This window comes from Lagenorhynchus albirostris, chromosome 18 (genome assembly GCF_949774975.1).
Source record: "Lagenorhynchus albirostris chromosome 18, mLagAlb1.1, whole genome shotgun sequence".
NCBI lineage: Eukaryota > Metazoa > Chordata > Mammalia > Artiodactyla > Delphinidae > Lagenorhynchus > Lagenorhynchus albirostris.
Genome location: NC_083112.1, coordinates 34707067 through 34851245, shown reverse-complemented (window position 1 = coordinate 34851245; position 144179 = coordinate 34707067). Strand labels below are relative to the sequence as shown.

Below are 144179 nucleotides of genomic sequence, written 5' to 3'. Positions count from 1 at the left end.
TAAAGGCACCAACATTCGAATTATAGGCATCCCAGAAGAAAAGAAAAAGAAAGGGGCTGAAAAAATATTTGAAGAGATTATAGTTGAAAACTTCTTTAACATGGGAAAGGAAAGAGTGAATCAAGTCCAGGAAGGGCAGAGAGGACTATACAGGATAAACACAAAGAGAAACATGCCAAGACACATACTAATCAAACTATCAAAATTAAATGCAAAGAAAAAATATTAAAAACAGCGAGGGAAAAGCAACAAATAACAAAGAAAGGAATCCCCATAAGGATAACAGCTGATATTTCAGCAGAAACTCTGCAAGCCAGAAGGGAGTGAAAAGACATATTTAAAGTGATGAAAGGGACAAACCTACAATCAAGATTACTCTACCCAGCAAGGATCTCATTCAAATTCGATGGAGAAATTAAAATCTTTAGAGATAAGCAAAAGTTAAGAGAATTCAGCACCACCAAACCAGCTTTACAGCAAATGCTAAAGGAACTTCTCTAAGCAGGAAACACAAGAGAAGGAAAAGATCTACAAAAACAAACCAAAAACAATTAAGAAAATTGTAATGGGAACATACATATCAATAATTACCATAACTGTAAATGGATTAAATGCTCCAAACAAAAGACAGACTGGCTGAATGGATACAAAAACATGACCTATATATATATGCTGTCTACAAGAGACCCACTTCAGAACTAGGGACACATTAAGACTGAAAATGAGGGGATGGAAAGAGATATTCCATGTAAATGGAAATGAAAACTGGAGTAGCAATTCTCATATCAGAAAAAATAGACTTTAAAATAAAGATTATTATAAGAGACAAAGAAGGGGACTTCCCTGATAGTGCAGTGGTTAAGAATCTGCCTGCCAGGCTTCTCTGGTGGCACAGTGGTTGAGAGTCTGCCTGCCGATGCAGGGGACATGGGTTCGTGCCCCGCTCCGGGAAGATCCCACATGCCGCGGAGTGGCTAGGCCCGTGAGCCACGGCCACTGAGACTGCATGTCCGGAGCCTGTGCTCTGAAACAGGAGAGGCCACAACAGTGAGAGGCCCATGTACTCCAAAAAAAAAAAAAAAAGAGAGAGAGATCACTGAAGAAATCAAAGAGGAAATTAAAAAATACCTAGAAACAAATGACAATGGAAATATGATGACCCAAAACCTATGTGATGCAGCAAAAACAGTTCTAAGAGGGAAGTTGATAGCAATACAATCCTACCTTAAGAAACAAGAAACATCTCAAATAAACAACCTAAACTTACACCTAAAGCAATTAGAGAAAGAAGAAAAAAAATCCAAGTTAGCAGAAGGAAAGAAATCATAATGATCAGATCAGAAATAAATGAAAAAGAAATGAAGGAAACAATAGCAAAGATCAATAAAATTAAAAGCTGGTTCTTTGAGAAGATAAACAAAATTGATAAAACATTAGCCAGACTCATCAAAAAAAGAAAAAAAAGAAGACTCAAATCAGAAGAATTAGAAATGAAAAAGCGAAGTAACAACTGGAACTGCAGAAATAAAAAGATCATGAGAGATTACTACAAGCAGCTATATGCCAATTAAATGGACAACCAGGAAGAAATGGGCAAATTATTAGAAAAGCACAACCATCTGAGACTTAATCAGGAAGAAATAGAAGATATAAACAGATGAATAACAAGCATTGAAATTGAAACTGTGATTAAAAATCTTCCAACAAAAGCCCAGGGACAGATGGCTTCACAGGCAAATTCTATCAAACATTTAGAGAAGAGCTAACACCTATCCTTCTCAAACTCCTCAAAACACAGCAGAGGGAGGAACACTCCCAAACTCATTCTCTGAGGCCACCATCACCCAGATACCAAAACCAGACAAAGATGTCACAAAAAAAGAAAACTAGAGGCCAATATCACTTATGAATATAGATGCAAAAATGCTCAACAAAATACTGGCAGACAGAATCCAACAGCACATTAAAAAGATTAGACACCATGACCAAGCTGGGTTTATCCCAGGAATGCAAGGTTTCCACAATATATGCAAATCAATCAATGTGATACACCATATTAACAAATTGAAGGATTAAAAACCACATGATAATCTCAATAGATGAAGAAAAAGGTTTTTACAAAATTCAACACCCATTTATGATAAAAACTCTCCAGAAAGCAGGCATAGAAGAACCTACCTCAACATAATAAAGGCCATATAAGACATACCCACAGCCAACTTTGTTCTCAATGGTGAAAAACAGAAACCATTACCTCTAAGATCAGGAACAAGACAAGGTTGCCCTCTCTCACCACTATTATTCAACATAGTTCTGGAAGTTTTAGCCACAGCAATCAGAGAAGAAAAAGAAATAAAAGGAATACAAATCAGAAAAGAAGAAGTAAAGCCATCACTGTTTGCAGATGACATTATACTATACATAGAGAGTCCTAAAGATGCTACCAGAAAACTACTAGAGCTAATAAATGAATGGGGTAAAGTAGCAGGATACAAAATTAATGCACAGAAATCTCTTGCATTCCTATAAACTAATGATGAAAAATCTGAAAGTGAAATCAAGAAAACACCCCCATTTACCATTGCAACCAAAAGAATAAAATATCTAGGAATAAACCTACCTAAGGAGACAAAAGACCTGTATGCAGAAAACTATAAGACCCTGATGACAGAAATTAAAGATGATACAAAGAGATGGAGAGATATATTATGTTCTTGGATTGGAAGAATCAACATTGTGAAAATGAATATACTACCGAAAGCAATCTACAGATTCAATGCAATCCCTATCAAACTACCAATAACATTTTCCACAGAATGAGAGTAAAAAGTTTCACAATTTATATGGAAACACCAAAGACCACGCATAGCCAAAGCAATGTTGAGAAAGAAAAACAGAACTGGAGGAATCAGGCTCCCTGACTTCAGACTATACTACAAAGCTACAGTAATCAAGACAAAGCTACAGTAATCAAGTAATCAAGACAATCAAGACAAAGCTACAGTACTGTCACAAAAACAGAAATATAGATCAGTGGAACAGGGTAGAGCACACAGAGATAAACCCATGCACATATACTCACCTTGTCTTTGATAAAGGAAGCAAGAGTATACAATGGAGAAAAGACAGCCTCTTCAATAAGTGGTGCTGGGAAAAATGGACAGCTACATTTAAATGAATGAAATTAGAACACTTCCTAAAACCATAAACAAAGATAAATCAAAATGGATTAAAGACATAAATGTAAGGCCAGACACTATAAAATTCTTAGAGGAAAACATAGGCAGAACACTCTATGACATAAATCACAGCAAGCTCCTTTTTGATCCACCTCCTAGAGAAATGGATATAAAAACAAAAATAAACAAATGGGACCTAATGAAACTTAAAAGCTTTTGCACAGCAAAGGAAACCAGAAACAAGACAAAAAGGCAACCCTCAGAATGGGAGAAAATATTTGCAAATGAAGCAACGGACAAAGGATTAATCTCCAAAATTTAAAAGCAGCCCATGCAGCTCAATATCAAAAAAACAAACAACTCAATCCATAAATGGGCAGAAGACCTAAATAGACATTTCTCTAAAGAAGATATACAGTTTGTCAACAAACACATGAAAGGATGTTCAACATCAGTAATCATTAGAGAAATGCAAATCAAAACTACAATGAGGTGTCACCTCACAATGGTCGGAATGGCCATCATCAAAAAATCTACAAACAATAAATTCTGGAGTGGGTGTGGAGAAAAGAGAACCCTCTTGCACTGTTGGTGGGAATGTAAATTGATACAGCTACTATGGAGAACAGTATGGAGATTCCTTAAAAGCTAAAAAGAGAACTACCATATGAGCCAGCAATCCCACTACTGGACATATACCCTGAGAAAACCATAATTCAAAAATAGTCTTGTTCCACAGTGTTCATTGTAGCTCTATTTACAATAGCCAGGACATGGAAGCAACCTAAGTGTCCATCGACAGATGAATGGATAAAGAAGATGTGACATATATATACAATGGACTATTTCTCAGCCATAAAAAGAAACGAAATTGAGTTATTTGTAATGAGGTGGATGGACCTAGAGTCTGTCATACAGAGTGAAGTAAGTCAGAAAGAGAAAAACAAATACCATATGCTAATATTTATTTATTTATTTATTTATATTTATATATATATATGGAATCTAAAAAAAAAATGGTTCTGATGAACCTAGGGGCAGGACAAGAATAAAGATGCAGATGTAGAGATTCAACATGAGGAAACAGGAAGGGTGAAGTATAAGCTTGGATGAAGTAAGAGAGTAGCATTGACATATACACACTACCATATGTAAAATAGATAGTCTAGTGGAAAGCAGTTGCATAGCACAGGGAGATCATCTCAGCGCTTTGTGACCACCTAGAGGCATTAGGGAGGGTGGGAGGGAGATGCAGAGGGAGGGGATATGGGGATATATGTATACATATAGCTGATTCACTTTGTTATACAGCAGAAACTAACACAACATTGTAAAAATTTATACTACAATAAAGATGTTAAGTTAAAAACATACTATTGAAGGAAAAGACAGAAGATAGTATTTCATTACAATAATAGTCTATTTACATACTGTCATACATACATACCACTATATTTTAATCTAAGCACAGAATTAGCCCACATATTATCAGTGGTTATTTCTTTGTAGTAGAATTTTGTCTTATTTTTGCTGTCTACTCTTGGCATCATGACTCTGTGTCCCAGGACTACTGATAAACCATTTTTTGCTTCAGTTTTCTCATCTTTCAAGTTAGCATAATAATAAAACCTACCTCATAGGATTGTTTTGAAAATTCAATAACAGAATCAATTTCAAAACATGGTGCTTTAGCAAAGATTAAGACATGCAAACTAGCGCTTAATTTACCCTCAATCAATATCAACTCTCACTGTTATTATTATTTTGCATGAACACTAGACTTTTACACTGGGCATATATCATTTTCTAATAATTGAAAATGCTATTTTATAAAAATAAAGTGAAATTGATTGAAAAATCTGAATAAAAACAGAGACTCATCTTAAATATAATTTATTTCATGGAGCCTTTTCCGATGTCTTGGGTTATTCACCTACCGCTGAACAATGAATCTCTTCTGTCTGAGATGGTATATGTCAAATTGATCCTAATAATAATAAAGCATCCCTTACAAACCAGGCACCCTGCTAAGCATTAAATGCATTATCTTATTAAATCTTCAAAGTAACTCTAGAAGGTGGGAGATATTATTGTTATTTTATAGCTGAGGGATCAGTTATATGCATATACATAACTTCTATGATTTTGACCCAGATCCTTTTCACTTCTGGGACAAATATTCCAAGTTTAGCACCACCTGAAAACATACCGGTCACACAATGGGTTTTAAATACATGTTTAATGAATAAATAAACTAACTGTATATATTTCACCGTATATTTTGATTTTATTCCCCTAAATTCCCCATTGCCTATCTTTTTGGCTTCCTCTTTCTGATGAACTTAACTACCATTAATTTATTAAAATTGTCCAGAATGACATTTATATGGCATATTCTCCAGAGATTTAAAGGAAGAAGATTCCACAAAGAACAATCAGAATAAAAGGAATGAACTTTTCAAATTTCACCCTCCACATAACAAGACACATAGAACACATTTACTACTTAGAGAGGTCAGTCTACTTGGAGAATATACTTGGGGAGGTAAAGACAGGGATTTATAGGTTAGGCTTACTTTTAGGTCTGGGGCCTGGAAAAGCTATGACTGATGTGCTGCAAGTTTAACACATTCCTCAGCCACATAACACCCATATTCTTTTGAACAATCTTTCAAATCCTCTCTTACTCAGTCTTCTTTACCTGCCCATATATTTCTATTTTTTTCCTCCTTTTGTTTTTCACATTTTTTATTTCCAAACACAACATTTCTAGGTCCATGGAAAATCTTTTCTTAGCATAAAGAACAAAAGTGAAGTTATTAGCTTTGTCTCTGAGTAAATTTCATTATTTTTACTCATATTTCAGCATGATAGAATGATATTCCAACCTGTTGTGAATAAGGTGCTATTCAATATCAGATACAGAACTGTAAAATTTGCCTCCAGAGGAGATGACTGTTAGTGAGAACTCAGAATGGAATGTTGCAATGAAGTTGGTCTTAAATAATGAGTTGGTTTTCACTAGGTAAGGAAATGGAAAGGTCATTCCCTTAAAGAACAGGAATAAAGGCAAGCATGTGTGTTGAAGGAACAATTCATGAAACTGGCGCACAGGATACAAATCAAGGATTTTGTACATGAGGCTGGAAAATTACTCACATTTTTAAAGGACCTGAATTTGGGCCATTATACATTTTCCTCCATGCCCCTACTGAAATTTTTTGTTAAACAGGCTTTTTTTTTTTGGATAAATTACATGTTTAAAATTTATTTATTTTGTATCTAAACTGGAATTTATTTTTTTACTTCTAGTTATCAGACACCTTATGTTAAAATCATAAAAAGGCATCATTTTATATTCACCAAATTGCCAAATATTAGAGTCCACAATACCTAATATTGGTGAGTTTGTGGAGGACAGAAATATGTAAGTACTAGTCTTGCTTAGGTAAATATCCATTTTGGAATTTTTTTGAAGTCACCTAGTGAAATTTAAGGTACATATGCTTTTTTTGTGTGTGGGAAGAACACTTTTTAAATTGTTCATGTTTAACCAAACTCTGAGGGTGAATAAGAGGCGAGCCAGGGCAGAGTCAGGAAGTCAAGTTAGAAATTTGTTGCAGCAGTTCAAGTGAGAGAACCTCAGGCCAGATATCAGAAACCTGCAGTAACTTTGGGGAAGGCAGTATGTCAGGTACTAAAATCAACAGAAATTTACAAGATTGGAAGAAAAGAGTGGCAGATTATTTACACAAGATGAAAATAAGTCTCCCATCATAACTTTTAAAAGACATAATTATATATCTACAAATTTTTACATCTATATTAATATGTAAAAACAGATTCAGGCAACAGAAGGTGATGAATAGATAATTCCTGGTAAAAAAAATCCATTTATTTCATAGTTCTTTAAGGAATTCAAGAATTTTTTTTCTAATATGAATCACCTGGATGATTGTCACTAATCTGTACTTCATTTTCTGTGTCTATAGCACATGTTGTTGTGCTTTCAATTTACTTTATAAAATAAATTTACAGCAATAAATGTAATTATATTGTGCCATTGTGTTGTGGAAAGATTATGCAAGAAAATAGTTAAATCAAATTTTAATTATAAATGTATATAAACAAATATAAAAAACTTCTGATCAACATAGGTAGCAGCTGAATTTTTATGGAATTTTTTATTTTTCAGGAACTCACGTCAATGTATTTTCAGGTAAGACAGTTGTTACAGGCTCCGGACGCGCAGGCTCAGTGGCCATGGCTCACGGGCACAGCCGCTCCACGGCATGTGGGATCTTCCCAGACCGGGGCACGAACCCGTGTCCCCTACATCGGCAGGCGGACTCTCAACCACTGCGCCACCAGGGAAGCCCCTACTAGACTACTTTTTAATGGATAAGGAAGATAATTCCCCTAGAGGCTAAATCAATAAGCAATGGCCTCAGAGAGCCAGTGAGTGATAGATCCTGGAAATAGAATTCAGTTTTAAAAGCCACTATATATTTTCCACGAACTCACATACACAGTAATATTAACACTACTTACTTTCCCTTTGGGCCAGAATCAACTTTCATAAGGCTCTGAAAACATATATGAAAGGATAACTTTACTTATTTGGGTCACTATTTTATGCTACTCAGGAATGCATATATTTTATTTTCTATAAGAGTTAAAAAAAGGTCACAAATTAGTCCTTGGTCAGTAAGCTGTGTCATGTTGATATATATTTACATATAACATTTATTATTCTATTTCATGTTTAGAACATAATTTTATTTTAATATGTTTTAATGAAACTATTATTGCAAGATACCTTTCTATGAACAAAGGCTAATTAAAGGTGTATGTAATGTGATATTCAGTTACTAGTGTATTGATTTCTGAGTCCCTTAGGGATTCTAATTTCATTTCCTGAGATATAATTTTTTCATCATATATGGATATTTTATTTGATGCAGGAAAGTGCATATTTATTACAGCTACTGTTTTCCCATTGGTGATCTTGGTCTGGTATTATGGAGCATTTGATTATTTTTGCCCCTCTGAGTAAATAAGGGAAGCACTCCATCTCTCAAGAAAACTCATAAATCTGACTCCTTTTAAAGTGAGCTCATCCTATAAATCTCTTCTAGTCTATTGCAATCTTCTACATTGTTCTTTTTAGGTTGAAAACTGTACATCCTCAGCATAAGAGAAAAAAATTGCAATGTGTACTTACAAAGAAAGTGTGCTTTTGAGAGATTTCGTTCCAATTTATAAAATTTATATTCTTCTCATATAGTTCAATAAAAGAAATGCCAAGGTAAGTGCTGTTTCTACCATTACAAGCACACTTGGAGATTTCTTAATAAAGTCAAAGTGACTAAAGAAAGTTCTTTGTCCTCTGTGGTTTTGCTAGAGGGAAAATGCTTTAAACTCTTTTCTACCATCCTCATATTTAGGTTATGTAACAGTTAAATAGATTGTAAAGGATACAAGTTATAGCAATCCCTATCAAGTAAAGCTTGCCATGCACTAAATCTACACTTGAGGCTAGCTGTGACTCAGATGGACCAGTGAAACCAGGAAAGTGACCACAGCTCAACTCCTACAGACACTTTCAACATTACTGTGCTGAAGAGATCACCTATTTTTTTCCTATGGGCTTACGAATCTGGATTTTCAATTATAATAGCAATATGTAAGAAATTATTGGGTCAGGAGGACCCTGACAGATACAGTCATTGCCTAAGGCCCAATTGACTATAAGAAAGCATGAGGGCTTCCCTGGTGGCGCAGTGGTTGAGAGTCCGCCTGCTGATGCAGGGGACACGGGTTCTTGCCCCGGTCCGGGAAGGACCCACGTGCCACGGAGAGGCTGGGCCCGTGAGCCATGGCCGCTGGGCCTGCGCGTCCGGAGCCTGTGCTCCGCAACGGGAGAGGCCACAACAGTGAGAGGCCCGCGTACCACAAAAAAAAAAAAAGAAAAAAAAGAAAGCATGAATAGTCACTTCTGGGGATTCAAAGGCTTATGCAGTCACATGAAAAACATACCTCCTTTTTACAATTAGTGTTTTAAAAGACATTTGCAACCTACCCAAGGGATAGGAGAAATTGCACAGATGTCTAACAGAAGTTTATGCCAACATCTATCTGAAAACGGTAAAGGAAGAATTCCAAGAAAAAATAACTTACTCTCAGGTAAGGCACTGCAGCTTTATTTCATGCCTTTAAATCTGAAATGGAAATCTTCACAGAGACTTGTTTATTCTTTCACTACAACTTAAGACATAGAAATTATAATGTTATTTATAAGGTTAACCTGAAAATACAAAATATTGCTCAAACCTTTCATTAGTATGCAATATTACTGTATTATTGAATGAATGAGTGGGAGTGTATATATAAAGTAATTTATCAGAATATTTGGATCTACACTGTTTGGTGTCCTCTATATCACTTCCTACATATTCTACTGAAATTATGTTTATAAATCTATTCCAAGTAAATGATGTCTTTTAAATATAGGAATGTGTATTTCTTTTGTAGCCCTAGCACTTGACGCTGTTCATTGTGAATGTCAGACACTTCAAAAATGTTAATCAGAACTAATAAATTATATCTAATTATATTCTGTTTTGAAATATTAGACATTCAATAAAATGTCTATCTTGTATTCTTTTTGCATGTAAAGTTTTGGGAAAGTAAACAGTTGTGTGATTATCAAATATTAAACTGTTTGTAATAAGAATATGTTTTAGAGGGATATTGGAAAATTAGTTTGATATCTTCAAGGCAGAATCCACTTCAATGGCACTTTTAATTTCTTATAAAAAGGATTGAGATGAATTCCAAACAGATGTGAGGGCAATGCTTCCAGGTGGCCTCTGACTTTTTGTAAGACACCTCCAGGAGTAATAAATTTTATCAAATATATGTACTCTAGATATAAAATTTCTGTACTAAAATTTTTGCCAGGTAATCTGGCAAATAATCTTTTAACAGATTTGTAGGTTTTTTTTTAAAGCATATAAAGAATTGTTTGTTCTTCCTTTTATTGAAAAGCACAAAGATTTAAGTGATATCAGTTAGGTATACCAAGGATATTTAAAGAATATGGTTACTGTGCAATGGTACAATTACCCAGCAACAAGCAACTGCCAAATGTACTTTGACTTCTTATCCTTAGGGTACTCAAGAGATCTAATTTTCACTGTACATTTTAGCAAGTATAAAAAATATATTGCAGTTATCATATAATCTCACCATCAGGATCCATTGGGAGAAAACATTTCATTCCTCAGGAAAATCCAATTCTGTATTTCTTAAATTGATTATTCCCCTTTAAAAAATTATTATTACTTAAATAATAACTATTATTCTTGATGAAATATAATATATTTTACAATTATTTTTACTTTTTTGTATCAAAACTAAAAGGTCCTAACCTATGATTTGAAAAGATGGTGAGATATGTTCCTATGGCCAAACTGCCATGCAGCAAAGTTGCATCTCCATGCCAACTGACACATATTTTTGACAAAATATGGAGGAGTGGGTAAGATTTGGCAATATAAAACTTGATAATTAGAGAAACACTAAGGACTCAGCTTTATATTTATTAATTTTAAAAGTAAAGATGTAACAAATAGATCTTATCTCAATGGTTATTGGGTGTGACTTCCTTGGGAAGTTTTAAAGTTATATTCTTAAAGTATTTTAGGAAGGGAAAGCCAGTAAAATAATGGTTCATTGCCTTTAGAAGTATGTATATACTTTATAATGTATTGCTTTTCCTTTCCTCATCACCACTAGTAACCTATGGAAGCAAAACTGTAACAAACTATTAGTTTGTCTGTAAATACTTTTAAGTATTTCCACCAGAAATAGACCAGTCTATTTTGATTCCCAGGCAGGTACCTCAAATTTCATAAGGCAAATGGACAAACACCTGGTCCTTTGTTTTCCTGTGAATCAAAGAAGCATGCTATGTTCTATTTTTACTTGGGTATGAGGTCTGGGAACTTAACCCAGAGTAACCTCAATTGCATATTAATAAGCTGAACTGAGAGTGGGGCATAAGCCAAGAAAATTCCACATGCAAAACTTTCCAGATATTGTTAACAGGTCTTTCCATATCCTAGAGGTGGCATGGGAAACTCTTGAATTCTTCCCTCTGATTTGACTCCTCCACTAAATAACCAGGTTATTAAGCTTGCAGATCTAGCTCAGTGAGTTTATTTCCTCTCCTGGTTATGTGAATGTTCTCATAACTAATTCCATAACTCAAGGGAGAAAATATAGTTGCAAATTAATTCCTTAGCCCTATATAAATCATTAGGACATTTGCAGGTGACAAAAAAGGTGGATAGAGCAGGTGGCATAGAGAGAGATGATGACCAGGTATAATCAGTGTGTTTGTACATCAATTGCAATGCAGTAACTATCACAGCAAGCTCAACTGCAAAGTACAATTCATTCTGGGATTGATTTTCCATTGTCTATAATGAGTTTGGGAAAAGAATTTTTCTTCTATGAATATTAAACTTAATGTTATGTACCCTTAGCTTCAAAGAGTGTACTTGAGAGGCATACATTTAATAGACACAAAGTAACAGTAAATTTCTATACACAGGTAGGATGAATGGTAAGGGTAACAAGCTCAGTTTTTCCATTTCTTTTACTTCTGTCTGGTTGGATTATGCATCTTTAAAATGTCAAATAACAGGGCTTCATATTTGCATTTTCAATAGAATCTATGTTTCATTTAAACTTTATGCCCATCAACTAAAAACATGCTCATATTCCCTCCTGGTTTGCATTTTAAAGGACTCTTCTTCAAACATCAGCCTATGACCAAAAACTGTGTTTGTTTTGTAATACTATTTCTATTTAAATTACTTACCTAAAAGAAATAAAGGTATATATTTTTAATTCAGGCTTGAAAAAAATTTGTTTTCATATACCATTCATTTAAGACTGTATATTAGAACTTAACTCTAATTTTCTTTGATGGATTCATATTTCATACAGAAAATTAGAACATTATTGCTGAATAATTTGTTTACTTCTTTCTGGTCTCAGAGCTGCTTTCTGAAATGTCTTATTACTTACATATTTTTTCTGACAATGTGGTTTTTAACCACCCTTGGAGAACTGTGCATAGTTGAGTATTTAACACTATTTGGCTACCTAATGATGGATTCAAGGCATCCATCATTAATAAGAATAAGGGCATGTTTCTCAAACTGGGACATGAATCTTCCCTAGGATAGGAAGAGTAAATTGGTGAGTACATCACTATAGAAGAATAATTTCACAGAATCTTCCTGGAATGGCAATTTTACTAAATGGTGAGCAATTTTAAGGCAATATCGTCATAACAAACATCGTTATGCAAAGAATAGAGTTCAATGTAAAGTACACATTAATTTTTAAATGAATCATTAGAAATCTCATAGTGATTATGGAAAACTTTGGATTTTGTCCCCACTCCCAATCTACTTCCCACTCATCTCCCTCTTTGCCATTACAATTGTTCTACAAGTACAAATCATTGAGATTAGTAAAGTCCTAAACTGAAAACTCTGAAATGGGTTTAAGATTGTAATAAAATTAAAATAATTTTTCTTAGTCACAAATGTCATTTCCCTTCATTCTGTTTCTGAAAATAATGTGGATTTTCACAGTATTCATAAGACCTTGTATTATTTCATTTTTACTTCTTATCAACACAACTATTTATGAGCATTCATGAACACTCATATCCTTTATAAAACAAAGGACTGGTCCAAGACAGTAGCAATGTTCTGGACATAGTTTGACCTTGAGATTTTTGATACACATGGACTAAAAATCAAGGCAGGAGACAGAATCATTTATGCTGAAGCAAGGAAAGGATAAGAATGAAGGGGGAGATAGAAGGAAAATGTGTGAGTAGAAGTTTGTGAACCCCAAGATGAAAAAAAAGAACAATTTGCTTGAGCAGGCCAAACTCCACTTCCAGAGCTGTGTCTGAAATATACCTCTGACAACTGAGAAGATTTCTTTGCTCCCAAGTGAGCCCAATATAGAAAAACAAATCTCTCACACACAAACTTACAAGCTCACATGCACACACACATGAAGTTTTATACTGTCAAGAAACTTTTATTGACTCTTAACAAAATAATTTATTTAACCTGCTGTAGAAAAGAGGAAGGAAAACACTAGGTCATTGAAATAAGGTAGGGAAGGAAATTACCAGTGAGAAAAAAATGATCAGTCAATGACAAATTAACAAAAGATGACTGATGGTACCAAGAAAAATTTTCTTAATTGAATTCAATATTTGTTGAATACCAACTATGCATCTGGCTCCATTACAAATCACTCAGTCCCTAGAAATTTCATGTCACTTGTGTTTAGGATTGGTTACTTGCCTTCAGCTAAACAAAAGATAATTGTGTGATCCATCAGAGGGCAGAGGGCAGAAGCAAGAAGAACTAAAACCCTGCAGCCTATGGAACAAAAACCACATTCACATAAAGGTAGACAGGATGAAAAGGCAGAGGACTATGTACCAGATGAAGGAACATGATAAAATCCCAGAAAAGCAATTAAATGAAGTGGAGATACACAACCTTCCAGAAAAAGAATTCAGAATACAGATAGTAAAGATGATCCAGGACCTCAGAAAAAGAATGGAGGCAAAGATCGAGAAGATGCAAGAAATGTTTAACAAAGTCCTAGAAGAATTAAAGAAAAAACACCTAGAAGAATTAAAGAACAGACAAACAGAGATGAACAATACAATAACTGAAATGAAAAATACACTAGAAGGAATCAATAGCAGAATAACAGAAGCAGAAGAACAGGTAAGTGACCTGGAAGAAAGAATGGTGGAATTCACTGTCACAGAACAGAATAAAGGAAAAAGAATGAAAAGAAATGAAGACAGCCTAAGAGACCTCTGGGACAACATTAAAGGCAACAGTATTCTCATTATAGGGGTCCCAGAAAGAGAAGAGAGAAAGGACCCAAGAAAATATTTGAAGAGATTATACTCAAAAAGTTCCCTAACATGGGAAAGGAAATAGCCAACCAAGTCCAGGAAGCACAGAGTGTCCCAGACTGGATAAACCCAAAGAGAAACACACCAAGACACATAGTAATCAAATTGACAAAAATTAAAGACAAAGATTAATTATCAAAAGCAACAAGGGAAAAATGGCAAATGACATACAAAGGAACTCCCATAAGGTTAACAGCTGATTTCTCAGCAGAAACTCTAAAAGCCAGAAAAAGAGTGCCATTATATATTTAAAGTGACAAAAGGGAAGAACCTACAACCAAGATTATTCTACCCGGCAAGGATCTCATTCAGATTCAATGGAGAAATCAATAGCTTTACAAACAAGCAAAACCTAAGAGAATTCAGCACCACCAAACCAACTCTAAAACAAACACTAAAGGATCTTCTCTACGTGGGAAACACAAGAGAAGAAAAGGACCTACAAAAACAAACCTATAACAATTAAGAAAATGGTCATAGGAACATACATATCGATAATTACCTTAAACATGAATGCATTAAATGCTCCAAGCAAAAGACACAGGTTTGCTGAATGGATACAAAAACAAGAGGCATATATATGCTGTCTACAAGAGACCCACTTCAGACCTAGAGACACATACAGACTGAAAGTGAGGGGATGAAAAAAGATATTCAGTGTAAATGGAAATCAAAAGAAAGCTGGAGTAGCAATATTCATATCAGATAAAATAGACTTTAAAATACAGAATGTTACAAGAGACAAGGAAGGACACTACATAATGATCAAGGGATCAATCCAACAAGAAGATATAACAATTATAAATATATATGCACCCAACATAGGAGCACCTCAATACATAAGGCAACTGCTAACAGCTATAAAAGAGGAAATTGACAGAAACACAATAATACTGGGAGATGTTAATACCTAACTTACACCAATGGACAGATCATCCAAATAGAATATTAATAAGGAAACACAAGCTTTAAAAGACTCAATAGACCAGAGAGATCTAATCGATATTTATAGGACATTCCATCCAGAAACAGCAGATTACACTTTCTTCTCAAGTGTGCATGGAACATTCTCTAGGATAGATCACATCTTGAGTCACAAATCAAGCCTCAGTAAATTTAAGAAAATGGAAATCATATCAAGCATCTTTTCTTACCACAACACTATGAAATTAGAAATCAGTTACAGGGAAAAATACGTAAAAAACGCAAACACATGGAGGCTAAACAATATGTTAACAAATAACCAAGAGATCACTGAAGAAATCAAAGAGTAAATCAAAAAATACCTAGAGACAAATGACAATGAAAACACGATGATCCAAAACCTGTGGGGTGCAACAAAGCAGTTCTATGAGGGAAGTTTATAACAATAAAAGCCTACCTCAAGAAACAAGAAAAATCTCAAATAAACAATCTAACCTTACACCTAAAGGAACTAGAGAAAGAACAAGCAAAACCCACATTTAGTAGAAAGAAAGAAATCATAAAAATCAGAGGAAAAATAAATGAAATAGAAACAAAGAAAACAATAGCAAAGATCAGTAAAACTAAAAACTGGTTCTTTGAGAAGATAAACAAAATTGATAAACCGTTAGCCAGACTCATCAGGAAAAACAGGGAGAGGACTCAATAAAATTAGAAATGAAAAAGGAAAACTTACAACAGATACTGCAGAAATACAAAGCATCCTAAGAGACTACAACAAGCAAACTCTATGCCAATAAAATGGACAACCTAGAAGAAATGGACAAATTCTTAGACAGGTATAACCGTCCAAGACTGAATGAAGAAGAAATAGAAAACATGAACAGGCAAATCTCAAGTAATGAAGTTAAAACTGTGATTAAAAATCTTCCAACAAACAGAAGTCCAGGAGCATATTGCTTCACAGGTGAATTCTGTCAAACATTTAGAGAAGAGCTAACACCCATTCTTCTCAAGCTCTTCCAAAAAATTGCAGAGGAAGGAACACTCCCAAACTCATTCTATGATGCCACCATCACCCTGATACCCAAACCAGACAAAGATACTACAAAAAAAGAAAATTACAGACCAATAACACTGATGAATATAGATGCAAAAATCCTCAACTAATTACTAGCAAACAGAATCCAACAACACATTAAAAGGATCATACACCATGATCATGTGGGATTTATCCCAGGGATGCAAGGATTCTTCAATATACACAATTCAATCAATGTGACACACCATATTAACAAATTGATGAATAAAAACCATATGGTCATCTCAATAGATGCAGAAAAAGCTTTTGACAAAATTCAACACCGATTTATGATCAAAACTCTCTAGAAAGTGGGCATAGAGGGAAGCTACTCAATATAATAAAGGCCATATATGACAAACCCACAGCAAATATCATTCTCAATGGTGAAAAATTAAAAGCACTTCCTCTAAGATCAGGAACACGACAAGGATGTCCACTCTCACCACTATTATTTGACATAATTTTGGAAGTCCTAGCCATGTCAATCGAGAAGGAAAAGAAGTAAAAGGAATAGAAATTGGAAAAGAAGAAGTAAAACTGTCACTGTTTGCAGATGACATGATACTATACATAGAGAATCCTAAAGATGTCACCAGAAAACTACTAGAGCTAATCAATGAATTTGGTAAAGTAGCAAGATATAAAGTTAATGCACAGAAATCTCTTGCATTCCTATACACTAATGATGAAAAATCTGAAAGAGCAATTAAGGAAACACTCCCATTTACCACTGCAACAAAAGGCATAAAATACCTAGGTATAAACTACATAAGGAGACAAAAGACCTTTATGAAGAAAACTATAAGATATTGATGAAAGAAATTAAAGATGATACAAACAGATGGAGAGATATACCATGCTCTTGGATTGGAAGAATCAATATTGTGAAAGTAAATATACTACCCAAAGGAATCTACCAATTCAACGCAATCCCTATCAAACTACCATGGGATTTTTTACAGAACTAGAACAAAAAAATCGTAAAATTTGTATGGAAACACAAAAGACCCTGAATAGCCAAAGCAGTCTTGAGGGAAAATAACAGAGCTGGAGGAATCAGACTCCCTGACTTCAGACTATACGACAAAGCTACAGTAAGCAGACAATATGGTACTGGCACAAAAACAGAAATAGAGATCAATGGAACAGGATAGAAAGCTCAGAGATAAATCCAAGAATCTATGGTCAACTAATCTATGACAAAGGAGGCAAGGATATAAAATGGTGAAAAGACAGCCTCTTCAATAAGTGGTGCTGGGAAAACTGGACAGCTATATGTAAAAGAAAGAAATTAGAACACTCCCTAAACCATACACAAAAATAAACTCAAAATGGATTAGAGACCTAAATGTAAGGCCAGACACTATAAAACTCTTAGAGGAAAACATACGAAGAACACTCTTTGATATAAATCACAGCAAGATCTTTTTTGATCCACCTCCTAGAGTAATGGAAATAAAAGCATAAATAAACAAATGGAACCTAATGAAACTTAAAAGCTTTTGCAAAGCAAACTACAAACAAGGTGAAAAGACAACCCTCAGAATGGGAGAAAATATTTGCAAATGAATCAACCAACAAAGGATTAATCTCCAAAATATATAAACAGCTCATGCAGCTCAATTAAAAAAAAACAAACAACCCAATCAAAAAATGGTCTAGGACCTAAATAGACATTTCTCCAAAGAAGACATACAGATGGCTAAGAAGCACATGAAAAGCTGCTCAACATCACTAATTGTTAGAGAAATCAAAACTACACTGAGGTATTACCTCACACCAGTTAGAATGGGCATCATCAGAAAATCTACAAACAACAAATGCTGGAGAAGGTGTGGAGAAAAGGGAACCCTCTTGCACTGTTGGTTTGGAATGTAAATTGATATAGTCACTATGGAGAACAGTATGGAGGTTCCTTACAAAACTAAAAATAGAATTACCATATGACCCAGCAATCCCACAACTGGGTATATACCCAGAGAAAACCATAATTCAAAAAGACACATGCACCCCAATATTCATTGCAGCACTATTTACAACAGCCAGGTCATGGAAGCAACCTAAATGCCCATTGACAGAAGAAAGGATAAAGAAGATGTGGTACATATATACAATGGAATATTACTCAGCCATAAAAAGGAATGAAATTGGGTCATTTGTAGAGATGTGGTTGGATTTAGAGACTGTCATACAGAGTGAAGTAAGTCAGAAAGAGAAAAACAAATATTGTATATTAATGCATATATGTGGAACCTAGAAAAATGGTACAGTTGAACCAGTTTGCAGGGCAAAAATAGAGACACAGATGTAGAGAACAAACATATGGATACCAAGGGGGGAAAGTGTCGGTGGGGTGGTGCTGTGATAAATTGGGAGATTGGGATTGACATGTATACACTAATATGTATAAAATGGATAACTAATAAGAACCTGCTGTAGAAAAAAATTAATAAAATTCTAAAATTCAAAAATAAAAAAAAAGGGCGTCCCTGGTGGTGCAGTGGTTGAGAGTCTGCCTGCCGATGCAGGGGATGCGGGTTCATGCCCTGGTCTGGGAAGATCCCACATGCCGTGGAGCGGCTAGGCCCGTGAGCCATGGTCACTGAGCCTGCGCGTCTGGAACCTGTGCTCCGCAACAGGAGAGGCCACAACAGTGAGAGGCCCACGTACCACAAAAAAAAATAATAATAAAAATAAAGATAATTGTGCACATATGGCTATATATATTAAAAGAAAGGTACGTTTAAACACCAAGTCAGAGACATCCAAGATCTAAAACTAGTACAATCATCATTGTCATCATCATCATCAATAACTTTTACTTGTTTTTAAATTATGTCAATTGACAAACTACATATTAGGGAAATCTACCTTTGGACATTACTGAAAGATAAAGCCTAAAAATATCAGGAAATATTCAGTTAACGTCTGTTCTTTCCATCAAATCTCTTCTTAGACATTGTCAAAATGACCTTCTCACCCAACTTTGTCACAAATTCACAAGGCTATATCAACAATAATTATTATCATTTAAATGCTTCTATGTATTGACAATGATCAAATAATCTTTTATTTGTTCTTAGAAATAAAATTGTACAGATGATTCAAATAAGTAGTTAAAAATGACATTTATCCTCTTCACATTTATTTATGGGGGAATCTTAAATATGTCTTCCTTTCTTATAATTATTGTAATTTTTATTTCTTTTTCATAGTCACTGCAATTCTTCTGAAGTCATCTAGTTTGTGTGTAGTATTTTTTCTATGCTGGTTTCTTTGGCAATTATTATGTTTTTTAAATTATTATGCTATTTTTGTAGCTATAACTATTCAAGAATGAAAATAATTATTACTACTTGTTCTATAATTAATGTACAATTGATTAGATGCATAATCCAACAAATCAAATGTTTTTAAACACCAAAGTAACATTTTCAAACTTTTAATTAATCAAATTCTCTTCAGTATTTCAAATTAAAAACATGAGCCTAAAATGCCATTCCCCTAAATGTTCAAAAAATTTAAGTAACACAAATGAGCACCATAATGATTAAAATAATCTCTCTAAAGCTAGCACAATTTAAATTCAGATTTAATTAAATTCTTTATTTCAAATTTTGACATGTACATATTTAACAAAGGTGAGAAAATTTATGACAGCTTTTTTGAGATTTCAATATTGTCAATATTTGTAACAAGGATATGGTTCTAAGTGTGACTTGTAAGACGATTTGACCATAATCAGTAATTACTGGCATAGCTCTATAAGGGATACACTTTGCCATCTATATCATTGGGACAAATGTACCCCATGTTTCACATCTAGCGTCCTCTATTCCACGGCTGAATTTTTTGAAATCTAGTGTATTATGTGCTCTTTGGGCATACTTAAGTTTTGTTCTCAATTTTACTTTTATGTTGATTACAACATTTTAATGCAAATTTTTGTAACAGTCTCTTTTTATAATTTTTGTAGTAACTTCTTACACAACTTCTACTATTTCTAGTGAGATGATCATATTCAAAATAATCTAATTTGGATTGAAAATCACATTATCTTTAATAGAAGTCTTCTTGTTATCGAACTTTCTTATTTAACTAATTCAAAAATCATTCTATAGACATCCTATCAACAGTTTCCAAAGGCTACTTTAACTTTTTAAAAACCTATGTTTGGGTTTTTCTATAAGGTTACACTTTGTTTTTCCAATTTTATTCTTTCAGTTAACTCCTATTCCCAGCAGTAGATATATTCACTCCACCAAGAAAATTTTCTTAGGTTCAAACTCTATAATGCAAAATCACATAATTTTTAGCACTGGATATGTATCATTCTACAAATTTTATTTTATAGATGAGAAAATAGACTGGAAGATTTAGTTATATGCTTCAACCCATACCACTAATTAAAGATTGATCCAAGAACAAAGGTCAACTCTCCTAACTCATATAAGAAGTGTTTTTGAGGTTCCAGTTCAAGATGGCAACATAGGAGTTTCCTGAACTCATCTCCTCTCACAAACACAGTGAATGAACAACTACACATAGAGCAATTCTGTCTGAAAGAAATCCAGAAACTAGCTGAGTGACTCCTACATATCAGGCAAAGGAGAAAATACCACATAAAAACAGGTAGAAAAGCCAGAGACACTCTCCCATCATAATAAACTCCACCCCAAGCACAGAGCTATATAATTAGGAGGGAACTCACCTCCTAGATTCTCTCTGATGTACAAAGGGTTTGGACCCCACATCTGGCTCCCCAACTTTTAGGAATTCCATCTGAGAGACAGGACCCCAAAATATCTAGCTCTGGAAGCCAACATGCCTGCATTCATGAGATCCAAAAGACTATAGTGAACTGAAAATCAATTCTTAATGGGCTTGCTTGGACTCACTGTGGCTATCCCCCTGGGGCTCAGCACAAAGGCAGCAGACTGAAATGCTCAGTCTTTCCATGAAAGAAAACTATTTGCTTAGGAGTGTTTAGCAAAGTTACAATATTTGTGATCAATACACAGAAGTCGATCATTTTTATGCACTTAGGATAGTCAGCTTTTTAAAAATGTATTTAAAAGATATTTGGTGGCATCTCACTGTGGTTTTAATTCACATTTCCCTAATTAATGATGATGTTGAGATTTTTTTATACGCTGTTGCCTTTAGCATAACTTCTCTGATGAATTGCCTATTCAGATTATTGGGATATTTTTAGGTAAAATGCTTGTTTTCTCATTATAACGTTTACAGACAAAATACTGTCCATGAGTAACCTCAACCTGGAAACACGCTAGCAGTTTGTCAAAGGGAAAGGGATAATTGAACCAGGTATACTTATACAACAGAGTATTACTCAGTAATAAAAAGGGACAAACTTCTGAGCACCAAAAACCAAGGTGGACAAACTGCTACAGCCTCAACTGCCAAGGCAGTGGCCCTCAGTGCACAAAAGGAAAAGCCTCAGCCCACACCAAGCTCCAGCTCAATCCCATTTGACAAGGCAGTGGCCAATGGGGAACCCCAGAAAAAGCCCCAGTCCATGTCCACATGATCTCCTGTCCTCCTGCTAAAGCCACGGGGTACAAGTAGTCTGCATAAGGATGTGCCTACAGAAGAACATGCCTTCAAGATCAAGAGAAGTAATGGTTTTGCCTAATTCATAGAGACAACACAGAAAATCAAACAAAATGGTAAGACAGAGGAATATGTTCCAAATAATACCACAGGGGGGAAAAATAAAACTTAATGAATTGGACATAAAATAAAGAGTTCTAAACAATGGTCCAAAAAATGCTTTCCAAACTGAGGAAAAGAATACAGAAACACATTGAAAACTTCAACACTAAATTAAAAAATAGAGAAAAGAACTGATCAGAGCTGAAGAATACAATAACTGAAATAAAAAATACACCAGAGAGAATCAACATCAGACTAGGTGGCATAGAAGAATGCATAAGTGTCCTGAAAGACAAAATATTGGAAATCACCCAATCAGAACAGCAAACAGAAAAAAGAATTTCAAGAAAATGAGGATAGAGTAAGGACTTTCTGAGACACCATCACACATACTAACACTCACATTACAGGAGTCCCAGAAGAAGAAGACAGTGAGAAAGGGGAAGAAAGCATATTTGATGAAATAATGGCTGAAAATTTCCCCAACCTAGGGAAGGAAACAGATATCCAGGAAGAAGAAGCACAGAGAATTCCAAACAAATGAACCCAAAGAGGTCCACACCAAGGCATCAAAATTAAAATGAAAAAAAAAATTAGAGAAAAATGTATAGGCAGCAAGAGAAAAGTAAAGAGTTACAAACAAAGTAACCCTCATAAGATTGTCAGCTGATTTTTCAGCAGAAATTTTGTAAGCCAGAAGGGAGGTGCACAATATATATAAAGTGCTGAAAGAAAAAAAAAAACTACAACCAAAAATACTCTACTTGGTAAGGTTATCATTCAGAATTAAAGGAGACGTAAAGAGTTTCCCAGACAAGCAAAATCTAAAACAATTCATCACCATCAAACTAACCTTACATGAAATGTTAAAGGGTCACTTTTCAGTGAAAAACAAAAGGTTTTAATAAGAAATAAGAAAACATATGAAGGAAAAAAATCCCACTGGTAAAGGCAAACATATAGTAAACTCAGTGGATCAACCACTTAAAAATCTAATATCAAGGTTAAAAGACAAAAGTCATAAAACCAACTCTATAATAAGTAGTTAAGGGATACACAAAGGGTATAAAATATGATGTCAAAACATAAAATGTGGGTGGGGTTAGTAAAAATGTAGAGCTTTTAGAATTTGTTCAAACATAAAAGCTGTCAGTTTAAAACAAATATATATATATATTATATATACACTAATATATACATATATTAAGTTGATATATATGCTCTATGATAACCAAAAATCAGAAGCCTACAATAGAACACAGAAAACAAAGAAAAAGGAACCTAAACATAACACAAAAGAAAATTCTCAAACCACAAGGGTAGTGACTAAAAGAGGAAGAAAAGAACAGAGAAGAACTACAAAAACAATAAGAAAACAAGTAATAAAACGGTAGTATGTACATACCTATCAATAATCATTTTAAATGTCAATGGACTAAATGCCCTATCAAAAGACATAAAGTGCTGAATGGATTAAAAGAAAAAAAATGACCATCCACTACCTACAACTGGCTCACTTCAGAACTAAAAACACAGGAAGACTGAAAGTAAAGGGAAGGAAAAAGTTTCTACATTAATGAAAACAAAAAGCTGAGTAGCGATACTCGTATAAGACAAGTATACTTTAAAGCAGACTATAAAAGAAGACAAGAAGGGCACTACATAATGACAAGTGGGTCAATCTAAGAAGAGCATTCATTGACATATATATACCTAACATAGGAGCACCTAAATATATAAAGCAAATATTAACATGGATAAAGAGAAAAATTGACAGTAATACAATAATAGTAGGGGACTGTAATATGCCACTTACATCAAAAGATAGGTCATCCAGACAAAATCAATAAGGAAACATTGGTCATAAATGATGTGCTAGCCTAGATAGATTTCATAGATATCCACAGAACGTTCCATCCTGAAACAGCAGAATAAGAATACACATTCTTTCCAGGTGCACATGGAACATTCCCCAGGACTGATCACATGCTAGGTCACAAAAGATGTTTCAGTAAATTTAAGAAGGATGAAATCATATCAAGCATCTTTTCCCACCAAAATGGCATGAAACTAGAAATCAATTATAGGAAGAAAATTGGAAAAAAAACACAAACATGTGGAGACTAAACCAGATGCTACTAAAAAAATAATGGATCAATAAATAAATCAAATAAGAAATTTAAAAATACTTTGAAATGAATGAAAATAAAAAGACAACTTTCTAAAATTTATGGGATAGAGAAAAAACAGTTCAAAGAGGGAACTTCATAGTGATACGGAACTATCTCAAGAACAAGAAAAATTTCAAATTAACAGTCTGACTTTACACTTAAAGGAATTAGAAAAAGAAGAACAAAGCCCAGTTAGTAGAAAAAGCAAATAATAATGATCATAGCAAAAATAAATGAACTATAGATTTAAAATAAGATCAATGAAACTAAGAGCATGTTTTTTAAAAAGATAGACAAAATTGCTAAATCTTCATCCGGACTCATGAAGGAAAAAGGAGAGAGGACTGAAATTAATAAAATTAAAAATAGAAGAGGAGAAGTTACAATGATATCACAGAAATATAAACAATCATAACAGAATACTGCAAACAATTGTATGCTAAGGAAATTGTACAACCTAGAAGAAATGGATAAATTCCTAGAAACATAAAATCTTCCAAGACTGAATCAGGAAAAAATAGAAAATCTGAACAAACCAATTACTAGTAATGAAATCAAATCAGTATTAAAAAAAAAGCTCCCCCCAAAAAAAGTCCCAGGACCAGATATCTTCACAGGTGAATTCCACGAAACATTTAAAAAAGAATTAATATCTATCTTTCTGAAGTTATTCCAAAAAATTGAAGAGGAAAAGATACTTTCAAACTCATTGTATGAGGCAGCATTGCCCTGATACCAAAACTAGACAGCTATAAAGAAGAATGAATTGTTGCCATTTGTGACAACATGTATGGACTTAGAGGGTATCATATTAAGTGAAATAAGTCTGAAAGAGAAAGACAAATACTGTATGTTTTCATTTACATGTGGAATCTAAAAAACAAATAAAATGAACAACTATAACAAAACAGAAACCGACTCACAGATACAAATATTCCAGAGCAGATGGGGGTGGGGGAATGGGTGAAATAGGTGAAGGAGATTAAGGGGCACTAACTACCAATTATAAAATAAATAAGTCACAGGTATGTAATGTACAGCACAGGAAATATACTCAATAATACTGTAATGACTTTTATGATGCATAAGCTATAAAAATATCTAATCACTATGTATACCTGAAACTATTATAATGTTGTAAGTCAACTGTACTTCAATAAAAAAATTGCTACCTAGTGTATGATTCCATACATATGAATGGAATCTAGAAAAGGCAAACTTATAGGAACAGAAAGGTCAGTTGTTGCTAGATACTGTAAATTGGGAGAGGAGATACTAATAGAAGGATAATATAAAGGGATTTGTAGAACAGTTCTGTATTGTACTATAGTGGTGGAGAGATGGCTATATGAATTCAACATAATCCTTAGAACTTTATATTTTAAAGAGTAAATTTTCCTGCAAGCGAAAAATAAAAAGTCTCCAAAAATCAGCCAGGAGTTTTGAGTAACCCAAGGTGGAATACAGAATGTGACTGTTGGATTGCACAGAGTGGAAAAAAACTAAGGAGAATGAAAACCAAATGCAAGTTGTTGCCTTGAATTGGATAAAATTACAAGAAAAACTGGGAAAATCCAAGTAAAGTCTGTAGTTTAGTCATTAGTAGTGTATTGATGTTAATTCCTTACTTTTAACATTTGCACCATGGTTATAAAATATGTTAGTAGTAGGGAAGCATATTGGAACTCTATGTACTATCTTTATATCTTTTTTATAAGTAAAATTATTTCAAAATAAAACATTAAAAATAATCAACTTTTTTGATACAGTATGACTCCAGAAAATCTTTCTAAAACAAAATTATATAAATTATTTTTCAACAAGCATTTGTTTTGATACAGCTATTGACACTTCCATAAATGTATTTTAGAAATATCCACAAAATATTGGAAAAGGATTATTTTTCCACTTACACCTGCCATGAATTATAGTACAAAATTATAAAGGTAATTTTAGGGGTCTTCTTAATGTTTAAAATATTTTATATGATTTTCAGACAAGAATATTTTCTGTGATTTTTCAGACAAATTCATAAGCATATATTTTAGATAACATAATGCATGCATCTCACTCTAGTAAGAGCATTAACTACATAATTTGAGTTTTGCAATGATCACTTTCACTCCTCCTCCTGTGTACATTCTTGACATGAGTTTGTTTTGTGAAAAGTAATCTTGTTGGTTCAAATGACTTGTGTTAATCTGCAAAGCCAGCCCTAATTTTGTGCACTATATCATAACTTGAATATTTCATCTTGAAATATGAATTGCTTTCTACAACTTAATAGACAAGTGAGAGTGTTTCTGTGTGAAAACCAATAAGTTTCATGGTGAAAGACAAGTTGTGTGTAAGAACTATTTGTCTCTTCACTAAGCTGAAGGAAAGCAAATTGATTTTCTTGGTCTTTATATGATTGGAAATTTTATCAGGATTATTAATTACTCTCTTAAATTCACCTGTGATCCTGTGGCAAGGGCTTCCTCTATATACTGATACGGGTTACTTTCCGTCACTTTTTTTTAACATTTGAAATTTAAAATTCTAGTTTTTCAGCACTGGTACACGATGATTCAACAAAAGAAAATGGAGGGGATGAAGAGAGAAAGAACACAATGTAAACTTTTAATCAAAATTATGGATTCTTATTAATAATAATACTAATAACTGACATTAATTTTAAACAAACATTAAATTTCTAGGTAGTGTTCTAACATACACATATTATCTCAATTATACCTCATAAAAACCATGTCAGGTAGGTTCTATAATCATTTCACCTTACAAATTGGAAATTTGAAGTATAAGATATTAAATAATTTGGCAAAGGGTAAATAGATTAAAGAAGCAGAACTTGGGTTCAGAACTGGGGATCCATGTTATAGGGATATAATATACCAATATAATAAACTAAGAATGTTATTTTCCGTGAATATCATTCCTTTTTTCCTTAGTAATTCACCAAATTACTACTTCTAGTAGCTGACAGCTCTTTAGTATACAGGCAGGAATTTATAGTAGGGTATGTGAGAACATGGATCCCTGGTTCTGCATAATTATAGAAATAACTATAGAACATATAGAAATTATATATATAATGCATATTATATTATAACATATAAATAATAGTTAACATAATAATATATCTAAAAATATGTGCTCAGTAATTATGTTGTTATTTTACATATTACCAGAAGTTTGCATACCACCACTGGGAAAGACATTTTTAGGTATTGGGAAGCAATAGAACTATTTGAGTAAGATGTGAAAGGAATAAAGTTTTGTTTGGTGAAAAAATAAGTTGATGGTGTTTACCAAGAGAATTAAAAGGGGAAGAGAGCAGAAAAAGACTGAACCAATAAGTAGGCTAATGAAGGATTCCAACTTTGATTGACAAAACCTTGAATTAGTGAGGCAGCAGGCAGAATGGAAAGGCTGAATGAATACACAGGACATGACTGATAAAGGATGCACATAACTTTGGACTGGAATATGATGGGAGAGGGCAGTGAAATTATGTTGCCCAGAATGATATTGAAATTCCAAGCCCAGAATAAGAAAAGGATGATATCTGTAACAAATACACAGTCCCTTTGAGAGATCCAAGAGTACATGATGAAATATTTGATGACTGACTAAGATGGTATAAACAGGAAAGAAAGCAGGTAACAAAGCAAACCTGGGATAGTGACTTGGTAGCTATTCACTTGGAGGTAGGACTGTACTCCAAAAATTATTCTGACACTTGTTAAAAAAAGGTAAGACAGATTTATTCAAGGTTATTACAATAGGGGAGAAAGATTGAACTTGCCTCTGAATACAGCAAATTCCCTAAATATATTTAGGGAATTTATAGCCAATGAGTAGAGTGAGTGAGTCAGTGGATAGAAAATTACTAAGAGGAACTTAAATAAGTATCAAGGATAGAAGGATTCTTGCTAAAGGCAGATCTTGACTTAGATATCAAGGGTAAGGAATGAGGGGGACTTCCCTGGCGATCCAATGGTTGGGACTTTGCCTTCCGATGCAGGGGGTGTGGGTTCGAGCCCTGGTTGGGGAACTAAGATCCCACATGCCTCGCCGCCAAAAAACCAAAACATAAAACAGAAGCGATATTGTAACAAATTCAATAAAGATTTTAAAAATGGTCCACATCAAAAAAAGTCTTAAAAAAAGAAAAGGGTAGGGGATGAGGAACTTGATTGGATATCAAGAGCAGGGTATTCTTCTTAAAATTACTTAGCAGAGGGCTTCCCAGGTGGCGCAGTGGTTGAGAGTCCGCCTGCCTATGCAGGGGACACGGGTTCGTGCCCCGGTCCGGGAAGATCCCACATGCCGTGGAGCGGCTGGGCCCGTGAGCCATGGCCACTGAGCCTGCGCATCCGGAGCCTGTGCTCCGCAACAGGAGAGGCCACAACAGTGAGAGGCCCGCGTACCAAAAAAAAAAAAAAAAAATTACTTAGCAGTATTCTTTGCTAGCACTAGCCTTAGAAGGCCAGGGGAAGAGAAGCAGGTCAAGGCTGAGACCCAGCCAAGAAAGCTCAAAAGAATGTAACAAAGTTTGGTCAAGAATGGAGTCTTTGTCAATATTTGAAGCCTTTGGAATGAATGAGTCTGCTATGGGAGATCATGTGCAAAAAAAAAAAAAAGTGTCTATAAGAAGTTGAAATAAAGTAACATATACATAGAAAAATAATACTTACATATTAGCAGATTTGGAATAAAATGAGTTAACTGGTATAGAATCATCATGAATACTAAAGGAGAAATAGGGAATGATTAGCAGTACAAATTAATGCATAAGGCTTAGAACATCCCAATAAAGAATGAAGCAAATTCAATATGAGATTTGAAACTTCAAGAGAAATGATTCAGTTTTAATAAAGAAAGGCAGGTGCTAAATTTAGAAATTGATCTGTGCACAACTCAATGCCAGATACAGTAGGGAATACAATTTTCAATCCTATGATTTTGTATAATTAAGGTCCTTGGAAATCTTCTATCTTACATGTACTCTTTCCTTCTCCTGTCCCTCTTACATATTCAATTGTAGACACATATTTTGTTTTTTATGTTGTTTTCTCTGCCAGAATTTTTTCGGTTTCCTACCCTCATCCATACCCTCGCAGTGAGCCCTTACTCATTCTTTGAGATACAAGTCAAATATCAGCTTTTCTGTGACAGCTGTGCTGTTCCCTCATATAGTATTAGCCTTTACCACCTCTACTATTTCCTAGGACACAGTTCACAGTCCAATTTTAACATTATTATTTATTGACTTTCCTAACTATCCTATTACTGTGAATTTTTCAAGAACTGACTCAGGAACATGCTTCCTTGATCATTTATAAAGATCATAAATACAGATGACAGAGTTTGAATCAAATCAGGTACTCACTGAGTTTTTGGTGAATAAATAGTACTGAAGAGCAAGTTGTGAAACAGACAGTAGTGGGTATCCCCTTTGCCTTAGTAATTGTCACTCTGGGAAAAGGAGATTTTGACTAACTGTGTTTTTCAGAGAAATGTAAAACTTTCTTAAACCATCAGGTGGCTGGATAAACAGTAAAGGTTGGATAACTAAGGGAATGTCAATTTGGAACATATAACCATTAACCAATGGATCCCAATTATCCACAGATCATTAAATTTCATTTGTAGAAGCTAATTTATTCAAATCATCTATTAAGCCATATCTCTTCTCACACATATAGGTCATAGTCAGAAATATATATTCAGAATTGACAACTCGAGTAATAAGATATTTGGTGAAAGTTTATATCTTGTGGATATATGTATGCATAAACTGCTTATGATACAAAGGCTTTGGGGCACTTGAAATTTAAATTCTAGATTTATAATAATATTATTGTTATGGTTCAATATTTATTAACAAGTTTTGATTTATTATGGAAGAGGAGTGTCACCCAAAAATGACCAAGATTTATTCAGACATTATATTATAGGAGGTAATAGTGATTCAGTCTTCCCTGGCTTTAGAATCTCCACATCAGATATAGATGGGCACGTCTGGCTTACGACATCATCATATTACCTGGAAATTTTACTCTCTGAAGACTTTAAAAAGCTTATTAGAGATGACTTGAGGGACTTCCCTGGTGGTCCAGTGCTTAAGACTCACGCTTCCACTGCAGGGGCCACGGGTTTGATCCCTGGTTGGGGAACTAAGATCCCACATGCCATGTGGTGGCCAAAAGAGAAAAAAATGAGAGACAATTTGAAAGTTAATTACCCAGTATGGGTTAAAATATATTTAGTTTTATTAAACTGTATATAGGTACACAAATTATACCTTATGCATTTGTAGCAATAACATTATCTGACAATAACATTATCTGGCAATCTCTCTCACTATAGTCAAATCCTTAACTGAGAATAACTCTTTTTTCCCTTCCCAAAAAACTTGCTCCTCACTAACCACTGCTACACTGTTGAATCTCATGGAATCATCGCCTAATAGTGCTCCTCAATAGAATGTATATTTCCTAAATACAGAGGTTTTGCATATTTTAGACACTTCTATAATATATCCCCAGCTTGCAGAATACTGCCCTACCAATGCTAGCTTCTCAATAAATACTGTTCCAATAAATATTTATTAAATAATTTATATCTTACCTCTGTTTATGGTTGACCATTTAGTTTATATTGACCCATTCTGTGCATGTGTTGATAAAATAATTATCAAGAATTCTCATTACTCTCAAATGATTCAGTAGGAAGTATTTAAAATAATATGTCCTAAACCCATACTTCTCTTGCTGTACTTCTCTTCCTTTTTACCAATGTACATGATGATGAAAATTCAGCAACTTTCTTCAGTAATATTCAAGTGAGACCAAGCTTTACCAAAGCACTGCAGAATGCCTTCCCTTGGGTCTTCTTCAGGAGAGAAGTTTTGCATATCACCCAGCTTTAGCTGGAAGACAGAAACTCATAAATTAAGGAATGTTTTAAAGATCTGCCCCTACTCCTCAAAAGTCTTTTTATAGAGTGTTTTCCTCTGACTTACTGTCAAAATTCACTTTCACATGTTTTGGCTGCTATAGAAGAGTTAAGAACTGTGAACCCTGGCTTGCTGGGATTTTGCTACTGAACTGGGTCACAATTTTACTTTTTATTAGCATAATCTCCCGCCTCTTCAGAAAAGTCTTTTGTATCTTAGCACAGAGCTCTCAACACGTCCATCTGAAAATCCTTCTCTGTCTTGGCTTTATTTGTCAGGACAATTCACTCAGTGGTTAATTGGCATTTGGTTTGATTTGGTTTTTCTCCCAGTGTTGGATAATCTCCTTCAAGGCAGCAGTATTTTTCCTGTCCTTCTCTCCAAAAATGAAAGGTATCATTTTGAATCCTAAATCTCAGTCCTCTTGCCTTAGGATGGTATTAGCAGCTTTTGTTTTGCAACACTGGAAACAAACATTGTCCCATACCAAAGAGACAACCTCTGATCTTCCTCTGTTTTTTGTGGGAAAGGGTAGCTCATCCAAGTGATAGGCATCCACAGAAGGCGCAAATGAACAAACCCTTCAAGAAAAAGTGAGCTTCTTTGAGATTAGAACATAATGCTGGCTTGCAGAGTACAGTGTTTGCAAGAGTGGTGGAGATGTCAAGTCTATTTGCAAATAGCTCTGCTACTCTTGTTTGTGTGTGAGAGGAGGAATCTGGGAGGAGGAGTGATTCCTACCTAATATTCTGAAGTAAAATAAAACCCTAGATAACATGACTAGAAGCCTTGAATAAATTTCCCTGTACCCTAGCTTGGCAGGAGGTAAATGGCCCATTTCCCTCAAATCACCTTTAAACATCTAAATAATGACTGTTATAAATTGAAACTGGAGAGTTCTTCCCAAATGTTAGAGACTGCTTAGTCTTTCTGGAACTGGTGTAATTCCAGTAAAAGAAAAATTGTCACTAGTACCCCACCTGTTTTCCAAATATCTACAATCGGATTATCTGCTACTCTCCCTGACAATTACTAAATTTGGGGTTGAATTTATTTAGTTTAGGAAAACATGGCATTCTTGCTGAAGTTCATGGAACACTTTCATACCTCTCACACTTTTATTGGAGGGGAAGTCTCCATTAACTTGCAAATTGTTATGTTTCTCTCTCAGCCATGTTCGCATTTTTTAGGCATTTGAAATCATCTTTGTTTTATATGTTCACACAGTTTCATAAACTTACTTACAAACATGCCTACTCTTTGCCAATCCATATTCTGACCTGGTTCCTGATTAAACATTAGCATAACTCAATTCTTAACATGTTGGTATGCTAATCTTTAAGACTAAAATTTGTTCTAATATAGTAATGATATTTTATTGTAATCTATTATGTTAACTTGATTATGAATTACAATTTAACCACTATTAAAATTTAAATTATAGTAGAGCACAATTTAGGAGTATTATTTACTCCTTCACATCCCTCAGCCTCACTGAGTCATATCTGTTATCCCTCTGGCATCCAACAGACACTCATTGAAGCAACTCTGAGAAAGGCCTTTTGTTTGAAGACAGAAAGCACTAATCAATAGAAAGAAATTAGACATGCTGGAAAGGGCAGAGATGGTGTGCATATACAGAATTTCATCAAGGGTCAGGAAGAGAAACTATAATACATTTTGAAATACAACAGGTATTCAAAAAGGTATCGCAATTTTTTTTTGGTATCCCCATTTTTTGCAGCCTAACGGAGCTGAGAAAACTGAGCTATGATGAAAGATAGGAATAGCATTTCAAAACCCTTGCATGAGGAGGACTGATATGTGAAGCTGGTCAAAGATAGCTATATGGACCCACTGAGTCAAAACTCTCTCTCTGTGTGTGTGTGTGTGTGTGTGTGTGTGTGTGCGCCCGCTGGAGTAGATTGGGCACATAAATATCTTCACCAGGAACAATAAAAACGTCTGAATAAAATACCGGAAAACACGTTTGAAGAAATTAGAACAGGAAAAGGACATTAGCGGAAAACTGCTGAAATCCAAATAGGTTGGACTTTACTTTGTAATAATGTACAATTGTTAGATTCTTAACTTTGACAACTGTACTTTAGTAATATAAGATGATAATGTTAGAGGAAAACATGCAACTGTATTAAAGGTATATAGGGACTCTTTGTACTATCTTTGCAAATTTTCTGTAAATCTAATTTTTTTCCAAAGAAAAAGTTTATTTTAAAATAAAATGTACACCTGTATAAAGGTAAAAAGCAGAAGGTAGACATGTAAAAAAAATAGAATAGGAAAAGAGCTAAAAACCTTCTTAAAATTTTTTGATGAGAAAGCAATAGGGAGCAGGTGCCACCTCCAGGCGCTTTTGTGACATGAGTTCAGTTTCTATAAAGCACAAGACCGGCAAGATCTCATGGGGTAGTTAATGTGATGTTTGGTGCACTGTAGAAAACAAAAGGGAAAGACGGGGGGTGGGGAGTGAATGGGTTGACACTCAGCTTTCTTACAGAGCTGCCCCACATGAACACTGTCCATGAGAGATGGAAACAGTGGGAGTGACTGTTAAGGTTCAAAGTTATATAGACATAAGCTCTGCTGGCAATACCTATGTTCTAAAGCCCCAAGAAGACATATGAGAAACCGGACCTGTGCTACTGCTGTGTATGTGTCCCTTACTCTGGTGTCTTTTCCTCTAGCAAAATCAACCCTAAAGTAAAAGATCTCAATCTCCAATCACATGGAAGATAACTTGGACCGGCTGTGTTTGCTCACTTTTGTTTATGCAGTAAGATGTAAGTTAGCCCACCCAAATCTTCATCAGCAAGGGAATGGTTAAATAAAGTATGCTACATCCATACAATGAATTCTATACAACAATTTACTAAAAATAGAGATGCAAGTTGATATTTATTGATATGGAGAAATATTCACAGTATATTACTGTGTGAAAAATGCAAAAGACTATGTATCTTATATATAATGCAAACAAATATATACATATAACATAAAGAAAAATCATGTACATATATATGAAAAAAAACTTGGAAGGATGTACTATAAAAGATTAATAGCACTTATCTCCAGATAAATGGGTGATTTTTAACTTTCTTCTTTAAACTTTTAGTATTGTATACATTTTTAGAAATGGTATATCTTACTTCAGTAATTAGGAAAGAGTCAATTTATTTCCATTTTGAAACAAAATAGTAGGTTTTCTTTAAGTTAGACAATTTTTAGGTCACTTCAGATTCAGAGCTTATGTGATCTGGCAGTACTTCTGGTGATAGGATAGGAAAAGATGATGGTGATGAGTGATACGGGATTTTTCTCTCTGGGTGATCCATGTGACATGCAGAATTACTGTCCTCTGATGCCCACAAAGCTTTGTTTGCCTTTCTGTAGGGAGCTGTAAAAAAATGTGAAGCAGCTGAAAAGGATAGAAAAGGAGATGTGCATGAAGTTTAACAGAGGAGTTTTCTTTTCTGTGTTTGTCCATTCTCTTAGGAAAAGACCAAGACGACAGAGCCTTTCATTTTTCTCCAGGACAAGTGAAGTGAGAGCCTCCCATTAACAAGTTGGACATATTTATAGGAATACTGACTTATATGGGGAAATAAGCACTTCCAGGACCATGAGAAGCTGCCACTTTTCCAAGTCTGGACCATCAGGAATACAGACTGATGCTATGGCTTGTTGATTTATGCTGGTACTTTTCCCTGGAGCCACAGCCAGACCCCGGCATGTGGGATTCCATTTATGGCCAAGTCACGGGCACTGTATACATTACTCAGATTTACATTAGAACATTATGGCTTTGGGATAGATAGGATAGATAGATAGATAGATTGATTGATAGATAGACAGATAGATGTTGGAATTAGAAAATAAAAACAAAAGTTCAATTATATCTCTTAGGAAAAAATGACTTATTTTTTCCAAGCAAATAAATGAGCAGCTAACATTTCAGTTTGTCTTTGTTAGAGGGAAGTTTTGTGTTCCAAGATTATAGGGCAGTCATAAGTCTTCCTAACCCTGTGTCTAGACTCAGGGGAGAATATACAAATGGAGGAAATGCATAAAATTAGCAAGTGAAAGGAGAATTTGTAATACGGGAGAGTATACCTGAGAGCAACTGCTTGTGGGTTACATACTTATGTGAAAAGATAACAGACGTGGTGCTCATTAGGGAAAAGAATATAAAATACAATGTGAAGAGTTCATGCAGTAGAGAGGGCATATGTGGGTCATTAACAATGACCCCTCTTAAGAAGACATTTAGAACCAAAATCCATTATACTTAGTAAAGTATATTTACATTATACTTTCCTGGGTTAAGTGTTTCTTGATGTGATTCAGGAAAATGGAGGAAGTCTCTGTGCTACCCTATGGTGACAAATGGGCATTGATGGCAACAACCATACCAAGAAGAATGGAACTCTGGATTTAGCATCAGGGAAAGTTTACCACAGTAAATACTACTCAACTCAGGTTTACCAGAGTTCACCTCTATCCTCTAGATGTTTGGTCCCAGATTCTTCATTTCTATGGAAAAATAATGGGATCCAAGCTCTAGAGAGAGGTGTAAGAGTTGAGGGAATTCCTGGTGTAACTTCTTTAATTTTTTCTTTTAACTATAGTGGCAGCCTGAAAACTGATTCCCCAACTCAAATATCTCAGGTAGACTTATTTCATTCACCACACTTCAGTGGCCACCCATGTACAATGCTACATGTAAAACTTTATTGTTCAGCCAATGGTTATTGTTCCTGAAGCAATAGAAGTGAGATTGCCAAAAAGCACAAATTTAGTCAATGTTTCTGATTCTTGTTTGGTTTACAAGAGAAGAAATAAATCTAATAAACAAACATAATTTTAAATGTTCAGTATAAACACAAGCAAAGTAAGGCATCATCAAGGATGTATTATGTCTATTAAATGTTAAAATTTTAAATGGTGTTACATACAGGTGGTGAGAATACAGAAATGACTTGTCTTTTGCATCCTGCCATTGGTGCTGCAAGTAGAAACCATTTGACAACAGATAGTGAAATACATCACACATATTAAAGTGCTCTTATTTTTTGACCAAATAATTGCACTGCTGAAAATATTCCTTAAGAAGCTAAGAAATAGCCAGACATATGAAATTTTAAAAATAGATTTATGCTGATAAAAGTTGTCACAGTATTTAGCTTTGTGGTGTAGTGATGGATGGACAACAGGAGGTCTTTGAGGGTGTTGGAAATATTCTATGTATTGATCTGGCTCCTGGTTAAATAGGTTTGTTTAATTTGTGAAGTTTTGAGCCATGCACTCATAACATGTGTACTGCTCTGTAACCATGATACATTTCAGTAAAACATTTATTTCAAAATAAATTCTTCACAGTTTTTTAAAGTATAAAACTCCAGGCTCAGTTTATTCAACTGCACAGTCTGGGTCATGAGTATTATTATGAAATGTTCTAGAGATAATTTGACCAAACCCCACTGTAAAAGAGGAAAGATTCAGGTAGAGAACATCTCTAAGAACTAAACTCAAATCCAAGCCTCCATGTTTCTGAGCTTGTTCCACTTCAGCAGGACATATATTCAGTCAACAAGTTTTTATTATGTACCTATGATGGAACATGCACTCTGCTACATGTTGGGCATACAACATCAACAAAATAAAACATCATCAACAAAAGAGAAGTCTGAGCTCTTGTAGAGCTTATATTCTAGTTGACATGTCAAAATATATTATTGAGTCCAAAAACCCAATGTGTTGTAATAGTGGAACTGATCTTTCTTCCCTTCCTTTCTCCCCACTCTTTCCTGCTGGCCTGGGCCAAGGTCATGAGGGCTAGAGCTGGATCATTAATTTTATATGAAATACCATACCTGAGAATGGTGGAGGATAAGATAGAAACTAATTCTCTGATACCATGTTTCAACACATTAGACCTGGGTAACTTACCTTTTGACATGTTTTACTTACTTGAAAGTGAAATAAAATTCTATCTTATATAGGACATTGCTCCTTTGGATTTTAGTCACTGATAGTTATAAATATTCAAACACAAAAACTTTGTGAGAAATTGTACCATTTTTAAATACATCCAAGAGCATCCAGAGAACCTGTTGGCCACTTAAAGTCCTATTTCCTATTGCAGAACTCAAAGGCACTTATAGCTACTATTCAGCCCATATACACAATGTGTTTATGTAGATCAACTCAAAGTTCAGTTCAAGGAAATAGATGAGAACATGCATACCCTATATCTCAGTCCTGACAAAGGATTGATGTTGCCTTCTTTCCATATACATGTATATACACATGTATCAATGCTACCTCAGATGCAGAGAATCTGAATCAATCACAGGAGAGAAAATTCCTGTTTTCCCCCATTCATCCTAGTTATTTCTCTTCCTAAACCTAATATTGGTAAACATAATCTGATTATATCTGAAATATTTCACATCACAATCTATTCCATAATGAATACACCAAAACATAATCAGTTTAGTTGCTTACACTTAACCCAATTTATGTTTTCAACATATAAAAAAGACACACATAAAAATGGTAGTATTTCACATTATAAGATGCTGTCTAAATTTCTTGCTCTCCGTTTTAAAATTGAACAGTAAAAGAATATGAGAAAGAAGTAGCCTGGGAACCAATTCGTATCTATTTTGAACTAATTTCAGACTCAAGAAAAAGCACATTTATTGAAAGCTAAGAAATCCAGATTTGTAATTAACTTTGGTTTGCTTTCTGTCACTGTTGACAAATCAGCATTGACTATGTGTCTAAAAACTGGTTATATGTTTATCTCAAGAACTAATTTGCAAAGATGTTTCAGGCTTTCCTTTTCAAGAATGTCATGGTCAGTGATTAACTTTGCACTTTCTCATGATACATCCTTTCTTTGTATTTTAATTATATTAAATAACTGGACTCAAGGAGCAAAGTGCAAATTTAGAGAACATTAGAAATACCCAGCAAAGATAGCTTGTTTTCTGTTTATAAGAAAAGATTCATAATACTATGTGTAAAGATAATTCCTATTTACTTCTTTTTTTTCTAACTAAAGAAGAAAAAAAGCAAACTTGCTGAGAGTGAAAGCTAATAAAGATAAAGATAAAACTTTGTTATGGACATTCATAGCCTTGGTCAGTTACCACCAGCACAGAGATAAATTTCTGCCATAGAAATTTCTCTGGCTGATTTCCAGGAACTGCTGCCCCCAAAATAAGGGCTAAAGATTAAAACCCAATGCCTCCAGGGCTGTTGGAAATCTAACTTTAAAAAGAGATGCAGTTTTAAATTCAGTTTTCTCATCTGTAAAATGATGGAGTAGGACAAGATAATTGTAAGATTGTACTCTTTTGAGAGTATATTAATATATTTTGTTTAGGATAATAATCTAGAGGTGGGGAAAATATATATAATGAAATTTTCATCTAACTGGTAAGACATCTAAATTTTTTTCCTTTAGTAGCATGTTACTGCTTGGTTCATTTAAATAATACATAACTGAGAGAAGTCCAGTTAAAGGTGGTAAGTTAATATGTTTTCTTTCATTTCTCTCCAGCAAAAAACAATTAAGAGGACCAACTACATCTGTAAAGAAGCAATGATATAACCTCAATTCCCAAAACAACAAGAAAAGGGAAAAATTATTTATCTTCAATAAAACAAAGAAATAGCCTGAAATCCCAAGCAACAGTACAAAACTCTGGTGCACACTTTTCTATTGCTGTATGGTGAAATCTAGATCAAAATGAAAACAAAAAAGCACATTTAAAAGCCAACATATATCTCTACAGACCTTGATCAGAAAACAGCTTTCTCTATATTAAGTCCCACACACCTCTAAGATCTATTAAAATATCTTATTTTAATCAGAGTGACAAGGTACAAGAGTGTGAACAGGCTATGAAGAGGAGGAGATCACCTTGGTAGACTCAGTTCAACTCCATTAAATTTTAGGGAATGTCAACTGGAGGAGGAGACATGATGAAGTGTCATGGGCTCTGCTGTGGAGAATGAGAGTGCAGGCTCACAATTTACATAAAACTTTGAAAGGCATATTAGAAAGAGCAGTAAAATTTAATAAATGTGATTGAATACAGGTAAGAAAAAATAAAACAAAAAACAAGCATAAAGTAAGAACAGAAAAAAATTATATAAAACACTATGACACTGATATATGAATACTGAACATTCCTAATGAAATGTAAATATCACATGGAATATATTTTTAAAAATCAAAGCTATAGAAGATTTTGACATACAATCATAATTTTATTTGGATATTGAAAGACAATGCTGTGTTCTAAAGAAAATTATTCAAAGTTTCTAAACAATGTAATCTGGTAATATAAAAAAGCAGAAAATAGTTGAAAATCCAGACAGGAAATTCATGAATGGGGAAAAAATACAGCTTGGCATCAGACTTTTCCACAGCAATACAGTGTGGCAGAAAATATTGCCAAAATGACCACAAATTTCTGGTGAATCAATGTCTGACTAATAGTTGTTGTCCCATAATTCTGAGGACAGAAAGCACCTATTTTCACACAACCAAGAATTTAAGGACTAACATATATGTTAGTTCTTCTTGAAATTGAAAGTAAACTTTAATGATTACCAAATAAGGAAATTCAGCCAACCAAAAGATGACTCAAAGAACTTAGCAATGGAGAAGGTTTTGCAAAAGTAACTGATTGGGAATAATGCACTTATTTAATTGTAAAGCTAAAACTAGACACTTTGTGAAATTATAAAATATAAATGTCATAAACACTTATAAATAATAAATATGCAATTCAAACAATATATCTTGATTACATACACATATATTAAATATTTTAAAATTTGGATGTAGAGAAGGAACGTTGAATTAAATATAATATTATTTTTTTCCATTTTTAGTAGAAACTTACTAACATATGCCTACCTTTAAAAAATATAGCTGGAGGGCTTCCCTGGTAGTGCAGTGGTTGAGAGCCCACCTGCTGATGCAGGGGACACGGGTTCATGCCCCGGTCCGGGAAGATCCCACATGCCGTGGAGCGGCTAGGCCCATGAGCCATGGCCGCTGAGCCTGTGCTCCAAAACGGGAAAGACCACAACAGTGAGAGGTCCGCGTACCCAAAAAAAAAAAAATATATATATATATATATATATATATATATCTGGAAAAGTATAATTTCAAACCGTTGTATTTTATAAATATAATTTTATGATTATATCTCTCTTATTTAAAATATTTAGAAATTAGTTCTATTTCACTTTTCCTTTTTGAAAATTCAAATAAAGTATGTCATTTCAATAAAATAGTACCATATATACTATACTTTGAGTACCATATAGTATGAATGTGAATTTTGATGTTCTCAGTATTGTAAGACAGAAAAGTACTGTAGTATAGTATCCTAAGGATCCTATGGAAACAAAGAAATAAGAAGTTAATACTTCCTGATTGTTCAAAAAATGCTTCTTGGAAAAGATAATAATATGAATCTTGAAAAAATAAAAGGGGTCATAATCCAGGGGTGTGGGGACATGAAAACATTTTATAAATTCTCACAAAGGGTAATATTTATATATTATGTAGAGGATATGAAAATACCACCATGCTCTATTTTGGTCACAAATAAAACAAACAGATAAACTCAAAAAGAGTCTTACTTGAGCTGCTAGTATCCTCCCACTTGAGCCATGGGACAGTGGAAGTGATGGCAGATGAGATTGAGATAGACCCATCTTCTCTTCCCTCTGGAGTTTCCTTTCATCAGCTTCCACCACCCCGCACCCGCCAATTTGCACATTAACGATCCCTTTCCTTTGGGGGAAACTTTGGGTCTGCTGGGGACCTGTCCTGGCTGTTGACAAAGAATCTCTCCCCCCACTCCAAACACACGCACCTGGCCTCCTCCACTCCGAAGTGAGCACGTCCCCGCCCCCTGGTGGCCAGGGCAGGGAGGGTGCGGCTGACCCTGCAAAGGAGAAGGTGGCCCCATGGAGAAGTCTGGACCATCGCTCAGGCTACCAAACTATCCCATGACCTCTGTCCCCTTGTTTATAACTGCAGTCTCTTTTGTTTTTCTGGATGAGAAGGAAACAGAGTTGGAACTTAAATAACTATAATGAAAGGTGAATGGATTTTGAGCTTTCCCTGTGTCCTGTGGGCCCGGCTGAGCACTTTGCATGAAGATGCCCATGGTGGCCCTGGGCCTGAGCATTTGCCCACCTGCGGGGCTGACCATTATCTCTGCCCTGAGCTTCCCTCCACTCGCTGAACGCACCACTAGGGCTGGGAGGGGCCTTCCAGAGTGCCTTAACATCTGCTGATCATTTTTTCCCGAGGAAAACCAGTTAAGAAAACCGAACCCTTCTCTCTCCTTTGTTTACCAGATGACTAATTTCAGAATCGCAGGTTGTCCTGTGAGCACGATCCTGGCTCATTCAGACCCTGTACCGAGAGACGAGCCACTCAGTATTTAGGAGATGTCTGCACCTTTGTTCCTAAATTTGACTATTAACAATACGCATATACTAAAAAACAAAAACGTGATGGAGCTACGTTCTATCAGTGTCTTTTCCAGAAGGAGAAAAAGGACTGGATTGCCTTGTAGTTCCCCCCACCCCACCCCCGCTGGGGGGTAGCATGAGGCACAGGTGGTCGCTGTGCTTGATTAACTTTGCATTTGGTGTGCTTATCTTTGCCCCTGCACGTGGACGCAGCTGTGGACGAGGACCCCAGGTGTGCAGCCTGCAGCTTCAGGGCCTCCTCCCCAGCTCCATCCCGGATGTGAGGGTGTTGGGTGACTGCAGGATTGGAGCTCCAGGAAGGTAAAAACCAGCTGCTGGGTTTTATTTCTCCTCCGTGAAAATTCATTCTTCAGTGTTTGTGTTTGGGGGGGAGGCTGGTCTGACAGAACCGACAGGGAGGGGGACCCGGGAATCCTCACTGTGAGTACTGGTGTGCCCAGCCCTGACCTGTCCCCGCTTAATTGCTAGAAATGAAGATTTCTTCAACTGCATTAAAATATCTGGGTCAGTGACATTGCCACAGATGCTGGTATATTCTGCAGAAGCAGCACCCAAAAGACCTTTCAGCAGGCTTATGGGCCGGTCCTCTCCACTCTACCCTGGTTTTTCTACTATCTCTGGCTCAAGGGGATGTTAGTTCCTCACATGCATCAAGACTCCTCCCAGTCCGAGCTTCACTCAGTCGCCTGTATGACTGTTCCAGCACTCTGGATAGTTCCCTTATCAGCATACCTTAATGCTCACAGTGTGTGTGACAGGATGCTCATTGTCGTCAAATTCATTCTCCCCTTCTTCCCAAATAACAGAATGTTGCTTTCCAGAATAATTATGATATATGGCAAAATTAGCACTGAGATATAAGCAATAGTTTCTTATGAAATTTCCAGGAAGTCTCTTTGGTGGGGAGGGCTACTCCCTTTTCATTATACCTGCTCCTAAAATTTCTTGTGTCCAAAATGCAGAAGGATAGGCTGAGCCCAAGCATGGGTTTTGGACCCCAAGGTAACACATTAAGGATAATATATAGCAAAAAGAAAGGCAACTTGGTAGCATTATGATTAGGGAACCACATTTCTAGCCCTGGATTGCCACAGCTCTCTTAGGAAAGAGAAACTCTAAAAGCCATTATGGAAGGGATTCTGTTAAGTGCAGCAGAACATAATCTTAAACATGGATATTTTACTGATGTTTATTTCAAAAGTCTTTCTATCCACATTAATTTAGAAATATTCTTTGTTAATAAGGAAATAGAAATTATAATATATAAATTTTATCAATTCTTATATGTCTCATACTTTCAAATTCTTATAATGTATTTAAAAATTTCTTCAACTAAGAAAGACCCTTTAAAAATCAAAGTTGAGAAATATTTGACATCATGTTTTGGTAACTTATTGATTAAAACTCTTCATATCCTCTGTGTTGCATGCTCAGGCAGATGTAACCCAGATGTACAATAATTTTCTCAGGTTGACAGTCTTTGAGATCAGTACCAAGGTTAAGACAAACACATAGATGGCTGGGCTTCCACAATAAATCCAATTAAAGCAGGCATAGTATAACTGTATAATTCTGTTATAGAGTTGATGGGATGGGAGAAGAGCCAGTGGTATCTAGAAAAGGATGATAGGGCAAGGGATTTAGTGTTTCCTAAAAATGTCCAGATAAAGCTGCTCATTGAAGACTTTGTTACTCAATCCCCATCTTAGGTTTTCTCTTCCTCTGCCTTTATTATGCAGAGTATATTTTTCTATAAGAGACCTGGCACCACTATCAAAGTATTATATCAGCAAAGCCAATGTCTCCCTATAGAAATATATCTTCCAAGCTTTTTTTTTTTTTTATGGTACGCGGGCCTCTCACTGCTGTGACCTCTCCCGTCGCGGAGCACAGGCTCCGGACGCGCAGGCCCAGCGGCCACGGCTCATGGGCCCAGCCGCTCCACGGCACGCGGGATCCTCCCAGACCGGGGCACGAACCCGTGCCCCCTGCATCGGCAGGCGGACTCCCAATCACTGCGCCACCAGGGAAGCCCCTCTTCCAAGCTTTTAAGGTAATAATTATTGTTAGAAGGGTGATGAGTGATGTACTAAGTTAAATAATCAACGAAAGTTATGAGAAAGCATTCCATGTGTGTTATAGGATCTTTCTTCTTCCTAACAAAATAGTAAGAGATATGGGATGCTCTAAGGAAAGGTCTTGTAAAGCTTTCCTAAGATTAAGAATGATTCAAATTTTCCTTTGTATATGTGGGAAATCTACATAAAACTCCTAAATGCCAAGTTCCCAGAAAGACTGCTGCTGGGAACTGTCCTTTTGAAACCTTTCCTACCTCATCACAGAGCCTATGAATATATACATATATATATATTTTCCCCTTAAATCTATTGCTTTTTATAGCTTCCACCTTTAAAATTTTGAAGAGTGAGGCATAGTCCCTCTTAGTGCATCCCTATTTTATAGCCTTAACAATATTCGATTTGAATTTACTTTGCTAGTCACTATAGAAAAACAGATGGGGTAAAAAATGAGCTTAGATAAGTTATAAAAGTTTATGTGCTCTTATATTATCTGAAACTTTCCCTAGGCTTTTATCTTTGGCTTCCTTGATTGATGGTAATTGCAGCTTTGTTGACTTCCCATTCTCTGTTTTTATTAACGGAATCACCATGCTCTGAGAAGTACAAGCTACATAGAGCAGCTCTGAAGGAAGAGATGCAGAGATGCCTTCGAGAGAAAAAGAGACAAAGCAGCAGCAAGGCAACGGACATGTCAGTGAAAAAGACTCCTTGAGTTGGAGGTGAATCCTCCAGTCCCAGTTGCCTGCTCACTCCCTGTTGACAAGAAAAGAACTGCCCAACCAAGACCTTTCCAAACTCCTCAACCACAAATTCACAAGGAGAATAAAATTTTTGTTTTAAGCCATTAGGTTTGGGGACAGATTTTTACACAGAAATAGAAAATGAGAACAAGGTGGTTACTTAACCTCTTGGTACATGTTTCCTCTACTGTAATATGTAGGTGGATAATAATACCTATATCATAAGGTTATTGTATTAAATAAGATTCATAATATTGTACATGCACATATGGAGAGAGGGAAATAAAAGTTTGGGAGTTTTTAAAAAATCTGTTATATATGCCGACTATAACTATGATAATTTTGTTGCTTTCATATTAAACATCCCATTGAAAAGACCAGTTTCCTCAGTGGTGTGATAATGAATGAAGTGATAATATAAACCTATTTACATTGATTTACATTGACAGCCTACTGTAATTAACTTTGGAATTTGAGGCATTTCCAGACTGGTGAGCAGAGTTATGTGTGGTAAGTAATGACTTTTTTCAGTTTGTTCATTTTTTAATACTTAAAGAAGGAAAAGTTGAATCCAACTTGGTTTCATAAGAAATTACATTTTCATAATCATCTTAATATCCATAATTTATAAATTGTCTTAATATTTTTAATTGTTTTATTTTTGTCAGGGTTAAAGAACCCTTCAGAAAGCTTCCTAATTTGTTTACTATTTCAAGTTGTTCATTCCTAATAACATGAGGGCATTAGAGACATAAACAAGAATTTCAAACAAATCAACTATCCGACTAAGGAATTAAGCCAGTGGGAAGCATAAGATTAAATATAACCAAAGTAAGAAAATAACTTGTTCTGATTGGTAAGAAAAAAGCCATTTTTATAAATAGTAACAACAAAAATATATTTTATTAGTGCTTTTTTCACTTTATAGAAATAGTGGTAGTAAAATATGCAATGTATTTATGTTCCTTATAAAGCATTTAATATCTTAATTCAATTGTATTTTTCTTATTTGACATATAGATAAAGGAAGAATAGCACTTTAAATGGCAGGATAGGTAGGATCAGAAGATTAAACTAAGGTCTTTTTTGTGCAAAAGAATCTAGGCAGAGTTAACAGACTATGACTGGAAATGGGGGAGGGAATTACATAAAGTGTTTAAAAAAATAGCTTGTTACAAGCTAATAATATCAAAACCAGACTGGAGTTTAGAATAAATCTTCAGATGGCTATGTTGATGACTTAATGGTCAATGTGGTTGGATACAGAATAGTTAACAATAATTCCAAAAGTTTCAAATTATTCTACCTATTTATTTATCTGAATAATGTGTTCAATATGAATCACTTTGCTGTACACCTGAAAGTAACACAATATTGTAAATCAACTATACTCCAACATAAAATAAAAATTAAATAAAAAATACACCCCCAAAATAGTGACATAATATCTCAATATGCTTAGGGTAAGCTGTTAAAGTGAGGATACAATACTGATAGTATTACATGCAATAACATGGCAGTGATGCAGGGATGGAAATTTCCTCAAATGACTGAATATACTCATTAAGTCACAACCTGTGCAAACTGAGTTCTCTATGTGTGGAACATTCTTGGCTCAGATATCCATATGACTTAATCTACAACTTCATTGTGCCTCTGGTTCTCTTTATCAGGATAAACTAAGTTATTCGGTGGTAAAAATGAACCCACAAATTTTACTGCCTCAGTCTAGTAATGATACTTGATATGTGCAATCATTTTCTATTTCTAGTATTCATCACTTAATCCCATCTAACTATAATAGGAGAGTATTGGATTAATTGATTAACATTACTGTTTTTTTTGCAATTTTCTTGTTTGCTGACCAAATATCCCATGATTTATTTTCTTCCACATTTAGAACACTCAATTTATTTCCAATGGAGATAAGCCAAAAGTCCAGTCAGGCATCAAATCCATACTGAAACTCAGGATCTAAGTGTTATGTGTGGTAATCTCTACATCCAGTCCACTTGAATTTCCTATATACCAAAAAATAATAAAATAAAATAAATCTTTAAAGAAGGCGGGATGTGGTATGTATGTGTGCATGAGAAAGAGAGAGAGAGAAGAATGGGAGATACCCAGCAATTACTCTAACAATTATGAGTGCCCCTTACCCTGGAAATGTGAACTGTTTCTTGATTAAGCATTAAGTTTGCTCCCTGGAATAATTACCCCTTCCACTGTTAATGTGGCCTCTTATATTTTCTTCCTTTTCCATTTATTAGCTTTGGTCATGTCTGATATGTGTTTGAGGAATATACTTTCCTTGGGAGCCACACAGTTTTCCCAGTCCTTTCCCTGCTTTAGAAAATTTGAGATCTCTAGGGTCATTTTTTCTTCTTTGCTAATAATCTCTTTCTTGTAATTTTTTACCATAGCTGTCAATAGCAACTGTTTCAGTTTATAGGGTTACCATAACAAAATCCACAGATTGGGTGGCTTAAACAACAGAAATTTATTTTCTCACCATTATGGAGGCTAGAAGTCCAAGATTAAGGTGTCATCAGGTTTGATTTCTCCTGAGACCTCTCTTCTTGTCTTGGAGATGGCTGCCTTCCCACTGGGTCCTCATATAGCCTTTTCTCGGTGCTCCAGCATCTCTGTTGTCTCTTTCTCTTCTTATAAGGACACCAGTCTTATTGAATTAGGACACCACCTTTATGACCCCACTTAACTTCAATTATCTCTTTAAAGTCCCTATCTCCAAATGCGAGTCACTTTGGTGATTAGGACTTCAACATAGGAATTTTAGGGGGACACAATTCAGTCTATAATGGCAACCAACATATACTACTAACATTCCATTTTTCAACCTCTTTGTCTAAAAATATAATTTTCTTGAGTACATGATCTACCTCCCAAGGAATTTCAGGAGAGTTTCACTAGATATTTTGTATTTTAAAAAATTGATTGCCATTTTTCCAGCCTCTTATATTGAGTTCCTCAATAACATTGGTGACCTCTAAGATGCCACCATCCTTTGGGTAACAATTCCTGTATTGGTCTGTGTAGACTAGTTATATAATGGTAACAAATTGACACTCAAATCTCAATAAGTTAACACCACAAAATCTGTATCTCATTTATTTTACATGTTGTTATTTGGGGACTGGAGACTGAAGGGAGAGGTAGTGTGTCTAATGTACGCAGTTTCATGAAGGAACCACCACAAGAAAAGAATAAGTATCTTCCTCAAATGGCATAGCAGAGGGAGACAGATACTAAAGAATTACAGGTAAGTTTTATACTACCTCAGCATAGAAGTGCGTTCTTATGATTTCTACTCATACCTTATTAGCCAAAGATAGTCATACATCCTCCCATGTAAGGGAAACATAAGGTGGTGAATAAAATATTTGCAAAACATTAGTAATAAAATTTAAAGCTTGGAAATCAACAGAGTACTCCAGGTCCTCCAATGTTATATTTGAGTATTGTTGTTTAACAAGCCCACCTAGGAATTATTTGATTTCATAGGAGAATTTTTCTGTTTGACTTTGTAATTTCCTATTTGATTAGAGCCAAAACTCGGTTATGTTCCACATTAACTTGTAGAGTTCCCTTCAGAAAAAAATAATCTCAATAGTGGTGTTTTACTGCCATATGGGATATTATTCAATGCTATCTAGCCTAAAAGCTTTTTTTAACATTTCTTATCATTTTCAAAAATATTTTTTGGAACCAACTTTAGCATCTTCCTGATTCCCCCTCTAATTGTGTTGGATAAAAATAATTGACATGCTTTATGAGTCATGTTTTTATCATTTTCGTCAAGATACTTTGAAAGGATTTACTGTCTCTATTGAAACATTACCTGATTGGAGAGAGAGCCCCTAACACTGCAAATGTTTTATTTCTTTGCATAAACTTATGCCATCTGACTGATCAGAATTTATATATACTGACTGGTCATCCTCTAATATAATAGATATACCATAAGAGTAATGACTCTTCCTGTTTTCTAAAACTGTATATCCCTTGATTAGAAGAGTGTTTGTCATATAGGAGGTACTCAATAAATACTTGTGGTTTTAAGGAAATCATTCAGTAACTCAGAAGACAAGCTTATAATTTAAGCTTTGCTATATGAATTTTAGTATAATACAGCAACAGCAGGTCTAAATTTCAATGATATCTTCTTTAATATCTTGAAAGTTGAATTTTTGAAAGTAAAAGAAATGAAAACAAAAGTTATCCATGTTCAATGGCCTAGGCAGACATGTATTTTACAATAATATCTCACAATACCATATACAGACTGTCCAGAAATGCTCCAAAGTTCACTAATGTAATATCTAAACATTAGCTTGACTAACTGATGACTCTTATCAAGATTGTTCAATGTGTGTTTCCTCACTTTCTAAGATTAGGGTTTTTTTTAATATTGAAACTTTATGCTCTTAAGACATATGACTTCATTAAAGTTTATCCAGCTTTTTAACTGAGAAAAGAATATATAAAATTTATTGTAAAGATTGTCTCTTATATAGTTGGCTTTGACATGAGGTACTAATTTCTAAGTCTTTATCAACTCTACAAAATAAATTCTGTAGAACAATGTTTTACTTGCACAAACAGGCAACAAGGAACTCATTTCTCCAGCTGCCTTAACTTGTCCTCTTGCCACAATAAATCTTTGTGTTCTACAGGGACTCGTTTATCCCTTGCTCTTCATTTATGTTGATATACTTTCAAATTCATGCTGACCTGCTTAGAGGCTTGTTTTGAGGATGACACATTTCTTATTTTTGCTGAGAAGAGTGTAAGAAGGATTAATATAGTCCTGCATTCAAAATTAATGTAGTCACATGCCAAAAACTGGCTAGAGGTGCCCCTCAACTTTTCAGTAACCACTTATGAAACTTGGACACGATAATATTCACATAAATATTTCCAAGCAACGTAATATCCATGGGAGCTCATGAATTTAAAATTTTCTCAGCTATTTCTTTTAAGGAACTTATACTTTGTATTTATCTCCCTGACTTTCCTAATAATATTTCATGGTTGACAGGAAAACTGCCATGTTGCTCTATTAACACACTGATTTTCACTTTCACCTGTGGCAAGTAAGGTAAATGTTTAAGATACTGCCAACTTTACATTATATAATGGATTTTCCATGGGCAAAATGAAATTGGAAAGTTCTCAACTACTCAAACACATTGAAATAGGCAAATTTTTTTTTAGGGAAAAATTGAAGGGATACCCACTAGAAAATATCTTACAAGAAGTGGCTATTAAATTGAATTCAATTCACATATATATCAGTTTAATTCAACAAATAATTATTAGAATTTATAGTTTTATAGCATTTACTTATACAAACATTTTACATATTATATGGGATAATAATCCAAGGACCTTTCCATGACACACAATATCAGTCATGATATAAAGTTTACCCACCTCTCCAGTTTATTCTCCTTCTAATGACCTTATTTTCATTTACCTTGCTATACTCCTCTTTAGAGCCCCTAAATAATCTGTCTTCTTTCATGTCGAAGACTTTTACATAATACTACTCTCTAAAAAGCATGCCTTTCCTCCATCTTTTATCTGATTCATACCTGTTTGATTTTCAGGACTCATCTGGGACTTTTATTCACTGTCCAGACTGAGTTAAGTGTTTTTCTTCTGTGCTCAATCATCACCATATACATGTCTTCATAGAAGGATTTTGTATGTCACATTGTAACTTGTTACCCCAGGTAGACTCTTCTATCCTTGAAAGCAGCGGCTGCACGTCGTATTTAACACATTTCTTTATTCAGTATTTTGGGGACTCATTTTCTATGTGAAGTTCTTAAGTGGGAGAGAGATATTTGCAAGGCTGTATGAAAAAGTTCAGCCCAAGCACCAAAAGATTCACCAAAGTTAATGACAAAGAAAAGAACTAGAAGAGAATATTTCCCATTTCATTGGTTAAAAAAAAAAAGTTGCCTGCTTTTGGTAAAGATCCAATGACCATGAAAATGTGGAGCAATTCTTTACAATAAAATTTAAAGGAAGTTTAAATGGATGCAAATGACAGGGAAAAACTAGGGGGGGAACGATATGTGATATATTAAAAAAACAAGGTCATATGTTTATCCTTAAGCCAGCTTCTTTCACTATTGAGTTTAGTACTACATGGTTTGTGGTTGGAGTAAAAAGAATTTGGTTGCAATACAATCGAAAGTTGCAATCAGAGTTTAGTTTTGCTTTCCCATTTGTCTGATAAACTTAGTTTAGTAAACTAAGTTCACTATATTGTCTCTGCGAATCGGGGAATCATTAGTAAATTCTTGCCCCAGTTTAGGCATTTAAAAATGCTTGCAGAGAGTATGATTCAATGAACTGAATAAATGATTCAGATGATGAATTTTGTTCTTAACCTTCAAGATCATGCTGCCTTCCCACTAATCAAGGCTAAGTAAATCTTACTATATTCATGAAGATTAAATTGTTGAGATTGGGTTTTAGGTACTGAAAACATATTGTCCCTACTGTAAGGTATGTGAAGTGGGTCTGTGAAGCCAGACCATGAATTAATAATAAATAGAAAGGAGACAGGTGATGACCAGGATGATTGTCACATTCCCCTCAGCCTGACTAAACATTAGACAGGTTTCTTCCTGACTATAGTTCCCAACCTCCTTTTCCTTAGAGAATTTACTTTAGAAAAATTGCAAGCCTTTCTTTGCCTCTTTGAGATGTAAATCTTCTTTCAGCCTCCTGCCAGGGGTTTTACAACCCAGGAATGTCTTCATCCAGGACCTTGGAGTCACCCTTTGAAATGTAATTCTGAGAAAGATAGGGTCTCTGTCTTCCAGTATCTACGGGGGGCGGGGTGGGGGGGTGGAATAGAAACCTAACTTTGATAAGCACCAAGCACCAATTAGCAAACACAGATGGCCTACTCACATTGACCAACCCTCCTTTTTCTGTTAGCTCACCACAGCATTTAAAAATCCCCCTGCCTTTTGTGCCTTTTGTGAGAGCTTAATCTCTCTCCCCTATTGCAATAGTCTTAAATAAAGTCTTCCTTGCCTGTTTAATTTGTCTGGAACAATTTTTCTTTTACAGTGATGATATTTGCATTGTATCTGTACTATCAATCTTTCAAATGCAGCTTCTTAATACAATGATAAATATAGAATATCTTTTGCTGATTACACCACTGAAACACAAGTTTCAACTATAATGATCAATTATTTCTAATACTACATAAATTATAAAATCAATATGCTCATTGTTATAAATTAATATATGCTTCCTGAAAAGAAATATCATAACCTAATGTTCTCCTAACACAGTCTATGATGACATCGAACAACTCTGATGACAATTATATTGTAAGTTCACAGAGAGATATTACAAAATTTAAAATGACCTATAATGAAACCCTTATCAAATACATATAGAAGGAAACCAATGAAAATTATTTAGAATTTACTATAGTCCAGATTCATGTAATTTTCTTAATTATACTTCAATGATATGAATTTGACATAAAAATGTTTAATAAGATAGTAAATATGGCCTTGGATATTGTATAGACTATGACATTTTCTACAATGAAATCGCTGGCTTTTGATAATCTGGAGCTTACTTGCAATGTTGCTTATTGCAATTCCTTTCCATTGGCAATATTTTCATTCAGTGTTTCCTGGAAAAATAAATCTCTCTGTAGTAACTTTCAGATTTCATATTACATTTCCCCCTATTTTTCCTGTCTATATTAAATATTTTGTTGAAATATAAGTTTGTATTACCTCAGAGGTATATTAATCACAACAAGAAAATTCTATTTTTATTTATCATACTATTATTTTAACTTCTTAGGCAAAAATATTTTGGAATGATTTCAATATTTATCCAATATAAACTAAGATTGTTGAGTATCAGGACCCTGAGAAACCTTACAAGTAATCAGTCTCAAATATTTGCCAACATTTACATATTGTTTTCCCCAAGAAACATTGTCAGATTCTCTGTTGCGAGTACATATACCCAAAACGGCAATACCAAGAGAAAATATAGGTTACAAAGACTAAAATTCTCTGTGCTCCTTTTCTAGTCACATTTAACCTTCCAAGTTATCTTCATCATCATACTGACCTTTTCAAAGGCACGTGCTCTTCCCCCTCTTATTTCACCTCTGCTAGGATTTTATTCACATCACTGTTCAATGATTTTTAATTTTCATTCTTTACTTTGGAACAGTCTCTTCACCCCTCTGACAGACATGTTCAAAAGTGTCTAAATGGATACACTTTTAACCTTTTATTGCTCTCAAGTGGATGTCCCGTTTTCCTTTACCTCATGACCAAACCTCATGAAAAGAAGCCTAAGCACTCTGCCTCACTTCCCTGCCTCTTCCCATGCATCTCTATATGAGAATCCTTCCCTCTCACAACACTCTAATTAATACTTTATCTTTTAAAAATTGTACACCACAATCACTCTCTCGAAGGACACTAACATACTCTGAAATGTTAAATGTAATGCCTCTTTCACTGCCTATATCCTACCTGGGGAAGCTTGACAATTTGGGTCAAGGAATTAAATTTCTAATTCTCACATTTCCATTTCAAGGAAATAACCTCCTAATATTTTCCAAAGAGGGTACTAATTGCCAACATTGTTTGCTTCCCGTTGCTAGTCACCATTCACTTAATCCTGCTTTTTACACATTTTAACTCCTTAAATTTAATTGCCACATCATTCTTCTTCCTCTGCCAGTAATTTACAATGTAAATTTTATTTTGTCTCATAGATATATATTCTTCTTGATATACAGAGGCTTCGTGTGTTTATTTTCTTCCTTTTCCCCCTTCACCAAAATAATATGCTATTGCTTAATTATAGTCCCTGTCAGGAACTTCAACCTTCTTCTTTCATGTTAGTAGATTTTATTGTACTTCTCCTAAATTACAAAATGAAAAGTTGGTTATTTCTCCAAATTTTGTTTCTTCAATTTGATATTTTTCATTAAAGTGGTGGAAGTTTTCATTTTTATTCCAAAATGACACATTTGTGTAGAAACTGCTGCTAAAGTCAGGATATTATTATATAGGATAAACGTGTTTGAGTTATCTGTACTGTGGAACATAGCATCTCTGAGAAATTCCAATGTTTATCTACATTCTTTGAATGTGTTGTCCATTACCTTAATGCATCCTTTAACTCTCTCTGTGTCTGCAAGCCATCTTAAGGTTCCTAGTTCCATGGTTGCTTCAAGGTTTTACATGTGTAAGTAGGTGAAATGCACATCTAAAATATTAACCTAGGTTTTTGTGTATTTTTCATTCCCTAGAAACATTTTTTCTATTCCATTGTAAACTCTCAAGCTGGTAACTGCTTCAGGGTGTTACCTTAAAGGCTTATGGCAGACTAAAGAATTAGGCTGCATTCTTTCTAGCTGTTGTCTTTGAAAGAACCAAGTTCTTAACTTTAATTAGGAAGATTTTAAGAAATAAAGGATAAGACAAAGCATTTATGGACATAGAAAATATCTCTGAAGAAGCAAGAAAATTACTCCTATATTTTCATTCTATTGGTGATAAGCCATAAAGAAATTCCTCAGATTAGATACACAAGGATAAAAAAGTTTTTAGAGACTTCAGCATTATGTCTGGGTGATGAGACTGGGCAGCAGCACTGGAGAGAGAGCAGAACCTAAAGAGGAAGCTAGGTTGGCTTACAAAAGAATCTCTGCAAAATTACTCTACAGCAGCAGCAGGTTTTAGATGTTAATATTCCTAAAGATTGAGTCAACACATACACTAACAATAACATATGATTTTATAGACATACATACTCATCCCCTATTCCACTTCACTCCATTTCCCCAAACTTGACATGATCCAGACCAAGGAGTATCCCCCCAAAATAGGATTTACATTATCTTTAAAGTAGATAGAATGGAGGCAGGAATTATGCCTAATCATAGACAATGAAGAAATTATCTTTATTTTACTCTTTGGATGGAAATTCATTTATGCCATATGCTTACTTCCTTGAAAATATGACCTCTTTTTCTTAAGCTACTTCATCTCCATGATTCATAGAGTAAATATCTTAGGTGTCTTTTAGGCAAACTTTGCAAAATCATTAACAGGATCTTGACTCCGTCTGATTTCAACTTAAATTTGAGTTGCAATGGTAAATGTGTGCATGTGAGTGTGTGCATGTATGCATATGTGTATAATCTCACTTTACTTTCAAGATAGCCATGTGAGGTACATATGAATGGTCCCGTGTGGCATGTACTATAACCAAATCTCAGGGATTCTAAATGGTTTATACAAGTAGTAATTTTGGAGGGAGGATTCAACCCTGACTCTATAACAAAACACTCCATATGTTTCATTAAGTCTACGGCAGCACAAATACTTAAAATAATTTATGAATTTTAAAAAGTCAAGTTAACTGTGAAGACTTGTCCACTGCCTGAGGGCAGCAGCTGCCCCTCCTTCAACTGGATGGTGGTACACAGTTTGCATTTCCCATGAACTCTGTGTGAGCAAGCACAGCTGGTCAGCTGGCATCCTCAAGACTGATGTGTGATCACCCAAGCAGCTGATGCCCATGCTTAGGTTACCTCCTTCCTCTTCCTGAAAGGTCACTGTTATCCATGCCTTGGAAAAAAGAGGGGCACAGCAAGTGTACAGCATCCTCTTCCTACAACACAATCCAGGAGAAGTCCCTGCATGGGATGAAAGGAAAATGAAATTACACCAGGACAAGATACATGTGGGCTCCCAACCACAACAAGAAATGGAGAGAGGCTAAGGGCATTTCCCTAAGCCCTTTGCTCTACACGAATTATTTAGATTTCCTTTAGAAAAAGTTTCATTTTGTAGAGGATTACTTTTGACGTGTTATTTTTTCTTTCAACTAATTATAGTGGTAAGGGAAAAATACATCATTAATAAGAATTCATGTCATAAATTCTCTCAGCAGTAGTATTTTAATTGTTAATGTATCATAGCTAAAAGATTAAGATACATCACAAGTGACCAGGAAATCCAAGGTGACAATTAAAATGCTTAGATAATTGTAATGCATACACACATATACATATAAACACTTACAATCCCCCCGCCTCACACACATAAAACATTTAGAGCAGAAAAGAGCAAAACCATCCCTAAAGCAGTTATTTATTAAAAGCAGAAGGTATGTCAAAGGCCAGTTGTAGCTTAACTGCCATTTTGGTGGAGTGATAAGCTGTTTTGCATGTGTGAAAACTGTTGCCTTTCAAATGTAATTATGCAGTTAAAGTTACAACAGATAAAATAACAGATATAAAACAACTGAATAAAAAAGGTCTGTTTCTTTATATGTTATGTAATATAATTCTTTTTCAGTATCTATATACCTAAAAATTAAAATGAGACATAAATTTGATGATTACAATTCTCCTTTTGTTTTAATAAACTTTGAATTTTAACAAAGTTGTAGATTTACAGACAGATTTACAGAGTGTTTCTGTATACTCCTCACCTAGTTTACTCTTTTGTTAGCAGCTTTTATTACTAAGGAGAAGTTGTTAAAACTAACCAACGTTGGCACATTACTCTTAACTAAATTCTGAACTTCATTTGCTAGTTTGTCCATTAATGTTCCTTTTCTATATCCCTTCCAGGATACCACACTGCATTACAGGTAGTGTTTGGCAGGTTTTTCGACTATGAAGTTACTGGAAGCCACTACTCTATCCTCACACTCTACAAACCTTTGCATATTTTAGTCTTTGAAATCGAGTCACTGAGTACAGCCCGTGCTAGGAGAGTGGGGAGGATTTAGCACCACTGCCTGTAGGGGGATTGCCAACATCAATTTTTTGGAATACTTCTCTATGGAAGATTGATCTCTTCTCTCATATTTATTTATTTATTCAGTTATTTATATCAGTGTAGATTCATGGATATTTATTTTATACTTTGTGTTATAATTCACTTCACTATAAATGTTATTAAAAACAAATGTTATTAATTTTGTTGCTCAAATTATTTCACTCTTGGCCATTGGAAGCTCTTTCAATTTTACTCTTGTGTCCCTTTCACATGTCCTTCCATTGTTCTTTAAATATCATGTCCATATTTTTTGTCACAATAAGATACTTTGATCTTATCTTGTATTTTTCCTGGTAAAGCCCTAAATCCAACCAGTATTCCAAGAAGCTTTGGCTTATTTTGTTAGAGAATGGTGTTTGAAACTAAGTTCTGGACATTGGTTGTACTCATGGCTGCCGGGATGTCCAGTCCTTTTTTCTTATCCTCATCAATTTTTTAATTAATGTACTTGATCTATGATGGTAAATTATTGTTTTAATCTGGAACTGTAAATGGCAGAGGGTAATTAATATGTATTTAGAGACATTGAAAGTGGAAAGTGAATTTAAACTATTTTGTGCCATGGTCCAATTCATTTAATTATTACTTCACTTATAGTTAGTGTGAGGTTCTCCCCATCAAAAAAATATTGGACTCAAAATTAAAGTATGTAACTTCGAGTCTCAGATTCTGTTCTCTTGAAAACTACATCACTTGAGCAGCCAAAGAGTTACTGAGGGAATTACAGTTTATCCAGTTGAATATTTCTAGTTTATAAAGTGTTAAGTGTGGGTAGGAGAGGTTACTTGCACACTCATGGCCACGGGCCAGGTTATTGCAAAAATGAGACTGGATTTTAGGCCATATAGGTTCTTATTTAGTTTACTTGTCACAAAACAAAACAGCACCTAAATCCACTTTTCTGACATTATAGATGATGTTAACTCTATTGCCTACATTTTAGAGTTGTTTTAAGAACAAATATTGAATGAATGAATAAAAATTCATATTAATGCAATATTCAACTATAATATAATTACCCTCCTTATATCAAAACATTGGTTTATACATCCAAAATGAATGAGAAAATTAAAATGCGTGGAGTGACAAATATGCTCCAAGGATTTTATATGCATCATTTAATCTACTTCAAGAAAGTGTGATTATCATCATTTTACAAATATGCAATTTTCAAGACAGAGATTTTAATTAACTTATGCAGGGTCATTCCTCTGGTAAGCTGCAGTAAACCAAACTCAGATTTTTCCCACTTCAAAACTTTCATTCTCTGCATTACTCCAAGATTCTCATTTCCTTTCTTTAGGATATGTGGTATAGAAATAGCTTAATGGTAGTAATCTTTCTACTTTCAATAAACCACATCTTACTTTTTTTATTGCTTATTCATCATATTTGCTCTGTATTATAGTTATTTATGAGCAAATTTCATCTCTCTTTGTCAATTATCTGCTCCTTACAGGCACTTCTTCATTATATTGAGGACATGATAAGTGACTGTTGGAATAAATACATGTTCTTCCCTACAAAAAGAAAAGAAGCAAGTAAATTAAAATAAAGTGAAATAAGTCCCAAGCTGACTTTCTTTTTTTGCTTAGTTAATTGTTCATGAAAAAGTAGGAAATTTCTGATTTAGTGGATCCTTTGGCAAAGAAGGTTTAGATCACTTAAATGCTAATACAATTTTTAAAATGAACTCTCAGTTATTACTATGCATATTGTTTGAATCAGGATATTCTGGCTAAATACAGCTGAAAGCCAATTGAAGTTTGGTAAAATGATACTAACAGAAACCCCAGAACTGGGCAGTCTCGGGGCTCTTTGACACATCTGTGACGGCTTCAAGGACCTGGGTTCTTGCCTGCTCTGTTCATCACTGCCTTGAATTCCATCCCCAGGTTTGTCACCTAGTATTTAAAAGATCACTGCATCAGCTTCAAGTTTTGGATCACCTCACATGATAATATTCAAAACAGTAAAAGGTGGTGAAAAAACAAAGAGTTTTCTCCCTATATAGCTCTCATTTTCATCAGGAAAATAATCGTTCTAAACATCTTTCAGTTGTCTTCCTCTTACATCTTATTGGTGAAAACTGGGTTTTTCTAAAACAATAACTAGTAAAAGGGAATATGATTAGCTGAAGTGGAACAGTTCACATCCAAGATTGGGCATACTGTTATACAAACAAAAACAAAATCATGGTAGCAAGGAAGAAGGCATGATTGCTATGGGATAGTGATCCAACAGTGCTTGCCACAAGTGTATCCAGGCTATAAATCCCATCTACATTGTCAAAGGATACAGCTGAGGCCAAGAAGCAAAGTGACAAATTAGAGAGCTGGCATGACTATAGAAGTGAGCAGAGAGCTAAGTTCCAATATCCCAGGCTGTGGTCTGGCTTACCCAAGATACTAGTGTTCTCTGATAGGTTTGATGATTTTTCTCCTCAGGAAAATGGTGGCAACACCCCAGTTCTAGAGCAAGATTATGGTGATTGAGCAGTAGGTAGACCCGAGTTAAAACACAACAACGTTGTAAATCAACTATACTTCAATTTTTTTAAAAGAAGGAAAAGTGAGGGGAAAAAAACCCAACACGAATTTAGCCTGCAGCTGGACCTAAAGGTTGAAGAATGGTCAGCTACAAAAAGAGGGATATTCCCCCCAAAAATACATTCTTGGTTTTGATTTTCTCACGTATTGTGTGGGGTTGTGTTGCTAAGCTGAATGGTTCTATTACCTGTAGTAAAACAAGGTTAGTCCCAAGAATAATGACACATTTCACAGAATAGTTATCTTCCTTGGTATTAATGAATATCAGATACTATACACATATATGAGCTTATTTATTCTGTCCAACAATTTGTGAGGTGGCTTTTACTATCTCTATTCTTTAATTGGAGAGAATGAGACCCAGAACATAAATAGTCCCAAGGTCAAACTGTAAGCAATGAGGCCCCTGTTCTGTTGAATTCCAAAGCCTGTGCTTTAACCCAGACACCATACACCTCGTATTTACAGCTTGTCAAGCTCTGATTTACAGGAGTTGTAGTTTCTTATTCTACTAGAACTTAATGGAATCTGCTAATGAATCTAATGGCTTAAAAACCAGACAGCCCATGTGTTGGAGGACTGTAGAAGGCTGTGTAGATAGCTGCTGTCCTGTAAGGTCTAGCAAGCAGTTGACTTCACCCCATTTAGATACTCTCTAGAAAGATCATCTCAAAAACATGGAAGTTTTGCAAATTTCTGTGAGCAGAAAGAACAAACCTGAACGGTCATTTTGAGTGGAATTCAGAATTGTTCAGTAGAGCCCAAAATGAAATGTGTGTGTCTCATTTAAAGAAGGACCTGAAATATCATATTTAATCAGCACTTTTTAAGCAGATGGTTACAGTGCTAGGCAGAAAAGTAAGCATGTCTTAATTTATAGGTATCTTTCAGCAGAGAAAAATATACCTAAAATGTTAAATTATTTTTCTATATCAATTGTATGAATGTGAAATAGTTCCTGGGTACCAGTCTTATACTCCAAATTTGAAACACACAAAAGGGACAGAAAAAATTGAAAAGTGCTTAGAGAAAAGATGATCTCAGCTAAAGGTAGAATGGTAAGTTTTGCAAAGCAGCATTTTAAACATGAATTTGTGAATGTGTCTACCAGAAATTCAAATTAGCTGTCCCATTTCATGAGTCTGCAAGTGTCAGGTTTCAGAGAAGCATATGTCAAATTTTGAAGAATGGAATGAACTAAAGAAATTATAACTACACAAGAAATACTAAACTTAATACATATGTGAAATATTTTATTACAATTCTAATTATCCATAAATTATTAAGTATAAGAACATAATTAAATGAAATAAAAAATATCCTATAGAAAATATTCATTATTTTCAAAAAGTTTGATATTTGCTATCCAAATATTTCATAAAAGAAAGAAAATTATTTTTAGGAATTGTTTATAATCCCTGGAAGTAAAAGTACCTATGAAATAATAGTATAAGTTTTTAAAATAATTTTACATGGAATTATTACAGGGAAGCAGCTTCTTCTCTTGACCTTGAAATGAAAGGCAATAATAATCAGAATAATAACTACATATTAAGTACTTTCTATGGGCTGGATGTTTTCTAAAGGAGATGATGAATTTCTTAAATATATGACCTTTGTTCAGTAATGTTAGAGATTGTGTTAGTTATACATGATAACAATAGCTAGCTATTACTTATTAATTTAAACATTTTAAACAGATTTTCTCTAATAACTAACACTATCCTTGTAAGTATTATTATTGAATCCACTTTATAGATTAGGAAATTGACATTTAATGGGATTGCAAAATGTACCCAAACTAAGTAATAGAGAATATGATTCCAGCATTCCACACCCTATAAATTAAACGATTAAGCCATATAGCTATTTATATCACTTGATTTGAAGATGAACCACTCAAAATCTAGGGTTAGACAGCTATCTGAGAGACAAACTTAAAGATAGGCTAAACCTGGTATATATTCACAGAGAGTTTTTAATTTATATTAAGACAAATATTTGTCATGAAATGAAATGCAGAAGTTTTATGAATTTATAGGCCAAAACAGAGTAGTTAAAATAACAAAATGTGTGCTTTAACCCCCTATACACACTGTGGTAACAAATTAAATTTCCGCCATTATCAGAATAATTTTAGTAGCTGGTAGAAAGTTCAGGAAATGGTTATTAAAGCACTTCTGCCCCCAAAATCTAACTTCACTTGTATCCTCATAGGGCCTAAAATCTCCATTCTAAGTCACTTTTTTAAGGCAGTGATGGTCATAATTAAAATTCAATTTAGCAAAAACAATATTTTAGATGGAATTGTATTTAGGACTATGGATCTAAAATACAGTGAACTTAGTAGTGCCCTAAGTTTAAGTCTGGGGATTCTTTACCCTATGTACATTCACTCACTTACCTGGTGATTTGATCCAGTCTCAAAGTTAAATATGAGAAATAGGCAGATGATCCCCAGATTTATATCTTTAGTCCAGATTTCTGCACTTAAATATAGATTCACAGCCAATGTGTAATTCTACATAGAAGGCAAAAGATGGATCTAAATAAACATGCACACAACTGATTTTCTGATCTTTCACCCCCCACCACCAATTTTCTTCTCTCACAGTGTTTCTCCATCTCACCTTTTGAAAACTTATACTCAGTAGCTCAGACCAAAAAAACCCTGGAGGTTGGGTAAGGGTTACATTTAATTTCTTTCCCTCTTTCTCATACACAAACCACCCTTAGATATACATTCTATTTCTCCTCCAAATGAATCAGAATACTCCAACTTCATTTTCAATACATATCTAGAAACTGACTGCTTCTCCCTACTTCCACCATCTTCTGTCATCCTCATTAATATAATAGCATCCTATTCTATGTCCCTGACAGAAGAACCAGAGTAATTTTATTCAAGCATAAATCAGATTTTTTTTATCTGGTCAAATTCCTTCAATCGCTTTTCCCTTTGCTAAAAGCATAAGACAAAGTATACAAGTGGATCCTGTTGTATATTTTCTATCCCAGCCCTAGAATCAACCATTTCTGCAAAGAGCTGGCTCTTTTTAATAGAAAGCAAAATTTGAATGCTGGGTGTGTTCATTGCTACTACAGTGTCATTGCTTCTAGGTTTTCTTGGTAGACAGGGCTAGAAAATATCTGGATTCTAATATATCGTTAAATTAAGATATTATTAACATATATTTTAATTATATATATATATAAATATATATATATATATAGAGAGAGAGAGAGAGAGTGTAAACCATGTTTATACATGGGTACACATGAATTCTAGAGAATGACACAGGGAAATTAGTGAGTTTATAGCAGCAAAAGATATAGGAGCAGGCAAGGTTGATGTCTATTTATAATAATCTTGGGAAACCATGGGGTATTAAATGGATTTCTCATATCTGAGAGCAAAGAGTGGTATCTAGGTAGGAGGAAACCCATAACAATGTGGGATGTACCCTTTTAACACATATTAACCTTAAGAAAACTGACTGATTATGCTAACTTGGGAATGTTGCTCTGAATCTAAGCGACATACCCTTGCTAACACTTAACATGGTGAAATACTTTTTTCACTTGTTCATTACACTCCTTTTAAAGGCTCGTGAGATTGGGCCCTCCCAAATAATTCAGAATAGTCAACTTCTTCTTAAAGTCACTTAGTAACCTTAACTCCATCTGCAAAGTACCTTCACAGAATTACCTACATTAGTGTTTGATGGAATAACCAGAGGATGGAAATGTGGGTGGGGAGGTGGGGGAAGGAGAGTCATTATTAATCTGCCTACCAAATATTTCAAATGACCCTATTCCAGTTCTGGTCAGAGATCATTGCCCCAAGCATTGACACCTGACAAAAAAGAGCAGCACATGTAAATAGTGATCAGCATCTTAAGACTTTTCATCTATCACCTGGTAATAAAACCTTAGCTAATAATCACCTATGTTTCATCCTTTCCAACTATGTTTAACTTGAATCTAATTGTGAGAAAACAAACAAACAATATGGAGAGCATTTTGACAAACAACTGGCTTGGACTCTTTAAAATTCATTATCATGGAAGAAAATGAAAATGGCTGGTACTCATCTCAATTAAAGGAAACTAAAGAGACAAGCATTGATTAGAATGTTCTCTCTGTTCCATTAAAATACATTATGTGTGGGTGGGACAGATTGTCTCTTTGGTTCATAGTTCTTTGGATCAAGAGACTCATTTCACAGAAAAATATCCATGTGAATGGGAGAAAAAGAGTATGGAATAAAGGTATGCCCCACTCTTCTAAAGTTCAATTTATGCCACTTTACTTTTACAAAAGAACTACATTGGTATCTGTTTTCACTAATGGAAAGAAATCCAAAGAGGAGTTTAGCTTTTATGAAAAAAAGTTAATTGCTTCTTTCCCTTATATCATTTCTACTAATGAAAATTTTCATTGGAACCCTCTACTTTCAGATAATAGGGGAAAACTGTACTATTTTTTCAGCAAGAAAAAAGGCAAAATTATAACCTCTGTTTTCAGAAAATAGTATTAATTTGGGAAGAATGCCTGATAATTATTGAAATTAAATTATTAAAATTATTTTAATTTTTGTATGTATCTACACATCCTCAAATAATATTTTAACATTATAATTTTAAACCCTAAAATGAAATCTTTGTTATATATCATTAATTTTTAAATGACACTTTAAATCTCTGACTAACCTGTTAGTTGATATCTAGAATTTTCTAGGAGAGAATACAGTTCAGTCTTCAAGCAGAGATACCCTATAAAATATTTTCCTGTTTATTTCATATTTATTAATTTCCCTTGAATATATTTCCACAAATGCATCTTAAGTATTTCCTACATCTTGAATATATCCTATCTGTCATAATATATTTTCAAACAAGAAATTTTGGTGGGGGCTTGAGATATTAATTCTCGTATTTATTCTGAAATTTTTATCTATTCATTTAGACCCTGACTGTCTCTATTACTATGTGAGCACTTCATTTGATATATTTAAAGTGAACATGAGAAGCAGAGAAAAATAGTTACAAATAAGTCAATATTTTGAACATGCCTTTTTTCTAATTTTAAATTACCCATCAACTTAATGTATGACTTTAAGTCTGTATAACTTTAAACTTATATGATGTGGAATTTAGTAAAGAATCAGGACAAGCTGTATTTCTAGTTAATCAATTTCTACTATGCTGAAGAAGCAGAACTATTTCAAATGAAGTACCAGAAAAATTAAGTTATATTAAATCCCCTAATATTCCAAAAATCTAACGTACAATATTAAGTTCTTTTGGTCTCTCACCAAAGCTTTAAAAATATAACAATTCTTACTGTATTTAATTTCCTACTCTTCTATAAGGATACGTATTTATTCCAAATTCTGCCATTGTGTCTTTTTATTCTATGATGACATTTTCATAAATTAAGGAAGAGAATTTCACTACACACTTAGGTAAACACAATGCTGGTATTTAAAATCAGGCAACATTTGCATGAGTTAAGGTGAAAATTATCATGGTGATAATGAAGATGATAATAACGTTGATCCTGCTGCTGTTACTGCCACTTGTTACAGTTACTACTACTACTAATACTACTTTATCACTGCATTCTCTTCTTAACTCTAAAATTGAACTTTGTATTAAAATCCCTAAATGGTAAAAATGAAACCAATGCCAAAATGAAAGGAAAAAAGAGAAAAAGAAGAAATAAGGAAGGATAAAAGAGAAAAGAGGTAGAGGGAGACAGAAGGAAGATGACTGTATCAGTGATAAACTGGGCTTAAGAAAACATTTATATAGACCTACAAGATGGCAGAGGAGTAAGACGTGAAGATCAACTTCCTCCCCACAAATACATCAAAAATACATCTACATGTGGAATAACTCCTACAGAACACCTACTGAACACTGGCAGAAGACCTCAGACTTCCAAAAAGGCAAGAAAATCCCCACATATGTGGGTAAGGCAAAAGAAAAAGAAACAAAAGAATAGGGATGGGACCTGCACCTATGGGAGGGAGCTGTGAAGGGGGAAACGTTTCCACACACAAGGAATCCCTCTCACTGGTAGGGAGCGTAGTGGGGGAAGCTTTGGAGCCACAGAGGAGAGTGCAGCTACAGGGGTGCGGAGGGCAAAGCTGAGAGATTCCTGCATAGAGGAATGGTGCCAACCAGTACTCACCATCTGACACTGTTTTCTGCTCACCTGCTGGGGCAGGTGGGGGCTGGAAGTTGAGGATCGGGCTTCATAGGGCAGACCCCAAAGAGAGGACTGGGGTTGGCTTCATGAAGACAGCCTGAAGGGGTCTAATGCACCACAGCTAGCTGGGAGGGAGTCTGGGAAAAGTCTGGACGTGCAGGAGAAGCAAGAGACCATTGTTGCGGGGTACACAAGGAGAGGGGCTTCCTGCTCTGTGTACCCACAGGCAGCAGAGCACCACCTAAGCAAGCTCCAGAGATGGGAACAAGCAGTGGCTATCATCTCAGACCCCAGAGGCAGGCACAGACCGCTACTGCTGCGAATGCTGCCCCCAAAGATACTGTGTGCAAACGCAGGTCACTACCCACACCTTGTGTGAGCCTGTGCAGCACACCACTGCCAGGGTCCTGTCGTCCAGGGTCAACTTCCCTGGGAGTTGAACATTGCAACGTCATGCTGGGCTCTGCCACCACAGGCATGCCCCGCATTCCAATTGTGACTACCATATCCTTCCCTCTCCCTGGCCTGAGTGAGCAAGAGAGCCCTAATCAGCCACTGCTTTAACCCCCTCCTGTCTGGTTGGGAACAGACGCCTGAGGGTGGCCTACATGCAGAGGTGGGGCCAAAACCAATGCTGAACCCCAGGAGCTGTGCGAACAAAGAAGAGAAAGGGAAATCTCTCTGTGCAGCCTCAGGAACAGCGGGTTAAATCCCTACAATCAGCTTGGTAAACACTGCATGTGTGTAATACCTGAATAGACAATCACTGTTCCCAAAGTTGAGGCAGTGGACTTTGGGGGAAACTGTAGACTTGGGGTTTGCTTTCTGCATTTGATTTGTTTTCGGTTTTATGTTTAGTTTAGTTTAGTTTTTAGTGTCTGTTTTCATATGTGGGTTTATTTATTGGTTTGGTTGCTCTCTTCCTTTTTTTTTTTTTTTTCTCTTTTTTCTGAGTGTGTGTGTGTATTTCTTTCTGTGATTTTGCCATTTAATTTTGCTTTTACCATTTGTCTTGGGGTTCTGTCTGTTCGTTTTTTTTTCGTTTTGTGAGCGTGTGTGTGTATGTTTCTTTGTGTGATTTTATGTTTTGCTTTTACCATTTCTCTTGGGGTTCAGTCTGTACTTTTTTTTTTTTTCTTCTTTTTGTGAGTGTGTATATGTATGTTTCTTTGTGTGACTTTCTCTGTTTAGTTTTGTTTTTACCATTTGTTTTGGAGTTCTCTCTGTTTGGTTTTATTTTATTTTATTTTCCTTTTCTTCTATGCCTTGCATCTGACAAGGTCTTGGTACTCCGGCTGGGTGTTGGGCCTGAGCCAGTGAAGCAAGAGAGCCGAGTCCAGGACACCAGACAGACTCATGGATCACCAGAGACCTCACCAAGAGGTCTCTGGTGATTCATGTAATATTAATCGGTGACGGGTCCCCAGAGATCTCCGTCTTAACACTAAGATGCAGCTCCACCCAATGGACAGCAAGCTCCAGTGCTGCATGCCCCATGCCAAACAACTAGCAAGACAGGAGCACACCACCACCCATTAGCAGAGAGGCTGCCTAAAGTCATACTAAGTTCACAGACACCCCAAAACACCACCAGACATGGCCCTGCCAACCAGAGGGACAAGATCCAGCCCAACCCACCAGAACATGGGCACCATTCCCCTCGCCAGGAAGCCTACACAAGCCACTGAACCAACCTCACCCACTGGGGGCAGACACCAGAAATAAGAGGAATGATGAATGTGCAGCCTTGCAAAAAGGAGACCCCAGGGCTTCCCTGGTGGCGCAGTGGTTGAGAGTCTGCCTGCCGATGCAGGGGGCATGGGTTCATGCCCCGGTCTGGGAAGATCCCACATGCCACAGAGTGGCTGGGTCCATAAGCCATGGCCGCTGAGCCTGCACGTTAAGTTAAACAAAATGAGAAGACAGAGAAATATGCAACAGATGAAGGAGCAAGGTAAAAACCCAACAGATCAAACAAATGAAGAGGAAATAGGCAGTCTACCTGAAAAATAATTCAGAGTAATGATAGTAAAGATGATCCAAAATCTTGGAAATAGAACAGAAAATACAAGAAACATTTAACAAGGACATAGAAGAAATAAAGAGCAAACAAACAATGATGAACAACACAATAAGTGAAATTAAAAACACTGTAGAAGGAATCAATAGCAGAAAAAATGAGGCAGACGAATGGATAAGTGAGCTGGAAGATAGAATAGTGGAAATAGTGGATAGAATAGTGGAAATAAATGCAGAAGAGAAGAATAAAGAAAAAAGAATGAAAAGAAATGAAGACAGTCTTAGAGGCCTATGACTCAATATTAAATGCACCAACATTCGAAGTATAAGGGTCCAAGAAGAAGAAGAGGAAAAGAAAGGGTCTGAGAAAATATAAGAAGAGATTACAGTCAAAAACTTCCCTAATATGGGAAAGAAAACAGTCAATCAAGTCCAGGAAGTGCAGAGAGTCCCATACAGGATAAACCCAAGGAGAAACATGCCAAGACACATATTAATCAAACTATCAAAAATTAAATACAAAGATAAAATATTAAAAGCAGCAAGGGAAAAGCAAAAAATAAACATACAAGAGAATCCCCATAAGCTTAACAGCTGATCTCTCAGCAGAAACTCTGCAAGACAGAAGGGAGTGGCAAGACATATTTAAAGTGATGAAAGGGAACCTACATCCTACAACCAAGATTACACTACCCAGCAAGGATCTCATTCAGATTCAACGGAGAAATTAAAACCTTTACAGACAAACAAGAGTGAAGAGAACTCAGCAACACCAAACCAGATTCACAACAAATGCTAAAGGAATTTCTCTAGGAGGGAAACACAAAATAAGGAAAAGACCTACAATAACGAACCCGAAACAATTAAGAAAATGGTACTAAGAACATACATATCAATAATTACCTTAAATGTAAATGTATTAAGTTATCCAACCAAAACACACAGACTGGCTGGATGGGTACACAAAAAAGACCTGTATATATGCTGTCTACAAGAGACCCACTTCAGACCTAGGGACACACACAGACTGAAAGTGAGGGGATGGAAAAAGTTATTCCATACAAATTCAAGTCAAAAGAAAGCTGGAGTAGCAATTCTCAGGCAAAATAGACTTTAATATAAAGACTATTACAAGAGACAAAGAAGGATACTACAAACTGATCAAGGGATCAATCCAAGAAGAAGATAGAACAATTGTAAATATTTATGCAACCAACATAGGAGCACCTCAATACTTAAGGCAAATGTAACAGCCATAAAAGGGAAAATCAACAGTAACACAATAATAGTAGGGGACTTTAACACCTTTCACCAATGGCCAGATCATCCAAAATGTAAATAAATAAGGAAACACAAGCTTCAAATGACACATTAAACAAGATGGACTTAAGTGATATTTATAGGGCATTCCAACCAAAACAACAGAATGCACTTTCTTCTAAAGTACACATGGAACATTCCCCAGGATACATCATATATTGGGTCACAAATCAAGCCTTGGTAAATTTAAGAAAACTGAAATTGTATCAAGTATCTTTTCCGACCACAATGCTATGAGACTAGAGATCAATTACAGGAAAAAAACTGTAAAAAATACAAACACATGGAGACTAAACCATATGCTACTAAATAACCAAGAAATCACTGAAGAAGTCAGAGGTAATGAAAAAATACCTAGGGTTTCCCTGGTGGCACAGTGGTTGAGAGTCCGCCTGCCGATGCAGGGGACATGGATTCGTGCCCAAGTCTGGGAAGATCCCACATGCTGTGGAGCGGCTTGGCCCATGAGCCATGGTCACTGAGCCTGCTCGTCCGGAGCCTGTGCTCCGCAACAGGAGAGGCCACAACAGTAAGAGGCCAACATACAGCAAAAAAAAAAAAAAAAAAAAAAAAAAAACCTAGAGAAAAATGACAATGAAAACACAATGACAAAACCTATGGGATGCAGCAAAAGCAGTTCTAAGAGGGAAGTTTACAGCAATGAAATCCTACCTCACGAAACAAGAAAAATCTCAAATAAACCCCCTCACCTTACACCTAAAACAATTAGAGAAAGAAGAACAAAAAACCCCAAAGTTAACAGAAGGAAAGAAATCATAAAGATCAGATCAGAAATAAATGAAAAAGAAATGAAGGAAATAACAGCAAAGATCAATAAAAGTAAAAACTGGTTCTTTGAGAAGATAAACAAAATTGGTAAACCATTAGCCAGACACATCAACAAAAGAAGGGGCAAGGCTCAAATCAACAGAAATAGAAATGAAAAAGGAGGAGTAACAACTGATACTGCAGAAATACAAAGGATCATGAGAGACTACTACAAGCAACTATATGCCGATGAAATGGACAACCTGGAAGAAATGGACAAATTCTTAGAAAAGTACAACCTTCCAAGACTGAACCAGGAAGCAATAGAAAATATAAACAGACAAATCATAAGCACTGAAACTGAAATTGTGATTAAAAGTCTTCCAACAAACAAAAGCTCAGGACCAGAGGGCTTCACAGGTGAATTCTTTCAAACATTTAGAGAAGAACTACCACCCATCCTTCTCAAACTCTTCCAAAATATAGCAGAGGGACAAACACTCCCAAACTCATTCTACAAGGCCACCATCACCCTATACCAAAACCAGACAAAGAAGTCACAAAGAAAGAAATCTACAGGTCAATATCACTGATGAACATAGATGCAAAAATCCTCAACAAAATACTAACAAATAGGATCCAAGCACATTGAAAGGATCATACAACATGTTTAAGTGGGGTTTATCCCAGGTATGATATTCTTCAAAATATGCAAATCAAACAATGTGATACACCATATTAACAAATTGAAGGGTAAAAACCATATGCTAATCAGAAAAGATGCAGAAAAATCTTTCAACAAAATTCACACCCATTTATGATAAAAACTCTCCAGAAACTGGCATAGAAGGAACCTACCTCAACATAATAAAGGCTATATATGACAAACCCACAGTCAAAATCTTTCTCAATGGTGAAAAACTGAAACCATTTCCTCTAAGATGAGGAACAAAACAAGGGTGCCCACTCTCATCACTATTATCTGACATAATTTTGGAAATTTTAGCCACTGCAATCAGAGAAGAAAAAGAAATCCATATCAGAAAAGAAGAAGTAGGGCTTCCCTGGTGGCACAGTGGTTAAGAATCCTCCTGCCAATGCACTGGACATGGGTTCGAGCCCTGGTCTGGGAAGATCCCATGTGCCGCGGATCAGGTAGACCCATGCGCCACAAATACTGAGCCTGTGCTCAAGAGCCCTTGATCCACAACTGCTGAGCCCACGTGCAACAACTACAGAAGCCCACGTGCCTAGAGCCTGTGCTCTGAAATAAGAGGGGCCACCACAGTGAGAAGCCTGTACACTGCAACGAAAGAGTAGCCCCTGCTCCCCGCAACTAGAGAAAGCCTGCAAACAGCAATGAAAACCCAATGCAGCCAAAATAAACAAATTAATTAATTTAAAAAAACAAGTGAAACTCACTTTTTAGCAAATGACATGATACTGTACATAGAGAATTCTAAAGATGCTACCAGAATACTAGTTGAGCTAATCAATGAATTTGGTAAAGCAGCAAGATACATATTAATGCACAAATTGCTTGCATTCCTATAACTAATAACAAAAAATCTTAAAGAGAAATTGAGGAAACACTCTCATTTACCATTGCAAGAAAAAGAATAAAATACCTAGGAATAAACCTACCTAAGGAGACAAAAGAACTCTATGCAGAAAAATGTAAGTCACTGATGAAAGAAATCAAAGACAATACAAACAGATGGAGAGATATACCATGTTCTTGGATTGGAAAAATCAACATTGTGAAAATGACTGCACTACCCAAAGCAATCTACAGATTCAAGGCAATCCCTATCAATCTACCAATGGCATTTTTCACAGAACCAGAACAAAAAGTTTTACAGTTTGTATGAAAACACAAAAGACCCCAAATAACCAAAGCAATCTTGAGAAAGAAAAATGGAGCTGGAGGAATCAGTCACCCTCACTTCAGACTATACTACAAAGCTACAGTGATCAAGACAGAGTCTGCAGTGTGTGTATCATTGGAAACTGAAAAAATTTTTGTTGGTTTTATTAACGTGATAGGTTTCTAGGGAAGGCCTACTAAATAACTATGTCTAGTTTCACAGTTACAAATAAATTACAATGTAACTTTGAATAAATTAAGCTCAACATAAAGGAAGGATACTGATAGTTGCTACTACCCCTTCCTTGAGGGGCTCTTGTAAAGCACTGAATTAAGTAACAGAGGTTTATATGCATGCATATATTTTCAATGATATTTGTACACACTTAAAAAGAACTCTACAGAATGCATTATAAAAACCTTGATGCTGTGTGTCCCTAGTTCCCAGCTCTCTCATTAAAACTATTTAAATGAACAAAATGTTATCTATTAGGATAGCTATCACAGTACTCCAAATACTACTGCTTGCAGTACCCTGTCCCAACCATTTGCCTTCCTCTTCCCATTAGTCCTTAATTCAGAAACCCCAGAGATTTGTTCATTAATTTATGAACATATTTCTTCATTCAGCCAAGAAAACTGATTGATCCCTTACGAAATTTCAGGCACCCTTCTTCAGTATGTTTTATAGGTATGTTCAGGAAACATAGCAGTGATTAACACAGATGAATATAGCCTCTCTCGAGCTGAGGGGAGAGACAAAAGTAAAGAAGCAAATATAAAATCATAAATATAAATACGTAAATGAAAATTGAATAAATGGGTAGAATAACTAGTATATCAGATAAGTGATGGAGAAAAACAGCAAGCAGGGAAGGGAGATGGAGATTGTTACCTGGTAGGAAGAGGCTGCGATCTGAAACTCAGTGATCACTGAGGGCTTTCTGGGGAAGATAAAATTTAAGAGGGAACCTAAGGTTGTGAGAGGGAGCAAGGTGCATATCTGGGAAGTGAATAGTACACGCAGAGGGAACAGTCAGATGGAAAGGCAATGAGGCAAGAGTGGGTTTGGAGTATCCAAGGAGCAGAAAGGATGTCAGTGTGTGGAAAACAGAGGGAGCAAAGTGGAGAGGAGAAGGAAACAGTCAAGAGGCCCAGATTTCTAGGGCTGTGGAGGCACTTTGAGGACTTTGCTTTTCCTGTGAATAAGCCATTGAAGAGTCTAGAGTGACATGATCTGACTTATGTTTTAACAGGATCTCTCTGGATGCCATGATGATTAGAGACTGCAGGAGAATAAGGACAAGCCCCAGAAGACGAATAGTTGATTCAAAGAAGTGATTTACTCAAACATGCGCCTCATCCTCAGTGAGGACGCAGAGCAGGGATCGGCAAATACTGGCCACAAATCAAATCAGGCTCTCAGCCTGGAACTGTGTGACTGAGAGCTAATAATGGTTCTCACGTTCAGAAAGTTTGTTGAAGAAGAAAGAGGAGGAGAAGTTACAGAAACTGTATATGGCCCACAGAGCCTAAGATATCTAAAATCCAGAAAATGCTTTCCAACACCTGATGGAAGGCATCTGGCTGGTAGGAGGTCCTCAGCAAAATTTGGAAGAGGAATACATGAGTCAGTTAGTTCCTGAAAACACTGTAAAGTGATAGGTGTCAAGAAACATTTATGCCTTCACCCTTAACCTTCACAAATAATGCCATTTCCATTGAGCTATTGAAAAATATATTCTGGCTTTCAAAACAATAAACCAGAGGGCATTTTCTCACATAGGCAAGGTCATAAACAACTGTCAGCTAAAGCTGAAATAGCAACAAATCAAATAATAACAAAAACATTTTTATAGATTTTTAAACCTTACAAAGCATTTTCATGTTCATTATCTAATTTAATCCTCAAATCAACGCCATGAGATAGTTATTATTTTCCCATTAGAAACGACCACATGTTAAATGCTTAGTGATTGCTCAAGAAAAGCTGAAATCTTGAGTGTTACCTCTATTAATGCCAAGGTTGGGTGTTTTCCCATGGGAACATTGGATGCTAAAATCAACAGGGATTTTCAGCTCAAGATGGCAGACCAGGAAATATATTTACTTTCTGGTCCTACTGAAACCATATTTAAATAAAACTGTAGAAATACCAAAATTCAGCAACCAATAAAAGCCAAGACATTGTGGAAGTCATCAACCACAGAAAGATTTCAACACATTTCGAGAAGACAAACAATGAAATGGAGGGGCCATGAATAAAATAATGAAGAAAAGATTACCCTAAGTAGGGTCTGCACAAAGCCAGTCAGCTTTTGCTGAGCTCTGTTTATACTAAAGGGCAGACGAAAGAAGAGGGGCTGAAAACAAGGAGACAAAAGTCATTTTAGGAAAAACAGTTCATTTAATGAGCTCCAGGGAGCACTCAGCCTGCTACCATACTCAATCATGTATTACAGTGGATTGTTGGTAAGCAAGACAAGAAAACAGGGAACAAACAAAGAAAAATCAAGACACAGTTTCTTACTGAACTCTTCTCAAATGAGATCAAGAAATTATGGTTCAATGCCATAGCTGTAAATCATTTCTGCTCTTGGAGAGGTTAGAAAGGGCTTATAATATTTACCCTTTTTATTCAGACAGAATTTAGGTCTGAGCAAAAGCTTTTGTGTCCTCCAACCTCAAAGTTTATTGAGGATGGAAGTCCAAATTTGCTTTGACATACCATAAACAGAATCTCATGAGCAGAGGGTCAAACTAGTTTTGGAATATATGAATTACGCCCAGTGTTATTTTAAATAGATTTTAAACTAAAATATATAAATTTTTACAGATCTATATGATTCTGGGTTCTGAAACTTCTACATGTTACATCCTGATATATAACACACAATGTCAGTCCCAGGAGAGAGAAAACACTCCAATGAAGCAAGCCAAAGAAACAAGATTCGAACAAGGTAAAGTGATGTGTAGACCAAGACCAGGATTTTTCAATTCTTTCCTGTCATGCTGTAGCTTCCAGCTCCTGAATAACAACACATGTTTTCCTTGTCCTAGCACACAAGAGTATGTCTCCTCTCTGGGGCATAAGAAGCTCTAGAGTTACATATGTGTAGTACAAAGTGGACCCAGCTGGCATACTCACAATGACCAAATTCTGTTGATCGTACTTTATTTTAAACCAATACATCGCTCCATGCTGAAGTTGCAATAAATGATATATTTGCTTTCTAGACATGAATGAGATGCCTTACTGGATATACTCCAGGAAGGCCAGAGAAACTGGCTTCTAATCCATACAGAATAATTCATTGATGAATTCCTTTCAGGATAGTCCATGATTTATCTAGAATATAAGCTTTACATACCTGGATCCTTCAAACTAGATCAAAGGGAAAAATCTAGGCTGCAAGCCTCAATTAGAAATGTGGGATGGTGCTATGCTGACAACTGGTGGTCCCTGACCTATCTTCTGAGATTAGAACCCAGTGTGGTGGATGACCAATTCACCCATTGAACAAAAGAACACCTCCTGCAGGGACGTGTATGTGTTCATTACAGGTATGGCACTTAGGGCTAAGTATCATAAGGACTTCAAGAAAAAAAGAAAAAGTATCACTTGAAGCATATATGATAAGGAGGCACCAGAGTCCAGAGCACGAGCTCTGGAATCACACAGGCTTGCTTCGAATCCTGGCTAAGCCACTACCATCTGTATACCCTGAAGAACAGTCAAAGGTTTAAATGTTGTTTTACCAAATTTTGAAAAACAAGTGAAGAAAGAACCTATCTGCCAGGAAGGGACATCGTGGGGTGCAGCATCCAGTCGGGTCAGCGCTCTGCATCTCCTGCTCAGAAGCCTTCACTGCCTGGCTCATGGTGATGCTGGCAGCTCAGCAGCCATGGAGAAGGTGCTCCTGTCTCCAGGGCTCGCACACAAGCTGGGGAGGTCCACGGAGGAGGCGGGCCACAGCCTGGAAAGCTCTGGGTGCATCCTGCACTCACCTCTGAGTAGGCTCTGGTCTCTGGGCCCCGTTGTGGGGAAGGGCTGGCCGATACATACCCAGGGCTGAGGGGCCTGCAGAGCCGGTGCCCAGGCAGGATGAGTTCTGGAGGAGAAGGCTTCCACAGTCCCCAACAGTCTCCCCATGGTGGCCCATCCGGTACCAAACACCTGCCACCCACAGTGAGAAGTCCCAGCCGCTAGAAAGTCCAGAAGGGCTCGAGTTCTTTGCCCTTGGGCCGGGTTCCTCCAGGGGCTGGGCTTGCGTGGGTCCCCCAGCCCACCCCCTGACCCACCAGCCCTTGCTCTGTGACACGTACAATGGAATGTCAAGACCCAGGCTGAGCCGTCCAGTGTCCAGTGCGTGCTAGACCTAGAGAACAGTTAGAAGCTAGGGAGAAGTTCTCCCACTTTCACTCTCTTTTCTCAGATCAGGCAGGCAGCACATCTCACCCCGAAGCCATGGACACCACACCTCCTTCCCAGGCTACCTTTTTCCATTCTGCCCTTGTTTTCCCTTTCCATTCTGCCCCCCTTTTCCCCAGCCCCCCATTTACGGCTTCGGGGGTCATCGGTGCTTCAGCAGGCAGCACGTCTGACCCCGAAGCTATGGACACCACACCTCCTTCCCAGGCTACCTTTTTCCATTCTGCCCCTGTTTTCCCTTTCCATTCTGCCCCTATTTTCCCCAGCCCCCCTTTTACGGCTTACGCCGGTATCGGTGTTTCAGCAGGCAGCAGCTCTGACATCAAAGATATGGACACCACACCTCCTTCCCAGGCTGTCATTTTCCAGTCTGCCCCGTCTCCAAGTAGAACCACTACCCATTTCACACGGCTGTTCCTAGTTCTGGGAACACACCACTCACTGGTAGCAATGCCTCAGCCCATGCCTCGACTCATTTACCATTGCATTGGCAATGCTGGCCAACAGATAGACCAACACTTCAAAGTTATGACAGAAAGTTGAGTAAGTTATATGCTTGGAATTGCATTTATTATTATTAACTAGCACAATTGTAGTGCTTAGACTATAACAAGTAATATTCTAAGTGCTTAGCAAATATTAACTCACTTAATCCTCATAATGTCAACCCTATAGGTAGGTAATATTCATAATATTCACCTTTTTGGGGAGAAACTGAGGCCCAGAGGGGTTGAATAGCTTGTCTAATGCCACACAGTAAGTAGGGTGCAGAAACCCAGCATGAAAACCAGACCGTCTAGACTTTCATCACTTTGCTGTGTCACCTTATTAGATGCTGTGGTTAGGGAAAGAACTAAACTGACAAGACTGAACTAGAGAGGGGAGAAATGAAAAAATGACTGATCCTAGAAACTAGAGAGGATTTCAGCTCAGAAATTTCTGGTGATGAGACCCGGAAGAACAAGAACTTGGTTGGAATATTAACTTGGGGTAGTATCTGAATCCATTGAGAAATGGTTTTGTTTTGTTTTTTAATTTAGAAAGGCCAGTTGGATGAAGATTAATGAAAAAAAAAAAGGAGAAAGGAAAAGAGGAGGTGCCTTAAGTGAGACATAACCGCTTCCCTCTAAGTACTAGGGGTGGGGTCCTGTGGAAAAGGATGGAGCTCGCTCTACAGGTTTGTCACCAGGATGAACAAGGAGAAACATGGCAACCATTGTACTGGTTTTGATGATCTCTCAAAACCAAGACTTCAGTTTCCAAGAACTACCTACGGTAGCATACCTACCATGTGTCAGACATGCCACCAAGTGTGTTTCCAGTCACACATTTTAATTGGAGAAATAGTTCCTCTGAGGTACACATTAGTTCCCTATGGCTGCTGTAACAAATTACTACAAAAATGCTTGCTTCAAACAAAACACACTCGTCTCTTATGGTTCTGGAAGACAGACTTCCAAAACCAGTTTCCCTGGGCTGGAACCAGGAGTTGACAAGGCCATCCATCCTCCTTCTAGAGGCTCTAAGGGAGAATCCGTTTCCTTGACAGCATTCCTTGACTTCTGGCAACATCAATCCAACCCCAACTTCATCATCACATTCTCTTTGGAGTAAAAACTCCCTCTGCCTCTCTCTTACGAGAACACCAGTGGTTACATCTGGGTCCATCCAGGTAGTCCAGAAGAATCTCCCCATCTCAAAACCGTTACTTACATCCCATTGGCAAAGTCCCTTCTGCCATTTAAGGTGACATTCACAGGTTCTGGGGATTAGAAGGTGGACATTTGGGGGCAATGGTATTATTCAGTCTACTACAAGGTAGATACTATTATCTTTCGCAGATGTAGGAATTGAGATTTAGGGAAGTAATTTGTCTCAGGTCTACAATTTCCAGAGTAGAGATTTAAATTCTGCCACTGAGACTTTAGGACACACTCTAAACAACTTTAACCTGTGGCCTTAATTATTGCATACTCCTTGGTTAAGAGTCACACTTAGGTATCAAGACCCAACTGAATATAACACAAGTACTGTCTCCTCTTTCACTATGTTTGCCTGATGTATTTATGAATCTTGCCCAGAGCAGAAGAGTTCAGAAAATTGTAATGCATGTTTACCAAGAGAAAGCATTTACTGTTTGATATGCACAGAGTAAAGGAAGCCTATTTAAAATAAAATAAAATAAAATATGCCACCAAATCGTCAAGTGTCACAACAGAGGTAACCCAATGGGAGTCTTGAGGAGACTAAAATGATCTCCAATAGTGCACGTGAGAAAAGTTTCACTAAAGGCAGGTGTAGTTCAGCCAAGCCCTACAGCACAGAAGTAGGAATTTGGATATGTATGAATGGGAAAAAAGACATTTTAGGCATGGGAAACAGTTTAATGCAGAATGGATGAGAAATATACATTAGACCTTTCTAAATCAAATGGCTTATTAACCCAGTAAATCAGATTTAGTCAGTCAAACTAGCTTTAGCTGATTACTTATCCAGGGGATAGCTGCTCAGAGTAATTTTTGTCATAGAACAGTAAATTAAATTGTTGAACTATAGCTTTAGGCTTGCTAAGTGAAATAGATTGCTCTAGATGATTTTGAAGTGACTTACTTGGTACTATTCACGAAATTGGTGGTTAACACCTGCTTAAGACAACATAGCGAATTAATCTAAAAGAGTACTTGAAGTAGTTACTGTGTAAAGTATCTGTTCAGTAGCTCATGGTAAATGGATGTTTATAATCCCCATTGGACAACCAACCTCTTTTTTGCAAATGGTAATGTGAATTGCTGTTGCATAAACTATAGTAATGACCACTTATCTAATTTGTTGTCCAAACCAGAAATCTTCTAACACAGGTCTCCTAATAAAAATAAGCACGAAGGTAACACACACTGGGTGTCCCCCATGTGTCTGTGCATGCATCTATATCTCACTGAACCCCCATAACAGCCCCCAAAACAGGGACTCTGAGTGTCCCCATGCTGCTGGTGGAGAAACAGGCACAGGAAGGTTCAATAGTCTACCTACCTAAGATCACACAGAGGGTGGGAGAGCCCGTTTTTAAACCATCTGCCTCCAATTCCAGGTGCCAGGAGCCAGATTCAGCCTACAGGCCTCTTCTGCTCGTCTGGAGGTGAAACCATGTGTAAGGATTAGTCAAATTCTGTCTTCACTCATCAAGGTAGCTTGAACACTTGCACATACTCCAAATAGCATATAGCATAAGCAATAAGATGTTTGCCCAGGGTATTGTCCAGGAACTTGGCATCAGCTGTGTCTAGTTAGGCTGAGCTGGTTAAGACTGCAGAGGACCACCGATCTTCCACCTGGGCAAGTGCCTTTTGACCTCCTGCCTTCAGAGGGCCGAACACTCCAGCCAGAGAATGTGCTGAGCCCTGTAGCCTAGTTATGCCATCTCAGAACAATTATGAGCACATCTTTTTCCAATCACCTTTCCTCATGCTCCCCATGCCTCCCACTGCCCTGTTTCTTTATTCTTTATCCCACAGATACCCCAAGCCCCTTGCCTTTGGAGAGGCGGATTTGAGACCTATTCTCACATCACATCCTCGCTTGGCTGCCCTGTGAATAAACCTCCTCTTTGCTGCAAACCTCAGCATGTCAGCGTTTTGGCTTGCTGCGCCTCAGACAAAATGGTTGGGAGTAGTGGTACAGGTCCCTTGCCTGTGAAGGAAACTGGTTACTAGTAGGCATATTGCGGATGTTTTCTCCTCCCGGGGGGCAGACGTCCTGCTCTTCCAGAAAGAAGGGAGAAAGGCAGGAGCTGGACCATTGCTCTCAGGGTCACCGTCACCTAGGAGCTCGTTAGAAGCACAGAATCCAGGCCCCACCCAGAACTACTGAATACCAGTCTGCATTTAACAAGATCCACAAGAGAGGCATACCCATATTAAAGTTAGAGAGGCATCAAGCTGTCATTGTCTTCTCCGCAGCTAATGAAAATGAAGCAAAGATTCATCCCGAGCCTACTCTGCCTCAGTCACCTGGATATCACATGAGCTCATTTAATCCTCCCCAGAACCTGCAAATGAGACTGAGGGTCAGAGTGGTCAAGCACCCAAGGGTCCATAAAAGAACATGACCAAGGCTCACTGGAGCTCAGACCTCCAAAGAAGAAGGCCCCTGAGCACAGCATGGCACCACCGCAGCCCAAACCGTGGGCCTGGAGGGTAGGCCAGGCTCCCCACGCAGAGTTCACACCATTCGACAGATGCCCACAGCAGACCACAAGGCAATATGAGAAGTAAGTTCTGATTGTGGAATCTCTGAATTTTGAGATTTAAAGAAAAAAATCTGTTTTCAGGGGCTGGTTAAAACAGTTCTACCAAGGAGTAAAGACAGGGCATCTCAAGGCCCCTTCTGGACTTAGAATTTAATGCCTATTTATTGAGAAATGCTCCGTGCATTTGCTCAGTCCTACGTTAAGATGAAGTTCTCTGTGCCCTAGAAACTTAGGTTCTAAAAAGGTCACAGAAATGGGTGAGACCTAAAAAATGCCAGAACAATGCAACAGCCTTAACCAGACTGTCTTTGCTTTGCCTTGCTTACAAGTCACTGACCTTAAACTGAATATGGTGTCATGTCTTTATTTTTCTTGAAGTTTTTTTTTTTAAAGATCATATAAAGATTTTCTTCCATGGTTAAGACTTTCATATTGTATTTTTCTTAAAATGGAGTGTGGTACATAAACCCTCCATCAAATGATTGCTTATAACTCACCTTGCTTTATTAAGAATACCGCTAGAGGTTTCTATGCACCTAGTAATAAAAATTCATTTTCAGGATCATTCAAACCAATGAAAATCCAAGTTTACAGAGCACAAGATAATGAAAATTCTCTTGACCAGCATCTTTTACTACTTTTAATCTGTTAACAGACCCTAAGTGTCTCAGATGAAAGGTACTGTAGCGGGAATTGACATCGTTAACAGCATTCCATACAGGGAACTGTTGATTCTTCCAATTTCTCAAAAATTTGGACACTTTGACTGCCTCTATAACATCTCTAGGGTGTGTGAAAGAAAAAAAAAGAGGGCTGTACAATGTATTTCTCAAAATATACACAGAAATAGTTTGCACATACAAACAGGGAAACCTAATAAATAATGTATAGGGAGCAATGTAATGTCGATAACGGAACTACTCATTTCGAAAGACAACACTGTCACCAAGTGTCCCCTCACCAAAACTGACTGGGAATTTTTAGGGGCCGCCAAACCAGAGGTGGAGATTTATAGGAACCTGGGATGTTTGAAAAATGGTTTTGGACAACCTCCTCAAGGAAGGCACCAAGCACCATCCCAAATTGCAAAAATGGCTCCAGGTTGACTCCTTGTGTCCTCACTCTTTGCAATGACATTCCAACTTCTCCCATCAAGAGGCAGAGTTGATTTCCCCCCCCTTGAAGTTAGGTGGCTTGCCATGGCCAATAGAAGGCAGCAGAAACGACGGTGTGCCAGCTCAGAGCTAGGTCCCACGATGCTTCTACTCTTCCTCTCAGAGCCCTGCTACCCCCATGAGCACAAGCCCCAGTTACTAGCTGGGGCATAAGAGGCATGTGGCCCAGTCAGGCCCCCGGCCTGGCTACAGCCAGCCCCCCACAGGTGTATCAGCAATTCCAGCCATGATAAGCAGGGTTGTGATGAAGAATTAAGAGCATAAGTGTATTCTATAATTTATAAACCACTCTGTCAACCTACGACATTATTTGTCAAAAGCATTTTTGTTATTTTGAATCCCTGCGTGGACATATTGAAAAGAGCACTCCAATGATTGTTGGAGAGCAAAGGATGCAACCTGAAATGGAGAGTAAAATATATTAGTTTATCCAGATTCACGTATTTGTATAAGTTACTAGAAAATCATCTGAAGAAAAACAGACATGAATGAAGAAAACAGTCCAAAGAACATGGGTGAAGAAATATGTCAATTTAACACCAACTAGTACATCAAAGATGTAATGGAAAGTATATGTTTGGTTCTCTGCATAATGCTGTATAATTTTCATCACAAAAGCATTATTTGATTTGTACATACTTGGAAGAAAACAAAGCATTAAGATTATCTGCTGGTGTGAAGACTGGCCCCTATACACAGAGGGCAACGAGAGACTGAAGAAAGAGGCAGCCCGCTCCAGACTAGTCAGTGGCAGTTTTAACAAGCAAGGGAACCTGCTTACAAGGCTTGCCTTGGTCAGCTGAAAGACGAATAGATCTCAGCACCCACCCGCCAAGATCTTGAGTTTACACAGAGACCTTAACAGGATTCACTAACGTATACTGTCCACATGGTTCCAAGAATACATTACTCTCTCAAGGCTGAGTTCTTGAAAATGGTTCCCACTGTGGGAACGGTGGGCAGAATGTATATTCCAAGGTCAGGGGAGGGGGTGAGGAGTCTCTGATTGCCCAGGTCCAGCTCTCGGGTCAACTGGCGGTTATGCCCTCTCAATGGCCTCCTCTGACATTTCAGCAAGGAAGGATGCCAGAAAAGAGAGTCTAGGGCAGAAACCACTCAACTTGTTATGACGAATGCCAGGGCAACCCAAGCAAGTGGATATACAAGTCTGCGTAGGCCATGGAAGTAGGAAGCATTTGGGGACTACACCTGGGCTGGTACTGGCCACCCTCCCCCACAGGGACAAGGACAGCAGAAAGCTGGATGGAGTCAAGAGAGAGAACAAAGAAAGGCAAGGCTGGATATGGAGCAACGTGTGGATCCAGGAGCATGTGTCTCAGAACCGCCGGGACTCTGCAGACCAGCTGCATCCCCATTCTCCTTGACCCTCATTGGTATAATTAACTCAGGGTGGGCTCATTCCGGCTGCCAAGTCACTTCCACCTGTCCATGGAGTTGACAGTTACTTGCTCACAGTGAACCAACCTCCCTGAACCTAACAGCTACTGCAGGAGACAGTAGTGGAGAACAAGGTGACGACAACGACCAGAGGTGAAGGAGGAACAGACGCTCAGTGGACCGACTGGGTGGATTGATGGTGTGGGGTTACGTCTGCAGAGCTAAAGGGGCCAGATGTAGAAAAGGGAAGGGGAATCATGAGGATATGGTCAAGCCCCATCGTATGGATATTTCATCCATATGTTGTATACAAATTCCATTAAATTTGCTCTGAATGAAAAAGAGAGAAAAAAATTATGCTTTAAACCATGTCAGTGACTTTATTTGCCATCTCATTTGATGAGCTCATAGCCCAGGGTCAGAGGGAAAGGGGAGCTGTGAGTCGGCCATCTCTCAGGAAGTCTCAAGCTTCAGAGGCCCCTCATAGCCAAACTACCTCCCCTTTTGCACTTTTCAAGCAACGTTATTCCTAAGTGCGAGTCACCCTCTTCATCGGGTTCTCCAAGAAGCAGCAATCTCTCCCAATGAGAGAGGAAAATGGGCTACTTTGGCTTTTTGAGGCACAATATGTAGCTCTCCAAAATGGTACCTGCCTGGGGGATTTTTCAAGAAAATTAACCAGCAGTGGTGATTTGTTTGTCTTCACATAACATATGACCCAGATGTGCTGAGAAATAAGAAAAGGACGAACGAATCAAGGACAGCTGATACAAGGAGGCAAGGGGCAACTTCCACAGCCTACGTGGAAAGCTACAGGAAGGGAACATCCAGCTGGTGGGAGCTGAAGACAGGGGCCAGTCCTCCTTGGGCTCGGGATGCCATCCTCTCTTCCTACATCTTCATGCTCTCCTTCTCTGTTGGCCCCTCCCAGCCAGATTAAAGAGCCACAAGGAAATGCCCTCCTCCATTCTATTCTCCTGTCATTCATCCACCCCTCCCTTCTTCCCCTTTGCCATCAATTTCTTGACTTGCCCCCATTGCTCCCTTCTCTTCTACACTGCGATCTGGTTTCTGTCCCACTACTCTCATGAAACTGATCTCCTGAAGCCCCCGATGATTTCTCCGTTGACAAGTCCAGGGGACTACTTCTCAATCCTTATCTATGTGACCGCCAAGCCGAGCTAGATCTTAAACAACGTCTCTGTCTTGAAAATCTCTTCCCTTGTGTTCTGCGCCACCCAATCCTCCTGACAGTTTTCTGTCTCTCGGCACCCTCCCAGTGTCTTGCTGAGCTGATCTTCCTTGGGGTAATTCTTGGGGCTCTGTATTAGGCTCTCTGCTCTTCATCCTCTATGCCATCTCCCTGAAGGACCTCACCCTCTCCCTTAGTTTCAATTACCAGCTAAGTCTGTCTCCATCTAAGACCACTCTCTGCACCTTTCAATCTATATATGACTTCCTGTAAAACATCTCCATTTAAATGTCTCATAAGGCACCTCAAATCCAACACGTCCATATTACTGAATGTCCACTCAGAAAAACACCCCGTTACAGGTTGTTCAATACGACAAATTTCATATGGTGATGAAACAGCTAAAAAGCCAAATGGGATGGTGAGACATCCCAGAGAGTCACAGCAGTAGAAAACACACCCACCCCACTGCTGGGCTGGGGGGCAAAGAAGGAAGTGGTGTTGCCACAGCTGCCAGGCAGGAGCTGGAGGCACAGAGGGAGTGGCTTCCTGGTGGGGCCGCCACTCAGAGCAAAGCGGCCACCAGTCCTGCTGCAGCTGCCCGAACAGAGAGTGGAAGGCGAGGGGAAAATACGTTGGCTTCTCCCATCCCCCTGCCCTCCAACCTCTGGCCAATGTTTTCCATTGGCTGAACGTACCTGGAAGAGTTGGCGAGGAGATCTGGGCGATGGGGTTTGCAGGATCAGCCCTGTGACACGGAGCAGAGCAGTGGAAAGGCAGACAGCCGGTCTGAGGCAAACAGGCAAATGGCAGCACACTATCCACTTCTCCCTACCTCTCCTGTCCCACTGAGTGGAACCATCTTCATGCGCGACTTTTCTCTTCCCTCATCTCCCACATCTACCCATCCATCCTCTAATTAGATCATCCATTCCTCTCTCTTCCTCACAGTCACCGCCACCACTCACCATCGTTACTGCAACAAGCACCGCTCTGCCTTCTCCTGTCTCCAGACTCCCTCTTCTAACCAGTCACTACACTCCAGCCAGAAGGTTTTTCTCAAATGCGTATCTTACGTCACTCTGCCGCTTCAAGCCTTACAATGGCTGGCCCGTCGTGCTTAGGATCCAGTCCACATTCCATGGCAGGACTTCATCACGTCTCCAGTCTCCCCTCCCCTGACATACTCCTCCACCCTCCACATTCCCACACCCTGAACCTCAGGCCCCTGAATTTCCTGGGGCACCTCTCAAGTCAGGGCCTTCACACGTGCTATCCTGTCTTCACATAGCCCTCCCCTATCCTGCACCTCTTCTGAATTAACCCCTCTCGTGTTGGCCTCAATGGCAATGCTGTTAGGAAGACTTTCCTGGTCCTTCTCACCTGTGTTCCCTTGCACCCAACACTTTCCCCAGTGGTAGGGTTATCAGATTTAAGAAATAAACCATGCAAGTTTAACCGCGTGTCCTGTATTTTATCTGCAACCCTACCTGACAGGCACTTGTCCCAGAGTATGACAATTGCATGTGGACATTTTAATTTCCCTACTAGCCTCCAAATCGCTTAAGGATAATGATCTTGTCAATACGATTCCCCATTTTGCTAACTAACTAGGTAAGGTTGGAGGAATGGATCAGTGACTTGCGGATGGGAGTTTTACTTGAAATCGTATAGAACTAGACTTCAGCCCTAAACAGGAGAGATGCTTAAGAGACTAAAGGGAGGCTAATGACAATTACTCACCCAAGTGGAGGCTCCTAGGTTAGTTCTGGGCCAGCCTCTCAGGGTGTAAGAGAAGAACTTGGAGGTGGAAACTGTACACTAAAGGGAAAATGACCAGAAGGTATGACTGGAAAAGATTATTTAAAGCTTTCAGCCTGCACAGAGCTAACAGAATAACTTCAGCTGGTTTGGGGATTGCTCTGGCTCAGTTCTGAGTCCTTCACACAGCTGGAAAGTTTATGCTCCTGCTGCTGGGGTTAAAACAGTGGAAAAGGCCAGAAGGGTGATGCCAAGGATCATCGTACTCTTCTTACCTTGCGATGGTTTCCTAATAGAAAGCTTAAATCTAGCTATTTTCAGACCCGGTACCCAAGGGCAAGTACGTAACAAATATGAGAAAAGTGAGAAAGGTGGAAGAAAGGCAAATTAGAGCACACCATCTAAAGAGGCAGCCTCTACTGGCTTCAGACAAACCTCCATGCTGAAATGCAGGCCCAAATTTTCTCCCCCTTCAAGAAAAGACAGAAATCAAGATGTTAAGGCTTCATCTCATGATTTTTTTTTTAACGTGCCCATTAAGTCAATAAGTATTAAATGGTTGAAAAAGAACACAACTATAAGTTTATTATTCCGTGTGGGCTTCCAACACTGTACCGTGGAATCAACATGTGTCTCCAGGCTGAGATTCCCCTCAACTTGCAAACCTCAGGGAGATGCTGATTCAAATCCCAGAAGGCTGTAGTTGAAAATCAACGTCTGACATGCTCTGCGGAATCTAGGGAACCATTTGCTAATTTGCTCTGGGGCGAAATCTTCTATCAATATCAATCAGGCATGAATGTAGATAATTTTCCCATGCTATCAATATAGTCATCTATATGTTTAGTCAACATTTATTGAATATCGCATAGGTAAGATTTGGTGGTCAGTAAACAGTGGAGAGGGGCCCAGAAAAAAAGGGGGTACACTCAGGCTTGAAATCCAGCAGGTACATGCCTGTGCTGCCATACCAGTTATTTATATACTTATCTACTACTTCCATCCTAGTTGGTTAACAGTCTCTGCCCCAGCCCTAGCCCTGTGGGCCTCAGACGCCATCAGTGGGCCACTCATCTGTGGCCACCTACGGCAAGGTGGTGCTTTCCTGTAGTCATCCTCCTTTGGCCACTTGTAATTTTGCCCTCTTTAGGGTACCATACTGGTTGCTCAATATTTTAAGCATCACACACAAACGCTCCTAAGAGAAAGTAAAGTGATAAATGTTCCCCCAAATGCTCACGTGGCTTTTGTCTCTCCCTAACATCTTTTCTTGATTAACTCCTGCTCAACCATTCAGATCTCTACTCAAATGTCACTTCCCATTTCGCCATCTGGACTGTGTCTCCCTGACATTTACTCTCACAGCTCTGTTCCTTCACTTCATATCTTGTATCCATTTGCTTATTTGTTTGTCTGCCTCCCTGATGAAGCTGTAAGCTCCATAAGGGAAACAAAAATCAGAACTAATTTGGCAAACTGCACAGGCTTCTATATGGTTTACACGGGATTGGCCACCTACCCAGCTCCAAGGATGGGTCCTGTTGTATTCCAGCCAGTTAGCATGTCCCTTCCTCCATGTCTTACTGATTGGCATAGGAACGAGAACCTGACCTAAGGCAGCCCAAGCAGAGTGAGGCTGGACACTCTGGCGAGGAAAGCAGAGCTACAGACCTATTCTGAAGAGGCAATATCCCCAATGTGGTTGTCATGAAGCATGACATGAAGGAGGACAAAGACGCAGAGTCCCAGAAAGCTGGCTCCAAAGAATACACAACATGGGCTTCTGGAGTAAACCAGATCTTGGCTGGAGCTTGTCTTTGGACTGTTCAGTTACATTAAGCAATAATTTTTTTTTTTTTTTTTTTTTTTTGCTTTAGCCAGTTGGGACCAAGGTTTCTATGTATTGTGACCAACAAAATCCTAACTGATATATCTTGCCCCCGAAAACACAAGAACCTTGCTCATGGAAGACACCATATCTTGAACAATATGCCATTGGGAGAACTGGAGATGGCTTAATGGGGGAGGCGACTGGGTAACATCAGCCAGAGCCTTAATTTGAACATAGTTCTTTAGAAAATATGTTAGACTGCCCTCAATTTAAATTCATCAGAAATTCAGGAGTATTTTCCCCAGTGTGTTTTACAGCAGAATTGTTCCTACCTGAGGTTATTAACCTGCTCACCTGTCATTTCCTAAGAACTCCTAAAGATTTCTGCTTCAACCCCTGGACTTTCAACCTAAAGAACCTATGGTTTTAAACTGGGGAAAGGGAACAAGAAAGAATGATTCAGCCTCTTGCCGCTTTTTACTCTGCTGGATAAAATCATTATTTTTTTCCCCCAGAATGACCTGTAACTTCCTACATTTCTTACGTTTCAACTTCAAGTTTCATTTCTCGGGATGCCTACAGCTTTTCACCTGGCTAGATGGAAGCCAAGATTTTACTTTTCTCTTCAGGGCTATTCTGCTGGGCTAGAGTCATTAGAAACAACTTTAGCTTCAGGTTGTTATATATATCACATCTTTTAAAGCATAATCAGGCTATGTGGTTCATGATCTGGTTATTAGATTAAAGGTCTGTGTGGCCAAAGGGCTGTACTTCTACAACTATTGAGAAATAAACAACCTTGACTAGACAGGGAAGGAAAAGTGTGCAAGTTGGTCCCTATATCCTGATCAGGGGATTCTTTTCCTCCTTCCCTGATTCACCAAAAAGCACACTTGCCCATACTGTTCACATTCTCAAAATATGTTTGTTACTCTCAGAGCTCCTGGAATATATATCCTCCAACGGTTGCCTTTTGTCAGTGAACTGTTCTGCACACCTCCGCTGCTTATATTTTAGGAATTTTTTTTCCTTTGGGAGAAAGAAGGGTGGCTTGTAAAACTACTAGTGGAAAGTAAGCATTAAGAATCACTTCACCTTCTTCATCAAATAAAACCACCTGAATTGCTGGTTCTATGAACCAGTATGTAATTCAAAAGTTTGATGAAGAACAGAATACTTTGAGTCTCAAAATATCTCCCCATAAATTACTTATTAGCTAAAAGAGACAAATGATAACTTGACAGTGGAGAAAGTTCGTGGGCACCACCTTAACCAAGATGCTAATGAGACAGATGACCATCAGGGGGCTCTGGTAAGGATGCACAGAGAGACTCACCGTCACCTCTGTGGAACCCCATCCAAAGCACATAACATGAAACAACCATGAGGAAACAGAGGACAAACCCAGAATGAGGATCCTTCTACACAACAACAGCCTATACTCGTCACAAACTCTCAATAATATGAAGAACAAAGAGGCTGAAGAATTATTTCATACTTAGACCAAAGTGACATGAGAACTAAGCGCAATGCATGATTGTACACTGGTTCCTGGCCTGAAAAAATTAGCCATTAAGGATGTTACTGGAATAAGTGGCAAAATTTGAATATAGATGGTAGATCAGTCAACAGAATCAATGTTAAATTTCTGACTTAGACCACTGTGCTGTGGTTTGGTAAGAAAATGTTGTTTCACTTAGGAAGTAATCACTATTTCCAGGGAAAAGGGCACATGTCTCCTTACCCTTAAGGGGTTCAGGAGAAAAAAACATGTATATATGGAGAGACAGTGAATGCCAAAGCAAATAAAGCTAAACATTAATAATTGGTGAATCGAGGTAAAGCACATACAAGAGTTCTTTGTACTAATCTTGCAACTTTTCTTTCAGTTTGAAGTTATATCTATAACTATATATCTACATCTATATAGATATATAAAATCAACACACACCATTCAAAATAAAATGCATCAACCTAAAATCCAGCCTATTCTTCAGGAATTGTTGGCAATCTGAAGAGAAACAAAGGCTAGCATACCAAAAGGGATTGGGTCAGTAGATTCATTCATTAGGACCCTGAGTACATTTCTACTAACTTAAATTATGCTTTCATTTGAATAAAACATTTTGGACTGCCTTAAACTTAGTGCTAATTACTTATACATTTAAACGCTCAAAGTATGAATTCCATACTTTTCCCCAAGTGAGGCGCAAGGCTGTCAGTATTCTCGTGTGCTAACAAGTAAGCAAGGCCAATTTCTATAACCTAACTATAGGACTTCTGGGTACGTAAACCTTTTCTCCTAGGCCCAGTTCCCTATTTTCTTAGAAAATCCAATTTGCTCTGGGATTTCAAATATCACCGGCTCTTGTTTTTGTCACAACAAATGAAATATTTTATTCTTTAGATTCTTAAAAAGAAATTCAATGAATCTTTGCTCACTGCTAGCTTTTCTAGATCTCTCCCAATATCTCTTTGATCAAGCTTTTCCACCCACTCTGGAATACTCCAGGGGTAATTAGAACTTCTTACCTTCTTTAGCCCAAAAGGAGCCAATTCATCACAAGCTGTCATGGATTCTGATTCTAAATTACCAAGAGCCCAATTACTAACAGAGTCAGGGAATTTTCTTTGCAAGTAAAGTGATTATTTCTTTGCAGATGCAGTAGCATTTCACTTTTTAATTATGTTCATTCGGATCAAATGTGAGAAAATTCTTCCTCATCTTACTTTCCTTCCAAAGAACACGATACAAGAAACATTAATCCCAGAGTGATACAAGGCCAGACCTGCAAGGGCCTTAGGCAGAGCTGGACAACTATCAATGGGTCTTGTCCATTTTACAGGGTCTTAGTGGCTCCTTAAACTCTAAAGGGGAAAAAAGGGACTAATTATTTGTTACATCACATACTTCACCTAAGGGCTTGCCAAACCTTCCAGCATCTGCTAAGTTGTGACGAGACAGCATAAGATGTTTAGATAAACATAGACTAGCGCAGAACAGAACAATTTTGTTTCTTGTGCAGGCAAAGAACAGAGCCACAGTGATGGGGATGAAGCAGTGTGTGCAGGTAAACATAAGCAACGAGGGAACAAATCTGTTTTTTCTCACTTAGGTGGTATTAACATGATTATGTGTTGTCAAATTTTGAAAGAGAAAAATAAACAAAAACAGTTTGGGAGAAGAAGGAGGACACTCCGGAGGATCTGAAGGAACATGAGGCCACCAAGGCTTACACAGATTTCCCAAGGCCTGAAAGACACCTGTCTGTCCACTTTGCTTTTAACCTTAAAGACTTGCCAGTTGTGGCTCCCGCAGCCTGTACACCCGGGGCCTGCATCCTTACCTCCCCTTCCCCTCTCTCCACGTGGTCAGCAGACTGACGTCCGTTCACTCGAGACATTCAAAGGTGAAGGTTTGCACTCAGTGAGTATCTTCCAACGATCTGTGCTCCAGACAACAGTGACTACCCTTTGTCCTGGTATGAATGCAGTTGCTCACCGTTTTCCAAACACTTTCACACATATGTAAAGAAGAGTTTGGGAGCCCTCCAAGATTTTAAATTTTACCTAAAAGTGAAATTATATAGTAAGCTTTTGAAAAATTAAAACATCCATGTATGTGAGATTGTACCTCTGCCTTTACTGTAGGCTGTTTGCGAAATTCAGGAAGCCCTGCCTTTCCATTCATGAAACAGATAGTCGTTGAGCACCTCCTAAGGGCAAGGCAGGATGCCAGGTGATGGAGGTGGAGAAACAGGGCTTGTTCCTTGCTCTGATGCGGAAGGTACGTAAGCAGACACCCTCGGCACAGGAAAACACAGAATGGAGGTGCTGTGATGGGATAAAAGGGTCACGCTTATAAAAACATAGGAAAAGTGCATCCTTCCAATGCAGGAAACACAAACAAGGTCAGGAGGTTGGCAGGTGTCTTGAAGGAACGTCAGTCTTGCTGAGTGGGGGCAGAAACTCCAGGCTTACCCGACGTAGCACGGGCATATATGCTTGCCACATTCCAAGAACCAGAAACACAAGAAAGATGAAGCCAGACCAGACACCACAAAGCTGTGACCGTTGGGCTCAGAAGTCTGGGATTTTTATGAACGAAGGAGGAGCATGAAGGGGAAGTGATGGTTCAACTGGCTGTGCTGGTAGGGGCAGGTGGGGGCAGATGAGGCTGCTGAAATGATCCGCTGAGGGATGACAGAGCTGGCTGTGGCAATGGGAATGGAAATAAGTGGAGATTCAAGAGATCTGGGGCCGGTACAAACCACAGGGACTTGTAACCATCATATGAATGGATGAGGAAGGAGGCAAAATAGACTCTGAGCACTATTATATGTGAACACTCGGATGGCATCCATGGACTGGCCAGCTTTTGCTGTTGAAACATTTACTGTGTTTAAACAGTCACATCCTGCACTGAGCCCTTGTTTTAAGCTCTTCAAACATCCCTGAGGTAAGTGGGGGAGTTATTTCAATCCTCCTTTTTACAGATGAGAGAACCAAGACTGGCAAGGTTTAGCCCTAAGCAGGAAACCCAACTAACCCAACTAATTGGTGCAGAGCTGAGACGAAAGATCAGTATAGTCCTCATTACACAATCCAACGAAACACGAAGATAGCTCAAAACTGTCCTAGTGGCATGTTTCCAGCCTAAGTGGGACAAAGTTCATACAACTTTATACCGTGAGCTGTGTTGTAAGGTGGTTTGTTGATAATGTCCATTCCAAAAGCCAACGGAAAGGTGCCAGTATGCTGAATCATTAAAAACATGGATGTGCAGAACTCAAGTCTTACACCTTTCTGAACAAAATACCCTTCACAGATGCTAGTTTTAGACTCAAGTTTTCCCAGCATGAAGATTTTAAAAGAACAATCTGTCTAAAAAGCATGTAAAGAAATTCATTGACAAAGGTTTAGATGTTTTAGGACTTTAATGTCCTTCACACGGTCAACATAAAACACTGACAATGGATGAACAGTAGGGGAAAAGACTCTTCAGCAAAGATCTTCCCGAGCTCACGGCATCACTGGTCAAACACCAGAAAGAGAACAGCCACGTGAAGAAACAGTAAGGGAATTTAACACAGATTTTTAGTTTAACAGCATAACTGAAAAACAAAACCAACCAACCAACCAACCAACCAACCAACCAACCGTTCTTCTACCCACTGAAAGGAAAGTAAAAGTGAATCAGGGAGCTTCTAACTCTTGTGAAGCAGCTTAAAAAGGGAGAGGGGAGGGGGAATGGGAGGCACACAACTGTTGAGAACGTAACACTCTAATGCACAAGGTCAGGGATCCTAACAAATTCTCAAAGTCTCAACATATACCAACAAGAACCGAATTATTAGAAATATAAAGGCACAGAGATATAAATGCATAGAGATATAAACTATTTGGTATTAAAAACAGACCTTGCTATATAAACATATAGTAAGTCACTTTTATCGCTTGATGAGAATAACCGTATAAAGAAAGTCCAGAAGACCCCACTGCTGTCATCTTGCAAAGGATCAAAATTCAGCACCTATAGGGCCCCACCCACCCTCCATGCTGTGTGTCTGTGTGTCTCTAAAAACAACAACTTGCAATTTGCATATACTTAAACCCATAGGCAGCTTTGAATATGAGATCTAGGCAGAAGAAGTAGTAGCAAAGAGAACAGTAGCTAGAATTTGGTAGAAAAGCAACAGAAGACTTTTTAAAAGCTTCCAGTTCAAGTCAGAATTAAGGTTAAGTTTCAACAGCTTGGGATAGCTGTGGATGTTTTGCTGTTCTCTGGAAAAAGAAGAAAATCTATCATAAGTATGTTCATTCGAGAAAAATACTGTGTTTGTTTAGTTTTTTTTAGACATGCCCAAGTGACTTTCAATTTTGTACACCTTCAAGGGCAGAGTGTATATTGGTTAGGATGTGCTCATAGCTGGTGCATCTCCAAAAAGTGCTTCATGAAGGCTGCCAGCTTCTGACATCTTCGATGGTGAAAGCCTTATGCAGAGAGGCCCGAATCCCTCCCACGGACCCAGAAGAACCACCGATGCAGCCGTTAAGAACAGGAACATCTGGCTGATCATCAGGACGACCCTCCTTCCCGTCACCAGCTCCTGCGAGAGTCACGGCACCTGAGGCCATCGTGTCCAACTTCCCACCTGAAAGCCCCCGCAGGTGGCCAGGAGTGTCACACATCTCAGTCATTAGAAAATTCCTTTCCAACGCAGTGAAGGACCGTCACGCTCACAGGTAACCTAGGTTAGCTCAACTCTTCGATGAGCCTGCCGTGCGGGGAGCAGGGAGCGGGCAGCTATTCTCATGCGTGACAACATACATTTTTCATGGAGCTGACAGATTTAACTACTGTCTCTGACGTTCGGGGGAGCAGCAGTGTCTGTTCTTACACCGAACAGGCTGTGCCAGCTGCACCAGAGCTGGGACGCACCTTTGTGCTGTCAGAGCAGAGATTTTCAAAGGCAATTTTGACCAGAGCTCCTAGAAGGTGTGGCCCCCCCATGCTCCCGGCCGTGGAATCGCGCTAAGGGGCCTGTAAGCAGCAGCACGAGCACCCCTGTAACAAACGGTCTTTCCCAACTAGTTACAATAACTGCTACTCCAGGATGGGCAGGCTCCTAGATGTGTCTCCTTCAGCGTCTGAAAACTAAACCAATTCTCTGACAAGCTTCTGGATGGGACATGTACTCACCTATGCCCTTTCAGGGAGATCATATTGAGTTCAAGAGCTTTGTTGAGAAATCTTCTTTCTAAAGCATCATCTCCTTTGGTGTTGCCAGTGTGGAATGGAATATTCATCTTGCTTCTATTCTGGGGCTCCACTGGACATCTGAAAAACATGTTTCTTCTTCCAGCTATTTTTCTGCAATGTGCAACTGCCATTAACACAGCAACAGAAAAGTTTTAAAAACCATTTTCCAGATGCAAACAAGAGATTAAAAAAAAGATCTGTGACAGGACATTTATAATTTACTTAGGGAGACCACTCTTGCATATGGAACAGTGACTTGACATTCTCTTATACGACTCAGACTTAATTTCCAAGAGCCTCAGTTTCCTCATCTGAATATTAGGAATAATAATAATATCTCCATTTCATACTAGTTATGGCAGTTCAGTGGTACAACATATATGAAGCTTCCAACCCATGGCAGCCACACAGCAATATGAATGACCCTTTCTCTACAAGGCTGCAGAGAAAAAAAATAAGTTGGTCCGAATAGTGGTGGTAAGATTTAAAAATAATGAGCAGCAGCTTTCAAAGCACTTAAAACACTGTATTGTCCCAAGCTGTGTGACCTTGAACAAGTTACTAAATCTCTCTGTTGTGCCTCTCTGATGTGAGGACTAAATGGCCACAAATTCTCTGCAGCCCTCCCAGCAAGAGGTGGGGTCTTGTGCTCCTCGCCTTTTGAATGTGGGCTGGCCTTGTGGACTTGCTTTGACCAAGAGACTACAACAGGAGTGACGCTGTGCAACTTCCAAGCTGAGTCCTCAAGGGGCATGTGGCTTCTATACCTGCCCTCTTAAAATACCACTGCCATGTAAGCAATCCCGAGCTAGCCTGCTGGAAACAAACGGCCCAGCCAACAACCAGCCAGCACCAGCTGCCAGACAGATGAAGGGGGTCATTTAGACTCTAGGTGGATCACCAGATGACTTTGGTTGAATAAGTGATCTCAGATGAGACCAGCAGAAGAAACCACCCCACTGAGTCCAGCCCCACCTGCTGACTGAAAAGAATCCTGAGCCAAGGAAATGGCTGTGGTTTTAAGTCACTGTCAGGAAGTGTTCTATGATGCAAAAGTAGATAACTGATAGAATTCAGAACAGCGTCTGGAACACATTCAAAGCTATGTAAATATCTATTGAAGTCAATAAATTTGTCTTTTTATTCTCTGCACCTTGCACAGGGCTCATACAGAATCTCAAAAATGAATGAGTCGGGCTTCCCTGGTGGCACAGTGGTTGGGGGTCCGCCGGCTGATGCAGGGGGCGCGGGTTCGTGCCCCGGTCCAGGAGGATCCCACATGCCGTGGAGCGGCTGGGCCCGTGGGCCGTGGCCGTTGGGCCTGCGCGTCCGGAGCCTATGCTCCGCAACGGGAGAGGCCGCGGCACTGAGGGGCCCGCGTACCACAAAAAAAAAAAAAAAAATGAATGAGTCAAGTTTCATCTAGGATACGTTAGTATTTGACTTCAGTCTCTGATTTGGAAAGTGAGCAAGCCAAAATTATGTTCCACTGACAACCAAAGGAGACAAACAGAAGAAGAGCTGACATGCTATTCTAGATAACAAGGAAAATATGTAATAACTCTCTCCATTTTCTCAAACACATCCTGTCTTATTCTTCCACTTCTAAAGGGTGGGATTCATTAAAAGTAAACAGCACAGGGCTTCCCTAGTGGCGCAGTGGTTGACAGTCTGCCTGCCAATGCAGGGGACACGGGTTCGTGCCCCGGTTCGGGAAGATCCCGCATGCCACGAAGCGGCTGGGACCGTGAGCCATGGCTGCTGAGCCTGCGTGTCCGGAGCCTGTGCTCCGCAACGGGAGAGGCCACATCAGTGAGAGGCCCATGTAACGCAAAATAAATAAATAAATAAATAAATAAAATAAAAATAAATAAAAATTTAGTGTCTACTCTCTTTGATACTCTGCTGCCTCAGGCTCCCCAGGTGACAGTCCAATCATAGAGCTGGAGCAGCAAAAAGGACACATGATTTAAGGGGAAAAAATATTAAAAGGGGGAAGAATTAGGAACCTGCATTTACAAAGAATCTGTATTTACAGGCATCCCCCCGCACATTTACCCATCCTACTGTGAATATAGATGGTATCATCACAGCAACAGTGTCATAACAACTAGAAATTGAAGATTAAATTTGCACGGTGCCCGAGAGTGTCCCTGCTGTGGGGCTGAGGGAAGGAAGAAAAAGATGAAGGGGAATCAGCTGCTCCCAACCTAGCAAGACGGCTGTGGAGGGAATTCAAATTCCACAGGACAAGCCCTGTGGAAGCACAGAGCTGAGCAAGTACCTCTGCCTGAGGGAAGATTGATGGTTTCAGAGGAAGGGAGGTGGGAGGGGTCAGGACAGGGGGAGACAAAGGAATGGCATCTGGCAGACAGCTGTCTCTGCCAAGGCACGGGGGACACCAGCAAGTTCTCTGCAGCACCTGGGGTGCTGGGTGCCTGGCTGGGGGCAGGACTGCAGACCGCAGAGGGCCCTGCGGACACGCTCTCCTGGGAACTGGATCGATCGGATCCTGGAGCAACAAGGAGCAATCAGGTCTGCTCAACAAGGAGCTGTGCGTTTTAGAAAAAGCACTAGGACATAGGGGCTGGAGGGTGGGGACACTGGGGGAGAGGCCTGCTAGAAAGCTCCCACAAAGAACTTTCTAGGTCAACAGAATTAGGGCTCGTGACCAAGACAGGGACACTGGGGAGTTTCAAGCTTGGGCAGTAAATGCAAATGCCATTAGGGACCCAACGGTCATATAAATGAGTATAACAGGCCCAACATGACAGACTCAGCACAAACTCCTTACGTTACCTGTTAACTGTGAGGGACCATTCTTTACTTCAACAGAGAAACAGTCTCCCTTTTGCTTGAAACACACAGCCCTCCCAGTCTGTTTCTCCCACTTTCAGAGACACGGGGATTATGAAATAAGACATCTGGATTTAAATCATCTTCCCATGTTCCAGTAAGGGCTCAAATTGTGTGTTTTAAACCCTGTGAGCCACGCCGGGCACTGCCGTGGGCTGTGCTGGGCCACTGCTCCCAGGCGTTATCACTAAATCCCAGAGCGAGGGCAGCGCCTGTGGCCTGAATGAGTTGGGGGGCAGGGAGAAGGTGCCAGGCTGACAGAGCGCTGGCAGGGGGCTGGGAGGGTGTGGAAGCAGCAGGTAATACTGGGACTACAAAGCTTCCAGGAGAGAGTCTGAGCAGCGCTCCCCAGGGAGTCTATCAGGGAAGCTGATAAGGATGGTTGTGACTGGAAAAGCAGTGCCACAGTCAGTCCTAGAAATTTAGGAAATCCTGAACTAACAGGGCTACAGGGGTTTCTTGACTCAACTTCCTAGAGCGTCTCAAGAGCTCCGGTGAATCGTGAACTCCCAAGAGGATAATTCATACAGGAACAGAGTTTTCCCCAAATGCTTTGGGTGAAAAACCCACTGCATCTCTGGGATGAGTATTCTAGAATGCCCACTGAGAAACCCCGGGACTCCCCTAGGTACCAGAGGGGTGTGTGTGAGGGGAAAGGCACCACCTCAGCGCGAAACAGCATCTCACAAAGGTGGTGAGGGTTAGGAGGGCGCAAGAAAACCGCAGGTAGTTGGTGAGCGATGACAAGACGCTCGTTTCAGTGGTGTCTGCTCCAAAAGACAAACCAGAAACAGGAAGGGCGCGAAAAGTGCATCCTGTGGTGAGAGAAGCCCACAAAAGAGTCACTAGGCCTCTCCTGACTGCCTAACTTTTAAATAAAAAATTAACCATAAATTTGCACACGATTAGGAAAACTAGAGTAAAAATATAAAGATCTATTCCCTTCCATAGAGGTGGTTGCCCTTAACAGCCTTTTGTGCATTTTCAGGATCAGATACACAAATGTGTATACGTGTATATATGCGTCTTTCCATATGTACATATATACATATATAGTATTTACAAATACAAACACTGTGGGTTTCTAACTGGAATAATAGACATGTCTCTTTCTACACCTGCTCTTTTTCCTTTTAACCTGATGATATATCAGGTCATATTCCCAGATTGCTCACAGACCTACCCCTTTCTCCACACACACGTTACTCCATACCATGGATGGATCCTAATTTCCTTCATCAGACCCCTCCTGAAGGACATCCGGGTTGTCTCTAGATTTTCCCCATTACATAAGTATCCCTCATTGGACTTGCGGGTGCCTGATTTTATGCACAATTCTGTGCAAGGCAGAGTACTGGCAGAGGGCAGGTGCCTAGAAGTAAAAGTCTTTGGACAAAGAGCAAGAGAGTTTTGAACTTTGATGGACGCTGCAAACCTCGCTCCAAAGTTGAACACAGTTATTACACTTAACATAGGCAAAGTGTGCTTGTTCCCTCGTCTACACCAGATGTTATCAGTCTTTAGAATTTCTGCCCAACAGATGGGAAGAAAATCCCATGGTTTTAATCTGCATTTCCTAAAGAAGTTGGCCCCTCTTCATTTGTCTAGTAGCCAGCTGTGCTTCTTCTGAGTTGTTTGCTCATACAGGTAGAAACCAGCCCCTGCCTTTTTAAAATTTGGTTATCCTTTTTCATTTATTTGTGGGTTCTTCTCTATATCAACAGTAACCTTTATATGTTAATATACTACCAAATTTTTGTGTCTGTCATTTTGTTTTGTTTACGTCTTGAACTGTAGAAAAGTTTTAAATTTTCATGTAATTAAATATCTTTTACTTTATGGCTTCTGAGTTTTTTGGCTTACTTAGGAAGGCTTCTGTACTCCCTACACTTACACCGAAATTCTCTCCTGTATTTTATATTTGCTTCTTGCATTTAGTTGCATTTGCACCTTTTCGACTGACTAGAATTTGTGTATGCTGTGATGCAAATATCTAATTTCTGTTTAAATGAATTATCAATGCTTCAATCAGTCAATTAGACAAAACGTCAAGTTAGACTGTAAAACTGTCTAAGTTAAAATACAATTCTCAAGTAAACAGGGACCAGTTTCTGGACTTTTCCACCGATCTGTCTTTCCCTCTGCCAGTGGCTTTATATGTTAATAGATCATATGTTAACATTATATCTTATTAATGTTAACATATATGTTTAAAATGTTTCATCTATCCTTTTGCACTAACTTTTTCAGGTGAACACTGAACTGACTTCTAGATTTTTACTAATTTTTGTGACTATTGCAAATGGGATCTTTCCTTGCTTTTAGTGTTATTTCTGGAGAATGGGAAAGTAACTGACTTTTACATATTAAGACACAACTGATCACAATTCTGAACATGATCCTTTCTAGTTTTTCCACTGATTCCTGCATTTGGGAAAAAACAGTCATTATCATCTGTGATTTTTGTTGTTTCCTTACTAAAGGCCCTGGAACCGGCCCTCCCCCCTGCCAGGAGCCATATAGGAAGTGCCTTTGAGTCTCAGCACGGACGAGACCCATAGTGCCAAGCAAAGCTGGTACTGTCAGGTACAAATATGGAGAAGCAAAGCTCTCCTCTGCGTGGTTCCCTTGTTCTCCTCTACTCTTGCTTAAGGTGATTTTTATGGGATTGCTATTAGTATTGGGATATATTATTCATAATTTTGGTGGAGGGTTTAGGAAAAGACCCTGATTTAGGGTAAAACTAAAAAAGATTGTGATTACCCCGGCTCCCTTAAAGACTACACCTGAAATCCCCATTCCCAGGCCAGGGCATTGGGTTCAGGGAAATATATAGGAGCATTTGTGTGGTAAAAGCTTACTTTAGAAGACAAATTGAATGAGTTATGGCCCTCCGGGGGAGCTAGAGATATGTTAAAAAACACTTGGGTATGGTGGTGGGGAGGTTTTATGCTATAATGGGGTATAGCAAATTAGATAGAGTAGGCTATTTGGCAACCTTTAATAAGTTTAATTGTTTTTTGTATAAAAATAGATATAAAGCACAGATTATATTTTGTAAGTACTTTGCAAAGGAACTTGGTGGCAGATTCAAGGTACAACGCCCTCCCCCAAGAGTTGTTAAAAGAATAATGTGCTTGAGTTTGTGCTTTGAATAACTGGCTGATTGAACAGAACATACAGGTACAAGAACATCTAATTTTTTTAAGAAAGATGATGAAACCGCAGACTGCGTTCCTGACATTTTTATGTGACCAAGAGATGTGTGACCAAGATGTACCTAACCACAGGGGACGAAAAAGACTATAAGCGATAAGAAGATTACTTAACCTGTTTAACCTGCTGATGTAATCTGCTAATGTAAATTACTTTTGTTTTATGGCTTATGTAAGGGATTTTTTTGGTATGGGAATAAGGTTACTAAGATTGAAAATGAGATTACTTTATAGTATAAGTACTTCGGAATCATGAAAATAAATTTGTCAGATCCTTGCATCCTTTGAGGTGTCTTGTGCTCTGTCCACGCCGACTCCGTCTCCCCTTTGGGTAAAACCTGTCCAGCTGGGGCTGGTCCCCGGCACCCCCCGACTCTCCCGATGTTCTTTCCCTGCCGGATCCCACTTCCCCACTGCACCTGACCCTAACCTGTCTGCGCTGCTGTAAAACACTGTTTGTTCACAGGGTTGTGATGACAAAAAAGTGTATTCATATCTGTAAAGCGCCAAGGGCTCTGCCTACTTGATTTTGGGGTTGTCACTAGACACATCACATGCTTCCCTCTATTTCCTAAGGCCTGGACCCCACAAGAAAGGGAGAAAAGGTGACCTCATATCTGGATATGGATTTTGTCACTTCACGAGCTTTATCAGATTAAAATTAATATCTAATACATATTAAACACTATGTGTCAGGAACATCCTAGGTGTGTTCCATAAGAACCACAAATAATATTAACAGCTAACTGTTAAGGAAATAATTAACCGTTAAGGAATAACCATTAAGGCTGTTTTAATTTTAGCACACCGGATATATAAGGGGTATAAGTTCTAGTAGCATTAAAAATTAGAAAGAGTTACCAATTCTAATAGTAGCTTTTCCTTTTCGACCACTTCCCAAAATTATAGTTCTCTTTTTCTGTCTAGCAGCTTTGCATGTTTCCTTCACCGATGGAGAAGTTATCCACTGGTACTGAGAAAGCAATGATAAATATGCCATTTAAGTGACAGGTAATTTAGGAGGGTTTGATCTTCATTGGAAATTAAGATATTTTAAGTTAATAAAAGGTCTTCAATCTGCATTTCTGGGAAGCTAAGTTAAAGCATCACACAACATTTTCAAAACCAGAAAAGCCATTTCATTTGACTAAAAACTTAGTTTTAAGATGGCAGAAAGTACCTTGATAATTTTCTTTTAAGAAGGAAAGAAAAACAAGCCATTAAAGAGAAATTCTTCTGAGAGAATTAAAACATATTATATACCTCTGATTTGGCACTCCTTCCATTCTGGAGACCTTTTTTGATAACTGTTTTCATCACAGAATGATTTACAGTAAAATAAATTGAAATTAGAGTAATTATTTCCCAATGAGTGGCTACTGCCATTTAAAACCAAAAGCCAACTAATTATTGCTTTTCCCATAAAATTAAATATGAAATCTACATTATGTAATTATACACTTATCTCCCCCTTTGTGTATTCTAATTTCTTCCTCAGATACCTAAGATGCCATCTTGCAGACTGCCTCCAGTGGCTACTATTTTGGCAGCAGCAAAGGTCAACTTTAAACATTTTGCATCTAAAGTGGCTTTGGATACCTTTGGATAGAAAGTACAGTCTGAGCACTGTCCAGACACTTAGATAACTAAAGGGCATCTAAGATAACAAACCAAAGTCCTGATATTCCCTCAAAAGCTGCTCCTCCCATCAGCCCCCTTCTTCTAAGTGATACCACCCAGTTGCACACATAATCATCAACGACTTGTCTCCTTGTTACTATTCCCTTCATACCCCACATCTAATCTATCGGCAAGCCTTGTCAGCTACACCCTCCAAACACAACCTGAATTCAACCACTTTTCACTTGCTGCAAAGTTCCAACCTAACCTAGGCCATAAACATCTCTTATTTGGACTCCTGTGATAGTCTCCTAACTGGTCTCCCTGTTTGTCTTCTTTATTCCCCCAAGTCTATTCTGTATACCAGGTCATCTTATTTAGATACTATTTGGATCATGCCTTTTTCCACTTCAAAACCTTCTACTCATATAGAATAATCCACATCTTTACTCTGGCCTTCAAGACTTTACAAGAGCAGACCCCTGGCTAGCTCCTTGACCTGATGTCATACCACATCTTCTTCACTCAGTACTCTGGCCATGTTGGCCTCCTTGCTTTTCCTTAAATACTCCACCCACCTACATGCCTGCATACGCATTGCCTCCTTGTCCTGGAATGTGCTTATTCCAGTTCTTCCATGGCTTGCTCCTCTCTTCATTCAGGTCTCCGTTCAAATGCCACTTCTCCAGTGAAGCTGTCCCCTAACAAACCTGTCCAATGGAGTCCTACCTGCCCCCGCTCACTCTCCTTACATTACGATATTTTTGCACTTCCTACTATCTAAAATTATATGACTTATCTGTTTACTCATTTCTATCTGAACTCCTTCACTAGAATGTAAGCTCCATGAGGGCAAGACTTTTGTGTGTCTGGTTCACTGCTTTATCCCTAGTGCCTAAACCCGTATCTGGCACACAGAAGATATTAAAAAAATTACTTGTGAATCTGACAGATGAATAAAGTACTCCTTGCAAGAATTCAGAGGTTGCACAAGAAAGAAATAATGCTCTTGGTGGAAGCAGGTTTAGTATCTAGGTTCACCTCTGTTCAGAGTAGGGATAAGAACAATTTACAAGTATAACTCACTTTAATTAGTAAATTACCTGCTAAAAACATAAGTGCAACACTAGAAAAGTACAGTTGACTCTTGAACAACATGGGTTTAAACCTCGCAGGTCCACTGACACACGGGTATTTTTCAATAAATATGTACTATCGTCCTACACGATCCAAGGTTGGTTGAATCCACAGATGCGGAACCACTGACTATAAACTTATACCCAGATTTTCAACTGCGTAGGGGTCGGCACCGCTAACCCCACATTGTTCAAGGGTCAACTGTATACGATGAGGAAAGTTAAACACATTAAGTTTTAAAAACTGTCAATACATGAACAAATTCTTTTTGTTTTGCTATGTGTTAATCAATTTTTAAAAAGTGACCACATACCAACAAGTGGATATTTTCTTACATCCAGAAAGAGCAGAGTTCTGTTGGTTTCAAGGGCCTTTAGTAAAGTCTTTGCTCCTTCACTGGTGAGGCCACACTGCTGCAGGTCAAGTGTTTTTGATGAAAGACAAAAGGTCACTTGCTAACTCTACAGATTTAACATAGAGACAACTCTCATTTTCTCACATGTCGAAGAGTCCTGTCCAAGACAAGTCACGGCAGGTTTGTAATTTTGGGTATGGAAAAACAAAAGAAAGGTATACGCACACACATAATGCATAATCCAATTTAAAAACCTCTTCTTGGATGTGCAATGATAACCCTTGCTTTAGTACCAATAAATCATCCAACATATTTTACAATTACAGAACTGAAGAATAACTGTATATATAACCTGTGAGCACAAAGCATCACAAAATGAATCTCAGTTCATAATTAGCAAGGGCGGCAGTGGCATGTAAACCTCACAAGCAAAACCTGGTGGAGCTCAGAAATGCAATGCATTCTTTTGATCATGATCTTCAGCTCCAAATCACACTTGAAACTAGTTAAAAGGGGAAAACAAAATAGAAGAAATGTAATAACTGTTAGTTTTAGAGCAAAAAAGACAAGTCTAAGAGGATACAAATAATAACAAATTTAAACAATGTGTGAATAGAGAATACATACTAATAACAAATTCAAGCAATGTGTGAATAGAGAATACATACTAAAAACCTATCATGAAAGTATGATGGCCAAGAACTCTCGCGGTAAAAGGTCAGACAAAAACCAGAACAAATGATCATGACTTCTAGTAGTTCTGGGGCTGAACAACCTACTCATTTAAACAAAAGGGATCATCACCAAAGCACAGGTATTAAAAACTATTACATGAAAGGAAACTATCATGAGTCACTTATTTAAGTGTTGAGTGGACCATCACATTAAAATAACTGGAGTCTTTCAACACCCCATGACATACAGAAATAGCAAGTCAGACATATGGATCTGACAGGATATGATACAACCCCTACAAACTCTCACTACAGAAGAATGGACACACGGTGTAATTAACCAACTAGCCAAAAGAATACAAACAGCCAGTAAACCTCACCAGGAAATCAAATGAATACAAAATAAAACAAAATGTGGTTATTCTCCTATCAGATTAAGCCACGATTCTGTAAGAAAAGTCTTCAAAATGTCTATACCCTTTTGATGCAACAACTCTCTAAGAATTTAACCAAAAGAAATAGTCAGAGATATAGGTAGGGATATATATCAGAGTACAATTTGTAACTGAAAAACTGGACAAAGCTTATATACAAGAAAGGATAATCTATGTGCACTGTGGCATATTCATATAATGGAATACTGAACATTCACAAAAAATGATGCAGGAGATGCAAATTTACTGACTTGCTAAAATGCTCATACTAAATTAACTGAAAAATGTTATAAAATTTGGAGTAATCCTACTTGCATAGAAAATGGAGAGGTACTCATTTTTGTAGTTTTACATTTTTTTACAAGTGCTACAAGCCAGTGTTTGTGAGAGGCAGGCTTCACATCCACTGTTGGGGTGTACTACAGATTGGCATAGCATTTCTGGATGGTAATTTGGCCATGTGTATCAAAAGTCTTAAAAATATGTCACACTCAGGTCATTCCACTTCTAGTTCCTTATTCTACAGAAGTAATCCCGATGGACACAGAGATGTATATACAACGTATTCACAATGTTTCTGACAGGGAAAAACAAACTGTCTAAATCTAATGGCAAAGAATTGATTAAACTATGGGACATCAATATGATGCTATACTACATGATATATCATTAAATGAAAAAAGCAGAAATATGAAATAGCAAGTATACTACAATTTTATTTTTGTTATCCCTAAGTGTACAAAATACATTCACAGAAAAAAAAAGACTGAAAGTATATACACCAAAATGAACAGTGATTATGTCTGGGTATTAAGATTATAGGTAATTGTTCTCTTGTAACTCTGCATTTTCTACAATGAATATATGCAACTCATAGAGAAAGCTGACAAGCAAAATAAAACCTATCAGAAAAATGAGGCTTTAAAAAAATTCCTATCACGACAGTATCATGCCAAAAGCTAAGCATGTATCATATTAAAAATTCAATTATTTTCAATTTTAGAATTTACTTACAAGCCACAAATCCTCACTAAGAGATTCTGCAAAAGCACTTGTACCCAGGTCACCAATGAGCATGTCGCAGTTCAGAGTGATGCGTCTCAAACCAGCCATACAGTCAACATCAGGTCTCCTGGAATGAAGACTCTCAGCCCAGGTTTCTTCATGCCTTCTGGTAGTCTGATAGTTCAAAGATTTAATGGGACAAAATTAAGATGCTTCAATAAGGAAACAGGGTGTGCCTACTGAGTATGGCTTATTATGTCAGAGATTTACACACACACGTATCAAGCATATGTGCCAGGAGAATCAAGCTGAGAAATTAAACAGTCAGTTCTGCTTTACGAGTCCAGTGACCCACATTCTAGTCCGTCAGTGATTAGATTCCAGTCACTGGATGACCTGTTTCTGAACAGTTATGTAAAGTTGGACAACTCAATTACAGTCTATGAATTATTTTCCTGATCTTCTAAGTCAGGGAATTGGTTCTAAATTCTACCATTGCTGAGGCTCTAAATGTCATCATTCTGTCCTCCACTGGTCTCCAAACACCTGACTGGGCAACCCATAAGAAAACTTTTTAATATACATCTTATTTATTAACAAATTATATGCACAAAGTTCTATACATATAATGTATGTACACTATAAACCACACAGATATTTTAAAAATGATACAAAGGCTAATAGGTTCTAATATTTTCTTTTCCTAAATCTAAGGCATTATTTTATTATTATTATTATTTTTAAATATTTATTTGGCTGTGCCGATCTTTACTTGCGGCATGCCGGATCTTTTAGTTGTGGCATGCGGGCTCTTAGTTACGGCATGTATGTGGGATCTAGTTCCTTGAGCAGGGATTGAACCCGGGCCCCCTACATTGGGAGCGCAGAGTCTTAACTGTTGGACCGCCAGGGAAGTCCAAGGCATTATTTTAAAAACTATTACAAAATAGATCTCACATGTTACCTAAGGTATGCACACAAACTTTAGAGGCCTGGACTATGCAGAGCCAGTTTGATGTGCCTTCGGAAAATAATGGTTTGACATTTAACCACAAGTACTGTCTTAAAGACATTTAATTCTTTATATTCATAAAATAAATTATTGTAATAGGGAACACTGACTTTAAATGAAAAAGTGTTATTACATTCTTGAAAAAATAAAAGACTCAAAGTGCCTTTGACACTCTAAAACGAAAATCATTAGTGTCATTTTCCTATTAACAATAACTTATAAAAGCTGCAAGCAGAAATAACAGCAATCACTTACACAGTGTTTATTATGTGCCAGGCACTATTTATACAAATTAGTTCATTTAAACCTCATAATGAGGCACAGAGGTTAAGTGATTTGTCCATGGTCACTAGCTATGAAATGGGAGAAAGGGAATTTGAACCTAGGCCATTTGGCTTCAGCACCCAAGTTCTTGACTGTTTTCAACCTCAGGGGTCAATGCACTTGCCCTGTATAGGCTCAAAGAATTTTTCAATTTTTAAAATCTAAATTTAAACATTTCCAGCTTTGCGGGCTACACAGTTTCTGTTGCAACTACTCAACCCCACTGGCGTAGGGTGAAAGTAGCCATAGCTACCATGTAAACAATGGGTGCGACTATGTTCCAAAAAAACTTTCTTTACAGGGCGACAGGCTGGATCTGGCCCACCAGCCATAGTTTACCTATCCCTGATCTGCAACATCAAACTATTAAAAAGGCTTCATGTCAAATTATTAAATAACTTTAGGCCTAAATACAGTCTGTAAAGTTGGTAAGGCATTATTTTAAAAACTGTATTTACAAATCGCTGATGTAGTGATTTTATTAGTTTATAAACTACAGCAGCTAATAAACATTTGATTCATTTAAGTCTTGAAGACTATAATGGCATAGTTTTTTGACAGTATCACAATCAATGTTTTCAGTAACTAAAACTACATAAAAATATTATTATGTATTATATATTAAATCTCTTATTTCTAAAATTAAGTGGACTATCTTTACTGAATGGTAGAATCCCAAACTGAAAACTGGTCATATTCTTTCAACAAAACGAAATCTGCATTCACAGGTATCAAAAGACAAAAATTAACTGCCATTTGTACCAATATATTAATGTGCTTCAATCACATATGTTTTCATGAAAGTTCAAACATAAAAAAATCACCTTTAAGATCTTGGCCATGTGATCTGCTCCCTGCCATGTCAGATTACACCCCGTGAAGTCTACTTTCTTAAGAGTGATAAAGTTCTTTACACCTTGACAAATAACAGAAACACACACACACACACACACACACACACACACACACACAATAAGATGAAGAGCCTATACATTTGTCAACCTTGACTTATTTGCTTTTCTTGAGTCAATTGGAGGTTTATAGCCACATTCTTAAAATCATTAACTACAATCTTCCCAAACAGGTAATTGACGAACAGATGCATTCTAAAACTTGTCAGTAACAAAGTGTTATTCCAGTTAACAGCAGCAGTTTAATTCTATTTAGATACTAAAACTGAATACACTGAATACTGCAAACTTTATTCCCAACCACTCAGTAAAACACTACATACCTTTTGAGACATAGGAAAAAAAAGAAAAACCTAAAAATCTTAAGACTCTTCCTATTTTCATTTCCAATGATACATGCCAATCTTGATGATCAATCATCGAATTAAATGTCAACTATAAACCCTATTTTATTAGCTGCTATGCAGTATACTACAGCAATAGAAGAGAGAGAACCTCAAACTCTCTGTTCCCTCAAATTGAAGGCAGGCTTCCTGACCCCTCCAGACCACTACTGGACACAGGGAACACACACTAATATTTCAGGACCCCAACTTACAGTCACCTGCTTTGTGATTACTTCCATGACACCCCCCCCACTAACACCAATGAGTTTGCTGCTCTTACGGGACATGACATATATTTCCTATTTTAACACATACCACAGTTTATTATAATTATGACTGCAGATACATGTTGTAACAATTTAAAGATCATCATGACTTTTTTGCTCTTTACATCTTGCTATTTCTCTTCCCATAATATTTCTTGAAGAGAAACACTAAAATACAAACACAAAAAACAGAAAATATACAAAATGTGTGGTTTGTGGCTTAACACAAACTTAAGTAAAATTAGTTCTGACAGTATCCAGCATGACAAACTTCCATGGTACATATGAGAATGGACCAAGGTTTGAGCAGGCACAGGAGACAACCCAGGCATGAACAACACCAAGAAAAGGTAGACAGGAAGTAACATGGTGTGTAGGAAATCACAAGACCAGTCTGATGGGAAGAGACTTAAACAAGACTGAAACTCACTTTCTAAACGTCCATCTTCAAGTGGACAACTCGCAAGACACAGGTGCACCGAAGTGGCCGATTTATTCAATCCATTTAATGGGGAGGAACAGTTTAACATTTTATTGGTTTAGTTTGCCCCAAAAGCAGCTATCAAATGTTGGCAGGACACAATGAAGGCTTACCTTTGTTAACATAGTTAAGTCTCTCTCTCACACAACTACCCCACTTAGCTCCAGGTTCCTTAGCGCACACGACGCACTTACACAGCATTTAAGAGCTTTACACAACTAGAAGGTCATATCTTTATTTCTAATCGCAGGAACACGACTTCTGTAAACTTTATTTCTGTCACAACCTAAACCAAAATTATTGTAAAATGAGTGACTTAAACCATATATTTTATCATTATTAAATAGCATCTAAAGGGCTTCCCTGGTGGCGCAGTGGTTGAGAGTCCGCCTGCCGACGCAGGGGACACGGGATCGTGCCCCGGTTCGGGAGGATCCCACATGCCGCGGAGCGGCTGGGCCCGTGAGTCATGGCCGCTGAGCCTGTGCGTCGGGAGCCTGTGCTCCGCGGCGGGAGAGACCACAGCAGTGAAAGGCCCGCATACCGCAAAAAAAAAAAAAAAAAAAAAAAGCATCTAAATAAAAAAACAAAGCATCTATTCTGTGCTAAGGATTAGAAACGACTCCTGCCCTTAAAGCCTTCCTTAAGGAGGAAGATGTATAAAATCAAAATTTCAATCACATGAGATAAATAAACATAACTTTTATGCACAGAGGTTCCTATGGAGGCAAAAACTTATGTCTAAGTGACAGCTTCATGATAACCCTGAAGTACAATCTAGAAAGATGAGAGTATGCAGAGTTGGAGTACAATGTGCATTAACCGCACAGGGAGTATCTGTGCAAAGACACTCAAGCCTGACACCTGCTGGGCACATTAAATACTGCAGGTGGGGATGACTAAAGGCCAGGGGTCCAAGTGTGAAAAGAGACAGAAAAGAAAGTAGAGATGCTGGCCGAAGCAAGCCTGGCAGAGAGCATGGCTTGTATCCCACAGGTGATGAGGCCTGGGGCTACCACTGGCTGAGTAAGGGTGCCTCCGCTGATTAGAAAAATGCACCCCGCTGCTGAAGGACCGATTAGATAAAGGGAGTGATCACAAAAAGCTTCCCTTCCTCAGGGCCAAAGAGCCCCATGAGGCTTGGCCGAGCACAGTTCAGACTACACGCCTCTGTGCAGAGCACACGCTGGGAGGCTAGTATGCACTAACTCGGTGTGGGCAAGCCATTAGCAGCATTATTTTAAGCATATGTTTTTACGTTAGAAGATCACTTAAACTGAGTAGGCAGATAAACAGGGGAACGGAGCCCAGGGGCCGTGAAACCACCCAGGAGCTTCTGCCATAGTCCGGGCAAAATGTAATATGGATGAAGAAGCAAATTTAGGAGGAGGCCAAAATCTACAAGCTAGCCCCACTGGATGCAAGACATAAAGGAAGTTCAGTGAAGGAACTCTGAAGAGAATGGGCTCAACAATAAATTTTTGTTACATTCAATGTAAAATATGTGGCAAAATTAAGTACAGTGGCCTTTCAGGTCCCTTCCAGCTGTAATTTCTTTTGATTTCTAACTTATTACTCTGCTTAAGTAAAGTCCCTTCAGAGGTACAGAACAGTTCCTACACCTAAATGGGATGCAAAGAATAATGTGACTTCTCTTCACCAAGGGGATGAGTTGAACTGTCCTTGCAGAAGAGATAACAGATGGTGTGAACCCCAGATCCTAGAAAAAGGCCAGGCACACGATAAATATTCAGCTTTTTGAAAACAAATGAACAATCATTTCCTATCCTAAATCTTCACACCCTTCCTCTGCTGGCTCCTTTCTCTCAGCTTATAAACATCCTCAAATATACTCACTTGAGAGGCCCACGCACCGCGATGAAGAGTGGCCCCCACTTGCCGCAACTAAAGAAAGCCCTCGCACATAAACGAACACCCAACACAGCCATAAATAAATAAATAAAAATTAAAAAAATAATATATATACATACACTCACTTAAAAAACTCTCAGACCCATGATTCCTTGTATCATCTTGTGGGTAACCTAAGTATCTCCCATGCCTTCAAACACCTGTCCTCCCAAAAAGCCCAGATTTGAACCTTGGGCCCAGAATCGTCTACCAGGCCCCTCTACAGCACTGAAGATCAAGTAAGATCCTCTCCCCATCCCCAATCCCTTCCTACTGTGCTCTGTATCTCACAAAAAGATGCAGCTGTAAACTGTCACCCAAGCTTGCTGCCCTTCCTTTTCTAGCTGGTCACCAGGCCCCACCCATTCTCTCTCGGATCTCCAAAATGCAGTCCAACCTTTTATAACTTAAGTGGGACCTTTAGATTACGATTCACCCTGCACCCAATCAACTGCCTTCCACATGAAGGTCCGAGTGAGCCTCTAAACCAGAAGTCCATCTTATTGTTTATTAGGGTTTCCCACAGCCTTCAGGATAAACATCCAAACTTCTGACAGGACAAACAAGGCCCCTTTCTGTGGGGCCCCACTAGGTTTCCAGTATCAACTCTCATTTCTTTCCCAAACCCTGAGTTCCAGTCCTGTACATTAGTTTTGCCATATTTTCTTATATTTCTCAACCTTTGACACACTGCTCCCTCCTGCCACCCCAGGAGCTTCTACATATCCTTAGAAAGGATGGCACCTCCTCCAAGGAGCCTACCCTGAACTTTCCCTTTTAAGATTCTGTGCTCTGCAAAGGGGAAAGGTGGCGGGGAGGGATAAATTAGGAGTTTGGGATTAACATATACACAAGGCTGTATATAAAATAGGTAATCAACAAGGACCTACTGCATAGCACAGGGAACTCTACTCCATATCCTATAATAACCTGCACGGGAAAAGAATCTGAAAATGAATGGATATATGTATAACTGAATAACTTTGCTGTACACCTAAAACAAACACAATATTGTAAATCAACTATACTCCAATATAAAATAAAAATTAAATTAAAAAACAAAAAGATTCTGTGCTCTGCAGCACTAGAACTCACTTCTTCCAGAGAACTGACTACTGTGCTTGTGTTTACCTGCTGCCCAGTAGAAGGGGAGATTACCTAGGGCAGAAGCATCGTCTCCAGCAGCCCTTGGTTCTGACAACTCATTCAAGTGCCAGGATACTTTACACACATAAGGTGCTTAATTAATTGTAAGAACCCTCAGAAAGAGTGGTTTTTAATGTCATTTTACAAGTGTGGGGATTGCAGTTCAAAAGTAACCTGCACAGGCCACAGAGAGCATAAGCCCTGGAATTCAAACCCTAAGCTGCCTTCACACCGGTGCTCTTTCCACTATATGATATGACTATTGAAAAAAAGATTTTTGGGGGCCTCCCTGGTGGTGCAGTGGTTGATAATCTGCCTGACAATGCAGCGGACACGGGTTCGAGCCCTGCTCTGGGAAGATCTCACATGCCGCGGAGCAACTAGGCCCGTGAGCCACAACTACTGAGACTGCGCGTCTGGAGCCTGTGCTCCACAACAGGAGAGGCCGCGACAGTGAGAGTACCGCGCACCGCGATGAAGAGTGGCCCCTGCTCTCCGCAACCAGAGAAAGCCCTCGCACAGAAACGAAGATCCAACGCAGCTAAATAAAACTAATTTATAAAAAAAAAAAAGATTTTTTTATCCTGAGACCTGTTTTAGTGGAAAGGAAATGAAGCTGGGATATATCAGTTTCCTAATCGCTTTGGTCTGTACCAGGCAAAGTCATTCAACACACCAGGTAACATCTGTGCAACCATTAACGATGCTCCAAACTGTGCTAAGTGTTCTACATTGCAGAGTCTACAAGCATTAACAGAGTGAGTCCTTGTAACCGCCACGGAGAGTGGGTACTGTTAAGCCCATGCTACAGATGAGTACACTGAGACCTAGAAGCCTTAAGGCACTCGGCCGGGGTCACCGAGCTGGCAGGAGTCCTAGGCCGCACGCCCCGTCTAGTGCACGCACACCCGGGCACTGGGCACCAGTTCTAGTGCCCAGCCTCCACCTTGCACCATTTAAAACCCCACTTCGCAGCGCCCACACGACAGCCCCCGGAAGCGGGAACTACAAACCTGTCTCGCCCAGCTGTGGCTGGAAGAAGTTCTGGATACAGATCAGAGGCAGAGGGTGCTCAGGGGCGGCACCCAGTCCAGCCCGCGGAAGCGGTCGGCGTTAAGTCCAGCAGGCCCTCCCGCAGGCAGAGGCACTGAGTCCTGCAGCGCGCACAGGTCCTCACAGCGCGGGAAGAAGTCGGCTGCTGTGTCGCAGCGCAGCTTCACCGAGTGATCACGGCCCGAGCGCGGCTTCGGAGTCGCTGGCTGTGGACACGATGCCCACACCCGCCTGGGGTCCCAGGCTCGCCTCCCGGCCCCTCGGGCGCTCACCGCCCGGCGGCTGCGGCCCCGCAGCGTGCGCAGGACCCGCGTCGCAACCAGACGACGTAGGGCCACGAGCCCCATCTAGGCTAGCCGCTCCATGCCGCGCTCCCGCGCCGCCTCCCGCGGCGAATCGCCGGCCCTTGGCGCCAGCCTCGTAGCCCTCCGCGCGCGGGGACGCTGTTCAAACCGGAGGGCGGCTCCGTGGGGGCGGGGCTCGAGGACGACTGCGCGCTCGCCGTGCGTCCGCACGCAGCCCCGCCTCACATGGGGACGCTGCCTGAGGAGCAGGGGCGGGAGCTTTGAGATTAGGGCAGCGCGAAAGGTAGGAGGTGTGGAGAATTTGGGATTTGCAAAAAGCGTTTGCTGACTCATCCAGTGAGACATGGTTGTATCAACGCATTTTAAAAGTAGTAAGACTCCCAATAAGTGTCTGTGCTCGCCCCGACCAGGAGAGAGCGTGCACTCGGGGAGGGACACATGAGAGGCTGAGTGAACGTCTGCCTGTGGTCCCTTACCTGGTGCAAGGGTGTGTGAATTTCTGCGGTGAGCTCTTAATTTCTGTAGTTTCTGCTGACTTGACACGGTGGTTGGCAAATGGTGACGTATTCCATGCATTCACGACATGATCGTGGTTACTAATAATTACTTTGTTCTCTCTGTGCATGTCTGTGTCCTAATATTTTCTTTTTATAAGAACACCAGTCATATTGGAATAGAGCCCACCCATTTGACCTCATTTGACCTCAGTTACCTATTTAAGGGCCTTATCTCCAAATACAGTCATATTACGAGGTATTGGGGGTTAAGACTTCCACATATTAACTTGAGCAGGACACAATTCAGCTGATAATAGAAGGTAAGAGTAATTTAAGCAAGTAACTATTTCTTAAAGTGAGTTGCTTAAAGATATGAATTTACTCAGGAAGAACAAGAAGAAGTTACATAACACTGTATGTAATACAAAGATATTAAATTAATCATCATAACATCCTGTGAGATGGGCATTAAATTAGACTAAGCAAGATTAAGCAACTTATCCAGAATTGTATAGTTGGTACTTCCCAGAATTTAAACCACGCATTTTCCCAGTTCCATTCTACATTATATCTTCCTTTCATTATTTGAAATGAATTTTGAGTCTTCATTTTGCTTAGTTTCTGAAGTTATATGGGGATAGAATGGAGTTGGATATTTCAGTGACATTCACACATGGGGAAGGAAATTGAGTCCAGAAGCTTCTGTTATGTTTCCATGGAGAACGCTAACAACAGAACCAGAAACACTGTTATCCTTTTGGTTCAGTCATCTTTCGTAACACACTACAAGAATTAATTTTAAGAAGCCCAGTGTTTTCCAAACTTTCACCAATGGGCTCTGTGGGGTCCTCTAATAATATCTAAGAGACTTCTTAGTTTCACATTCCAAGCCACTTAAGACCAGGAGTTCTGATTGTTCTTTGTGAGAAAATCAAGTGACAATCATAGCTCATAATTTAGGATGGTTTCTTCAGGGCCCAGGCAAAACCTAATACACAGTAATAATCATTGTTAATTGCATCTTTGACAATGATTAATCGGGTATCAAAGAGGTCTATAAATTGGGAGAAATTATGATCAGAGAGAAACATAGGCCACAGATGCTCAATTATTTATGAGTTTAACTTTGGTTAAGGTAATTTTCCTTCTTCTAGACAATTTCCAATTCATCTCTGCAAAGAGACCAGAATAACCACCTTCCAATACAAGATTTATTGTGTTCCTTTAATTAAGAGCCTACAGTGACTTCGATATTCACTCCATGAAGTTTTGCTATGAGAGAAAAGGAGCCATTATATTTTGTCTTGAATTAGATATGCCACCATACTTGACTTAGCTCATCTTACTGGAAGCACGTTGAGGGCAGATCCTACAGTCTTGTCTTATTACATCCTCTACAGAATAAAACCAAGGGAATCACACATAGTTACAGCTGGAAAAACACTTGTTCTAGGTTGATATTTTTAGCCTTTACCACCAAGACTTTATCACCAAGACCTATCTTTAGAGTCTCTAAACAGAAGACCTTCTTGCCTTCTGTTTTCGCATTGACTAGGAATGTAAAGGGAAGAACTGAGAAGTAGCCATAGTCTGCTAGCTGCCAGCCCACATAACCCATCTATGGAGATACTGTTTCTTTCAAAAGATATAAACCTAAGAGGAAGTCCTAGAGTTTGTAACAATTGTGCATAATAAAATTCCATGAAAACCTAGAAATCCAGATGCAGATCAGTAACATATTGGTTAAATAAGCTGTTATGTTCATGTAATGGACAAGTGTACAGACATTAAGAAGAACGAGATACTCTTTTCTATGAGATTTTCTTTTCACTGAACTCGTCAGTGCTGCAAAGACAATGTTACATAATACTTTTTCTTTAAGATTATATCAGGCATCTTCATCTTGTCCTGTATTTATTGCCAGTGTTACTAAAGTTTATCATTTACCTCTTTCTCTTTTAGATATATAATTTTGTCTTACTATGGAAGCATTCATCAATCCCTATTTTACTATTTCATTTAAATTAGAAATGAATATTGAATTTTATAAAATATCTTCGGGGTATATTTCAAGTGATTGTATAGTTTTGTTCTCTTTTGACCTTGTTATATGGTAAATTATATTCTGTTATTTTATATTATACTATTTATTATATATGGTATTATGTTTACTAATTACATTTATTATATTATAATTACATTATAATTAAGGTAGCATTTTGTTTCAGATAGACAAAACAACCAGTGGGATAGGAAACATCTTAAAATTAGATGCAAGAGCATAAGGGATTTGAGATTAAAATAAAATGGACATTTTGGGTCAGTAGCAAAACTTATTCAACAAAAGTGGGAAAATATGGCTATCATTACTAAATTCTAGATACAGCAACTAGTTAAAAGTAAAAAAATAATGAAACTGTAAATGTATCAGAAGCCTGGTAGACTTGAAATAAATTATTCATGAGGAACACCTTACTAAGATTCAAAGAAAAAAAGGATACATTTAATTATATAAGAATTAAAATTTTCCTCATGGCAGAATGCACTACAAAGGTCAGAAAACAAGCAAAAGAAATTGGGAAATATATTTAGAAATAGATATGCTTTCTTTACAACTTTTGAGAGAAGCACATGCTTTTTTCTCCTTTAACCTGTTATGTGGGTATTAATCTATAATGTAAGTGCATGGTTCCTTTCCTTTAATGTGTGATGTGAGATTTAATCTATATGGTAAGTGCATGCTTCCTTTCCTTTCATCTGTAATGTGAGTGTCAATATAGGGCACTGTTTCCAAGCACAGACTTTGGATGTTCCTGTACTGGTCCCATCACTGACCATTCACAAAAACTTGCAAATGTTACTTTACTTTTCTGGGGGTTAAAGTCTTACCTAAGAAATGGAAGGAAAATAGAACCTTCCCCCAGGGATAATAGAAGGTTTAAAGGAATAAATATGTAAGTGACTTAGCACAGTGCCTAGTACAAGAGACATCAATATAAGTACTTATCAATTTTTTAAAGAGACAGATGAAAGAAAGAAAATGTGGTGTTTTCAATCTATTGATATATATTCTTGACATTAAACTACCTTTTCATTCATTGGATGACCTAATTTGCTCATGCTTTTTCTTACTCTAGTGAACTTGGGTAGCTAATATCGTAGATCAAAATTTTTGCTTTTATACTTACAAGTAAATTTGACCTGTAAATTTCTTTTTCCTTACAGTCCTAATCTATTTTCAGTATTAGGATTATATAGACTTCATAAGATGAATAAAGGAGCATTCTTCCTTTGCTACTCTCTAGAAGTTTTTCTTTATTAATACTGATGTTATCTGTTTAATAGAAGTTTGATAGAATTCCCCACCCAAACAATCTGGGTGGGTCTGTTATTTTCTTGGTGAAAGATTGTAAACTATTGACTTAATTCCTTTACTGGTGAAAGAACTCCAGCTATATATTTCTTCTTGTGTCAGTTTTGGTAAACTCTAGGAGCCAGGAAATTGTCCACTTTACATAAATGTTCAAATTTACTGGCATTTCATATGTTCTCTGCTATAACATTGTCCTGATTCTTTCTGTGTATTATTTACTTTTGTTTTTGTTTTGCTTAATCAAAGTGTGTTTTTAAAATATTTTCAAAGAATATTTTTTGACCTACTAAATCACCTCAATTTTATACTTTTTTCTGTTTTATTAAGTTCTGCTCATATCTTTATTATCTATTTTTTCTATGTTCTGAGGGTTTATTGTTTTGCTCTTCTGATGTCAATTAAAACACTTGGTTATTAATTTTAAGAAATCTTTTTAGTTATAAATAGTTGAAATTTTTGAAGATTCCAGCTTAGTTGTAAGCATCTAAGGGTGAGCTCCTCCACATTGTTGCTGGCCTAAGGCTTACTTCACCCTATAGCAATGTATATATTGACATTTTTTCCCCTCGACTTTCTGTGTTTTGCTACTTCACACTTTTCTTTGGAGAGAAGCCCTCTGAAATATCCTTTAATTATTTTACAGCCAATAAGTCTTTAAAATATGTGTATTTTTTTAAGAGAAATATATAATTAGGCAGAAAATCTGATTTGCCATATTTTTAAAAACAACATAATTTCACTCTTCTCCATGATTAATCTGCTGTTTTACACAACCTTTGAGTTTTTAGCTTTATCAATGACATGGACTTTAAAAATATTTTAAAGATCCTACCCAGTCTTTTAAAACATCCTTGTTCCTTTTTTCAGTTCTAGTTTTATGTATATTTTCTGCCTTGAACCTGATCATTCCAACATTCAATGGATGGCCTTGGGAATCTAATTCTGGTATTGATTGTTTTTGCTGATTCTCTCCCATTGTAGCTGATTTCTTCATTATTGTGTAAATTTAGATCATGAGCTCATGTTTAGCTAAACTTTTTCTGTGGGAAGGCTATAGGCCTGGGTTGAAGGTCTACCTCTCCAGAGAGTGTTTAGTTCTGTGTTTGGAATACCACCTATCTGGGAGCATTTTAAGGTAATTTCTTACCTTCTGTTTGCAAGACCACAAATAAATTTGCAACACAAACACTGTGAACACAGATCTGGGGTTCAGAATTCTCAAGATTTCCTACCTGTTTCCTACCCAGAGCAGAGGCCAAGAGAATCTGGGCTTAGTCTCCCTTTGCCAGCAGATACATTTTTTACTGGCACACCCTTTCACTAAAGGTGAAGCTAGGGATAGATAGGTTTAGTTCTAACTTCCCATCTAGTAGGGATGGAGTCTTATCTCCTGCCTCCCATGTGGTCATGGCCATTTTAACAACAAGTCTCTATGTCAGGTCAGGTGTGTCATTAAACTATGGCCTTTATTCCAAATCCAGACAGCTGCCTATTTTTTATGGCCTATGAGCTATGAATAATTTTCACATTTTAACTGGTAATATTTTAAATGGTTACTTAAGTACCTAAATAATATGCTCAATTTTGCCTCTTTGATCCACAAAGCCTAAAATATTTGCCATTTGGCTCCATAAAAACAGGATTGCCAGCTTCTGTTCTAGGCTATCAAGATCTTCAATCCACTCTTAATATAGCTATAACTCTCACAAATGTCCCCCCCCTCTTCTTTCATGGGTCCTGGAAATTTCTACTGCACACTTCAAAAAAAAGACTTGCACTTAAAAATAAGTTGTTTACATTTAACCTAGCATACCTAACTCTTTTCTTTTAGGAGAGTTTTTCAAGTAATTTTGCCCACCATATTCTTCAGAGCTTCATTAATAATGGCAAAAAATTAAAACAACTTAACATTCAACAAATGGGAATTGTTCATAACAATTACAGAAGCACATACAGTAGAAAACTATAATCTGTTATTGAAACAGTGAGACATAACTAGTTTTATTTTTCGAGAACTGTTTATTTAGGTCTCTTTTGTTTAAATAAGTCTATTTGTGTATATGTATGTATATAATCATGTATTTATATACACATACATTATATGATATATTTATATAAATATGTGAAATACATACCTATACACATACCTTTTTTTTTTTTTTTTTCTTTTCTGTACCTGGGCCTCTCACTGCTGTGGCCTCTCCCGTTGCGGAGCACAGGCTCCGGACGCGCAGGCTCAGCCGCCATGGCTCACGGACCCAGCCGCTCCGCAGCATGTGGGATCTTCCCGGACCGGGGCACGAACCCGTGTCCACTGCATCGGCAGGTGGACTCTCAACCACCGCGCCACCAGGGAAGCCCTACACATACCTTTGATTTATATTTGTATACATACACAGGAATATAATTATATATATCATATATTTATATACATTGAACTGAAAACGGGTAGTATACATATATATTGTGTATAAATGTGTGTATATGTGCATGTGTAGAAAAACAGGTTGAGCGATATGTAAGCATGATTTAGACAGGGTTCAAGATTTTAAAAGTAGTTATGTGTAGGTAGTGAGATTATGGCCCATTTGATTTACATTATTGCATATTTTTACATCAATTGTTACGAAAAGATTCCTACATAAATAAAATTATAAATAGTTATACATACTTGTATGTGTAATGTATAATTAAAATATATATACTTTATATAAGTATTATATTTATGTAATATACTTGTCTTATAATAATACATTATGTATTGTGTTATATAGAATACTTTAAATATAATGTATATCAGATAATAATAATTATATATTTATATATTATGATGTAATTGTTTTATAATCAATATTGCATGATATATTAATAGAATGAACATATTAAACATATAAATATATTGCATTAGTCATATATTTTGTGCACAATATATGCTATGCAAAAATACATGTTAATATAAAACATAATTGTTATACACTAATTTAAACAGTAATATATTACATTTATACACCAATATAATATTTAATATTGGTATATGTATATTATATTTAATATATACATAGCTAATGCTCTTTAAAGCCATCTGCTACAAGAAGTAGAATGAGACCAGGAGTATGGCCAAAGCAAATTCTAAAACTATTAGATTATTTATATTCACTTATATGTCATTTTCCTGGAATCTGCATCTGGCTATTAGGGAGCACACACAGCAAAATCACGATAAAGTGCCCAGGAGGACATGGGATCCTTTATTTACTGGGACCTCAAAGGAAACATAGTGCTACTCAGTCCCCCATCAAAGAGCTAAGAGCAAATCTTGAAGCACCCAGTAAAAGCCAATTCAAACAAAAAAACTTTTCCACTTAAACTTGAAAAAGTTAAGTTCCCAAGCGACCCCCTACATCAACCACCGGAGCTCATTTGGCAGTAAAAACAATAACATTCAGCGGACAACAAGAAATCTAAAACAATAGTTGTTTTAAGAAAAAAAAATCCAGCAGCTAATTAGTGTCTTTCCTGTTTGAAAGAAGGCGGTGGGAAGTGGACAGAAGACCTTATAGGAAAGATAAAAAGAAGAGGAAAAGGAAAATAAAAGTTTCCAGTTTGACAATCAAACTGTCTTCTGCATCCATTTCATCCCAAGACCACCAAGCCAATGTGGAGGCTTTTTCCTCCTTCCCTTTTCTTTTCATGAGACTGATCACAACCAGCACTGCAGAGTCCATTAAATTAAGAAATGCTGTTGCATACATGTGTGAATGAGCTGTGAGTAAAGTACTGGAGTAGAGGACACCTAAAGTGAAACGTCCTCATGAATGTCCACGTGGCTGAGCAGCAAGTTAACATTTCATAGATGTGCTAAAGAAGAAGAGTTGGGTTTTATTTTATTTACTTTTCCCTGGACTCTGTTGAATGACTGTCATCTACAAGTTCACGCTACTTTTTGCTGAGGATTAATGCACTGGGAGAGCTGAGAGAAAACTGAATAGTAGAGCTGTCTTTTTCTTGACCAGTTCACCTTACTTTCCCAAACTCAAAGTCTTTCCCTATTTCTTTCTCCTTTTTATTGTAGTAAAATGAACATAACATAAAATTCACCATTTTGATCATTTTACAATTCACTGTACCATTCAGTGGAATTTAGTACTGTCACAATGCTATGAAACTGTCACCACTGCCTAGTTGCAAAACATTTTCATCACCCCAAAAGAAAACCTACAACCATTTTACGCAGTCATTCCCTATTTCCGTCTCTTCCAAATCCCTGGCAACCACTAATGTGTAATATTTTCCATGTGTATGGATTTGCCACTGTTGGACATTTCGTATAAATGGAACCATACAATATGTGGCCTTTCGTGTCTGATTTCTTTCACTTAGTTGCATCCATGATGTAACATGTATCAGTAATCCATTCACTTTTACGGCTGAATTCCCTGATCCTGTTTTCTTCATACTGTTTGAATACAAACTTTAAAATATGTTGAGGGTGAAGCTCTGTTTTAATGGCACATCTATGAGGCCAATTCATTTAAAGAAGGTGAAAATGGAAATATTGTTGTGAAATGATAATCGTTGAGAAGCCTCAGCTAACTTGGTAATGAAAAGTTTGGGAAATGTTGCAAAAAATTATTTGCTTTATATTAAAAGCCTTTTAAACAAGGATTCAGGAGATTGTCTTTTTCTTGAGGTAACTTAAATGAGGTAGAAGAAAATAACTGTCCTTTAAAATAGATTTTTAAAGGATTCTATTTATTCTTAATAGACGAATGGGAGTACAGGTTGTTCATATCCAATATGGACTCCCTATCCAAACACTGTTTATCATTCTAGCCACCACTATCGAATTATATTTCTTGAGAGTCATGCAGCTTAATTCCTGCATATTACTTTTTAAAATTCATCTATCAAGTCCATTAATACAGTATAAACAAGAGAAGTTCATGTTTCAGTGCAGTTCAAATATCAGGTATAAAGAACCCCCCAGTAAGGAAAAGAATCCTATATCTCTTGCCAGAATGTGGTCAGCTCTGGGGTGTTTTGCTAGCTGAAAGACACTTTTATTCTTAAGAAAATAGAGGTTGTCTAATAGGGATGAAAGGCAAAAAAATTTAAGTACTTGTTTGTGTTAAAAACAGTGCTAGGCTATCTCATACTCTATATCAGTCAAGGCTCACCATTTTACATATGTGAAAAGTGAAGTTAAGTGTTTTAGTAACTTACTAAAAGGCATGCAACCACTAAGTTCAAGCAAGAATTCAATCCCAAATCTGTCACACTGAAGTTTGAGCTAATAGTGAGATTAATAAAAATAGCACTGAATTAAAAGTTCAGAGGTATTTTTTATTTCATACTCTTTCACTAACCCTCTTTGGAGATAAATCATTTCATTTATATGGGCCTTAGTTTTCACAACTATAATAGTTGGAAGCTTGACTAGGTGACTTCTATGTAGTCTTCCAATTCTAAAATGTTCCATTAATTTGGATTCCTACAATAATTGCCATTGCAGTATATGCATGCTGCCACCAAGTAGCAGTAGAGAGTACTAGTTCCTTTTTTATCCCTAGTGGGGAGTGCATTTTGACATCAGACTTATCTGTGAATAGTACAACCTGTTAATATAACTATAAAATAACAAAATAATATGGTATTATTCCCTGTAAATCAGGAGCTTTACATTGTCTATGAATCTTGTCAGAATCACCTGTAGGTTTTTAAATATAGAGGAAATCCAGAACCTATTGAATGAGGATTTTCAGAGATGGGACTTGGGTATCTGGATGTTTGGGCTCCCATCATTTGTATATTTTATTTTATTTTATTTTTTCCCTATGTACATCATTTGTCACATCCTCTTGAATCTTTAGCAATTTCTGTTTTTTTTTAAAGTTTCAAATATTCCATAATCTTCTCCTACTTTTCATAAGGTGTATCTGTTATTTTTATTCACTCTTGTGCTTCTCCTGGTTAAAACTTCTTTTTTTGGGGGGGGCCCTACCTCATGCCTTGCAGGATCTTAGTTCCCTGACCAGGGATTGAACCCCAGGCCCCCAGCAGTGAAAGCGCCTAGTCCTAACCACTGGACCACCAGGGAATTCCCAAGACTTCTTTTTTAAATGACTTTTTTCCCACTCTAATTCATTCCTGGGATCAGTTTTACGTGGGAACATTAAACCAACCTTGCATTACTAGAATAAAGCCACTTTGATTGTGATATATTACTGTTTTACATACCATGGATACAGTTTGTGCTTTTGTTTACAAATTTTGCATACATGTTCAAAAGAGAAACTGGCCTATGATTCTATTCTTGTAATATTCTTTTTAGTTTTGATCTGAAGCTTATGTTGGCCTTATAAAATTTTTGAGCAATATATTATTTTATGTTTCCAGGAAGGATTTTATGTAAGATTACCAATATTTCTTCCCTAAATATTCGGAAGAATTTACTTGGAAAGCCATTTATCCCTGGAAATCATTTTCTGTAAAGGTACTTCATTATACAAACAAGTTTTTAAGTAGATATAGACTTTTTAGATGTTTCTTTTCTTGGGTTATTCTTGTTAGGTTGCATGTTTTAAGAATTTGTCATTTTGGATGAATTTTCAAATTTATAAATATAAAATTATAATTTTAACAGCTTTATTAGGATGTAATTTACATACCATAATTTAACCCTTTAATGTATACAATTCAGTGGTTCTTAGTGCAACCACTAAAAGACGTGTGTAACCATCACAACAATCCAACTTTAGATTTCTGTCCCCTCATAAAGAAACCCATTACACATTAACAATGTTTTTTGATTCTGTCAACCCTCTCAGCTCTAGGCAACCACTAATCTCCTTTCTGTCTCTACAGATTTGCTATTATGGGCATTTCATATAAATGGGACCATACAATATGTGATCTTTTGAGAGTGGCTGCTTTTCTTTACATAATGCTTTCATGGTTCATCCATGTTGTAACATGGATCAATATTTCAAACCTTTTTATAGCTGAATGCTATTCTATTGTACGGATATTCCACATTTTGTTTATTCATTTGTCAGATTGACATTTGAATTTTTTCCACCTTTTGTTTTCAGAAATATGCTTCTATGAACATTCACGTACAAGCTTTTGTGCAGACATAAGTTTTTATTTCCCTTAGGTATAGATTTAGTAGTGGAACTGCTGGATCATAGGGTAACTCTATGTTTAACACTTGCAGGAACTGTCAAGCTGTTTTGTAAAATGGCCGCACATTTTGTAAAATGGCTCAGACTGTACTTTCTATCCAGAGGTATCCAAAGCCACCTTAGGTGCAAAATGTTTAAAGTTGTCCTTTGCTGCTGCCAAAATCGTAGCCACTGTGGGCAGTATGCAAGATGGCATCTTAGGTTTCTGAGGAAGAAGTTAGAATACACAAAGGGGGAAATAAGTGTACAATTACATAATGTAGATTTCATATTTAATTTTATGGGAAAAGCAATAATTAGTTGGCTTTTGGTTTTAAATGGAAATAGCCACTCATTGGGAACTAATTACTCTAATTTCAATTTATTTTACTTTAAATCATTCTGTGATGAAAACAGTTATCAAAAAAGGTCTCCAGAATGGAAGGAGTGCCAAGTCAGAGGTATATCACATGTTTTAATTCTCTCAGAAGAATTTCTTTTTAATGGCTTGTTTTTCTTTCCTTCTTAAAAGAAAATTATCAAGGTACTTTCTGCCATCTTAAAACTAAGTTTTTACTCAAATGAAATGGCTTTTCTCGTTTTGAAAATGTTGTGTGATGCTTTAATTTAGCCTCCCAGAAATGCAGATTGAAGACCTTTTATTAACTTAAAATATCTTAATTTCCAATGAAGATCAAACCCTCCTAAATTACCTGTAACGTAAATGGCATATTTATCATTGCTTTCTCAGTACCAGTGGATAACTTCTCCATCGGTGAAGGAAACATGCAAAGCTGCTAGACAGAAAAAGAGGACTATAATTTTGGGAAGTGGTCGAAAAGGAAAAGCTACTATTAGAATTGGTAACTCTTTCTAATTTTTAATGCTACTAGAACTTATACCCCTTATATATCCGGTGTGCTAAAATTAAAACAGCCTTAATGGTTATTCCTTAATGGTTAATTATTTCCTTAACGGTTAGCTGTCAATATTACTTGTGTTTCTTATGGAACGCACCTAGGATGTTCCTGACAAATAGTGTTTAATATGTATTAGATATTAATTTTAATCTGATAAAGCTCGTGAAGTGACAAAATCCATATCCAGATACGAGGTCACCTTTTCTCCCTTTCATGTGGGGTCCAGGCCTTAGGAAAGAGAGGGATGCATGTGATGTGTCTAATGACAGCCCCAGAATAAAATAAATTAGGCAGAGCCCTTGGCGCTTTACAGATATGAATACATTTTATTGTCATCACAACCCTGTGGGCAGACAGTGTTTTACAGCAGCGCAGACAGGTTAGGGTCAGGTTCAGCGGGGAAGTGGGATCAGGCAGAAAAAGAACATGGGGAGAGTCAGGGGGAGGCCGGTTCCAGAGCCTTTACTAAGGAAACAACAAAAATCACAGATGATAATGACTGCTTTTTCCAAATGCAGGAATCAGTGAAAAAACTAGATATGATCATGTTCAGAATTGTGATCAGTTATGTCTAAATATGTAAAAGTCAGTTACTTTCCCATTCTCCAGAAATAACACTAAAAAACAAGGAAAGATCCCATTCGCAATAGTCACAAAAATTAGTAAATATCTAGAAGTCAGTTCAGTGTTCACCTGAAAAAGTTAGTGCAAAAGGATAGATGAATCATTTTAAACAAATATGTTAACATTAATAAAATATAATGTTAACATATGATCTATTAACATATAAAGCCACTGGCAGAGGGAAAGACGGATCGGTGGAAAAGTCCAGAAACTGGTCCCTGTTTACTTGAGAATTGTATTTTAACTTAGACAATTTTACAGTCTAACTTGACTTTTTGTCTAATTAACTGATTGAAGCATTGATAATTCATTTAAACAGAAATTAGATATTTGCATCACAGCATACACAAATTCTAGTCAGTCGAAAAGGTGTAAATGCAACTAAATGCAAGAAGCAAATATAAAATACAGGAGAGAATTTCGGTGTAAGTGTAGGGAGTACAGAAGCCTTCCTAAGTAAGCCAAAAAACTCAGAAGCCATAAAGTAAAAGATATTTAATTACATGAAAATTTAAAACTTTTCTACAGTTCAAGACATAAACAAAACATAATGACAGACACAAAAGTTTGGTAGTGTATTAACATAGAAAGGTTACTGTTGATATAGAGAAGAACCCACAAATAAATGAAAAAGGATAACCAAATTTTAAAAAGGCAGAAGGTGGTTTCTACCTGTATGAGCAAACAACTCAGAAGAAGCACAGCTGGCTACTAGACAAATGAAGAGAGACCAACTTCTTTAGGAAATGCAGATTAAAACCATGGGATTTTCTTCCCCTCTGATGGGCAGAAATTCTAAAGACTGATAACATCTGGTGTAGACGAGGGAACAAGCACACTTTGCCTATGTTAAGTGTAATAAAAGTGTTCAATTTTGGAGCGAGGTTTGCAGCGTCCATCAAAGTTCAAAACTCTCTTGCTCTTTGTCCAAAGACTTTTACTTCTAGGCACCTGCCCTCTGCCAGTACTCTGCCTTGCACAGAAGTGTGCATAAAATCAGGCACCCGCAAGTCCAATGAGGGATACTTATGTAATGGGGAAAATCTAGAGACAACCCGGATGTCCTTCAGGAGGGGTCTGATGAAGGAAATTAGGATCCATCGGTGGTATGGAGTAAGATGTGTGTGGAGAACAGGGAAGGTCTGTGAGCAAACTGGGAAGATGACATGATACGTCATCAGGTCAAAAGGAAAAAGAGCAGGTGTAGAAAAGGACATGTCTATTATTCCAGTTAGAAACCCACAGTGTTTGTATTTGTAAATACTATATATGTATATATGTACATATGGAAAGACGCATATATACACGTATACACATTTGTGTATCTGATCCTGAAAATGCACAAAATGCTGTTAAGGGCAACCACCTCTATGGAAGGGAATAGATCTTTATATTTTTACTCTAGTTTTCCTAATCGTGTGCAAATTTAATTTTTTATTTAAAAGTTAGGCAGTCAGGAGAGGCCTAGTGACTCTTTTGTGGGCTTCTCTCACCACAGGATGCACTCTTCGCGCCCTTGTTGTTTCTGGTTTGTCTTTTGGAGCAGACACCACTGAAACGAGCGTCTTGTCATCGCTCACCAACTACCTGCGGTTTTCTTGCGCCCTCCTAACCCTCACCACCTTTGTGAGATGCTGTTTCGCGCTGAGGTGGTGCCTTTCCCCTCACACACACCCCTCTGGTACCTAGGGGAGTCCCGGGGTTTCTCAGTGGGCATTCTAGAATACTCATCCCAGAGATGCAGTGGGTTTTTCACCCAAAGCATTTGGGGAAAACTCTGTTCCTGTATGAATTATCCTCTTGGGAGTTCACGATTCACCGGAGCTCTTGAGACGCTCTAGGAAGTTGAGTCAAGAAACCCCTGTAGCCCTGTTAGTTCAGGATTTCCTAAATTTCTAGGACTGACTGTGGCACTGCTTTTCCAGTCACAACCATCCTTATCAGCTTCCCTGATAGACTCCCTGGGGAGCGCTGCTCAGACTCTCTCCTGGAAGCTTTGTAGTCCCAGGATTACCTGCTGCTCCCACACCCACCCGGCCCCCTGCTAGCGCTCTGTCAGCCTGGCACCTTCTCCCTGCCCCCCAACTCATTCAGGCCACAGGCGCTGCCCTTGCTCTGGGATTTAGTGATAACGCCTGGGAGCAGTGGCCCAGCACAGCCCATGGCAGTGCCCGGCGTGGCTCACAGGGTTTAAAACACACAATTTGAGCCCTTACTGGAACATGGGAAGATGATTTAAATCCAGATGTCTTATTTCATAATCCCCGTGTCTCTGAAAGTGGGAGAAACAGACTGGGAGGGCTATGTGTTTCAAGGAAAAGGGAGACTGTTTCTCTGTGGAAGTAAAGAATGGGCCCTCACAGTTAACAGGTAACGTAGGGAGTTTGTGCTGAGTCTGTCATGTTGGGCCTGTTATACTCATTTATATGACCGTTGGGTCCCTAATGGCATTTGCATTTACTGCCCAAGCTTGAAACTCCCCAGTGTCCCTGTCTTGGTCACGAGCCCTAATTCTGTTGACCTAGAAAGTTCTTTGTGGGAGCTTTCTAGCAGGCCTCTCCCCCAGTGTCCCCACCCTCTAGCCCCTGTGTCCTAGTGCTTTTTCTAAAACGCACAGCTCCTTGTTGTGCAGACCTGATTGCTCCTTGTTGCTCCAGGATCCGATCGATCCAGTTCCCAGGAGAGCGTGTCCGCAGGGCCCTCTGCGGTCTGCAGTCCTGCCCCCAGCCAGGCACCCAGCACCCCAGGTGCTGCAGAGAACTTGCTGGTGTCCCCCGTGCCTTGGCAGAGACAGCTGTCTGCCAGATGCCATTCCTTTGTCTCCCCCTGTCCTGACCCCTCCCACCTCCCTTCCTCTGAAACCATCAATCTTCCCTCAGGCAGAGGTACTTGCTCAGCTCTGTGCTTCCACAGGGCTTGTCCTGTGGAATTTGAATTCCCTCCACAGCCGTCTTGCTAGGTTGGGAGCAGCTGATTCCCCTTCATCTTTTTCTTCCTTCCCTCAGCCCCACAGCAGGGACACTCTCGGGCACCGTGCAAATTTAATCTTCAATTTCTAGTTGTTATGACACTGTTGCTGTGATGATACCATCTATATTCACAGTAGGATGGGTAAATGTGCGGGGGGATGCCTGTAAATACAGATTCTTTGTAAATGCAGGTTCCTAATTCTTCCCCCTTTTAATATTTTTTCCCCTTAAATCATGTGTCCTTTTTGCTGCTCCAGCTCTATGATTGGACTGTCACCCGGGGAGCCTGAGGCAGCACAAAATCAAAGAGGTTAGACACTAAATTTTTAATGTAAATGTCAACCAGGATACCTACTAGCTGTGAAAAGGGGGCCCCAGAGTTCAGCCTCAAAGCCTATTACCAGATACTTGGTTTCCCTGCTTGCGTCTCTTCTGTCTGTCGACGTGCACTTGACTCCTATTAACTTTAACAGGAATTATATGTGTGCCCTGAGGGGCGAGCATAGCTTTTAATGGGGGCTTCCTCACACTGCTTTTTTTGCTGATTACTTTTAATGAATCCCACCCTGTAGAAGTGGAATAATAAGACAGGATGTGCTTGAGAAAATGGAGAGAGTTATTACATATTTTCCTTGTTATCCAGAATAGCATGTCAGCTCTTCTTCTGTTAGTCTCCTTTGGTTGTCAGTGGAAGATAATTTTGGCTTGCTCACTTTCCAAATCAGAAACTGAAGTCAAATACTAACGTATCCTAGATGAAACATGACCCATTCATTTTTGAGAGTCTGTATGAGCCCTCTGCAAGGTGCGGAGAATGAAAAGACAAATTTATTGACTTCAGTAGATATTTACATAGCATTGAATGTGTTCCAGATGCTGTTCTGAATTCTATCAGTTATCTACTTTTGCATCATAGAACACTTCAAGACAGTGACTTAAAACCACAGCCATTTCTTTGGCTCAGTATTCTTTTCAGTCAACAGGTGGGGCTGGGCTCAGTGGGGGTGGTTCCTTCTGTTGCTCTCATCTGAGATCACTTATTCAACCAAAGTCATCTGGTGATCCACCTAGAGTCTAAATGGCCCCCCTCATCTGGCAGCTGTTGCTGGCTAGCTGTTGGCTGGGTCTGTTATTTCCAGCGGGCTAGCTCGGGATGGCTAACATGGCAGTGATGTTTTAAGAGGGCAGGTATAGAAGCCACATGCCCCTTGAGGACTCAGCTTGGAAGTTGCACAGCGTCACTCCTGTTGCAGTCTCTTGGTCAAAGCAAGTCCACAAGGCCAGCCCACATTCAAAAGGCGAGGAGCACAAGACCCCACCTCTTGCTGGGAGGGCTGCAGAGAATTTGTGGCCATTTAGTCCTCACATCAGAGAGGCACAACAGAGAGATTTAGTAACTTGTTCAAGGTCACACAGCTTGGGACAATACAGTGTTTTAAGTGCTTTGAAAGCTGCTGCTCATTATTTTTAAATCTTACCACCACTATTCGGACCAACTTATTTTTTTTCTCTGCAGCCTTGTAGAGAAAGGGTCATTCACATTGCTGTGTGGCTGCCATGGGTTGGAAGCTTCATATATGTTGTACCACTGAACTGTCATAACTAGTATGAAATGGAGATATTATTATTATTCCTAATATTCAGATGAGGAAACTGAGGCTTTTGGAAATTAAGTATGAGTCATATAAGAGAATGTTAAGTCACTGTTCCATATGCAAGAGTGGTCTCCCTAAGTAAATTATAAATGTCCTGTCACAGATCTTTTTTTTAATCTCTTGTTTGCATCTGGAAAATGGTTTTTAAAACTTTTCTGTTGCTGTGTTAATGGCAGTTGCACATTGCAGAAAAATAGCTGGAAGAAGAAACATGTTTTTCAGATGTCCAGTGGAGCCCCAGAATAGAAGCAAGATGAATATTCCATTCCACACTGGCAACACCAAAGGAGATGATGCTTTAGAAAAAAGATTTCTCGACAAAGCTCTTGAACTCAATATGATCTCCCTGAAAGGGCATAGGTGAGTACATGTCCCATCCAGAAGCTTGTCAGAGAATTGGTTTAGTTTTCAGACGCTGAAGGAGACACATCTAGGAGCCTGCCCATCCTGGAGTAGCAGTTATTGTAACTAGTTGGGAAAGACCGTTTGTTACAGGGGTGCTCGTGCTGCTGCTTACAGGCCCCTTAGCGCGATTCCACGGCCGGGAGCATGGGGGGGCCACACCTTCTAGGAGCTCTGGTCAAAATTGCCTTTGAAAATCTCTGCTCTGACAGCACAAAGGTGCGTCCCAGCTCTGGTGCAGCTGGCACAGCCTGTTCGGTGTAAGAACAGACACTGCTGCTCCCCCGAACGTCAGAGACAGTAGTTAAATCTGTCAGCTCCATGAAAAATGTATGTTGTCACGCATGAGAATAGCTGCCCGCTCCCTGCTCCCCCGCACGGCAGGCTCATCGAAGAGTTGAGCTAACCTAGGTTACCTGTGAGCGTGACGGTCCTTCACTGCGTTGGAAAGGAATTTTCTAATGACTGAGATGTGTGACACTCCTGGCCACCTGCGGGGGCTTTCAGGTGGGAGGTTGGACACGATGGCCTCAGGTGCCGTGACTCTCGCAGGAGCTGGTGACGGGAAGGAGGGTCGTCCTGATGATCAGCCAGATGTTCCTGTTCTTAACGGCTGCATTGGTGGTTCTTCTGGGTCCGTGGGAGGGATTCGGGCCTCTCTGCATAAGGCTGTCACCATCGAAGATGTCAGAAGCTGGCAGCCTTCATGAAGCATTTTTTGGAGATGCACCAGCTATGAGCACATCCTAACCAATATACACTCTGCCCTTGAAGGTGTACAAAATTGAAAGTCACTTGGGCATGTCTAAAAGAAACTAAACAAACACAGTATTTTTCTCGAATGAACATACTTATGATAGATTTTCTTCTTTTTCCAGAGAACAGCAAAACATCCACAGCTATCCCAAGCTGTTGAAACTTAACCTTAATTCTGACTTGAACTGGAAGCTTTTAAAAAGTCTTCTGTTGCTTTTCTACCAAATTCTAGCTACTGTTCTCTTTGCTACTACTTCTTCTGCCTAGATCTCATATTCAAAGCTGCCTATGGGTTTAAGTATATGCAAATTGCAAGTTGTTGTTTTTAGAGACAAACAGACACACAGCATGGAGGGTGGGTGGGGCCCTATAGGTGCTGAATTTTGATCCTTTGCAAGATGACAGCAGTGGGGTCTTCTGGACTTTCTTTATACGGTTATTCTCATCAAGCGATAAAAGTGACTTACTATATGTTTATATAGCAAGGTCTGTTTTTAATACCAAATAGTTTATATCTCTATGCATTTATATCTCTGTGCCTTTATATTTCTAATAATTCGGTTCTTGTTGGTATATGTTGAGACTTTGAGAATTTGTTAGGATCCCTGACCTTGTGCATTAGAGTGCTACGTTCTCAACAGTTGTGTGCCTCCCATTCCCCCTCCCCTCTCCCTTTTTAAGCTGCTTCACAAGAGTTAGAAGCTCCCTGATTCACTTTTACTTTCCTTTCAGTGGGTAGAAGAACGGTTGGTTGGTTGGTTGGTTGGTTGGTTGGTTGGTTGGTTTTGTTTTTTAGTTATGCTGTTAAACTAAAAATCTGTGTTAAATTCCCTTACTGTTTCTTCACGTGACTGTTCTCTTTCTGGTGTTTGACCAGTGATGCCGTGAGCTCGGGAAGATCTTTGCTGAAGAGTCTTTTCCCCTACTGTTCATCCATTGTCAGTGTTTTATGTTGACCGTGTGAAGGACATTAAAGTCCTAAAACATCTAAACCTTTGTCAATGAATTTCTTTACATGCTTTTTAGACAGATTGTTCTTTTAAAATCTTCATGCTGGGAAAACTTGAGTCTAAAACTAGCATCTGTGAAGGGTATTTTGTTCAGAAAGGTGTAAGACTTGAGTTCTGCACATCCATGTTTTTAATGATTCAGCATACTGGCACCTTTCCGTTGGCTTTTGGAACGGACATTATCAACAAACCACCTTACAACACAGCTCACGGTATAAAGTTGTATGAACTTTGTCCCACTTAGGCTGGAAACATGCCACTAGGACAGTTTTGAGCTATCTTCGTGTTTCGTTGGATTGTGTAATGAGGACTATACTGATCTTTCGTCTCAGCTCTGCACCAATTAGTTGGGTTAGTTGGGTTTCCTGCTTAGGGCTAAACCTTGCCAGTCTTGGTTCTCTCATCTGTAAAAAGGAGGATTGAAATAACTCCCCCACTTACCTCAGGGATGTTTGAAGAGCTTAAAACAAGGGCTCAGTGCAGGATGTGACTGTTTAAACACAGTAAATGTTTCAACAGCAAAAGCTGGCCAGTCCATGGATGCCATCCGAGTGTTCACATATAATAGTGCTCAGAGTCTATTTTGCCTCCTTCCTCATCCATTCATATGATGGTTACAAGTCCCTGTGGTTTGTACCGGCCCCAGATCTCTTGAATCTCCACTTATTTCCATTCCCATTGCCATAGCCAGCTCTGTCATCCCTCAGCGGATCATTTCAGCAGCTTCATCTGCCCCTACCTGCCCCTACCAACACAGCCAGTTGGACCATCACTTCCCCTTCATGCTCCTCCTTGGTTCATAAAAATCCCAGACTTATAAGCCCAACGGTCACAGCTTTGTGGTGTCTGGTCTGGCTTCATCTTTCTTGTGTTTCTGGTTCTTGGAATGTGGCAAGCATATATGCCCATGCTACGTCGGGTAAGCCTGGAGTTTCTGCCCCCACTAAGCAAGACTGACATTCCTTCAAGACACCTGCCAACCTCCTGACCTTGTTTGTGTCTCCTGCATTGGAAGGATGCACTTTTCCTTTGTTCTTATAAGCGTGACCCTTTTATTCCATCACAGCACCTCCATTCTGTGTTTTCCTGTGCCGAGGGTGTCTGCTTACGTGCCTTCCCCATCAGAGCAAGGAACAAGCCCTGTTTCTCCACCTCCATCACCTGGCATCCTGCCTTGCCCTTAGGAGGTGCTCAACGACTATCTGTTTCATGAATGGAAAGGCAGGGCTTCCTGAATTTTGCAAACAGCCTACAGTAAAGGCAGAGGTACAATCTCACATACATGGATGTTTTAATTTTTCAAAAGCTTACTATATAATTTCACTTTTAACTAAAATTTAAAATCTTGGAGGGCTCCCAGACTCTTCTTTACATATGTGTGAAAGTGTTTGGAAAACGGTGAGCAACTGCATTCATACCAGGACAAAGGGTAGTCACTGTTGTCTGGAGCACAGATCGTTGGAAGATACTCACTGAGTGCAAACCTTCACCTTTGAATGTCTGAAGTGAGTGAACGGACGTCAGTCTGCTGACCACGTGGAGAGAGGGGAAGGGGAGGTAAGGATGCAGGCCCCGGGTCTATAGGCTGCGGGAGCCACAACTGGCCAGTCTTTAAGGTTAAAAGCAAAGTGGACAGACAGGTGTCTTTCAGGCCTTGGGAAATCTGTGTAAGCTTTGGTGGCCTCATGTTCCTTCAGATCCTCCGGAGTGTCCTCCTTCTTCTCCCAAACTGTTTTTGTTTATTTTTCTCTTTCAAAATTTGACAACACATAATCATGTTAATACCACCTAAGTGAGAAAAAACAGATTTGTTCCCTCATTGCTTATGTTTACCTGCACACACTGCTTCATCCCCATCACTGTGGCTCTGTTCTTTGCCTGCACAAGAAACAAAATTGTTCTGTTCTGCGCTAGTCTATGTTTATCTAAACATCTTATGCTGTCTCGTCACAACTTAGCAGATGCTGGAAGGTTTGGCAAGCCCTTAGGTGAAGTATGTGATGTAACAAATAATTAGTCCCTTTTTTCCCCTTTAGAGTTTAAGGAGCCACTAAGACCCTGTAAAATGGACAGGACCCATTGATAGTTGTCCAGCTCTGCCTCAGGCCCTTGCAGGTCTGGCCTTGTATTACTCTGGGATTAATGTTTCTTTTACAGTTTTCTTTGGAAGGAAAATAAAATGAGGAAGAATTTTCTCACATTTGATCCGAATGAACATAATTAAAAAGTGAAATGCTACTGCATCTGCAAAGAAATAATCACTTTACTTGCAAAGAAAATTCCCTGGCTCTGTTAGTAATTGGGCTCTTGGTAATTTAGAATCAGAATCCATGACAGCTTGTGATGAATTGGCTCCTTTTGGGCTAAAGAAGGTAAGAAGTTCTGATTACCCCTGGAGTATTCCAGAGTGGGTGGAAAAGCTTGATCAAAGAGATATTGGGAGAGATCTAGAAAAGCTAGCAGTGAGCAAAGATTCATTGAATTTCTTTTTAAGAATCTAAAGAATAAAATATTTCATTTGTTGTGACAAAAACAAGAGCCGGTGATATTTGAAATCCCAGAGCAAATTGGATTTTCTAAGAAAATAGGGAACTGGGCCTAGGAGAAAAGGTTTACGTACCCAGAAGTCCTATAGTTAGGTTATAGAAATTGGCCTTGCTTACTTGTTAGCACACGAGAATACTGACAGCCTTGCGCCTCACTTGGGGAAAAGTATGGAATTCATACTTTGAGCATTTAAATGTATAAGTAATTGGCACTAAGTTTAAGGCAGTCCAAAATGTTTTATTCAAATGAAAGCATAATTTAAGTTAGTAGAAATGTACTCAGGGTCCTAATGAATGAATCTACTGACCCAATCCCTTTTGGTATGCTAGCCTGTGTTTCTCTTCAGATTGCCAACAATTCCTGAAGAATAGGCTGGATTTTAGGTTGATGCATTTTATTTTGAATGGTGTGTGTTGATTTTATATATCTATATAGATGTAGATATATAGTTATAGATATAACTTCAAACTGAAAGAAAAGTTGCAAGATTAGTACAAAGAACTCTTGTATGTGCTTTACCTCGATTCACCAATTATTAATGTTTAGCTTTATTTGCTTTGGCATTCACTGTCTCTCCATATATACATGTTTTTTTCTCCTGAACCCCTTAAGGGTAAGGAGACATGTGCCCTTTTCCCTGGAAATAGTGATTACTTCCTAAGTGAAACAACATTTTCTTACCAAACCACAGCACAGTGGTCTAAGTCAGAAATTTAACATTGATTCTGTTGACTGATCTACCATCTATATTCAAATTTTGCCACTTATTCCAGTAACATCCTTAATGGCTAATTTTTTCAGGCCAGGAACCAGTGTACAATCATGCATTGCGCTTAGTTCTCATGTCACTTTGGTCTAAGTATGAAATAATTCTTCAGCCTCTTTGTTCTTCATATTATTGAGAGTTTGTGATGAGTATAGGCTGTTGTTGTGTAGAATGATCCTCATTCTGGGTTTGTCCTCTGTTTCCTCATGGTTGTTTCATGTTATGTGCTTTGGATGGGGTTCCACAGAGGTGACGGTGTGTCTCTCTGTGCATCCTTACCGGAGCCCCCTGATGGTCATCTGTCTCATTAGCATCTTGGTTAAGGTGGTGCCCACAAACTTTCTCCACTGTCAAGTTATTATTTGTCTCTTTTAGTTAATAAGTAATTTATGGGGAGATATTTTGAGACTCAAAGTATTCTGTTCTTCATCAAACTTTTGAATTACATACTGGTCCATAGAACCAGCAATTCAGGTGGTTTTATTTGATGAAGAAGGTGAAGTGATTCTTAATGCTTACTTTCCACTAGTAGTTTTACAAGCCACTCTTCTCTCTCCCAAAGGAAAAAAAATTCCTAAAATATAAGCAGCAGAGGTGTGCAGAACAGTTCATTGACAAAAGGCAACCATTGGAGGATATATATTCCAGGAGCTCTGAGAGTAACAAACATATTTTGAGAATGTGAATAGTATGGGCAAGTGTGCTTTTTGGTGAATCAGGGAAGGAGGAAAAGAATCCCCTGATCAGGATATAGGGACCAACTTGCACACTTTTCCTTCCCTGTCTAGTCAAGGTTGTTTATTTCTCAATAGTTGTAGAAGTACAGCCCTTTGGCCACACAGACCTTTAATCTAATAACCAGATCATGAACCACATAGCCTGATTATGCTTTAAAAGATGTGATATATATAAAAACCTGACGTTAAAGTTGCTTCTAATGACTCTAGCCCAGCAGAACAGCCCCGAAGAGAAAAGTAAAATCTTGGCTTCCAGCCAGCCAGCTGAAAAGTTGTAGGCATCCCGAGAAATGAAAATTGATGTTGAAATGTAAGAAATGTAGGAAGTTACAGGTCATTCTGGGGGGAAAAATAATGATTTTATCCAGCAGAGTAAAAAGCAGCTAGAGGCTGAATCATTCTTTCTTGTTCCCTTTCCCCAGTTTAAAACCATAGGTTCTTTAGGTTGCAAGTCCAGGGGTTGAAGCAGAAATCTTTAGTTCTTAGGAAATGACAGGTAAGCAGGTTAATAACCTCAGGTAGGAACAATTCTGCTGTAAAACACACTGGGGAAAATACTCCTGAATTTCTGATGAATTTAAATTGAGGGCAGTCTAACATATTTTCTAAAGAACTATGTTCAAATTAAGGCTCCGGCTGATGTTACCCAGTCGCCTCCCCCATTAAGCCATCTTCAGTTCTCCCAATGGCATATTGTTCAAGATATGGTGTCTTCCATGAGCAAGGTTCTTGTGTTTTCGGGGGCAAGATATATCAGTTAGTATTTTGTTGGTCACAATACATAGAAACCTTGGTCCCAACTGGCTAAAGCAAAAAAAAAAAAAAATTATTGCTTGATGTAACTGAACAGTCCAAAGACAAGCTCCAGCCAAGATCTGGTTTACTCCAGAAGCCCATGTTGTGTATTCTTTGGAGCCAGCTTTCTGGGACTCTGCGTCTTTGTCCTCCTTCGTGTCATGCTTCATGACAACCACATTGGGTACTTTGCCTCTTTAGAACAGGTCTGTAGCTCTGCTTTCCTCGCCAGAGTGTCCAGCCTCACTCTGCTTGGGCTGCCTTAGGTCAGGTTCTCGTTCCTATGCCAATGAGTATGACCTGGAGGAAGGGACATGCTAACTGGCTGGAATACAACAGGACCCATCCTTGGAGCTGGGTAGGTGGCCAATCCCACGTAAACCATATAGAAGCCTTGCGGTTTGCCAAATCAGTTCTGATTTTTGTTTCCCTTATGGAGCTTACAGCTTCATCAGGGAGGCAGACAAACAAATAAGCAAATGGATTCAAGATATGAAGTGAAGGAACAGAGCTGTGAGAGTAAATGTCAGGGAGACACAGTCCAGATGGCAAAATGGGAAGTGACATTTGAGTAGAGATCTGAATGGTTGAGCAGGAGTTAATCAAGAAAAGATGTTAGGGAGAGACAAAAGCCACGTGAGCATTTGGGGGAACATTTATCACTTTACTTTCTCTTAGGAACGTTGGTGTGTGATGCTCAAAATATTGAGCAACCAGTATGGTACCCTAAAGAGGGCAAAATTACAAGTGGCCAAAGGAGGATGACTATAGGAAAGCACCACCTTGCCGTAGGTGGCCACAGATGAGTGGCCCACTGATGGCGTCTGAGGCCCACAGGGCTAGGGCTGGGGCCGAGACTGTTAACCAACTAGGATGGAAGTAGTAGATAAGTATATAAATAACTGGTATGGCAGCAGAGGCATGTACCTGCTGGATTTCAAGCCTGAGTGTATCCCCTTTTTTTCTGGGCCCCTCTCCACTGTTTACTGACCACCAAATCTTACCTATGCGATATTCAATAAATGTTGACTAAACATATAGATGACTATATTGATAGCATGGGAAAATTATCTACATTCATGCCTGATTGATATTGATAGAAGATTTCACCCCAGAGCAAATTAGCAAATGGTTCCCTAGATTCCACAGAGCATGTCAGGTGTTGGTTTTCAACTAGAGCCTTCTGGGATTTGAATCAGCATCTCCCTGAGGTTTGCAAGTTGAGGGGAATCTCAGCCTGGAGACACATGTTGATTCCACGGTACAGTGTTGGAAGCCCGCACGGAGTAATAAACTTATAGTTGTGTTCTTTTTCAACCATTTAATACTTATTGACTTAATGGGCACGTTAAAAAAAAAAATCATGAGATGAAGCCTTAGCATCTTGATTCCTGTCTTTTCTTGAAGGGGGAGAAAATTTGAGCCTACATTTCAGCATGGAATTTTGTCTGCAGCCAGTAGAGGCTGCCTCTTTAGATGGTGTGCTCTAATTTGCCTTTCTTCCACCTTTCTCACTTTTCTCATATTTGTTACGTACTTGCCCTTGGGTACCGGGTCTGAAAATAGCTAGATTTAAGCTTTCTATTAGGAAACCATCGCAAGGTAAAAAGAGTATGATGATCCTTGGCATCACCCTTCTGGCCTTTTCCACTGTTTTAACCCCAGCAGCAGGAGCATAAACTTTCCAGCTGTGTGAAGGACTCAGAACTGAGCCAGAGCAATCCCCAAACCAGCTGAAGTTATTCTGTTAGCTCTGTGCAGGCTGAAAGCTTTAAATAATCATTTCCAGTCATACCTTCTGGTCATTTCCCTTTAGTATACAGTTTCCACCTCCAAGTTCTTCTCTTACACCCTGAGAGGCTGGCCCAGAACTAACCTAGGAGCCTCCACTTGGGTGAGTAATTGTCATTAGCCTCCCTTTAGTCTCTTAAGCATCTCTCCTGTTTAGGGCTGAAGTCTAGTTCTATACGATTTCAAGTAAAACTCCCATCCGCAAGTCACTGATCCATTCCTCCAACCTTACCTAGTTAGTTAGCAAAATGGGGAATCGTATTGACAAGATCATTATCCTTAAGCGATTTGGAGGCTAGTAGGGAAATTAAAATGTCTACATGCAATTGTCATACTCTGGGACAAGTGCCTATCAGGTAGGGTTGCAGATAAAATACAGGACATGCAGTTAAACTTGCATGGTTTATTTCTTAAATCTGATAACCCTACCACCGGGGAAAGTGTTGGGTGCAAGGGAACACAGGTGAGGAGGACCAGGAAAGTCTTCCTAACAGCATTGCCATTGAGGCCAACACGAGAGGGGTTAATTCAGAAGAGGTGCAGGATAGGGGAGGGCTATGTGAAGACAGAGGATAGCACGTGTGAAGGCCCTGACTTGAGAGGTGCCCCAGGAAATTCAGGGGCCTGAGGTTTAGGGTGTGGGAATGTGGAGGGTGGAGGAGTATGTCAGGGGAGGGGAGACTGGAGACGCGATGAAGTCCTGCCATGGAATGTGGACTTGATCCTAAGCACGACGGGCCAGCCATTGTAAGGCTAGAAGCGGCAGAGTGACGTTAAGATACGCATTTGAGAAAAACCTTCTGGCTGGATTGTAGTGACTGGTTAGAAGAGGGAGTCTGGAGACGACAGGAGAAGGCAGAGCGGTGCTTGTTGCAGTAACGATAGTGAGTGATGGCGGTGACTGTGAGGAAGAGAGAGGAATGGATGAGCTACTTAGAGGATGGATGGGTAGATGTGGGAGATGAGGGAAGAGAAAAGTCGCGCATGAAGATGGTTCCACTCAGTGGGACAGGAGAGGTAGGGAGAAGTGGATACTGTGCTGCCATTTGCCTGTTTGCCTCAGACCGGCTCCCTGCCTTTCCACTGCTCTGCTCCGTGTCACAGGGCTGATCCTGCAAACCCCATCGCCCAGATCTCCTCGCCAACTCTTCCAGGTACGTTCAGCCAATGGAAAACATTGGCCAGAGGTTGGAGGGCAGGGGGATGGGAGAAGAAGCCAACGTATTTTCCCCTCGCCTTCCGCTCTCTGTTCGGGCAGCTGCAGCAGGACTGGTGGCCGCTTTGCTCTGAGTGGCGGCCCCACCAGGAAGCCACTCCCTCTGTGCCTCCAGCTCCTGCCTGGCAGCTGTGGCAACACCACTTCCTTCTTTGCCCCCCAGCCCAGCAGTGGGGTGGGTGTGGTTTCCTCTGCTGTGAGTTCCTGGGATGTCTCACCATCCCATTTGGCCTTTTAGCATTTTCATCACCATATGAAATTTGTCATATTGAACAACCTGTAACGGGGTGTTTTTCTGAGTGGACATTCAGTAATATGGACGTGTTGGATTTGAGGTGCCTTATGAGACATTTAAATGGAGACGTTTTACAGGAAGTCATATATTGATTGAAAGGTGCAGAGAGTGGTCTTAGATGGAGACAGAATTTTCTGGTAATTGAAACTAGGGGAGTGGATGAGGTCCTTCAGGGAGATGGCATAGAGGATGAAGAGCAGAGAGCCTAATACAGAGCCCCGAGAATTACCCCAAGGAAGATCAGCTCAGCAAGACACTGGAAGGGTGCCAAGAGACAGAAAACTGTCAGGAGGGTTGGGTGGCTCAAAGGCCAAAGGAAGAGATTTTCAAGACAGAGACGTTGTTTAAGATCTAGCTCGGCTTGGCGGTCACATAGATAAGGATTGAGAAGTAGTCCCCTGGACTTGTCAACAGGGAAATCATCAGGGGCTTCAAGGAGATCAGTTTCATGAGAGAAGTGGGGCAGAAACCAGATTGCAGTGTAGATGGGCGGGGAGCAATTGTAGGCAAGTCAAGAAATTGATGGCAAAGGAAAAGAAGGGAGGGGTAGATAGAAGGACAGGAGAATAGAATGGAGGAGGGCATTTCCTTGTGGCTCTTTAGTCTGGCTGGGAGGGGCCGACAGAGAAGGAGAGCATGAAGATGTAGGAAGAGAGGATGGCATCCCGAGCCCAAGGAGGACTGGCCTCTGTCTTCAGCTCCCACCAGCTGGATGGTCCCTCCCTCTAGCTTTCCACGTAGGCTGTGGAAGTTGTCCCTTGACTCCTTGGATCAGCTGCCCTTTATTCATTCGTCCTTTTCTTATTTCTCAGCACATCTGGGTCATACGTTATGTGAAGACAAACAAATCTCCACTGCTGGTTAATTTTCTTGAAAAATCCCCCAGGCAGGTACCATTTTGGAGAGCTACATATTGTGCCTCAAAAAGCCAAAGTAGCCCATTTTTCCTCTCTCATTGGGAGAGATTGCTGCTTCTTGGAGAACCCGATGAAGAGGGTGACTCGCACTTAGGAATAACGTTGCTTGAAAAGTGCAAAAGGGGAGGTAGTTTGGCTATGAGGGGCCTCTGAGGCCTGAGACTTCCTGAGAGATGGCTGACTCACAGCTCCCCTTTCCCTCTGACCCTGGGCTTTGAACTCATCAAATGAGATGGCAAATAAAGTCACTGACATGGTTTAAAGCATAATTTTGTTCTCCCTTTTTCATTCAGAGCAAATTTAATGGAATTTGCATACAACATATGGATGAAATATCCATACGATGGGGCTTGACCATATCCTCATGATTCCCCTTCCCTTTTCTACATCTGGCCCCTTTAGCTCTGCAGACGTAACCCCACACCATCAATCCACCCAGTCGGTCCACTGAGCGTCTGTTCCTCCTTCACCTCTGGTCGTTGTCGTCACCTTGTTCTCCACTACTGCCTCCTGCAGTAGCTGTTAGGTTCAGGGAGGTTGGTTCACTGTGAGCAAGTGACTGTCAACTCCATGGACAGGTGGAAGTGACTTGGCAGCCGGAATGAGCCCACCCTGAGTTAATTATACCAATGAGGGTCAAGGAGAATGGGGATGCAGCTGGTCTGCAGAGCCCCGGCGGTTCTGAGACACATGCTCCTGGATCCACACGTTGCTCCATATCCAGCCTTGCCTTCCTTTGTTCTCTCTCTTGACTCCATCCAGCTTTCTGCTCTCCTTGTCCCTGTGGGGAGGGTGGTCACTACCAGCCCAGGTGTAGTCCCCAAATACTTCAACCTTCCAGGCCCTATGTAGGCTTGTATATCCACTTGCTTGGGTTGCCCTGGCATTTGTGATAACAAGTTGAGTGGTTTCTGCCCTAGACTCTCTTTTCTGGCATCCTTCCTTGCTGAAATGTCAGAGGAGGCCATTGAGAGGGCATAACCGCCAGTTGACCCGAGAGCTGGACCTGGGCAATCAGAGACTCCTCACCCCCTCCCCTGACCTTGGAATATACATTCTGCCCACCGTTCCCACAGTGGGAACCATTTTCAAGAACTCAGCCTTGAGAGAGTAATGTATTCTTGGAACCATGTGGACAGTATACGTTAGTGAACCCTGTTAAGGTCTCTGTGTAAACTCAAGATCTTGGTGGGTGGGTGCTGAGATCTATTCATCTTTCAGCTGACCAAGGCAAGCCTTGTAAGCGGGTTCCCCTGCTTGTTAAAACTGCCACTGATTAGTCTGGAGCGGGCTGCCTCTTTCTTCAGTCTCTCGTTGCCCTCTGTGTATAGGGGCCAGTCTTCACACCAGCAGATAATCTTAATGCTTTGTTTTCTTCCAAGTATGTACAAATCAAATAATGCTTTTGTGATGAAAATTATACAGCATTATGCAGAGAACCAAACATATACTTTCCATTACATCTTTGATGTACTAGTTGGTGTTAAATTGACATATTTCTTCACCCATATTCTTTGGACTTTTTTCTTCATTCATATCTGTTTTTCTTCAGATGATTTTCTAGTAACTTATACAAATACATGAATCTGGATAAACTAATATATTTTACTCTCCATTTCAGGTTGCATCCTTTGCTCTCCAACAATGATTGCAGTGCTGTTTTCAATATGTCCATGCAGGGATTCAAAATAACAAAAATGCTTTTGAAAAATAATGTCGTAGGTTGACAGAGTGGTTTATAAATTATAGAATACACTTATGCTCTTAATTCTTCATCACAACCCTGCTTATCATGGCTGGAATTGCTGATACACCTGTGGGGGGCTGGCTGTAGCTGGGCCGGGGGCTTGACTGGGCCACATACCTCCTATGCCCCATCTAGTAACTGGGGCTTGTGCTCATGGGGGTAGCAGGGCTCTGAGAGGAAGAGTAGAAGCATCGTGGGACCTAGCTCTGAGCTAGCACACCATCGTTTCTGCTGCCTTCTATTGGCCATGGCAAGCCACCTAACTTCAAGGGTGGGGAAATCAACTCTGCCTCTTGATGAGAGAAGTTGGAATGTCACATTGCAAAGAGTGAGGACACAAGGAGTCAAACTGGAGCCATTTTTGCAATTTGGGATGTGGCTTGGTGCCTTCCTCGAGGAGGTCGTCCAAAACAATTTTTCAGACATCCCATGTTCCTATAAATCTCCACCTCTGGTTTGGCGGCCCCTAAAAATTCCCAGTCAGTTTTGCTGAGGGGACACTTCGTGACAGTGTTGTCTTGCGAAACGAGTAGTTCTGTTTTGGACATTACATTTCTCCCCATACATTATTTATAAGGTTTCCCTGTTTGTATGTGCAAAATATTTCTGTGCATATTTTGAGAAATAAATTGTACAGCCCTCTTTTTTTTTCTTTCACACACCCTAGAGATATTATAGAGGCAGTCAAAGTGTCCAAATTTTTGACAAATTGGAACAATCATGACTTACCTGTATGGAATGCTGTTAACGATGTCAATTCCCGCTACAGTACCTTTCATCTGAGACACTTAGGGTCTGTTAACAGATTAAAAGTAGTAAAAGATGCCGGTCGAGAGAATTTTCATTATCCTGCGCTCTGTAAACTTGGATTGTCATTGGTTTGAATGATCCTGAAAATGCATTTTTATTACTAGGTGCATAGAAACCTCTAGCGGTATTCTTAATAAAGCAAGGTGAGTTATAAGCAATCTGAGTTATAAGCAATCATCTGATGGAGGGTAAATGTACCACACTCCATTTTAAGAAAAATACAATATAAAAGTCTTACCATGGAAGAAAATCTTTATAT

The 144179-nt window shown here is 38.5% G+C and overlaps 1 protein-coding gene and 1 pseudogene across 1 annotated transcript; one reads left to right on the top strand and one right to left on the bottom strand.

Moving 5' to 3' along the window:
- Positions 1-53855: 53855 nt before the first annotated feature.
- LOC132508580 (centrosomal protein of 78 kDa-like) lies at positions 53856-113065 on the bottom strand (annotated as a pseudogene).
- Positions 113066-124687: 11622 nt separating this feature from the next.
- LOC132508707 (probable phosphoserine aminotransferase) lies at positions 124688-131983 on the top strand. Its single transcript, XM_060129081.1, has 3 exons — positions 124688-124826; positions 130308-130491; positions 131412-131983. Exons 1-3 carry the CDS (start codon positions 124688-124690, stop codon positions 131554-131556), a joined length of 468 nt encoding a protein of 155 aa, XP_059985064.1. The 3' UTR covers positions 131557-131983.
- The last annotated feature ends 12196 nt before the right edge of the window (positions 131984-144179 follow it).

What these genes read in the sequence shown, in the direction of transcription:
- LOC132508707 (XM_060129081.1), top strand. Translation starts at nt 124,688, where the DNA reads ATGGCATATTTATCATTGCTTTCTCAGTACCAGTGGATAACTTCTCCA. An exon ending in AAAAGCTACTATTAGAATTG is followed by an intron (nt 124,827 to 130,307) that starts GTAACTCTTTCT and finishes TGTTAATGGCAG; the next exon opens with TTGCACATTGCAGAAAAATA. An exon ending in ATCTCCCTGAAAGGGCATAG is followed by an intron (nt 130,492 to 131,411) that starts GTGAGTACATGT and finishes TTCTTTTTCCAG; the next exon opens with AGAACAGCAAAACATCCACA.